The sequence below is a fragment of the Hippoglossus stenolepis genome, chromosome 20 (genome assembly GCF_022539355.2).
Source record: "Hippoglossus stenolepis isolate QCI-W04-F060 chromosome 20, HSTE1.2, whole genome shotgun sequence".
Taxonomy (NCBI): domain Eukaryota; kingdom Metazoa; phylum Chordata; class Actinopteri; order Pleuronectiformes; family Pleuronectidae; genus Hippoglossus; species Hippoglossus stenolepis.
Window position 1 is genome coordinate 2,230,793 of NC_061502.1, and position 144,179 is coordinate 2,374,971.

The window sequence follows — 144,179 nt, forward strand, 5'->3', positions numbered from 1 at the left end:
GTTGGTTGAATCGCCATCCATGTCTCCCAGTGACAGACAGGCACAGAAAACTGCCCTTCATTTTGCCATTGGTCGTACGTGTGATTCCTCCAATGCCTCCAAGGTTGATGTTATAGTCATTTCAGCTGTTCAACATTTATTCACCCCAACTCCAACATGAGCCACTCAGTTTCAGTTATATTGTTTGAGGAGCTCAATCTCGACAACTAGTGTTTTAATGGTGTAACTTTTTCCATCAAAAGTTGACGGAGAGAAACAGAAGCTCAACATGATCAAGTAGAAGAGGCAGGGCATTTAGAAAGTGAGTTACTTTCCAGAGCTTTGTGTGATTGCTGTCCATTTTACTGCTTCAAAGCCACTAAGCATTTCTCCCTGCGCCCTCCTCCGACCAATAAGGATCCCAATCAGAAGATGAAAAGGAGCGGAGGGGTCGCTGCTAGATGTGGGCCGATCCCTATAAATCTTACATAACCCCATTGTTTCCCTAAAGGGCAAAAACAAGGACTGAATTCAGAGTCAAAAGTGCATGTGGGGTAGTTTAATGACAGAGATGAGCTAAAAAGTTTGGAGTTAGCCAGTGGCGTCTCATTAATATATACACACAGGCTGGAGCTGGTGTTAAAGGATGACTACTTGCTCCAATACTCCGTCTCCGTCACTGCTGATGTACTGCAGTTGAAATGAGTGGTGATGAGAAAGGAGTTTAAGAGAGGCGAGTGGCGATTGATGTTATAATGATAGCGGGTTTGTCCCAGGGCTGCAGTCTCGTTGCTGGAGAGCAGTGAGTCTTACTGAAACCTGCTGAGGACTTTACACATTTCCCCTGAATTGTCCGAGCATGGAGACATTTCTTGAGGGCTTAATTGTAAGGTAGCAGTGTCGTGTAATGTGCGAGCAGAGATTGTCGCGGGTACGGCTACGTAACACAGCGACGATCATGAAATCCTGTTGTGCAGCAATAAAGACACAGAGCGCCGCAGGGTTCATCTTCCAGATTGAATCTTTGTATCAACTTCAAATGCAAATTTTGCAACATTTGTCTGTGTATCACAGTCTGTTAATGTCCCTAAGTGCATAGTGAGTTCAGTGATTTGACACAGAAAACATTCATGTCTATTGACTTCCAGTGTATTTCTTACACTTTTCTACCTCAAGCAAGATTAAAGTACATTTGTACATAAGTACCTGTGGATATGTGATAAAGGGATAGTATAGTCATACAGTACTGCACCTTTCAACACCTTGGATGTCATGAACACAACATTTTATTTGCCAAGTACGTTAATAAGGAAGGGGTACATCTCCTGGAACTCTTAGAAAAAGCTTGACTGTCTCGTTGGCGTGACAGCAAACCGTCACCTTACTGACTGTCATCTGTGAGAACGCAAATGTGCGAGTCAGTAGCTGCGGACAGTCTCTGGAGTTGCTCCTGTCAGAGCCCAACGAAAAGATCCAGAGGATTCACCACGGGTGAGTGCGCACAATGATGAACACAAAACTAAAAGCTAAACAAATATCTTTGGATGAAAAAGGGGTGACATACACATAAAAGTCACAGACAAAGATGTCAACTTGGAGAGATAGGTTTTAGTGATGCATGGCGATGTTATGTCCTGTCTCCTTCAAGCTCCAGCCATCAACTATGCCTGAGCGGAGAATCTCCTGCTGCGGTGTCGGTGTCTGAAAACGGCTTCAGTCTAAATCCAAATCATGATTTAGGTTTCACTCATTACAGCCCTACAGAGGTTCTGGTAATTGAAATACATTTCAAAAGACAGTAATAACATGCACAAGTGATTATACATGTTTTATGTTTTTATCTAAATCTCAGCAACACTGCAACCACTGCTTGCTTGATGCTCATGTGTAGTGAGCCCTGCTCAGCAGAAGGTCCAGAAGATGTGCAGAGGAAAACATCTCTGAGTTCAAGGTTAATATTCAAATTGATGTGTGCCTCTCAGCTATATATTTGAATGTCTTCGTAGAAAGAACACAGGGCATGAACTTTACAGTACGTTCCTGGTATTTGCAGGGGCATGAATCTATCGGCATGCTGTTGAGTATGCAAATATTTCACACAGAATGGCCTTTTTCTGTTTGTTGTTACAAAACTGAGAAAAACACTAACATTCAATTTCTCTCCAATGGCAAAATGCAAAGACTCTGGATAGCAGAGCTGGACACGGAATTACATTTTCCCATGCTCAGAACAGCTTCAGCTGCATGTTAAAACAGGCAGCCCATTGTGCAGGCCCATGATTAAAGAGCAATTGTTAAAAATAAATTAAAAAGAGAGAGAGAGAGACATCTATTTCTCAGGGGCTGGGAGAGCCAGACAAGCAGTGTGGCTGAAGGCTGTGTCTGGGCGGACGACAGCCGCTGGTCAGGCTGCCCGGGGGGGGACACAAGCCAAACATTGCCTAAACTGGATGCTGTCAGCATTGCGACACGGGCAGCTGGAATAAAACACCTTACCGCTCTGCATCCTTCACATTCAAAGGGGCCACCTTCTTCTCTTTCTTGCAACAGACACCCGCAGTGAGTCCTTCACCCTGCAGCCTGAGCGCTGAGCTCTCACTGACGACGTTAACTCAGGTTGAGACACGTACGTAACACAACACTGTTGCTACATTTGGATTTGGGTGATATATGGTACAGCTAACAGTGTAATGTGTCCAGTACCTGAACAGGCCAATGGGAGCCCTGTGAGCCTTGTTAATCCGATTTCACTTCATAAAAAGAGATTTACTGCTGAAGGAGCAGCTGAACAATCCCACCACTGAACTGTGTTCGCACTTGTGCCTTGACATCTCCAGTGTTAAGGAACTCAAAATTCAATAGGACAGCATGAGCAACCACAGGGATGAATTAACCAGTCAGATTTGAACAAGAAGTATATTATTAACTCTAAAATATTATACTTATTTCAATGTGAGCAAAGTTGAACTGCAATTTGCTTTCATGTAACTGTTGATTATTTTCAAAGGACCCTGAATGTCTTTTTATTTCTCAGTGGTATTTTTCAAACCAAACGCTAAGGCTCTTTTAGTGTTGGATCTGAAAGCTTGAGTGGAATGTAAACTGTATTTAATGTATTCACTTTGTGAATGTAGCTCAGGTATAACCCGGGAAATTATTCTCCAATTATAATAATTCCTGATATTTGCCAACGTCTGGACTGAATACAATCATATGCACACACATGCTAGCTAGCTTACAGCTAACATCCCTACGGACAGAAAAAACAATCCACCATTCAAACAGTACAATTAAAGTAAGGAAATAAATCTACTTTACATTAAGTCCTTGTACACTTGCACACATTTATTTAACATTTATTTAATATTAATAACTTAATATTTCACTTGTCACCACTTCCCACCATCTCGGCCTCCTCACTAGCCCCTGTTGGCTAGTTCAACTCTTCATTGAGCTGATTCAATGAACTGAATATAATATGATTCAGTCGTATTTCTGAATTAACCGACTTGCCACTGCTATTAGTTTGTCTTTACTCAATAGGGTTCGCAAGTTTGTTAGTAGGCTGAAGCTGTAGCATCTGTTGCATGTTTTAATCGTAAAAACAAGAAGATTTAGTTTGTTCATTGTGTTTGTGCGTCATAGCTACAAATAACAATTCTCATTTTGTCTTCAGTGTTTCTGTATCTAACAAGTGTATCATTTGTTAGGCTGGAGAGTTACTGGGCGCATGTGATTGGCTGAGAGAAAGGGGGTGGGATTAGGGGAAGACACATATCTAAAAGTGACTTGGGAAATAAAAACCTGCAATAAATCCAAATCTTGTGAGCTGTGCTAATGGAATTCTATTATGAAATAAAATTGACTCACTAGACCAGGAATACAATTTTAATCTTACTAATTGATCTTTTTAATATGATTTTTTAAATTTTATTTATAACAATTTACCCCTTTTGGACTTCCATACAAGCATCAACATAGCGTAGAAAACGAATGCGATACAATGCCACATATTATGCATTAAAACCTATCTCATGATATGCGTACAATCTCTGCAGGCATAAATAATTACACAAAATAATATCCGTACCTTTGATTACCACTGTCAAATTTGCAGTTCCGGGCTTCTGGCGCTGCTCGTGTGTCATGTTACTGGGAGTTGTTTTGAGACGTCTCTACTGTGGGATTCTGGGAAAGCTAAAAGGAAGCCATTTTAATCACCCCTACATAAACAAACAACACAATGACCGTGGAAGAGCCAGTACCGTCGCTGTGCATGAATGAGGTTAAGTGAAACTTACCACATTTCTCCCTTAAGTGCGGACGCCTGGATGTCTTCATTTGTCAACTCTGATTTCTACAATTCCTCAGTTGTATTGCAAAGGAAAGGAACAAATGAAATGAAGCAGCCATCAGAGCAGGAACGCCGCAGCATCGTGATAATTTACTGACTGAAAGTGATTTTTCTGTCTCAGACATTGTATTAGTTTTAACAGAATAAACAGCCACGGTGATGGAATAACTTGGAATCAGACATTTGTGTATTTGTGTGAGCAAGGTCGATGAGTTAATACATTTCCACCTGCATGGATATATCAAACTAGAATTCAAAGGGTTGTCTTGGAATAAATTGTCTCTTTTTAGATGAACATATGAATTACTACAGTTGTCATTTATGAATAGTGATAATGTTGAGTCATTCGAGGCTCCATTAGTCCTGTTTGTGTCTCATTATCCATTCTGGCTGCTGTTCTTTTTGTAATTACAGCAAAATAATTTTCTTTGTGTTGCATCAAAAATTAGTTAGTTATAAAGTTGTGTTCACTGAAGTTTCAAAATCACACATCGTGTGACCCATTAACTAAGATGCAAGACACCGAACTTCTGCTGTACCCACATTAACTAAAAACTAGAGCAACATGCCAGACAGAAACGTGCTTAATAAATACAACTGCATATTTCTCTCTTTGAATCTCCTAATTGGATGACAAAGAAACGTGGATTTCTGGTGTACTTCCTTGTCTCCTGATGAACCAATTTTCATAATTGTGACCCAAGGCACATGAGTTTAAACACAGGGGAAATTTTGTGTGGAATGATTACTCCTTCCTCAGTGCTTTGCATTTTAAAAACTTCACCAGAGTCGCAGTCCGACTCCGGCAGGAATGTGATTATATCAACAAAACGGTGTCAGGTGCAAATGGCTTTGAGCTGCCCCACAACAATACAAGTTGAATTTTCAACACTTGAGATTTCCTCTGGGATCGCCATTCCATATTACTGATCTATAAAAAGAAGCAAATTGCCTGCTTGCACAACCAAACCGCCATCTGACAGGGCCTCTGCGCTGCCTCTCATGGCCGCTATTAAAGCTCTGGGTGGTGTTTTCCTCCAGGGCCTGACAGGCAGGCTTCAGACTGCCCCCACCCTGCCTGGTGGTTGCCAAGAACAGCCTACACACACACACACACACACACACACACACACACACACACACACACACACACACACACACACACACACACACACACACTTGTACATCTATCTTAGTGAGGACACTGCCTTCCCTAGCCCCTTACCTTAACCATCTAAACTAAATGCCTGAACCTAGCCCTAAAGTAAACATAATTTTAAACCTAACCCTAAAAAACAAGTCTTAACCCTGACACAGCCCATTAAAAGAGGGTCAGAAAGTGAGGACCGGCCAAAATGTCCTCACTTTCCCAAAATGTCCTCACTCTGTAGCCTGTGGGCTCAACATGGTCCTCACAAAGATATCTGCACAATAACACACACACACACACAGCCCCACCGGCTGTGGTCGCCTTGTTCGCTACCTCCCGACACAGCCTGAGAGGTTCATGGGAAAAAGATACAACTGTGTACATAAGTATTTCTAACTTCTTTACACTTTGCAGCAGTCTGTGAGACTCTGTCTAAGACATGTAATTTGAGCCTGGGGGAGGAGACACTGACAGAGGAGTTAAGTGCTGCCTGCTGATGAGGACACTGGATGAATGTTTAACAGATTTCTCTGGAAAGGAATACAATTCATAAGCGTCTGTGTATGTGCTCACTTCTACACCTAGTGCAATTCTTTTGAGAAGGAAAAGGCCTTCAGACATTTCGACCATCATGGAGCACTGAAACTTCCCACTGACACCAGGCATAGATGATTTTTTTTTATTTTTCATTGTGGGTTGGAAGCTCGCTGCACAATTCAAACTGAGTGGGGGTGACTGGTACGGTGTAAGGGATCACTACAATAGCCAATGATTGGTAAATAGCAAACTGAGTTCAGGAACCTATAGTGAGAATTGTAAATTAAATTCTACCACTAAGCAAAATCAGTGCAGATTAAAGATAGTTTTAATATTTGGGAAAAGCACATCATGCATTTTATTAATTGTATTCCTTATTTTCTTGTTTTCTGAAATACATTTGGGAAAACATATCAACAAACCTCATCATGTCTTCTGTATTTATCCTCTGTACCCTGGGGGTAGTTTACATTCTATAGTAAAACTACTTATTTTACAGATTGAGTACAGTATTTATTTTCTACTGGAATCATTTTGAACATTTACTCATTTTTGGCCAACAAAATAATGTTACAGTTAATGAATTCAGTAGACCTACTTCTGTACAATAATCTTGTGGGGATGAGAGGGTTGTGGAAGCAGTTGGACGTCCCTGTTATGAGATAAAGTTTTACAAGAAATGCTAAAACAACAAAAACTTTTGAAACAAAATACCAAGTTATTTCTTAGTGTTCAAATAGTTTTTGGACTGAAATACAAATATAAGCTGATAGATTGATATAGTGTTATTGTTATACTGTTTATTGAAGCTGTTTATCTGTCGTTTGTGTCCTGTGATTATTCTTATATTTATAGCAATATCCTTAAATACCTTTATCTTGTTTTTATTGTAATATACTTGCAATAAACTTAATACACTTCAAACATTTTCTTCTGTATTCTTTTTCTATATTTTAGCAGGATGCTTTCAAGGACAAGACTGTATTTCACTGTAGGTTACATAATAAAAATAAAGTTGAACTAAATAAAAACTCTTTTTAACAGTATTTGATAGTGAGTTGTTCACTGGTCAATCAAACACAGAATAAAGAACCATAGGTTAAAAGCTGTATGTGACTAAGTACTGTAATACCATTAATGTCATTATTGAAAATTGATTGTAAATCAATAGTGATAATAAATTGATATCCCAAAAGAAAAGAAAAACAACGTCATAGATGTGAACTGGTCCTGTGGTGGTTATAATTGAAGTTGTGTCCATGTCAGTGATATCAGGCGTTTCCTACAAATGAACTGGATAGTGTCAGTCTGCAGTGTGGCTCCGAGCGGCTTGTTGCGACAGCCGTGTCGTCCTCTCCCTCGTTGCTGTTGCCATTTATGGCAGATCGCCCACTGAACCTAAACTATCTCCACTGACAGACAGCCGGTTCACGCGGACATGCAGAGTTCCACAGCTCCAGCCGCCTCCGAGTGACCCTCTGACATGTGGCACACTGACACTTTCCTCTGGTGGCCAATCAGCTTGGGAACAACAAGGCAAGACAATAGCAGCTTCATTACTGTCAGCGCGGATCATAGCACTTCTAATGCTTAATGTCACCTCCATACAAAGATAACAGAGATGCTTTAATCAGAGGAGGACGTGGCAGCAGTGAGCTTGTGTAGGTCCGCTACAGTGATGAGAAAGAAACAGCTTCTCTTTCAGTGAGACGTCTCACATTTGTCAAGCAGTAAGAAGTAAGAGCTTCTGAAAGACAGAGTGCTGGACTTCATCTTGTTTTTTCTGTACCACTGAAAACAGAGTGAGCAGCCTCGCGATCCGATGTGTATCACACAGCTCTGGAGATTTGTTACGGGACGACTGATAATATGAACACAGTGTGCAGCAGATTAATAATAAAAAAAGACAGGATCTAATCTGACCAAGAATGGTCTTTTTGATTAGAGCCAAAAAGCACTTCCACTGGTGGACAACGTGTACAGTACATTACAGCAGGGATGTGCAACCTCTGTCCTATCAAGAGCCATTTCAATTTTTACAACATTTTCCAAGGGCCATATTGAACACACTAACCTAACACACTAACCTCTCTAATGCGTCGGCTGGAACCGCTTCTCTGAAGTGAGGCATCTGATGTCAGATGGTAGTGATAATGATGATGATGATAATGATAAAGCTCAAAGCTGGTTTTGGGAAAAACTACTTTCGTTAACTAAAATCCTCAGCTCTGGTAAAGTCATGGGTGGCTTACAATAGTTGCTTCCAGACATGCACTGAACTACGGATGAACCACGGATCTCCTGATATTCCCTAGAGGGGCTGAATGTGAGAACGCAAATTTCTGAGTGAACGCCTCCAGACTTTCTCTGTTGTTTCTTTGGCCTCCGCAGGATTCATCATTAGCAAGTGGCTCTGTTGATGTGTTTCTGACATGTAACAGACTCAAAAATGGAAAGACCCCAAAAGAATACAAATATCTCAGGATGAAAAAGTGGTGCCATATGCGATGAAGACACCAGCGAAGATATGCTGTAAACAAAATCATAAATTATTACATTATTACAATTAATACGTTACATACCTGCTGCACGACCCCTCAGCTGAAGGCTCTGGAAATATCTGTGTGAAGCCAAGGCAAGCTCCAGAGAAAGTCTGCACCCAATTGTGCGGCCATCCTCTGGAGTTCATGTCTGAAAATGGCTAAAGACAGTATTTCCTCCCTTGAAATCAAACTCAGCAGTGACCCCTCACTCAGAAATGTCGAGATGTTCTGTATGTAATGTCCGTTGTTTAATCACAGGCTATAGAGAAAAATGTCTTGTAGAGCCCTTCAGTGATTTTTCAACTTTCCAACAGACCTTTCTCAATCATGTTTTTGTGATTCCGACATAGATTTCATGAATCAAAGGTTGCTCTTCAATTCAAGTGTTTGAATTTATTACTGCAACAAATGTAATGAGGGCCTCTGTGAATAAAATGTCAAAGTTATAAAAACGTGGGGATCCAAAAGCTTCCCCTGTGTTTAGTGTGAAGTGGGTTCATGCTGAACTTTGAGGTTCTGCCTTGGATCAATTCATCCCTTCTGTACACATTTTCCTGTGGCACTGGCTGGGACAAGACCCCAAAGCAGAATATTTCCACCCCCACACTGAACAGTCAGCACACTGTTCTTGTCATCAAACGCTGCTGCTGTTTTTTTTTTCCTCCACACACACACACCTTTGCTGATTTTTGGTCAGAAAGCTCCATTTTAACTTCATCTGTCCACGGAACTTGTTTGCAAAACATTTAATCTCATTCAGATGTTTCTTTGCAGACTTCTTAAGAATTTTATGATGAGGTGGCAGGTAAAGTTTCCTCCCGTCTGTTCCGTGCAGTTTATGCATCGCTGCTGCACAAAGGAAAGGTGCACCCGGCTCCTGTATCAGCGAAACCTCTCAGCAGCCCTTTGCTTTGCCTGTCTGTCCAGTTTTTTCTTGATCTTCCAGGTATTGTCTTGACTTCCCGTTTCCTTTAGTTGCCCTTTTGTTTGTTTACATGTTGAATTTTGAAGCTGGAAACACTGATGTGTTTGTATTGCTGCCCCTGATTTGAAGGCATTGGTTAGCTTCCTTTCCACACCCACAGTCTGTTTCTTACAGGAGCCTGTGGCTGTTGAGGGGTTTCACAAGTCTGAGAATTTATCAAACTTTGAAATTGTCATCTGCTGACAGTTCCTAATTTCAATTCTTGACCTGCCTCCCAAGTCTTAATGAATCAAGGAAGGCCTCAGGAGTGTTTCACGAGTAGAAGGCTGTCCAAACTTTTTGCCGGAAAACATCTCAGCACTTGAAGTGATCATTGAACGGAGGGAAGAGAAAGACTCTGAGCTGGCTAATGTGTTTTCAAGCAGTAATAACTTCCAAAGAGGCTGGTCAACAAGTTCTAACTTCATTAGTTGTTTTTTTTCTAACTTTACAAAATATAAAGTCACAGTGGATTATCATGTCTATGTCCCTTCGCTGCAGCGGAGGTATTTACTTCTTCTCATCTCAAGGAAAAATATGCAAATCTGCCCAGCAGTGAGTGCTGCCAACACTTTTGCATACAACTGTTTTTGGAAAGAAGAAATGCAAAGACGATGGGATTAAACATTAAAAAAAAAAATCTGTAGCTGAATATCTGAAGCACATGCATGTTGCCATGAAGCAAAGAAATCTGATATATTAAAATACTGTTGATTTAAAGCTTGAAAAAGGAGTTCAGTGTGTGTGTGTGTGTGTGTGTGTGTGTGTGTGTGTGTGTGTGTGTGTGTGTGTGTCAGTTTCAGTAAACACACACGGTTTTACTGAATATGGGTGTATAGCGGTAGTGTCATGCAGACGCTTTGTGATAAAGGTAGCATTAATCCAGATTAATTCAATCATTACTTATACATTGTATCAAGGGCAAAAAGGATTAGTCACAATTTGCATCATAAATAGGCCAAATAAACAAACAAACACAAAAACTGAGTTAAATAAACCTTGAAGTGAAGTCCTTGTCTGCTTCTGTCCGTTTTATGTACACTCTTTATTAATCAATATTTGTTGGCCATAATTACAGCTGCTTCGCCTGTTTCTGAGGTAATGGAGATTAATTAGTGACCTGCAACAAACGCTGTACGTAGAAAGGGCTAATGAGCTCTGCTCTATGCTTTCATTTTTAAGTGATATGCCAAGTCATCTGAGAAAGCAGGGAATTAACTTCACTCTTTAATTGTGTCTTTTTTTTCACTGTTTATCTGTGTTTGTTAGTTAAGACCCCCGGCGGGTCCATCTTTATGGTCAGAGTCTCTCAAGCAGCAGAGCAGCGATGAATCAGGTCCAGTCGTGTGAACGGCCTGTCTCCGTGGGACTTTCCCTTACTTAAGGTGACCTTCCACACATAAAACAAACAGGATGCAGTGTCTCTCCGTCGGAAATCATGTTTTACATCAGAATCCCGTAGCTGAATGAACAGGCTTTTACACAAAACTCCCTAACTAGTTAGTTATAAGTATACATTTGCTTGTTTTAATAATGAATGCAGTCATTCTGAGGCTCCATGTTGTACTTCTACCTTCTTCATATTCACCTGCTCTGGAGATTAAAATAATAGTGAAATACTTTTTCTTTTTCTTTCTTCACTTGCTGCAGGTTAACAGCGTAACACTGACGTAAAGATAAGTTACCAGACGGAGAAGTCATTAAAAAAAGGCTTTTCAAATAGCCTATCAAGACTTCCTGACAGAGTTCGTTTGTAACAGTGACAACACTTCCGGCTCAGAAATCTGGAGATCACGATTACCTGCTCGGACTCTGCAGGAATTTACCATTGTGTTGGCTTAAGTTTACAATCAAAAAACTAAAGTAATATAATTCAAGATTAAAAATTCCTTTGTCAACAAAACAACAACATCAAATTAACCACCAAAACTTAACAAAACAAGACGAGCTGGCTCACATACAGTGACAAAAAACTGAAAAAGACTCAAAATATCTCTGATAAACAACCTTTATTGTAACAAGAATAGAACAACACAGATGAGGTGGGTTAAGTCAGGGGCTTCAGTAGTGTTCATGTGGATGTGTGTGGATAGTGCAATGTGTTATGTTGTGGAAAATAAAGTAAAGACCGAACAAAAAGCAAAAGGTTGTGGCTGGCTGGGGCGGGAGTTGACTGCAATTGTTTAATATTTCACAGCAGAGCAGAGATTAGAGAAAAGAAAAACTAATTTGTGGAGCAGCGCTTTTTTTCCCTTTCTCTCTCTCCTCCTCTCACATGAATCATCTCGTGCCCCCTCAGATTTACCTGGCGACAGTTTGGAGGGGGTGTAAACCAGCTGAGTGTATATGAAGCAGTTAAAATGAGCTGCACACAGTAAAACTGCTGCTCACACATCAGTGTTTACAATCTAATAAAGTCACACAGTGTCAGTGACTGTCTACATTTGACGTCAGAGCAAGTTATTTGATGTTTAATACTGTGAGAACATTTTGCTGATATTGCATGAAGTAGGATTTTGAGTTATGGGTTGTTTATTTAATATTTATGTCGTGATTATTTTACTTTCACTAAAGGATATGAGTACGCTCACTTCAAATCAAGGCTTTCTCCACTTTTCACTCTCATTGGCTGCTCATCAAACTAAAGCAGATCATGCAGACATCTCTGGGAAGTGATGAACAAGGGTGTGGAGACCATGTGACAAACTGCAACAAGTCATGTTCCTGTTTCTGTCTTATGGTACAGACTTCAGTCTTTCTACAATCTAAACGGAGCTTTTATTTTGTAAATAACCAGAGCCCGTTTCGTATTGATTGTCAGTTGTCACTTAGATGTGTTTATGTTGTTGGTTTCTAGAAGTGCTGCCTCGGCTCAGGTTCACAGGTTTGCCCCTGCCAACACCTCCCTCCACCTCCTCCTCCCACTGAAGGGAAAACCTGTCACTTACACAATGCAGAATTTGCAAGGAACCTGATTTCTGAAACATAAAGTATGTCAGAAAAATATAATAATAAATCAAAGACTATATGAATCCCTGCTGTAGATGGAAAATGTATTTGAACGGAAGTGTCTCCATTGTTAAAGCATGGAGTTTTGTGTCTCCTGCCCCTGAGGACACACAACTCCTTAAAGAGATGGGGTGGTGAGATGGACTTCTGGGCATGAGGCTGCCTCTCTGCTCGCACAATACCGACCCAGTGTTACTGGTTATATTAGCCCTTATGTACATGTGTTTAGTTCAGATTTAAGGGGACGTTCTCTCCATTTAAGTTTCATATTTTTTTTTTTTGTATTTTTCAAATAGCAATTTGACATTTTCTATTATGGAGAGTATTGTTATGCCTGGTCTGATCATAACTTTGCACTGTCCTCTGTCTGCACTGTCTCATACTTCAGCACTTCCGTAATTCTTGAGTGCTTTTCTTGCAGTGTCCAGTTTAACTTTTTCAGATTGAATCTATCTATCTATCTATCTATCTATCTATCTATCTATCTGTCTGTCTATCTATCTGTCTGTCTGTCTGTCTGTCTGTGTGTCTATCTGTCTGTCTGAGTGAGTGATAGACAGATGAGCTTCTATTTAACAGAGGTGACATGACAGGAGAAGGATCGTTTGTCTGTGGAGCTGCTTCACACATCTCTGCTGCGGTGTGTGTGTGTGTGTGTGTGTGTGTGTGTGTGTGTGTGTGCGTGTGTGTGTGTGTGCGTGTGGCGCGCGCGTACTGGAGCATCTCTTGGCCTTTTCCTGGAGAAAACCAAAAATATGTGATTCAAGTTGTGACAACACTTCCTCCGCCGAACACCCCCGCGCCCAGTGGCTCTTTGCCTCCGTGACGTCTCCTCCTCCGGGCTGCGATTGGCCCGTGCCTCCGCCTGTGCCCGTGACTGACGTGAGCGGAGCCACAGTCTCCTCCCAGCGGCGGCAGACGCTATTTGAGTGGAGCACTGGCGGACTGTTGTACACAGAGCCGGGCTTGGTGTCGTCAATGGGAAGCGTGCGAGACAGTGGCAAAGCGAGTTACGGTCTAGAGTGAAATCCGCAGGCTGCACCATGCTCTCCAGGTCCATCCCGTGCGTGTGGATTACAGTTTGCCTCCATCTGTGCTGTTACGTGGACAGCGGGGACGCACAAAACGCGAAAGAAGGTAAGTTCCCTAAAGTTTCGGACTCTCCTCCATCCCGGCGCATTTGGAAGACATGCGTCAGAAAATGACAAGAGACGTGTCCAGATCCACAAGACAGTGTCCGCGTTACCTTTTTAATTCCGTCATTCAGATTTGAATCGCACGTAAATGTAACGACCCAGAAATGTGGACGTGTTCCCCGCGCCGGGATGAGGCCGGTGTGCGCGCGGCTGACAGCGCTGTGGTTGCCTGTTCGCGGGCTGTTTGTCAGCGACCTCTCCGGGTTTTTACGCACCGCGATTAAAAGCCGTAGGAACACGGGAGCAGACGCAGGAGCTGCTGCTTGAATAACCCCCCCCTCCCCCGGTGCCAGCGGTGAGCCGTCGGGATAAGTAGCCTGTTGGTTATAGATTCACCAATCTATTACGGCAAACCAAAGGGAATATCAGCGGATCGATCGCTCCGGCCGCCTGGAAACGAGTGTGCCGCGTCCGAGCATGGACGCAGTTTCGTGGGGGTTTTTACTTCCTCCCGGCCAGTCCCGTTCACTGGACGCAGAAAATACAGCAAGACTGACGCGGAGTCGTCAACTGCATCGGACGCTCAAGTTGGCAAGAAAACAATAAAAAAACACCAGAGACAAGAGGAGAATTTAAAAACTCCAAAAATGACACTTTTAATTAGTCGGATTTTTAGCTTAAAATCAATGTCATGTCATGCGTAAAACCCGAAATCGGGATTCTTATTTTCTCGCCAATAAAACTACAGTAACCTACAATAATAATAATAATGATAATAATAATAATAATAAAATAATAGTAATAGTAATAGTAATAGTAAGGGAGCGGATGTGTTCGCGGATATGAAGTGAATATCCTCGGTGTAAGGGGGGGATTCCGCAGACCTTCGTATCAGACAGTCACCTGTAAGACATTATTTTTTACGGCGATGCGTCCTGACTCCTGCACCCCCCCCTCCCCTCTCTCTCTTATAATATTACACACAATTAAAAACAACTTCATTTCTAAAGCCGCCGCCGCCGCGGTGCCGCTTTGCGCTCTCTCGCTTCCAGAACATAAAACAGACTGGTGTTATCCCCCCCCACCCGCGCTCGAAAAAAATCTCTTTAGCTGATTCAAACCGCAGAAACATGCCGCCTGTTAACATAATTTCACTGTAGTTTTTATGGCCGCTTTGAGCCGAAAATACACTCGCCCGTGTTCTGCAGCCAGTTTGCGCTGTGGAAGCAGCTGCTGTGGCGTTAACGCACAACAACTTCCACGCTTCTCCCTCAAAAATGAGTTTTAATAAACTGTTGCGCGGAATAAAAGCCCAGTAAGTAGATTCAATTCGCGCAAACCTGTGCGTAATGGTTCCCACCACATTCGTATACGTGTGTTACGCTTTGTTCTTTATTTCTTCTTAATGCGCACTGTCGGTGGCTTCATTTCCCAAAAGTTCCCTCCGCAGACAGCGCTGCAGTGTATGTTTATTCTTGTGTTTTTTTTTTTTTTGTGCTTTAGCTGCTACAACTAGAAATTGGGTCATGCTTATATGCGCTATAGATATAGATGTGTGGCCTGTCACTAACACCCAGCCCCGGTGCCCCGGTGAGATTTAACCACCTGCCTCTTGGTTTCCTGTCACTAGTGATTCTGCTGGACTCCAAGGCACAGCAGACAGAACTGGAGTGGATCTCCTATCCTCCCAACGGGGTAAGTTTCCAGGATCTGCGCGCCACAGGCACACAGATGTACTCCTTATCTATATTTATATATATTTCTTGCTTTCTCTGATGTCCCACATCTGTGATAGGAATAATAATATTTAAAGAAGGTTTGAAATGAATACGGCCTCGTATTTCTTTGCTCCAAAAATTCCTTTCCCGAGCACGAGATAAAGAATACAGGTGGAAGTTTCTGCCACTAAACTCTCCGGGCTTTTGACATTCAGAGCACAGAGGCCTGAAGCAAAGCGCTTCCAACCAGCTAGTCTGATTAAAAGCAGACTGCGAGGAACTTTTTAAATAAATAATGTGAGCAGAGGAAGATAAACTGAGCACAGTCATCCTCTTAAGATGTGTTTGTGCGATAAAAATGCAGCCACTAATCTCCCTTAATTCACTGCAGTTTATTGTACAGAGCACCGACTGAAATGACTGTATTTCATATACCTTTGTCAGTTTCATTGCGGAGTAATCGTCCCCCCCCCGTTTGGTTTGATTGCTGATCATTAGACTTTTATGCTATGATGGATAGACGTCTGTTACGTTCGAATTGAACATGGTGAGGTTCCCTGATGGATGTATTCATCAAAATGTATGTTTTCTTTTGACAGTGGGAAGAAATCAGCGGCTTGGATGAGAACTACACACCTATCCGCACGTACCAGGTTTGCCAAGTCATGGAGCCCAATCAGAATAACTGGCTTCGGACTAACTGGGTAGAGAAGGGCGATGCTCAGAGAATTTTTGTGGAACTGAAGTTCACCCTGAGGGATTGTAACAGTTTGCCTGGTGTGGTGGGCACTTGCAAGGAGACGTTCAACTTGTATTACCAGGAAACGGATTCAGAGGTGGGCAGGAACTTACGGGAGAACCAGTACGTAAAGATTGACACGATCGCTGCAGACGAAAGCTTCACTCAGGGTGACCTGGGCGAGAGGAAGATGAAGCTGAACACAGAAGTGCGCATAATTGGCCCCCTGTCCAGGCGGGGCTTCTACCTGGCCTTCCAGGATGTAGGGGCGTGCATCGCCCTGGTCTCTGTCAAAGTTTACTACAAGAAGTGTTGGTCTATCATCGAGAACCTGGCCACATTCCCCGACACCGTGACGGGATCAGAGTTTTCCTCGCTGGTGGAGGTCCAGGGCATGTGCGTGAGCGACGCCGAGGAGGAGGCCGACAACTCTCCCAAGATGCACTGCAGCGCCGAAGGGGAATGGCTGGTGCCCATTGGGAAATGTATATGCAAGGCTGGATTTCATCAGAAGGGAGATGCGTGTGAACGTGAGTGCCTCTTTGTTTCTATGATCAGAAAGGAACATATTTTTAGTATTACTTTAATTTACTCATTAGCATTCCCAGAGTTGTTTTTCTTGCTGAATTAACTACTGGCAATCTGTCAGGGGATTCCTGGATTTCACACAACAACAAAAAAAAAAAAGATGATTTGATAATGCAACGCAGAATAATGACAGTTGTGTTGGCAAATGGGATTAAAGAAGCTGATGTGACAGCAGTACAGATGGATAAAGTATTGAGGACAAACATCCTGATTATTATAATTGGAATCCGTGACAATTGATTACGAGGCTCTTAATTTATAGCCATGATTCTGTTGACACTGGGATTAAATAATTGGAGTTTAGCTGCTCGGCGCAAACACTGCTCTGTTTCTTACTGGCAGGCGGCCAAGACAATCACTTGCAGAATACACCGGTCCTGAGGAAGTCCAGCCAGTCAGTCACTATCTTACTGCCCCAGCCAAATGACCAGGACAGGGAGGGGAACAAATAGCTGCCGTGCTTTGGCATTTAGGCCTAAGGATATTTATGAAGAGCCTAACAGGAAGGTCAAACGCAGCCTCGCCGTGGCTCAGTTACGAATACGACGTTGAGTTGCTGCATTGTGCAACTGCCACTAACAATAACATGCTTTCTGTCACTCTGAACGCTCAGAGGATTATTTTTTAGTGGCCACCTGATTTCAAAGATAAAAATCACTATGGATTAAAAGGAGGTGACTTAGGTCACAGAACTTAAGTGGCCTGCCTTGTCAGCGAAGCAAAGCTGTTTTTTTTTTGTTTTTTTTTGCTGCTGCAAAGAGGGCAGCCTCATTCTAAGCAGCTTATAGGGAGCAGCAGCCAGTAATAATTGAACGGAATGCGTCTAAGAACAAATTAGTGTCCCTCGCAGACAAGCTTTTATGCCACGCTGTCTTCCATTAGAGACCCCTCTGAGGGAGGTGTGTTAATGAAATATATTAGGCCATGTAATTTAGAGCAACACAGCCCACCTCAAGTTGTGCTATGTCTCCGGTGTTAGCAGGCTATCACTGATTTAACCCCACGGAGCTCCTCTTTATTGTTCTTGTTGTTTTAATATGCAAAGATGTAAGATCCAGTTGTGCCCCTAGGTGGAAAGAAAGCCCGTGATTTATTTCCACAGGGAGACTGATGCAGTGTAACAGCAAACAGCTCCGGCTTGTCAAACTAATTTTAACCACCTTTTCTAATTATGTCTTAATGCAAAACCCTCAGAACAGAAGACTGTTGCGTGTCTCTATTAACCAATCAGTTCACGTGTCAATTAAAACAAATGCCTGCAGATATAATGGACCTACCTTTCGGGTGTTTAAAGCCTGAGGAACATGGTTCCTTAATGTGTATGTGGATCAAGTTCCAGTCTTGATGCTGCACCTTTATGAGCTTTATCTCCACCGAGGCATGAGAAGCCTTTGTATTAAGGGGTAGTTAATCTAAATAACATGAGAATCACGGTGCACCATCAGCACTTCTTCCAGCAGCTCCACTGACATTAAATTGTCCATTCAGTAGTTTCTCCCAGAACAATCTAAAAGCTATTCAGACTATATCTACCAGCTCAACAGCAGAGCAGTAAGTCCAAGTGGCTATGACCATTAAAAATGGGAGATCCCGGCTTTTGGACAATGGGCCGACTTGTCTCAGTGCTGTAAAGGACATCATCGTTCAGCTTAGGGGATTTTGTCTCATGGTATGTCATGGTGCATGATGCCGCACCTACACTGTAGAGGGTTCAGCCTGCTTCCAACAAACTGGGCTGCCCAGAGTGTCGTCCAAACATGTCTAAAGGCAAAGATATTTATACTTATTCTGAATGTTCAAACTGGGAAGAATAATGATGGACACTTTTCAAAAGCATTTGTGAGGTCGCACTTGGTTGTACACAAAAAAAGGAAGATTTTAGTTTTGTGACAGGAAAAAAAAAAAAATGAATGAAAAATCCCAGCAAGATTTTTCACACCCGGCCACCTGGCCAACGGCTGCGTGAAATGGACATGCTTGTAGGATTGTTGGTTTCAAGAAGTAACAAATGTTGTCCCTAATCCCCCGATTCCGACGCTGGAATGAGGGTTTTAGATCCTGTTAGAGGATCCGACAGGCACTTTGTTTGAAGCATACAGTACTGCCGCTTTTAGGGATTAGTGCCACGTTCGTTTAACTTTTCAAACAAAGTTTTCTGTTGGTGTGTTCTCCACATCATGTGGGCGGCAGGGTGTAGCCTCACTAGTTCACGATATCCAAAATTTTACTTCAAATGCAGTTCAGCAAATTTGATAAACGGCTCCACAAGACAGTCCTTAACCAGCCCGTTATTTGTTATTGGCAGTTTGCTGTGGTTATTAAAATGGTCACCAAGTGAAATATTCCGAGGGCGGGTGCAGGTGGAGTAAGCATGTAGAGCTGTCGGTGATGACATTTGAGGAGCTGCCTCTGGGGATGCAAAGGCCTCTTCTGAAATGTGTTGTGATCCACTCATTCATCACCGTCAGCGAAGAGGGACCCCTTGTCTTTCACCCCGACGCCCCTCACTCCCCCTGTCCCTCTTTAACCCTTTGTGTGGCAATCTGTGGCAGTAAATGTCACTCATCCTCTCGGGCCTGCTGTGTTCGGCGGGCCTCAGCGCAATGGGTGCTGAAAAAGGCCAGTTGAAGTGTCCCCGCATTCTGCGCAGGCTTCATTTTGCGAAGAAGTGCGTGTTGTGAAAATAGCGCCCATTCATTCGCTGGTCCTGTTTAGCACTGGCCACTGGTTGCAATGGAGCCACAGAGTCGTTAAGACAGAGAGAGGGCCCTTGTGGGAGGACACTGGTCTCTTTGTGCCGCTCAATCCCGGGAATGTATGTTGTCCGATTTTTGACACATCAGATCATTGTGGTGCTAAATAACCAGTGCCTGTGACATGATTAACTATTGACCCTCGCCCCAAAAAAAGGGAGAGGCCTGTATCCGGGGTGGAAAACAGATAAAACAGGCCAAATTGTGCGGCTATCAGCGCATGCTAACAAGAAAATTAATGAGAGGATACAGCATCCTGTAGAAGCTGGCACCATCCATCTTGGCTGTCAGGCAGCTGGACAGAAGTTAGTTGGAGACTGATTGATGATCGAGTCCCCCCCCCCAGGGAAGGGGCTGGGCAGTAAGGGTCTGACTGTGGCACCTAACGTGTTTGGAAGCCACCAGGCGGCTACCCGGCCCAGCGGCCGGCTGGAGACAGAAAGCTGCATTTAGCATTTCAAATGAAGCCAGGACGCCAGGAGTCAGGAGGTCCTCATACAGCTTGACGCTCCCTTGATTGATAAGGTGTGAATTTAATACACCAAATGCCTGTCTTTTACAACAGCTCCAGCGCTCAATTATGCAAATGACAGGTGTGCACAGTATCCACAGGAGACCCACATGGACTTAAATCAGTCAAGACTGAAATAAAGTGTTGATCAATGGGAGCTCTTCCTGTCACTGCCAGTGTCTGCTTCCTGTGAATGGTAGCATTCTTCCACAGCCCACGGCTTTTCCTCCTTGTTGTCTCGGCCTGGCAGGTAGCAGTCGGGCACAAAGATGGGCTATTCCCTGCTCAGGATGTTGCTACCAATGCAGCTGACAGGGTCCTGAAATTGATCGCTCAGGGGAGGACTTGAGACATGAGATTTGGAGGGACTGAAATGCTTAGTGCGAAGATGATTAATGGATTGATCGTTTAAGTCATTCGTCTAAGTAAAATGCCAGACACTCACTGGTTCCTGTGTCTCAACACAAGGATTTACTGCTCTTCTCTCTTGTTTTATTGGAGCTGGAATATCTTGGGCTTTTGGACGGTTGGCCAGACAAAACACATTTCATATTTGATAACATCGCCGTAGGCACCTCAGAGTCTGAGACAACATCTTCAGATGTCTTGTTTTGCACAACCACTAGTCCAAACCCTGCAGATATTAAATATATTATCACAGCAAACCATGAAAAAACTGAACTTTGCACTACCTGTTTTTTTGCTATCCTTATTTCCAAATTACTTGAATTATCAAATTATTAACAAAGTTGTTACATAATAATTCTTGAAGTTAACTGAGTAATTAGCTCAACTTAATATAGGTTTATATTTGAACATGGAATAATTGTCTCAAATGATCGGGTTCCTACTTTTTTACATTTTGCATTTTTACAATTGAGCTTATCTCTTTACTTCCTCCTTTCACCTTTTTCAGTGATTTCCTCCATTGAAGGAGTTTTAGTATCAGCCCTGCACCCCAAAAGACTGTCGAAATAATAATGATAACACTACTACTACTAATAATAATAATAATGATTGCATTGGTAGGTTTCTGCTGGAGAGAACAATTGCTGTTGAAATTACAAAAAAGGGGGCCAGTCAGAAGGGTGTTACATTTCAATGGAAGTACCACTGAGATCAGATGCAGACTTGTCTTCACGACTGTAAGATTATTACTGTATTACTGTGCAGATCCTTTGCTCTATCTGGCTCCCTCTCATTAGTGGAGACTAAACCACAGCTGCTCCCTCAGAGGATGAAGAGAAAGGCACAATGTTTGAAATTGTGATTTGGCAAGCTGTGAGGATGAACATTTATTTTACTTCCAAATCCAATGACCCGATTTAAATATACACGTCCAAATAAGAGGTAAAAAAGCAAGAAGTTGTTTCCCGGGATACGCTCACTTGAACCGGTGCCAGCAGCGCTTTCTGCGGGATCCAGCTGCCCTGTCAACACGTCAAATTAAGTACAAATGGCTCATTTTGCTTAAGAAAAACATTCACTGGGAGGCTCATTCACAAAGCCGTTGGGTTTGGTGAATATTTTTCACAAAGTTATACACATATGAACTGCACTTATTCACATGGCGAAGCAAAGGCAAGGAGACAAAGGAGCTGCCATGGCTAATTATTTGCTCCGGCTGCTTTTCTGCATCTGTAGATGTCACACTGAGGTAAAGATGGATCTAAAACCATCTTCTAAGCACAGAGGGCTCAAACTTGGAGAAGGACTGGAGGCTGCAGGGGCCTGGTCACTGGTAATGGGGTTTGTCTTTCCCCTCTGCTAATAGGCTTCAGCTACTGACTCATGCATACATGAATATCAAGCAGGTGATGGGAAAGCTAGAATCCAACTGTTGTAAGCCCACAAACCTTGTTCAGAAAACTCCACTGGGAACATCTATACTAAAAAAAACATCCTTTTGGAGTTCCCAAATACAAGCATCCTCATGTTTCTTTACTCTTAACTCTTGCATGTTGGCCTGTTGTTTGCTCATTTCCTTTACTCTATTTACAGGCAGACTTTATTTACGGTATAATCACAAGTTGTCTTTACCAGGCATGCCATAGTCTGCTATTTCTGTACTCATTTAGCACACTCAGACACAACAGCAGTTGGCATGCCAGTCCTACAATACATGTTTTTTTAAAAAGAAGAAATACAATCTAATACAAAAACATAAATTTTGCATCATAGGACCAACATCTGTGTATGAAGGGACAGAGGAGAGGGATAGAAGAACATGTTGATAGGACTTTTTAAGCCTTAAACCTGCTGACACTATGGAGGTTCAGACAAAAATCAACTGGATTTGTTTTGATTCCAAGGAGAAAGGTTATGGTTCCTGAACAGAGGTATTAACAGCTACCCAAAATAGAGACACTGATATCAGCAAATATGTTGAGTCCAGGGTGATGTTTTGACAAATAGAAGAAAAGCTGTGATTTTAGATGCAAATTGCACCAAGCAGCTATTTAATGCTGTTTCACGACAGCGCACAGATCATTGTGACGGTCTTGGAATCTGACCTGCCAGTCCAAATTTGAGACCCTACGTCGCATCATTTGAAAAGGCAGAATCCAAGTAAGCTCAGTCTCACGCAAACAAAGCCATCTGGTCAGTTGTACTGGTGCGGGACTTTGTTAAGCCCCTAAAAGGGAGACCTTTTGTGACTTTGTGTCAGATAGTGTTATTTCCAAGGTGACATCAGTGTCCACATTAGAGGTCAGTGAATATTAACTTCATTTACACATGGCTGCAGACCAGTGCAGCGCCACAATGGAGGCCTGCCTCTTGTGTTTAGTAACGTGAGCGCCCCGGCTGACAGGACACTGTCAAGACGGAAGATGGATGATTGCAGCAGTTGACCCTTGATCGCCGGTGGAGTCACCTCTCCGCCCCCCCCCCTCTCTCTGCATGACAAAGGAGCTCTCCCCATGGTGCAGCGGCCCTCGTCTCCACTTGCACTAACAGGTTCAGACATCTCCATCGATCCCTGCTTCCACATCTCTTGCAGTTCTAAGCTTTTGCCCTTTTTAACTACCCAAACTGTGGCACAGATGTCTTTTTTTGTAATTGCGTGCCAGCTGACTGCTTGAGAGGGATGTGATCAGACAGGCGAACTCCACGTCACATCAGAATACAATGCCCGCGGTGTTCTGCGTGGTGTCCCTGTGGCAGGAGGGCGAAAGTGATATGTGAGTGGGGGCCCAGGGTCTCGCCACCTAAAGAGGCAGCAGGGAGGGCCCTGTTGTCAGTGGAGCTGCTCCTCTGGGAGGCCTCAGACCACTGGTTCTGTACTTCAATCTTCCTTTAAGAGGAAAATCAATAACTTGTTACATAACTTCACATTTTTTTTTCTCCACCACTTAAATCCGGTGCAAAAGGAAGCAGAACTTAAAATGTGTTTCAGATGGCTCCGCTGGCAGGAATTCTAATGTTGCATCCAGAGAGTGGAGTTAAAATCAATCATTCGCAGCAGGACAGGAGTGCCAGCGTGGGCTTGTTACTCTCCTTCACTGACCTATCTGATGATGATGTTCTAGATTATCTGATGAATTGTTTTGGTGCATAACATGTAAGAAAAACGAGAAGATGAGAAATTCACATGGAAAAAATGACAAACTCAACTTTCTGTATTTTCAATTTGGCTTGATACCATTTTCCATTTAGTAAATTGGATTAACCGAACCTTTAACAGGAGTGCAGATTAGCACCAGCACTCATGGTCATCAGTGGCCAAGTGTCAAAGTGTCTTTTGTCAGGGCAGGGCAGGGGGGGGCTGGCTGGCCACAGCAGTGCTGTGTGGCAGGTTCGACATTGTTCTATTTCTTTCTGTCACAGCTCTGCAACTGGAGAGGCTGTGGTGGATTTCAATGGGCGGGGGCTGGGTCAGGAGGGTTTGGTAGGAGTTGGCACAATTCGGAGATAATGCTCAGTTGCTGACTGGGGACATTTTCTGTGCCGATTTTGCTTTGGCAGCAGGGGGCTGTGGATCAGTCAGACCTTTGGACCCCGTGCTTTCATCCCCAGAATGTAGAGCCCTTGCTTCATCGGCAGCGTCTTTTAGCACCGCTCCCTTTCAGAGCTGACCACCTCATCCATTAAAGGAAGGTTGCTGCCTGGCTGGCCTTAAGGGCCATCTCTCCTGTTTCCATGTGAGTTAAATGAACTAAACAAAAGACGATTAGGCAGGGACATTTTCCATGTCACAGAGAATCCATTTCAGAATGCTCACTCTGCATGATAAGAAGCAGAGGCCTCTTAGTGCACAGACTTAAGATACAGCTCAGGCGGAGTGAGAGGCCGTAAATTCCCTGATGTAATGAGTTTAATCTTAAAATGCCCTTCATTTTCCACCTCCAAATCCATGCAGTAAATCAGCAGGAAAGCAAAAAGCGAGAACAGGTGTTCGCGTTTGTTGTTTGCAATTTGTATCGCTGTCAGCGGCGACTCCAATGCAGCGGAAGCAGTTGTCTTCTGTGAGATCCTGTTACCTCCTGCTATATATTTCACTCATAACCTTATTAGATGGATTTGTTTGATGGTCCTAAGTATTAAAGTTTGCAGGATTACACTGAAGTCGTTGCATATATTTCCTGTCAACAAATTTCATACAAAAACAATACCAACTTTAGTCTGTCTTTAATACTGTGAATTCACCACTATTTCTGTGGCGCTCAGCCCGAAGCCCATTAGTTCCTACTAAGATGAAAATAAATCATTAAAGATGAGTCATAAATATATTTTTTAAATTCTTAAATAGGGGCTCATAAATTTCCAAAAAAACAGCAGCACACAGCAGTTTTTAGCAAGCATTGCTCATACAGCAATAAATAGTGCATTTGTGGGGCATCGTTAATACACAGTTGTTTCTCTAGTGAGTAGTTACAAAAGCAAGATGGTGTATGAGGAGGACGGCCTGTGGTTTAGGTCTTAAATAGGGTTTGTTGTCAATAAAAGTAGATTATCTCCAGCCATATTGTTTATAGGGTCGGTCCACTCAATTACAAAAAAAATTACATATGTTATCGACCCGTGCAGAGAGTGTTTGGTTTTATTACTTCGGAAGATATCGGCCTCCCTGAATAAATATCTGTTGCGCTCAAATTGAAAGAGGACGTTTCCAAAATGTAATAATTTCTCTCTTTCCTTAAACACTGATCTGATTATTCTCGAAAATCCACAGAGGAACCACAGAGTCGACCACTAGTTCATAAGTATTCAGTTATTCCTTCACTGTATCGGGTTGGAGGCAGAACTCGTACTGGAAATTCAAACTGAAGTAATGTGATAAAGTGGGTGAACTGACCCCTTTAAAGTGACTGTGCTCATTAACAGTTACTCGTTTCATAAAGAGGGTGATCCGAAACCAATAGCCTGCAAATCATTAGTGCATGTGACAGTAATCTTGATCTTGGAGCTGATCGCTGGTTTGCTGTTTAATTCCAAACTGTCCCACTTAGAGGGTAAACCGACTGGACTGGCTGTAGCATTGCTCTTAGCACCGCAGCAGGAGCATTAGCTTCAACTGGAGTATAACTTAATCAGTGTGGGGCTTTGATCTTTGCTGTGTACTGCCAAGCAGGCATTTCCTTAAGGTTTTCCCTGCTTAGAGGGCAAAGCTGCATGCCCTCCAACAGGGTGTAAGGGAATGCTAATCTTCTCTTTGTTTCTCATGGAAAGCTACTTATCTCCTGCTAAGCACAGGTACCCCAGCTGAATGGGTTGATTGTCTGCATGTGTAGAGTGCAGCAGCAGCAGCCAGACAGTCATTCCAAATATGTGGGGGTGGAGGGAGGATCCAGCACAATATGACATCAGATTCTTGAACCGGTCAAACTTATGTTTCAGTGGCTCTCGTCTTTAGCCCCATTGTAACCATGTCCGAGCTTCCTTTCCTCTCTAAGCCCCGCTGGAGGTGTTGGCGTTGCAAATGTTTGGGATTGAGAAACTCTATCTCCGTCCTGTGAACAGATTTTCTGCACCACCTCGGTTCTTTTTTTTTCTTTTCTTTGTGTGTACTGCCACTGTATCCCAGAGCGAGGTAGGCGCCGTTGCTTCTCATAAGTGGAAGATAAACATGTCTGCAGGCAAAAACTCAGCTTCTCTATTTTCACAAAGGAGAAAAAAATCGATTAGTGCAATGTGCTCAGAGCAAGAAGGAAAGAAAAAACCAAACACCTGCTGCTACCTTCATTACTCAAGTGATCAGGCTGAAAAACAAAAACATGTTGGAATGTGAAGAATTAAAAGTATACAGAACAAGATAATTTTTTTCAGCACACTATTAGAATACCCCGAATACACTTTGGAAGATGCAACGCTAGAAGTCAAATGTTAAGCAGGCACTGCAGTAGGGTTAAGAAATAAATTCAAGGTGGATTTCTTTAAAACCCTTTGCAAGCTAGAAGAGTCCACACATCACCAGCAAGATGAGATCAGTTGAGCTGTCCTTTGGCTTTTCAAGCAGAAGAAATATACTCAGCTAGAAATTTTCCCAGGTCTGCCTGCCTGCGTTGCTTTGAAATTACTCACAAGATGTACTGCCTCTTACATTGCCGGGGAAAACACCACAGGCTCTAGTCCGTAAAAAGCGATGCAGCCATAGTTCAGCATGCATAAAATGCCAGTAAACACAGCCTGATGAATGTCCACACCAGGCCCTATTTATTGAGGCAAAGAACATAAGTCACATCTAATAAAAGCAACACACACGGGCCTGCGGCTACATTAATGCATAAGAACTAAGCTCTGTGTGAGCTATTGACATCCTTCTCTATAATCGTAACACACGGTCATGGTCCTAATCGTATGCCCTGAAAGTAAAACTGAGAAACACAACACAGGAGCTGGGTTTTTAAATAGTATTTCATGGTTGTCTGAACATCCAGCGAGACACAGGGCATCTTGAAATAGCAGACAGAGAATGTTTATTGCAGTGTTAACGTTGGATTGCAGAGTAATAGAAGTGAGCAGACACACGTTTAAAAGAGAAAATGTCTTCGTTTTTTTCCCTCTTTAGCTAGCACTGGATAGCAGGGATGTTTACTGTATTTTGGTACCAACGGGAATGTTTCCTCTGCTCTATTGATTCTTAATTATGTTTCCTGTCATCACGTCGTTTTTCACTAAAATCCAATAATTTCCAATTTTAGACACAGTATTATTAAAGCACATTTATATTTCGAGCTGGTTGTGTTTAGACAATTTTAACATTTGACCCTGGTCTATGACAAGGAGCACTCTCTGCCCACCCGCTGGGCTGGAACATTACCTGGCCACTGCAGCTTTAATGTATGAGAACTTTTTGACACTTTTCATGTCAGGCTTCAACAAAGAAGACCCACTTTGAGGCCCCTTTATGGTCCATATTCTCAAATTAGCACATCGAGCTGACACACATGAAGGCTTTCAGGGCCCCTGGAGTTTTGAGGGCCTGGGGCACTTGTCCCCTCTGCATGGTTGGTAATCCACCTCTGCATTGGAAAAGTTTGGCTTCTTTTGTTCAATGAAAAAAAAAAAATCTATATTATAACATTCTGAAGTCAAGGTTCAACAATCGTCTTTATCCCAGCAACTGGCAATTGCTCAGCTACAAACATAGAGTGTGTTTGTGGAGCAGAGATCTATATTGCAAAAAGGTGCCACTTACCAAAACTCTGTAATTGATCCTTGTAAACTGAAAAAAAATTGATATAGAAACATTTCAAACAATACCAAACCTTAGGAGGAGAGTTCTGCACTTGGTGTCAGTATCAGACAGCCCCAGAGGAAAGAGGCTTGGAGGAAACATAGGTAAAAACCAACAGACGAATGGCTCTTCATGGTACCAGACCATTGTTTAGAGTTGATACATACAAAGACGTGCTCCTATCAGACTAACGGCGGCCATTGCAAGCGTTTTACGGAAAGCAATGGAGTTTTTTGGGAAATAAGAAAATAAACTGTTTCCTTTATCACGCTTGACCCGTTCCACCTGGCATTCATCAGCGACTGGGCCTGCATGTTGGTCCTGTCGGCTGCTCTCCTCCCTCTGCCTCTTTTATCACTCTAATGGGGTGCTATCTCTAGGCTGCTCTCTCCGGGTTTCCGCAGCCGCAGCTCGGCTCCCTTCAGCGCGCATTCTTTCCACATCCATCCCGACACATGGGCGGATTTAACACATAATCAGGCCGGACGGGAGGGCAGTGGGGGGGTGGCTGGCCCTGACAGGACTCATCACGCTAGGACTGTTGAGACAGAAAGGCCGACACTAGTCAGGATCACTGTGGCTCTGGCAGTCTGCAAAAAACGTAGCGAATCTCCCACATTCCCTCACTGCAGCCCACATTGACCCTCCCGTCTGCGGCAATATTGAGACAGATGGGGAGAAACTCAATATCAAAGCTGCCCTACATGGACAAGCCAGTCCCCTCCACGCTGAGTCGTAATAGGGATTGCAACCTTGATTGGATTTGTAGGTTGTAAGCAGCCAAGGACACCCAGTGTCCAGGTTTGCGAAGACAGTAATCATCAGAAGCTTTTTGACATGGTTTTATGAAAACAACACTTTACCTTTCTTTCTGATAACTGAAGCTCGAACCTTACATTCTAGATAAGCATTGCCTCAAGGGTCTGTAAGAGATGATGTTTGGCAGAAACTCAATATCCCAGTTGCTCTGCTTCGACAAGCCAGTAGTAATAAGGCTTTTAGCCTTGATGGGATTCTTGGGTCACAAGCATACAAGGACACAAGGTCTCCAGTTTTACCAAGACAGGTTATCATCATCAACAAGTTTTTAGAAGGGACTGTCCATTCCTGGTATCAGCATGTGTGCCGGGTGATCCGATCACAAGTGGACAGCTCTGAGTCAGTTCACACTCGACATTAGAATGCGTCTCCACATGTGTCTCCAGTGGCCACTTGTGATTGGATCTCACTTCCTCGCTCTATATGCAAATAAACATGTTGCTACATATTTTGTGTTGTAGTCAGTCTGACAGAAGGGTCTGATGTGTCAGTGTGTTTGTATGAGAGAGTGAGAGATAACGGGGGGCTGCACATCAGCTCTGCGATGGTCTCATCTCAAAAAACAAAACAAATTCTAAAATCAATATTTGGAGGTCAGCGTTGATAGTGTGGAAGTGGCCACGAATAAATCAATGTATGTGAAACATTGAGACGTGTCAAAATATTTTCTGTTTATTGTGAAACTGTAACGGGTCAGAGGACGTCAGATGAGCAGGCGGTCTTCCCGCATCCCAGACCACTAAACGCTTCCTCAGCATGCATCTCAGGTGCATCAATTTCGAGGTTTATGAACCAATAACAAAATGATACCTAACTTACTTATGATTAAAGCTTGAACCTTTTTCAAATACTTCGTAAATCTTCATTGGCACAAGAGAAAATGTTGTCACATGTCGCCATCCATGAGGATACATCCATGGGTTCACACACCCAATGTAGCATAAAGCAGATGACACGAGAATGGTCAGAGTCGCAGTCAGATCCTGACCCAGTGTTCTCGGTCAGGTTCGATAGATAGATCTTGAAAGTTGATCCTATGGAAACCTCAAATTTTTCTAGGTTAACCAACCAGTCCCAGTGATTAAAAATAGAAAACCGCATGGAAAAAATAAAAGACACTTATGAAATTGAATCCGTCGGCAAAGGCACCGGATTAAGATGAAGCTTGGTCCACATGAAGAAAGTAACTGATTAGATTTGTGGGTTGTAATCAAGGACGTTTGGTTTTCGGTGCCTTTGATACTTTACTTTAAAAGCTCAAAATATACTCATCTGTACTTCTACAAAGGTGTCTAGCATTCCTCGTCATATTCAGTCCTTTACAGATTTGATTCTTGATGCCATGGACAGACTTTCGGTTGACTCTCTTCTTTATTAACCAGCCCCAGCATATACATAGAAAAACTGGAACACTACACAGAGAGCGAAAGGGCAAATTTGGAATCCGAGGGCACAAGATTAACTGAGGGAAAAAAAAAAAGAAGTGCCACGGCGTCAGCCTCAGACAAGGAAAATAATTATTTTCTATTTTGGCCAGGGAGGGATATGTCAGGCTGTCGCATAAGGAGTCATTGCTTCCCTCCCCCTTCCTGTCTGTCCCTCACCCACAGTGTCATGACACTGCCAAAGCGTGAGAGAAATTGGATGTAATTCAAGAATGTTAAGAAGCTCAGCTCGGAGGAAAAAGAAATAAACCAAGATCTTACAAAAATACAGAAATCCGTTTCACCCCCTTTTTTTTGTGTGTGTGTGCATGTATGTCTGCATAAGATAAGGAGACTTTGTTTTACTCTCCGGGCCAGTGTGGGTGCCGTGATTGAGACGCGACAGTCACAGTTTGATTATCTCTATCCCACTACTCCGAGGTCCTCTGCTTTCCCAGGCCCCTCTTCCTCTCTCTGTATAAAATTGCCGAATGCAACTTGAACCCCCCCTCGAAAGTGTTTGACCACTGGAAGGGAAATTACAGATGCCGGTTCTGTAGCCTTTGCGAAGAACTGGCTGGAATATAAGACTTGTGTTTTTTTTCATCTTCTCTCTTTTGTCTCTGCTTAACCTCAACCCACTTCTCAAAGGACTGTCTAATTTCTCAGTGTCGTAAATACGACTGCTGGTGTGTCTGCGACTGAGCTTTGTTAACGGGCCCGTGTCAACAAGCACAAGCCATTAGTCGCTCGTTATCTGTGCCTGAAGAAGACCAGACATACATAAACGAGTCCTTTTTTTTAAGGGGTCACACTTGTACGCTTCATCCTTTCAAATGCAATTACACATTGGATTGTTAGTTCCCTTGTCAAAGTAGGAGTCTTGGGTTTTGTGCAATGTTCCAACATGTTTGTGTGTCAGTGTTTGCCAGTGAGGTGTCAGTCATGTTGTCAGTTAAAAGGCTACTGGATAAACGGACTCGGTGTAATTGCTTTGTAGATATTTCCACTCAGATGGGAAGTGTTGCTGCAGGGACGGGCGACAAAGAGCCTCTCACTCACCATCGTTCCCATCTCAGTGTCTCAGACTGAGAGCGTGTCTTTGGCATCTGGTGCCAGGGACGGGAACTCGCCAGCAGCGAGTCAATGTGCAGTCGCTGGGACAGGAATGCCGGGGCCCGAGTATAGAAGGCTGTGTTTGTACTTGTCACTCACTGCACTGCCAGTGGTGGGGAGAGCTGCAGAAACACTGAAGTGCCCATGTCATACAGGCATTCCAGTTTTGAGGCCTCATTTGCCGCCTTGTTGCCTCTGTAAACATTTCCGGGTGCCATTGGCAGTCGGACGCACTGATAAACACATGAGCTGTAACTGAAAAATGAACTGCGCTTTGCTTGTGAACATGAAGGATAAGAGCAGTTTATTAGAACGGGGTCTTTTTGGTCATCATGGATTATGGTAACATTGAAATTACCAAAGTAATTAGTCAGATTGGTGAATGTGGCATCATGGCGTCAGTCCATTTGAGCAAAAATTACAGGAAGTCTTACAATTTATAAAAGCCAACAGTTACATTAGCATTGGTGCTAATACAGAGCATTGGGTGTTGGTGTTATTTCTCTGTTCTTTCCTGTCCATTACTATAGACAATGCCACTTCCTGCATTAACATCTAAAACATGTCTGAAACTGCAGATTAAGTAAAACGTCCTATGTAAAACAATTTGTTTTCTCTTTTTAGATTCACATGAAAATGCTTTGAAACATTAAAAGCAAAAGTTTAACTTATAAATAAAGTTCAAGGAAAATGGATCATAAAACAGACATAAGACTGACGTTTCATCTTATTTATGATGAATTTCTTGACATCCACATCATGAGCAAAACCTTTTTCCCTGGTGCTGGATCAGTACATTGTGATCAGTATTAAATATATGATATGTAACTTTTCCTTATTGCAATGTCAAAAAATCACTAGACCTGTTTTTATATAGTTTGGAGAGTTGTGCACATCATCCAAAATGCTTATAGCAGTTTCCAAACCAAGAGAAATCTGTAATTTAATCAAAGTAACATTTAGTTTTATTTCACTGGCTTCATATTGTCAGTGTTGTCTTGGTCTGGCAGAAGAGTTTAAATGGACTTTTTAATCCAGTTTTAAGTTGCATTTTTACGACACACATTTTAGATCTTGGTGGTTTTTCACTGTATGTGATACAACATACTGATTCTAGTCATTGGACTTTTGAATTTTAAGAAGTAAGATAAACAAGCTGAGCACCAACTCAGTATGCAGCTCTTCCCAGATGTCCATCGAACAAGAAACACAGATTTTTTACATGAAGCTCATTCAGTGTTTTTACCAGATTGAATCCATTGCTTTTGAGAGGAGGAGACCTCTGAGCATAATTTGTCTCCTGAGCGATACAGAACATGAAAGGAATTCTAACCGGTAGAGGCCGACTGCAATGACAACAATGATGGTAAAGGCAATAAGTTTCATGATCTCAGTTCACCAAACTAAGTCTTTGGTTATTGTTTTGAATTGAGGTTTGGAGTTTTTTGAATGGCCCTTGTGTGGCTAAGGGAGAAAAAGCAACCTTAACCAATAAAGATCCTTACAAGGCCCGTGGCCCTCCCAGGCTTTGTGCTCGTCCTAATCTTCACTGTGGATCCTCTGGTTTTGTGGAGTGGAGGATGCGGTGAAGATAGCCCAGGTCCCTGCCAGGCTGTCCCCCTCCGCACACTGGCCACCCAGCAGATGAGCTCTCAGAAACCCGAAGGCAAACAGACTGGCTGGCTTATCAGAATGTTTAAACAGCACGGCATGGTGGGAGAAAGCAGTTTCTTAAACGGGATCTAGCCAATCTTTAACCTGCTGGAGATAGCCCTGCAGTGTCATTATAAACAGCCATGGGGGGAGTGCTTACTCAAGTATCACATACTGGGAATGGACATGGTTTTCTTCACTGTTTGTCCAACATTATCACTCATCGGAATTGCACATAGAGTCCAAAGCAGCTGAATATATTGAGTACGCACTTGTAGAATGAGTGCCTCGCCTGGTCAGCGTTCAAGAGCGCCTCTCGCAGCCCCCTCATGGCTCTGTTTTCAATTACTAGTTCAAAAAGGCAACGAAAGATTCAAGATAAAATCTTGTTTTTCAACTTTTTTTCCTCTTGGGGGTAAGAAAAAGTTGCTGCAGGGCTTTAAATGCAGAGTGACAGGGCTTTCTTGTTGCTGAGATGGGGATACCCTGATCCTCAGCTTCCTCATCATGCTGCCCTGGAAGTGTTCAAATGAGAAAATCTGTGCTTTTCATTCCTGACCTGTCACAAGAGACGGTGGTCAAATTACCTCAAGAAAAAAAAGGTGCCGAACAGAGCGGAGAGCCGGAATGGCAGGAACCCAGTGTGAAAACCATCGCTCGTCTTCCCCAGTGGCTCGTGAAAAATGCACGTGTCAGTTTGTATGAAGAGCTATTTAGTGTTTCAGAAATCATTGCAGTTCTGCAGCTGTTTTTGCTGAGGTGCCGCTGCCCTGCTCGGCACACACAGCCGGTCAGTGCGAATTAACTGACTTCAAGGCTAAAATAGACAGACCCAGAAAAGGCATTTACCTCCTCGCTAGTATTTAATCATTAACTCAACAAACAGATGGGATTCACACTGAGGTTGCTCTGTCTTTGTCTCTACGTGCGTTCATGGGTCTTTTGGGACTAGAAAATCAATAGTAACTTCATAAAAATGACAATTGTGTTAACTAGCTGGGTTTGTAATGGTAATTGTGAATTTATAGCAACGGGTCTTTCTTGATCAGTCGTATCGGTCTCAGGTTTGCTATGCATTGTTTGTTAAAGGTTAAATGCTGAAATGATCCACGCACATGCCTTCGATATGTGCACTTATCTGTGGGCTCGGCAGAAGAATGTTTCCTCTCAGAGACGGGAGTTGTTGTTCTAAACATGCCAGAGCCCATTTGCTGACCTGAGGATTCATCAGAATAAAAATAGCCTTGTTATTTTCCCTCTCAAAGTGAGAGGTAGTAGTTTATCCCTGTGTGAGCGCCTCAACGTGATGCCATTTCATGGCTTTGATAAGGGGGCATCTCCATTCAAATACCGGCTGCTTCATGATGTGAAACACAATGGGCTGTGCTGTCATGCCCTCCTCGCGACGGGAATTCAGGAGCAAAGCAGTGACTTCTTCAAAATGTGTTTGCACAAGACTAATATCACCCCGACACACTCAGTGATTGGTTGTAACTGCTGAAATCACCGGTGGATAAAGTCCTGTTTGAACCAGAGTTTACTCAATAAAAAAAAAAATGCTGTTAGAATTGCAGGTGCCTGTTGAATTTGGTGCTGGTTATCTCTTTTGAAAAAAATGTGTTTATAGCATGGGGGTAATAACTCATCAGAGAGCCCATGGGTGAAAATGAGCTGTATCGGCCCCACTGACTCCTACACCCCCCTGGACATTTTGACTGCCACTAAATTGATTAAACATGACTTTAATTACAATTTCTTTTAAAGAAGATGGTTTTATTATTTTTTGGGCTGTAACAATTATTCAGATGAATCGGTGTGAGAAGTTTTAGCAGGGAATTCACACCTCACTGCAGCTGAAGTTTCATTATGCAGAGATGTTGTGGTTCACTGATAAGTTGCATGAGATCCCCACATTATCCGCTTTGTGCAAACAGGGTTTATCACTGTGTTTTTGTTTTTGTCCTCCTCTTCTTCCTGGGGCCCGATTCTTATGTTTTTCTTGTCTTTTCCCTTTTTCTTCTTTCCACAGCATGCGGTCGCGGTTTCTACAAGTCTTCCTCCCAGGACCTTCAGTGCTCTCGCTGTCCAGCGCACAGCTTCAACGACCGCGAGGGCTCCTGGCGCTGCGACTGCGAGGACGGTTACTACCGAGCACTCTCTGACCCTCCGTCTGTGGCCTGCACAAGTAAGTCTGCCATGCCGTTGCTAGGTAAACACAGCGCACACCACTTGCTGGGATCCAAATTTAAACAGTCACACATGCGAGGGAAGAAAAAAAAAACACACACCCTGGTCCCCCCCAGGCCGGTCCTGCTTAGTCAGTCTGCAGTGGCCTCATGAAAGCCCCAGATGTGTTCCACAGCAGTTCGTCTGCCTCCCAGTATGCCATTATAATTATGTTTGCAGGCTTGGATGTCTGTTTTCTGTCTTCTGGCTGGTTGCTAATGATGAGAGGAGCAATTTGCCATTTCCCGTCTGAAAGATTGCAATTACAGTCAGCAGCGGCAGCCCAGGCAGCACCCTGTGTCTTCATTTGTCCTGGCCAGTGTAACAGCTTTGTGACAGCCATCGATGGCTTACTTACACAGTCTGAAGGCTGGTGCTCATTCGCTTCTAAATCCAAGCTCAAACACATATATATATATATATATATATATATTATATATATTTTATTCATTTCAATGTGCTTCTGTTTTTTTTTCTTGTTCCATTGCCTACGTGCACAGGGTGTGGCACAACCCAGCAGGGCAATGTAAGCTCCCTGCTTTATCTGGAGGTAGACAGCACCCCTAAACAGAATCTCTGCACCTTATCTGTGTGCCTTCGTTCTGCTGATAATGTGTCAGAATCCTGGATAAACCTACTGGCTTCTGGCTGCGTGATAAACACGTTCTGTCATCCTTTTTTTGATATATCTATTAAGAAAAGCAGATAAATTAACCTTTGGGATTCTGGTCATTTATCTTGTAGCATTTTTCTGCTGATTTAAAAAAACAACAAAAACCCATATGCATATGGAGGAAAATCATCACGCCTGGTTCACATCCAGAGCAGTGCTGCTTTTCTCCCCCCTGAACACCCAAAGTAGGCCAAGTCAGAATCTCTAATGTCTGAGTTTGTGTGTGTGTGTGTGTGTGTGTGTGTGTGTGTGTGTGTGTGTGTGTGTGTGTGTGTGTGTGTGTGTGTGTGTGTGTGTGTGTGTGTGTGTGTGTGCGCGCTGGTGAGATATTATGCAAATATTATAATTTTATAGGACTGCATGGGCTTGTTGTCTGTGCATTAAATCAGAGAATCAGAGAGGATTATACGGATTTGAGTTTGGATTTAAGGTTGTAAATTTCATGTATAAAAAATGTTTGTCATTTATGGGTATCTGCAAAGCAGAGTGTTGAGCAACATCTCTGTCTCTGCCTGCCCTACAGCTCTCTCCATTTATTACGGCACATGCTCAGTGCTCAGGTGTGTTTATGCTGCCAGGCGTGTGTGTGCGTAGGTCATGAATTATTTGGCAAAGCCTCAAATGTTTCGACTTTTTCACAAGATTCTGTAATTCCACTCTTGTGGAAGAAAAATATTCCTGGAGGTTCCTATTAATAGGAAAAATATATTAATTCAAACACAGGGTGAGATAGAGGTTTGCCTGGAAAAAAAAAACGTGAAGATTGCAACTCGGATAAGAAAGTTATCTGCCTCTCAAATATTAATGAGCTGATTTCCCACAACCTTTATCTATCTTCAAAACATCAGCCTTCTATTTTTCTATTCTTTTCCGTCGGCTTTTTCTTGCCTCCATGTTTGATAGATATGAAAGTAATGTTCTGTGGGTCTGTCTCCAACTTCGCTCTCAGGACAGTGGCAGACTCTCTGGACAGGTCCAGAGAGTCTGCCATTTCCTTTTTGTTTCTGGATTCACACTCTACAGAAAAAGTTGCTTATTTTACTGTCTGAGTTTCATCACATACTGAACACTTATCCTAATTATGTTCTGAGTATAGAGTGTGCCAAACTGACAAAAACAAATACAACATAAAATGCTGGTATCCAGTGAAATCCACTTCTGTTTTGCTGTTCCCTTCGGTGTGATTCGTGTGAGCGGGAGTGAACACAGTTATCACGCAGTTCTTGCACGTGGGATTAGCAATTAGGTTTGAGGCACTTTCTTTTGGTATTTCCTTTCTTGTCCCGGCCTCAGATACATTTGACCAATAAGGAAATTAGCAGGTTTGTAGTGAGGCAGTTTGGAACACCTGGATTATTCTCAATGTGAAGAGAACTCCAAGAAAGTGATAGTTAATTCTAAAGGCACAGAGAATGGAACAGAGTGGGGGTGGGGAGGGAGGTCAGTCGGTGCCCAAAGCTTCTGTCTCCCCCGTGCTATGCTAATCCAGTCATATCCTGTTAGAATATAGAACAGAATCATGTAGAAAACAGGAAGTACATTAGGACATAAGAAATGTTGTGATGCTACCATGAAGCCCTGTCTTGCAATCCCCTCTCATGATTGACTTCGATAATTTTAAACAAGCAAGAAATGCCATGTGGTAGAATTGCAGTATCTGGAAATGCCTGAAGAAAGTTATTGAGCTCAACTCGAACCTGTAAAAGTTCTTTGCCAAGCTCAGATTTATCTGTTTTAAATCCATTCCTGTTGTTGTCTAAAACAAACAAGGACATAACTCAGGCTAAGCAAATCTAAGGTCGGCCAACGACCACAAACCACCATCCAACCATACAGATCTTGTTGTAAAAGACAGGTCCATTACTCACTTCTCCAACCATCCTAATCGGATGTTAACACTACACTCCAACATCTCCCACTGATCAAGGGCAGTGGATAGAACCGGCAAACGTTCCCGCTTCTTCTCAGTGTCCTCTGACTGTTCCCTTCTGGGTAATCACCTTGGCCAAGTAGTGCAGTAATTACTGAAGCTGGCTAATGCACACTTTCCATTATTCATTTTCATTAACTTGGGGTCTACACTTGATGACCCCATACCATTATATGTAAATATGTATTTTTACCTTATGAATAGCTCCGCCATCCTCCTCATTCACCCGGTGCAATTTTTTGTACGGCTTTCTGTTCGTGCATTTCCTCATTCATCGCTGGATTAAGTCAGTGTGACCAATAGTCACTGTGATTTCCTTATTCAAGCCTTATCCAGACCAGGAAAGAATAGTAATTGAAAATGAATTTGCACAGCCTGAACAAATAGCTTGATTGACAGATTTTTTTTTTTTTAATAGGGGTTTGTAAAGCTACCATATTGGAGGCCTTAGCAAAACAGTGAGAGGGATCTCTGCCACACAGAGATTAAGAATGTGTCCATGAGGATTTGAGAGGAAATGAGATGAAGATGTGATGTAGAGACATGAAAAGCCAAATCCACGCTGAATAAAGATGAGGGAAGAAGTTCCAAAAACATAGTTCCAAATACATTGTTTCCCAAGTGATATGTGCTGGGGGGGGGGAAAGAAAAAAAAGAGAAGTGCTTTGTCTGACAAATATTTGTCCAGGCCATTCATATGCAAAGTTGTGAGAAAATTAGATATACAGGGACGGCTGTGGGGACGCATTTTCACCGGGGCCGAGGCACAGACTTGAGCTGTTGACAAGCTCGGGAGTGGACATCAATCATGCAACAGCTGTGAGCAGTGCTGGAACAAGCAGGGGGCTGCAAGCAGCAGTCGCAAGTGCTGGCCCCCTCCTCCCAGACCCTGCCGCTAGACCCCCTGTAAAAATGTGCCACCTCAACAAGTTGATATCTGTCAGAGGGCGGCCCATCGTGCCTGGAGTGGTTGTGACAGGGCTGGAGAATGTAGGGGCTAGTGTTGCCAACAGATATCAGAACTTGTGCTAGGTTCATTATCTAAAAATCTTATGGAATCTTTTTGTTTCGGATTTACCAGCAAGGTGGCCCTGGGGCCGAAAATTAGCTGTGGGGACCTTTTTTTGGGGTATATTTTAATCGAAAGCAATCTAATAATGAAATGTAATATGCATTGGATGCTAAATCTAGATTGGCCATGAGGGTGATCAAAACATAAAGGCTGTTTGTTATCTCTTGTCCGTGTTGCAGTGAGACAAGGCCATACAAAGGGAACGCAAAACTGACAACTAACAATGTGCAGGTATATGGAGACATCGAACTCGCAAAGATTCGGTGATTGTTCTCTCATTGGCTGAATGTTTCCCTGTCGCGGCACGAGAGCGCCTCTCAGCTTGTAGCTCTGCAGTGTTTTCATAAAATGAAAAATGTCGTAGAAAAGAGAAATTCATGTTTCTTGCATATATTTTCTCGGGGAAATCTCAGAGCTCTTAGTTTATGCAGCTGAAGTGCACAAACGTGTGTGTATTGTTCGGACACAGTCTTAGTGACAGTTTCTTACATTTTTTATTCGAGTCCTCATGCCATCGTACACCCTCCGGAGAGTGAGGCTGAAATGGAATTTCCGCTTGTGGCACGCATTTTGTGCGAGTTGCATATCCAATATTGAATTCAGTATGGTGTTGAAGTAGTCTTGAAATTTTAGTTATCATGACAACAGCAGTCGGAAGCCCTTCAGCTAAAAAAAAAAAAACCCCAACTCTTCTTCAAGCCCTCCTCTTCAGCCTCATACAGGTTCCGCTGCAGCCACATCATTAGAGGCTAGGTCACGGGGGCACAACACACATTTGTAGAGTGAGGATTACCTCATGGGCGATTTGAATACCACTCACCCCTGCCGCCCTTCTCCCCACAGTTCCCCCCCCAATTAGAGCACAGCCGGCTAATAGGCTGTGGAGGGTTAAGGCAGCCCTGAGCACATCTCAAGGCCGATAAGCGCTGGATTCTTCTCTCCTAAGCTTGGATTTAGTCAGGTCTCACAACTCTGCACAGAGTAGAGATAGGCTTTGAATAATGACCTAAAAACGACTGGTATGTTTCCTATATGGTAGATTATTAGATGTAGTGGTTACCTCTGGGCTTTTATTTTTTATTTTTTTTTACCACTTTTACACATGGAAGTTCTTTTCCACAGATTCAGAGTTGAATCTGAACCATACACATTCTGAGGCAGGAACCATAAACTGTGCATGCGCGTATTCCATATGTACGCACAACAACAAATTTACCAGCACATAAACAAATTTACCAACACACACATGCTCACTCATGCTTGGTCACAGTGGCAGTGTTGGAAGGAAGCTAGCAAGTGATTGAGACGTTTCAGGCTGTGGGGGCTGGCTGGCTAATCCGTGAAATGAAACTTGACTGGGAGGAGGGGTGAGAGGAGCGAACACGAAAGATAAGACAGAGTGGGGAATGGGGGGCGGGCGAGGTAGGAAAAAAGAAGAGGGAGAACGACAAGCCCTTGAGCTATGAGAATGAGCAGACAGACAGACAGACAGTGGAGGGCTCAGGATGCGGCGCAAATCTGTGCTGCAGGTGAATTGGGGGCAGAAGAGTTTCGTATTCCTGAGTTCAGACAGAGGCTGTTTGGAGAAACAAAGAGACGCCAAGGCAGACGAAGAAGAAGAAAGAGAGCCGAAGGATTGAGTGTGCTTCAAACCAACTGGGTTGTATGATGTGTCATATTGTTTGAAGGGAAAAGAGTGTATACCTTTTTACAAGTGGGCACACTTGTGGCTGGGTAGAAGACCTACTTTCTCCCATTCCCTTTTATCTCTCTCCAAGACGTTTGTGTCTTTTATGTTTATAGTCTTCACAAAGTCTCCAACAGCAAGTCGTCTATTCCTACAGCCCTGGAGAATGGACTGGCTACACCCATTGTCATTCTGTGACAGGAGAACAAACTATTCACGATCATCTTGGGTGGCGCTAAACCCAGGATGCAGCGACTGTGCCGCCGCAAATCAGTGATGGGGCTGAACTTGTATTGAGCTGCACTGAATCTCCTGACGCTCCTGCCAGCCCCCTGGTAAAAACTCTAGATAATGTCCGAGCGAGGTGATTTTAGCGTTGATGTCGTTCCTAACATGTAGCGACTGAAAATAACAAAAATAACAAAAATAGAAAAGAGGTGCCATACACAGAGAAGATATTGATGACGACAGACAGATTTAAGGGGTTTGGCAATAAGGGTCAACGCAAGTGTCGTTGTCAGAGATTCCTGTGTTGTCGTGAATGCATCTGACAGGAGAATCTCTTGCTGCGTCGTTGATACGTGAAAGGCAAACCATTGTGCGGACATTCTCCGGAGTTCATTTCTGAAAACGACTTGCACATGAAGAAGCGAACACTGGTGAAAATGGCAAATGCCCTGCAAAAGGAACTCCAGAACAGGTAGCAGCTCAGAGGTCGCTGCAGTCTTATACCCACAGTCTCAATCCTGTAAGTCAGACTAGTCTTCATGCAACCCATTTGGGAAGTTGTCAAACCCAGCCCTTGTTCTTGCTATCAGAGCAGTTCTTTTCAGACATACTGATAGCGGTGAGGGAAGAATGACTTGCAGGGTATAGCGTGCATCTGAAAACAAGACAAAATACAAAGATTACACAGATCAAGGAACGGTCTAATCTAATTTCCTTTTGTCTCTTGTTGCTCTGAAATCACCACTTTGATCTTTGGCACCTGAGACCTAAATGTGAGTGGCACAGGGAAATTGATGCTATCATTACCAACTGTGGCCATAGAGATGGCAGAATAAAAGACCCCTGAGGCTTGGACTTGAGGTGGGAGGTGTGTGTGTGTGTGTGTATGTATGTTTCTAAGTACGTGTAAAGGGCACACCTTCCCTATTGTCTGCGACAACGACTGAGATCATGGGGCTGAGAGTGTCAATGCCAAGGCTGAAGTCGAGTGGCGCTATCGGCAGTCACTCCTCTCCACTTCACCTGCCACAGGTGGCTCTTTCATCTTCCACGTCCACAGTCTGTCTCTTATCTTACCCGATAATCATGAATATGGATGTCTCCATCGAGGCCTCACTTCTAAAAAAGGGGTGGGGGGGGGACAAGGAAAAACAACCAAGTGCTGCATTAATGAATATTGGGATAGCAGCTTTGGTTTTGTGCATATGCATGACCTATTTTGTTAGTTAATGTGACAAATTTAATGAGTTGAGACGTCCCTCCCCGAGATTCCCTCAAAGAATATTTCCTGAGAAAACAGAACGATTTCAATGAATCTCCCAGAGAACAAAACCAAGATGCTCTTCACAACCTTCATAAACAAAGAATACAAGTCATATAATCTTTACTGTGTTACAGGGAGTTTATTTATATCAACATATGGGTCATAAAAGCCAACAGCCTGGAATTTGAAAGATCTAAGCAGCAATTTGTTATTCATCGTTTTACGAGATGAGCTAATCTCCCTGCCGTTACGTTTACAGGCAAATGGTCCGTGTGGCCGTGTTCACGTTCGATGCCGTAGCGCTGGTGGTTTTTGTATGTCAAGTGAAACTGTATATGGCAGTTACAGGACAGCGATCATCCAGGTTTAAATCTCGTGCATAAATTCTGCGGATCAGGCACTTCTTTTTTTGGGAGGCATTCATTTTAAGTGTCCTGCTGTCAACATGATATACAGTACCTTTCCAAAGAAAACCAGTAAAGCCCCTTCCTCCAGCTGGGGGATATTTGTATATTTTTGGAGGACAGGAAGAATTCGAGAGTGACTGTCTGTGGCTTCTGATTCCCTGCGGAGCATTTGTCTGACCGTGTAACCATGTCTCAGTCATTTCCAGCAGCTGCAGATTTCATGCTGTTAACAGTCACTATGTGAGCAAAGCCTTTATAATCTATCTGGATGAATCACCAGCTAAGTTTGCATGTGCGAGTGCACTGTTAAAAAACATTAGGTTGCTTCCAAATCAAAATACGAGGCTGCTCTAATCATTATTTTTATATTTACAATAGCTCTTGTTAACGTGACAGGGAAATTCTAGCAACCATCAGCTCTATAGAGCTATTGGTTCACTCTGCTCGCATAACAATTACATAATATGTACAATTTAATTCCTTTATCTATCTATCTATCTGTCTATCTATCACAGACAGTTACATAAAAACTACTCTGACTATTAAAGTTATTCTCCCTTTGGAACTCTGAGCTCCACTGGCTGATTTCACACCCTTCTTTGCACTGACCTTGGTGTCTGCCAGAGCTGATTTCCTCTCTGTGTACCTGCACCTCTTTTTTTCTGGATCTGAGTCTTATTATAATTGAGTGTCAGTGTTTGGCTCTAGGGCTGAAGCTGGCATGTCCCGTACTGTTTTTTCTCTTCTTACAGGGAACAGAGAAAACACAGATCCAGTCAATGCACAGTCTTGGCTGTCACTTTCCTTGGCACTCAGTTATTTAATTCTGGTTTCCTCCGTGTCCACCTCTGACAGGACCTCCCTCGGCGCCACAGAACCTGGTCTACAACATCAACCAGACCACTGTTAGCCTGGAGTGGAGCCCGCCGGCCGACACAGGCGGCCGCAATGATGTCAGCTACAGGGTAATATGCCGGCGCTGCAGCTGGGAACCTGAGGAGTGTGTGCCGTGCGGGACGAATGTGGGATATTCTCCTGCACAGTCAGGATTAGTGGACACTTACGTGACCATCATGGACCTGCTCGCCCACGCCAACTACACGTTTGAGGTGGAGGCTGTCAATGGGGTCTCGGACTTGGGCCGCACACAGAGGCTGTTTGCAGCGGTGAGCATCGCCACTGGTCAAGCAGGTAAGGCGTGTTTATTTACAATGATTATATTGAGGATGACAATTTCTCTCCAATGTTCTTGTGTGGGGTAAAAGCAGGTATTCATTGAAATTAAGTTTCTGTAAATTATTACTTTTGTCTCAACCACAGTAAACACTAGAATGGCACTCAGTATAGCACATTCAAATTTGGAATGATCCTGAATTCCTTCCTTTTAACCCTGCACCAAAATTCGTATAGGTTCTTTTGTGGCCTGTGCCCCATCCTTCTACCGACTTTGGTACAAATCAGTTCAGGATCTTTTGCATAATGCTGCTGATAAATAAACAAATAAACCAACAAACAGACACAGAGAGAACATAACCTCCTTGGCAGAGGTAATAAAAAGAATATATTATGAGCAGGTCCTCCAGGTCCCTACTACAGCCAACCCAGATTCCAACGTTTCCAATGTTGTAGAGCATTGAGTTGTTTCTATCATTTGGGAGAGATAGTTTAACATTTGGGAAATATACTTATTCACTTTCTTTCCGAGAGTTAGCTAATAAGATTGATAACAATCTCATGTGAGTGTATTAAGTACAAAGGTGGAGCCAAGTGTCAGTCAGCCTAGCAATAACCTAAAGACTGGAAATGGGAAGACACAGCCTAGTTATTAATGTTAAGAAATACACAAAATTACTATTAAAATGTAAAAACTGTTTCCTTAAAAAGTATCAGTATAGTCAAAGTCACCTTTTTTAAATATAGAAATATTTACTCCCCCAAAACCTTAATCTCTTTTTAATTTCTATTTGATGGATTAACCAAACAAGGTAAATCATGTTGATAAGTGAGCTTTAGAGGTATTAGCTACTAGGCTAACCATGTCTAGTATATTATATGGATTCTAGACACTAGATTGATCTAGAAGAAAATTTGCCATATTTCCCTGGGTGTGTCCTCAAAGCTTAAGTTAACACATTGGGCTCAACCTTTGCTCCAGCTGGGAGAGCATTAGGCTTTAGCAGCATGGTGGTTTCATTTTGAGAACCTCTCCATTAGCATTAATGACCATAGTCTGAAATGAGCCATAATGTTTCCAGTAGGCATATTACCCAGATTAATTTAATGTTTATATCACAGCGGTAAACATTATTAGCTCGGCAATGATGCAGACTCCCAGTGGCACCTAAAGAGCCAATGCAGTATTTGCAGCTCAGTCTCGAGGGGATCTACCGTAATTAAAATGGTGTATTTTGCTGTGACTCCAAAGCCTTTAGTTGTTCATTATTTCTATGGATCCACCCAACAAGAGTCCTTTTTCATGCTCCAGCATCCATAACACAGTTGGTCCAAAAGACTATGATTTGAAAAGTAAAGAAAAGAAAGCCACAAACAGATCACAGAACCTTCGCTGGATGAATAACTTCCCTTTCCGCTAACTACACCGGCCCCTGTGCCATGTGATGGTTAATTATTATATTAAGTGTTCCTACATCTTCCTCATGGTTTAGTTGTTATAGTGTTACAGTAAAGGAAAAGGTGCTCACGTGCCAATTTTCTCTTCATCACATACTGTACATAGGTTGTTGTTTGTTACCAAGAACAGTTTATTACGCAATAAACCTGTCAGTGTGTTCCCTGTGTGCACGTGTGGGAGGGACAGACAGAGAGAAAAAGAGATGCACCGTTGAGTAAATGTGTGTGGGAAACAGTGTTAGGGATGATGTATTTCTCAAAGCTCGGTTCGTGACAGTGACGTGAGCTGGAATGTGCCGAAGGGTTTCCCAGCCAAGGACACAAGGGCGGTAGCAGAAGGACGACCTGCAAAGGAAAAAAAACCCTAAAACAATTAACACATGCTCTTTTAGAGTCGCTCATAATTATACTTGTCATGTTGACAACAGACAATTACCCTGATAACCCAGCTGAATATTTAGTCTTTAGCTATTTTGAAAGAGGGTAGCATGCTCGGCCAAGACAGTGTCATGTTTGTCACTTTGAAGTAAGTACCATTTAAATCGCTATAACACTATAATCAGTGTAATAGGCCCGGGTGGAACAGGTCGCTGGAAATGTTGTCGATTCTATTACGTTTTGATACGTTGTAGTTTATGCCTTCAATACATTTGATCATTGTCATTTAATTAATTGCGAACACGCCTTGATTTCCGGAATTATTTTGTGGTAAAAGGGTGGAACAGTCTCTGAAACAGTATTTAGAGGATGATGCAAAACTAAAACTCCTCTTTGAGACCCAGGCTAATTAAATTCCTTTAGGGTTAGCAGCTTTTCAAGTCAGGGCAACCCAATCCATCTGTTCAATGGGACAGAATAATACATTTAAATGAAGGCTGGAAGTTCAGACCGCATTAAAAAGGATAAATTTAATATGCTGAAAGAGAATCAGCATTGGCACATCATGCTTTTTTATGCATGGCATAACTGAGTTTATCTGTACCGTAGTTAATGCCAAATGGCAAGTGAACCCTGAGGGGTTTTTTGACTGGTATACCAGATTTCTGTCAAAACGTTTAACTTGTGTGAGAAGCATGGAGAAGAATTAGTCTAATATAATATCAATTTGAATCTTTATTATACCATGTTGTTCCAACTCAGGGCATTTGAAAACTTACTGACCATTCCTGGTCATTTTGGGTAGGTTTCAGAACAAAAAATATTTGGTTGGGCCTTCACTCAGGGACCACTTACCATCTTTCTCCAGAGCTTTTAGATCATATCACACAGTTTTTATAAACGTCTGATGATGTGAGCTAAGTATTTAACATCAGTCATGTTGTGAGGTCAGGAATGACTTGCTTTGGATTGGGAGGTAGGGAAAAAGTCACGATTTGGGTTCAAATAAATGCTTCAATATAATTAGAAAGCACTTATTGTCATGGTTAAGTGGTTAAAAGTTGAGGGAATATTTGCAGCCGTAGTTAAAAACAACTAGCGTTTCCCTTCAGTTGGCTTTGCTGATCCATCCATCCCAGCTTCCTCTACATGAACTCTGTGGCAGGTCAATACCCAGCGTTGCGTTGATGCCGATGGCACTAGGTCTCTCCTATTTCCCATGTAGAGCAGGCTTTGGCTCAACGCTGCAGGGCTCATTGTCCCGCTCACTGGACCATCATTGTGTCCGGCGCTCTCTGGTTGTTGTGGAATGCTTGAGCGCTTTGTAATTGGTAGGTGGGCTCTTCCTAAAACAAACGTTTCTTCCTGAGTAAGCATGCAGGACCAGTCATTTGAAAAAGACTGCATTATTAAAGCTTTTATGGCTCATCATTCAGAATTGATTAACCTTTGTGTGGCGGCGAGGCACCGGAGCCCCGTTGCACTGAGAGAACCTTACAAAAAGAGAAGCCCTCTCCTCCATCCCTCCCATCTCCACCTCACGCATGATAATCAGCATGAACATAGGGCTTGTAGCCGGAGAGTGAAGGAATGAACACGCACTGTGTGAATGCAGATGGTGCTCCATCTAATGAGGAATTCACACCTCCCCTAATTACACTAAAGGAAATGTCTGGAGCGAGGCTGGAGCTTCACAAGGTGCTGAGTGCTTATTGTTCCCAGAAACCTAATTACGCCTCGGCTCTGTCTTAAATGACTTTAAGTAGAGGCTGCGAGTTCGTAAGCTTGATTTCTCCATCCTCGCTGCGTTTGAATCGAAATTCGTCATGTTGAGGATCTTTAACTGTTTTTCGCCGCTGCCATGAGCTGGAAGTTAAGAGCGCGTTTCAGTCAGCACTCCATTGTGAGTCAACAGTGCCACAGAGCCACCCTCCGAAGGGCCCTCCCTGCTTTAGCTTTCCTCGAGCGCACTTGTAAACAAGGCCTTTTGTTCTTCCGGCACACTTGTGAGTGGGCACTGCTCGTAGAATAACCATTAATATTTATTCAAGCGGGTGTTCACATCTCTGAGCCAGAAGAAATCGCTGTGGAGAAGGGCACAGACATAGGATTTGAAATTGGTTATGGGAAAGGCTAGAAGACCTGTGTGTGTGTGTGTGTGTGTGTGTGTGTGTGTGTGTGTGTGTGTGTGTGTGTGTGTGTTGTGTGTACACATTCAACTTGAGACCGGTGGAATGGGGTTTAGGTGCAATCAGTAAGAGGTACAAACAATGAGTGAAAGGAAGAGTCTGTGGAAATTGATTTTAATGTTAACCGCTTGTATTAGCCAGCAGCACAAAGCCCGTTACACTCAGATAGCAACTTTTACTAAAGTTAGGCTGGGCTGTGAAATATTCCAGAGCACAACATGGGGAATGTAGCCAGATGTCGCTCTTTAGATTGTGGTGAGTTTGACTAGAAATGTCTCGGAATGCCAAAAATCCCATGGCTGTCATTTGAAAAATTCATCTAGTAATGTAGACACTATATCAAATTTCAGATTCTATTTCTGACTATGTCTATCTGTTCCAAATATGTAAGGTTGTAGTAAAAGAAAATCGACTTCTGAAATATTTGACTATTATCTAATACCTACATCTATTGGTCGCAGGGGAAAAAGCTTATTAAATCAAGCTTCAAGCATTAGAAAGTCGATGGAGCTTCCCCATGCAGATAAGTTCGCTGACTGGGTTTAGATGAGGTTCCATGTTGTTGTTTTTGAGCTGTGACACACAAACCGCTGTTGGTAAAATTTACGCTCAAACTCTTTTCAGACATTTTAACAAAAGGCAGCCACAGAGAGACTTCCTCGCCATGGTGCCAATTTGTTTGGAGTCGAATCGGAGTAAATGTTAAAAAAGTAAAACCTTGCAACTCTCATTAGGTTGAGCAAATTGAAAGTCGTAGTGGAAGTCGCCGCCAAAAATAATGGATTAATCCTGGAAGGCTATTGATGTAGCTCTTTCCTCTTTAATAATGTTGCACCAGCAATTGTCTGTTCAATGACAATTTGTTTGTGTTTGTTATCCATGATGTAAATTAAGGGGCTTTTATGGAAATAGCCAGACATCTAGTATGCATGAAAAGTATATTATAACAGCATATTTTCTGTTAAGATAATTACTTTACCCCCTGTTTCAGCCATAACACATCCCCTTCACAAATAATAAAAGAAGCATTTGACCCCTGTCACACACCAACACTGCACTGTGCGACACAGACACCCCCCACCCCTCCCATAGCTCGGATTGTTGCTCCATTGTTCCTCAACCGCTCACCCCATCTGAACCGATGCATTTCACAGATAACGTTTGATGGTCATTCGAACCTATAGAATCTTAGTTATGTATGCAACAGCTTTATCGGCTGGTTTTTCATTTCACTCTTTCGCCTGAGGCATCTTTTATTAACCTCAGACGCTGGGAGCAACATGTAAAAACTGCCATCACACTTACGTAACCGGATGAGTGTCTGGAAAGAGCTTTAGGCCGCGGCGACTTTGACTGGATTGTCTCTGAATGCCAGGCCATCCATCCAAACCATCTGATAAGAAAGTCATGATATGGAATTTGCAATCATCCTTTGTGTGAGATACAAGCGTCACACAATTGACACCGGCAGAATTTGGCAATAGAGTTATCATCTGATTTTATTTTTAGCAATGCTTTGCCTCATTTGTTGCGCTACACCGACTGCAGAATGCAGGATGGTGTTATAGTCCCCCTCAAGTACAAACCTACTTACACATTCAAAGAGAACAACAGGATATTCCCTTTGGTTCAATCTCTCAGTGCAAAAAGGAAGAGAGGAAAAAAACCCCACAAGAATGTAAGCTAAGCATTTGACTTTGATCTGAAAAGCCTCGGTGCCCTCGCATTGCATGAGAAGCGAATAGTTTCCCTGCCTCAGTCAAAGTCGGCTCCGCTGTCCTCCAGCAGTTTAGTGTCTGGAGTTCAAACGGAAGGAGAAGCGAGCGAGATCGTTAGTCGCATTGGTTTGATGACTATTTACTGCAACAAGGGAGCAACTCATTAAGATATTAATTGATCTTTGGTGTAAATTGATAACCCAGCTCCTAAGTAGGAATCGATACGGCCACTTTATTGACACTTTATCGTCTCTAAATGGATATTATTCATTACATTTGTGAAAGTAACACTTGGGGAACACTAAGGCCATTGATTATCCCTTTTTGTGTTCTGATCTGCCATGGTGGCCCTAAACAGAAGGATTGATTGATTCCGAGCAGTCCCCAGTGACCAGTGGCAGCCAGTGTAATTTTCTAGTTAAGCGGATCCTCCTTTGTAGCATTTGTCCCCCGGTTTTACGTTACCTGGGAGCCCATTCTTTTCACCACAGCCGCTCCACCACCACCCACCACCCGCTCCACATGCTCACAGTAATTTGATGAGAGCTGGGCAAAGCGCTGAGATTCAACAGCTGCAATAAAACTGTGGTGGTCTCAGAGCAGCAGCTCGGAGCACTTAACCTGTAGCTTTTCCGTAAATGCCTCCTGATTTGTCTGTCACCCAATCCGTCAGCAATGAATAATTTTCATGGAAGGTGCACTTTAATTACTTTCCCATTTAAATGGCATTATCATGGCCTATCTAGGTAATTAATCTCACCAAGTATCCTGTTTCAGCCTTTTATTGCTGGCAGACGAGCTCCCTAAATCCCCCTGAATCTGCCGTGCTTGAATGAGTCCTCCCTCATAGAAGCCGGTGTTGTCTCTTTCCCCTTCACTTGGTCCCTATCGCAGCCGTTGGACAGTCCTTTTCTCTCGGCGCAGGGAAGCCTGTCAGAGCAATGGGCTGTTTCACCGCCTTGGAAAGGACACAGGCAGACACATCCATGCGGGGTTGTAGTCAAGAATAGGCCCCGACTAATACGGCTTTAGAGGGCTGATAGCTGCTGATATGCTGGGGATATTCTGTTTTTCTTACTGTCAACAAGTCTCGTGAAGGAACAACACCAACAATAAATGTCTCCTTCAAACAAGTATTGTGTTATTATCCAAAGCTTTGCACGAGTGTCCAGTTGTTACCCTTTTTTAAATGAAAGTATACCATGTATCTGTGAGCCATTTAAAAAGCTCCGCACAGTAGTCATAGGATTTGTTGATGTTGTAGAAAATATAGAATAAAACCAGCTTCGTACGTAAAAATATGCAATTTTTTATACCTTAAGAATTCAGTGTGCGCATGCTTGATTTTATTCCAGCCAAGGTTGAAAAGTCCCATAAATGTCATTAGTGAGAACTCTTTAACTTGTTAAAGTTGATGTTTTAGTGTGACAGCATCATTAGAGGAAAGGTCAAAGATTCTCTTTAGCATTGACCATGGATGTGATTAGTGAATTGGAGAGGAATCTTCAGGTGGTTCTTTTATTTTTAAAGTTTGACATTTTGTGCATTAAAAAAAAATAAGAATCTACTGCAGCCATCTAAATAAGTGAATGACAGTGGATGAAACAGACTTACATCTAAAACAAAAAAACTAGGGCTGAAGCACATCAGTCTGTGCTCACATAACTATCATCAGGTCCCAGGACCAGATCTAGTTTCCCCTACAAGAACAAATTGAGTCCAATTATTTACATTTTTGGTAAATAATGGAAAATAGCAAATGCAGATGTGTCAATAAATATTACAGAGGATCTGGACCAGTTGTGTACCAAAATGAAAAACACGACATTGGCAATAATAATACATTGAAGATGTGCAGTTCACTTACAGACAAACAGCGTGGACTCATTTCTTTGTTCCATTGTCTCCCCTAAAAAACAGGTTGTTGTGTTCCAAACTTAAAGCAGGTCAAATACCCACATAAATAATGTGACTGTTATAAAGTATTCATACATATATCATTACCTACTGTAGATGGATGTTCATCATCATTATTATTGTTATTATTATTATTATTCATGGCACCACTGTTAATACTAGAATTCCATTTACTGGATTTTGTGTTTATCTGTGCCTCGTCCATGTGTTTGTGTCTGTCTCCAGGATCCTGTCTCCAGCCCTGTTTATTGGTGTTTGGATGCAGTGTTATTAATTTGGAACATGTGTAGCGGGCGATATTATTTCATAGTGAAGACTGTCAGAGAAGTTCCAACATTGTGATGTTTTTGGCACAGCTGGGAATATATGGAAGTTGAAAAGGGAGCGCTGATTCTCATTCAGCTTCGTCCTATAGGCAATGTTCCCCCAGAACAGACACAGACACGGCTTTAATTATTCAGACCTCTGCGAGGCAGCAGAAAGAGACTCAGGCAACGCTTTTTTTTCCTTTCTTTTTTTGTGGGGTTTGGCAGTCAATCTGGTGTTTACCTTCCACATAACAGCTCAACTTTTCAGTCAGAGCCTCACCTTTCTGAAATCATTACTTTTTCTCTCACAAGCGTCAGCCCATCTCATTTTTCCGCCCAGACATTTGACAACTCAGTCTTTGCAGAAGTTGGCCGCTAAACAAGTTTCCCCGAGCTTTGTTGCACTTATCAACATTTTAGGATATTAAATTGTGTGCGTGTGTGCGTGTGTGCGTGTGTGCGTGTGCGTGTGTGTGTGCGTGACATCTTAAACTGCTCTAAAAACAAACAAGGATTCTCTGTTGGAACAAACTTAGGAAGCTGAGACATTGAAGAATGCTGACTGGACGCCACTGCATGTTTACATGTTGGTGACCCGCGGGTCGAGTGGTGAGGGTGACAGCCCACAGAGTGAAACGTCGCCCTGAAGTCACCCCACAGAGCAGTCTGTGTTAATCTGCTGCGTAGAGCGATGAGCTAAATGCATTAAATGTGCCAAGTTATCAATGTGTCAGCAGGTCTGAGATTAATACGATCCCTCTATTAGTAAATCTGTCTTTACGAGGAAACTAAATTCAACTCCGTGAGAGGGAACGCTGGAGCTGAGCATGTGTCATTTTCTGCTCTGGACTCTTCATGTTACTCAATGATATAGTTGTGAAAATGCAATTAAACGCTCCAGCACACAGGCTTTAGTTCTTTGTCACTTTATGTGAATTAAAATTTATAACAGATCCTACAAATGTCCAAAATAAGATGCTTGTGTTAGTAAGTATGTTAAAGGGACAATTCACCCAAATTATGAAGCTAGGAACATTACTTACCTCTTGTGTTATCTATCCCAAAAAAAATATCTCTTATGTGCATACAGCTTACAATGACCCACGGTTATTTATTTATTTAACTGTGTGTTTATTGTAGTAAACATGATGACACAAGTCCTCTAACTCTAAAGATCCATTATCCACAATATTTCCCCAAACCTAACCAAGTTGTTTTGGGGGTTTTTTCGGCCTAAACTGAACAACATTGTAAATTTACCATAAGCTTAACCCCTTTTATCATTATAACCATGATGAGGAAGGTCGAGTTTATCTGCCATTGTAGGGGCTTTGTATATTAGCAGATGCTGCTACACATAGAGGTCATCCTCCAACTCAAACAACCTTATACTGTAGGTGGCTCGACCCTACCCTCAGACAGGCAGGCAGTTTTTCAGGTTTTCCAGGAAATTTCGGGACATTAACTCTTGTCAAATCTACTTTAGGTGGAACTACTTTCTGATGGCAAAAGATGTTGACAGCAGATTGGTATACACCCTTTTCTGTAATTTTCACTTTCATTGTATCGGGCCTGAGGTGCATATGAATATACCAAAACATTTTGATGAAAATAGGTTATTTGTTTTTATAATCTGGGTGAACCAGCTTTTAATATATTTAAATAAGCTTGCGGTGTGAATAAGCATCAGCTAACCATGCTGCTGCCTTCATCAGGATCGTATTCTCCATATATGAGGGAGCAGCACATGAGCAGATTAAGGTACGCGTGCCTGAGCCCTCCCCAGCCCCGCCACCACAGGGTGACAGATCACGAGCAGAGAGCAGTCGCTCAGTGAAATTACAGACCTGAGGGGTAGTTGATGAGAAATGTCACTGTCGACAAAAATGGAACTCTAATATATTCCGTCTCAGGTTTGTTGGACACATATTAATGTCTCTGCGTGAGTGCCACTAATTGAGGTAGTCAGTCTGGTGCAGCAGATGAGGCGTGGGACAAATAACAGTGTGACCTGCAGAACAAAAGAGCTGCATTGAGGATGTACATATTTAGCAGCGCTGCGCAGCACTCGGAGCACACAGTGTTCTCAGGTTGAGCAACAAAGACCACATTGTAGCACCGGGATGCTCCTGATTAGTCATCACCGCTCCTTCAATGGGATTTTTGTTTTCATCGCTTGTGAGCGACTTTTTATTTCTGGCAATAATAGTCTGGCAATAATAGCAAAATTCAGAAGCCAGGAGATGAAGCTGCTATATTTAGTGTTCGGCCTTACAGATCAGAAAAATGCATCAGCTGCAAAGCAAACCCAAAAGATAGAATTTTTCCTCACTATCTAACTATAGCTGTGTTTAATATTCCCCAGGAACTATACGAGTCTTGTGCATTTCAACCACAGGGACCAAGTTCTGGGGAAATCTTTTTACCCCCCCCGATAAGTCCCTGCTCGGAGGGTAGAACTACACGAAAGTACAGGAATCTTTGGGGTGGGGCTTGCAGTGAGGGAGAGGCCTGATTGGTTGAGGATTCCAGTGTTTTATTTGTAGCAGGTCAATCTTCACAATAGCTTTTCCAATGTTTGGAGAATGCTTTGTCAATAGTGCTTGATGGTAAACTTTAGATGGAAAACCTGAAGGAGATAATACGAGCCTTGTAACCGCCACTTGTGGCCACAGTAGCTGCGGCTGAGGAAAGGGTTAGCGGTCTGTCAGTGTGATGCTATGAGCTCGTCGTGCTATTTGTCATTCAAATGATTGAATCAGGGCTGAGAAGGTGTCAACACAAGTTGTCTGTCTAATTGACAGTGGACTGCAGTTCATTTCTTTGTCAGATTAATTATGTCATGTTTATTTAATACACATGAACATCACCATATTGTGATACATAATATATCCCACAATGACTGTGGGGAATAATTCTAATGATTTGATCTGGAAAATATTCCATTGTCTCTGGAAACAGTAGTTTGACAAATAAAAAGAATAAAGACTTAAAGTCTACTTACAAGCTTGTATTGGTGCTTTCAGCTCCATTGACTGGTCATCAGTGTTTTATCTGTGTTTGTCACACACATGATAAAGCTCTCATGTAGAACTGAGATAAAACTCGAACTGGTGACCCTGCTGAAACAGCCAATGAAGCAAATACGTGATCATCGGGAAAAGGAATTGCTATTGATTTTGATCATATATTAATCATTCAAGTAATTTGTCAAACAAAATTCCAAGCATCCACAAGGTTAAGCTGCTCAGTTGAATGTTGAAAATGTAGAAATCAACAGTCACCGTCCTCCCTCTCCTCTCCGACACGTTGGAAATGAAAAAGCACCCTTTAGCGTCCGTGTTTAAAGGTGCCTGTGTGTGTTTTCACGTGTCGGCCGGTCAGTGAACGCAGCTGGCTTCATGTACGGAATGCAGCAGCTCTCCGTTCTTCAGCCCACGGGCGAATGTAAGGCCTCAATAAACACCCAAATACTTTCTTTCCTGCTCCCTCTTTATCTACTCACTCGCTTGCCCTCCGTCTCTTCCCTCGTGCACATTCACGCAGACGCACAGCCGCATACCGCACTCGCCCTGTCAGCGTGCACCTGTGACTCCCACAGCCTCCCTTGATATGGAACACATGCTGGGGAATCTCGCGGCCCCGGCTGCAAATGGCCCCGGCACTTTGCAATAGGGCCGTTCGAGTGTTTCATTTCCTGCCCAAGGAGTTAAAAGGACTTCCAAGGGTAATAAAAAGTTGAGCGAGGCTGCATTCCGTAGGTGCCCGAGAGCAACGAATTCCCCCTACTGGACAAAACAAACACACACGCGCACACGCACACGCACACACACACACACACACACACACACACACACACACACACACACACACACACACACACACAGAGCAATCCCAAGTCAATAGCTAACCTTTGATGGCTGTTTCCTGCAGGCACTGGTGTTTTGTCTGGTGGTGCAGATGTATTGTCCGTAGCCCAGACAGTGTTAGCGTGTTAGTCAGAGAGGGCACGTGTCCCTTATCACACACGGGAAAGCATCAACATCAACTGCATCTTGGTCATGGTCATTGGCGTCCGAGCATCGGAGCTGTTACCTCACCATTATTCAAAGTAATGGTTTCGCTGCCCCACTTTTGGTCTTTTTTTAAAAATAAAGTTATGGGTGTCTGGGTGATGGTATCCAAGCAGCCTTCATCACGGATCATTTTTGCTATTTTCAGCAATTGACCTTTTGACTTGGTTCAGTGTAACTTATCGATCGGAGCACACTGAGAAAGGCGGACACATACTCGATGAGCAGTAGAAAGGGACTTACTTACTTGTTTTAATTTCAGTTCTTTGGATATCATTTATATTTAAATACGAAGATGCGTCGCTGTGTTTAATGATCTCTGCTTTTCTTCCAGCAGCTCTGTGCTGAGCTCTCAGTTACTCTCTCATCTTCTCATACAGGGTAAATGGTGCAAATCAACTGTAAGGGCTGGTTTCACAGTGAGTCCTCGTCTGAAAATCACCCTTAAGTCACCTTCTGAGTTGTACATTAAATAGCCCTTAATGTTTAATAATCAGCTTTTGAAGTTAGGATTATTCATTTCTGTGAAGTGATAAATGGTCTGTTTTTAAATGGCACTTTTTTTAGTCTTCATGACCTCACAAAGCGCTTCACAGTAAAGTTTTGCCATTCATCCATTCACACACAAATTCATGCAGCCATTTGGGTCCAGTGTCGAACCCAAGGACACTTGGTCACACGGAATGAGGGAGACTGGGATCACACGTTTGGCAGTTTCTAACTCTTGTCGAGATTTGATTGATTGATTAATTGAAGCACCTACCTTCTGGTTAGTGGACGACCCACTCTACCTCCTGTGCCACAGCCACCCCATTACATTTCTACTACAGCAGCTAGTGATGTTATGAGAGCAGCTGCCGCTGGAACCTGTGTAAAATAAACAGGTGGCCCTTGAGTTAAGTTGTTATGAGGCCATTTCCTTTAAACAATCCTTTCTACAGTTGTTCGACTGTGAAGAGGCTTTGTAAGTATTGAGAATATCAACCCTCAGACTTAATATTGTTTAACCAGATTAAGTTTAGTTTCATGTTTATTTCTTTAGGTTTAAGCAACATCCTCTGATAAATCCCCAGGTAGAAGCAGTTTTTTTCTTACATTTGTCAATAGGACACAATTACCACTAGAAATAAACACTAATGTTGCTCCGTGTCTGTTTAATGTGCAAATAGGGAGCGTGTTCGCTTTAACCATTCTTCAACTTAATTAGGTGATGCTATGTTGTTTCGCAGGTGTTGAGTTGTCAGTTTGCTCAGCTGCCCGCAAGTGGCCTGATAAAATCACTTACTTCATTTTAAGAGCCTCTCCGAGCTTCAGACCCGGGGTCCTGCATTACTGTGCTAGGAGGACGTGCAGTCACTTCTCAGTACAGACCCTCGTGGACAATCTCAAGCAGATGCCCCTGAATTTCGGCTCCCATCGGGCATACTGCTCACTCCATTTGCTTATTAATCAAATTAGCACAATCTGTTTTACACCGAGGACTTGGACTGTGAAAGAATTGAAATGGAGCCAGTTGCCCACATTGTCCTGTTGGCAATGTAGCCTCCTGAGACACACATTGGAGTGGCTTAATGGCCAGTACAGCATTGGTCCTTTGGCCCCGATGTATTTTCTGAAGCAACATGTGTAATTGAGAATAGGATCGTTTTAGCTGACTCTGTGTTGGTTGCAACTGTGAAAGTTTCCAGTCTGATGAAATGAACTTGAGGAACTAGTACTTTGAAAGAATCAGCGGCAGATGTTTGTTGAATCTGCGTCTGCGGTTGGCTCCCCCTACGGTGAGAAGAGTACATGTAATTAATCATGCGATCCGTGAAAAGCTGCTCCTGCACTTAGCCGCGAGAAAGAATAGGTCGCGTGATAAATGTTTCTTATTTTTCACAAACAGGGAAGAACCTCTGCTCTTTTTCGAAGACGTGTTGAAAGCATTCTTTCCGAGTTCTGTTTGTAGAAAGTGAAGGGAATGTGCGGCGCTGGAACATTTTCGTACTCATTTCCAGCACTTTGACTGAACACGACCTGGATTTTGTTTGCTGGAGAGCCTCCTCTTTCAAAGCGTTTGCTTTTTCCTCTCGGGTCGCGGACGTCCATGAAACGGTTCGTGGCTGTAGAACTGGCAGAGATTTGCGTCTGTGAGCGTTACTCACTGGAGCTTTGCGAGATGAAAGAATCGCGAGGGGGAGATTGACAGCTCGGCTTTTTTCCACTCTTTCATTGTCTCATCAACATACTGTCTCCTGCAGTGAGGAAAACTAATTATGTCTCCGACCCCCTGCTTCACCCCCCCCTCCCCTCCCCTTTTATTCAGATCATCATCACACTTGGAAATCATAATGAGTTTGTGGCCGACCACTTTGGCTTTGGAGAAAGGGAGGGGGGTGGGCGGGGGGGGAAACTCAGAAAGTCCATTTGCCTCCACTCAAACAGGCCGCTGGCAATTACGGACCACCTTTTGACCCCCGAAAGCTGTGGCCTCAAATTCTTTCGGGCCCTGACCAGGACTTGGTTTTGTCCTGCACACCTGCCAGCTCCCTCAGCTGTACTTCCACTGCTTTTAACCAGTGCTGTACCAAAACCATTTTTTGTTATCAAAGCAGAGAGAGTGTGTGACAGCCATCTGGTGGGCTTCTTTTCATTATTTGGTGTAAAACAACCGTTAAAAAAAGATGATGGCAGCCGAGGATCTGAAAAGGACGTTGGTGTTAGACGCAGAGCAGATGGCGCTTCACATCTGGGCTTGAGGGAGTTAGCGAGGGCGAGAGGGAGGCTGTGACAAGGCAGCGTGGCCGCGTCTCTCAGTCCCCTTTGTGCTGGATGATCTCCTTCACCCGTCCGTCCTCTCCGCTCATTCTGCCGCAGCCTCGGACAGCTGGGACAAAGAGCTGCTTTGCAAGTGTTCAGATCGGAATGAGGCGCGGCGGGTCCTGCTGGGAGAATATGAATGCTCATTTAACCTACAGCGATTCAGGGTTTGTTGACAGAGTGAGAGGAGAACATAAACATACAACTAGATGTTACCTTGAGAGAAACACCTGACATCAAGGAGGGTGTGCAGGAGAAAACATGGTTTATTTCCTTATTGTATTTAGATGAAAAAATTCTTGGATGTTTTTTCAGGGTCTCTTATTTGCATTGTTATTTTGTTATTTTTTGATGGATTCCTTCCTGATGCCTTGACATCTTCTTTGATTGGTTTATTCCTGTATGATAGAAAGTTACAACTTTAACTGAAACTTTTCTTTTCGAGAATTAAGGATTTGCTCTTTTTCTTACTTGATATTAAACTGAACAAAAATCTGAAGTTTGGACTTTTGGTCTATAAAGATGTCACCATGGACTTTGAGGAAACTTTGTTGCTTGCAAGTTTTACATTTTATGTATTAAATTAGAATATGAATCTGATTATCTGATAATTAATAAGTTAAGAAAGAATAAGTAATTGTTAATTGCAGCCATAGAGCTTACAGATGATTCTACAGTGTAACAGTTGAACTGTATTTTGTTCAGAGACTCTGGTCAAACATACTTCCTCATCTCTGCATCATACAAATGAGCACAAGCTTCACTCGTCCAGGAATTATCCTGTCCCCTGCCGATGCTCTTTCTTCACCAAAGAGAGAAAAGAACAGCAGAATTGTGGTGCAACAAAAATATACCAAAATTTAACTGTGATCCCGAATCGACGTATGTGAATTTTTCATGCCATTGCATCTCTTATTCATTTTACATTTTTTGCAGTTTTGTTCATGGTGGGTTTGTGTACGCTACACTCCCTGGGACTAAGCAGCCACTGTGTACTGCGTGTGGAGAAGCACCGAGGCCGATGAGAGCTATTCTTCTGTGTTGAAATATATTCTCCGAAGAAAGATTACATCTAAATGAAAGCTGGAAGAGCTTGTATCCTTAGAGACCGAGTTAATTAAATTTGTAAATTCCTCCCAAATCATCTCCCTATCACACTGGTGACTCGCCATCGAACGCTGCCAAAAAAGTGTGTCACAATGCGTTAAGACCAGTGTACTTTGGCAGCAGACGTCTGGATGAGAGATGAAATTAACGGCCTGCAGAGACCCCCGCGTTTTTCCAGCAGGTCTGGCTTTTGTGAAAACACTCCTCCAGTGAAGAGAGATAATCACTTATTAATGTCAAGACGTTATTTGATTTTGTCTGCCATGCAAAATTAAATTACATCGAGCTCGCGAGATCCAGTGACTTAATGCACCGACTGGGTGTATTTCAGCCGCACGGGCTTGTTAATCTGACACATTACGGGCAACATCCTGTGCTTTTCTGGCTTGAAATCGCAGCTGATAACACAAGGTGGATTCAGGCTGGACGTCCAAAATGTGGCAGCTGCTGGAGACAAGTACAAGCTGTAGACTCTTTGCCCCCCCGACACAGTGAAAGCCAAACGGGGCGTGCTGCAGGAGGGGAAGGCTCCTCCCACGCAATGTCAACACGCTTTTTTGTTATTTTGTCACCTCCGGCTAACCCAACGGTAGCTTGCTTTAAACTGTGTGAACATGCCCGGCATTTGCATGAGAATAAGTCGCTGCTCTCCAATTAACTGGTGACAAAGTGGATTGGAGATACGCTAAGTAAACACACCGGACGTCTGACACAAAGAGGCAAAAGCCGCTGTCTGTCATTGTTCCTGGGGTAATTGGGAAGCGGTTTTGGGAGACGGAGCTCGGCACCCTGAAAAGCAAACGCTCGCACGGGCCACCCCCTCCCACTACGTCTTAAGCCTCCTTCGCCTCCTATCAGACAAAAATCACCAATTACAGTAATGGCAAATCCCGTAAGCCAATACACAAAGGCTGACGATGATGTGACACCTTGCCGGGTCTTAATCAGGATGTCCGGGCTTCATTTCTCAATTTGGAGGCTCTCCGTCACTCTCCTTGGTTTTACATAACTTTTAAGTTTGGCCCAGTTTCTCATGCTGCCGTTTCGCTTTCGGGACGGAGTTAGGAGAGAAACTTTCCGTAAAGAAGTTTGTATAATCACGGCCGGTTAACCCATTCATTCCTGTGTGGCTGTAGTATACATACTCTACATCAACACAAGGCAGTTTTTATCTGGAAATGATAAAATTGGATTATGAATCTGATTAAATCCTGAACGAGGTTCCATCACATCAGCAGGGAACAGCACCGAGGTGGTAGATGACTTCTGCCAGGCCCGATATACTGACAAGCCCAAGTAACGTGTGTGTGTGTGTGTGCGTGCGTGCGTGCGTGTGTGTGTGTGTGTTTGTGCTCCACACTGCTGGTGGTCCGCTTCTAGTAGGGCATCTGCATCACAAACAACAAACTAGCCGCCCCACCACCGCCTCACCCACTCTCCTCTCCCACCCCCTGCTGCTTCTTTCTGAGCCTGAATCCACACAGCTCTGCACAGCGCAGCCGTCTATATAGATATGAATGGTCCCACCAACTATTCTTGAGTTTAATAGCAAAGGATTAAGGCAATTCAGACAGATTTACAAAGGACGGACTCGGGCAGCAGCTTTTTAATTGTCCATATGTGACTAATGGCAGTTGTGGGCATTACGGGAGACAACACAATGTGTCCGTGGCATCGGCTGCTGATTGTTTCCATGTGGAGGCTGAGAATTGATTTGACCAGAGCTCGGTATATGTGCAGCAGGGATAGATTAAAATGGCTTTTTTTATTCCTTCTTATAATTTCGTCTCTGTAAAGAACCACTTTGTCAGCTTCTCTTTGTGCCCTACCTGCTTCCTTCTCCGTCTCAAAGAAAATAGAAATATGATTCTGAGCAAAGAAAAAAAAACACAGTTAAGCACAGATTGGGCTTTTTTTTTCATTTTGTCTGGCCAGTCTCCAAACTTTAATCAGTTTGCTGACTTCAAGGAGGTACAATACTTTCCAAAGGCTTCTTTCTTACCCAGTAGAGGAAAGTGATTGGTCTGCTCAGGCTGCAGTTTTATGTAACCATTCCCTGCTTCTGCCGTTTTAAGCTCGCAACAAAGTCATGAAAGAGCCAGAATGAGAAAATATTATACATCTAATAGAGCTGTTATAAAAAAAAAAAAACGGTGGATTGCTTAATGCCACAAGGTGCCACCTTGAGCATGCTGGGTGTATTATGTTGCTCTGCTCATAGTAGTGTTGAAATCCTTCTCAATATCACCGTCATTTTCTCTCCCCGGCTCCGCTGATGAACTCTGACATCTCATTAGAGTGTCTGTTATTCGTATTACTCGCACTAAGGCAAAGTGATCGCTCTGGATAGTGTGAGGTAAATTTCTGTAACCAGCCAAAGAAGAAAAGAGTCATTATCAAGTCCAATATATAGTTGGCAGCAAAACACAGACACTTTGCTCGAAGGAGAAAGTACAAGCTATGAGATTGTTTCCCAAGATACATTTTCAAGGCTAATTATCTCCCAATAATGACATCATTATAGTGGTAGTGAGCCAGGGCTCAGGCTGCTCGAGAAAAAAGCTTTTTTTTTTCACACGACACTCACACATGAAGCAAGTTACAACACTTTCTTCACATAAAAGGAAAATTCTAAGAAGCTGTGGTTATGTTTATTTAAAATTCACATTTCTGCTGAGATTTAAGCTTTCAATGCGAATACCACCCGCAGATACTCCACCAGCACTCCACGTCCGGTACGGCTGTTAATTTATTCTATGAATATATTTAATGAAATGTTTATTTTGGGATGTTCACTGTTAAATTAGTTATTTCCTCACAGCCCGCTGGGTTGGGTGTGAACCTCCGCTGTCAGCTTCGGGTGTCAGGCACAGGTGGCGGGAGCAAGTCGAGTCGAGAGCAAGTCGAGTCGAGAGAAAGTAAAGTAGTCATGACCCCGACTGAAATAGTCTCGTGTGTGCGTCTGTGGCTGGAGAGAGCGGCACCTCTGTCTCCTCTGTGATTGAATTTCTCCACTGGGTCGTTCATTGACTGTTTGTGCACAATGACAGCTTTTCATGAGGAGAAATGTTTTAATGCCCACGACGCAGGCACCGACCAGTTTTCTGTTCACGTACAAAAAGTAAACCGGCGAGCAACAGAAAATGTGAGTTGAATATGGCTTCATAAAAAAAGTTATCGGTGTCCTGTTAAAATGTAAAACTTCTGTGTCAACATTTGTTTAATGTTTGAGGTTATTTGTGAAAACCACAGGTTTATTTTTGGAAGATTTGGCCTGTAGGATTTATAATGATGCTGTGAGATGATTGTAGGTTATGTTGCTCATTAATGAACAGGACAGTTTTATGAAGACAATAGATTTTTATTTGTGTTTCAGGTGTTTTATTTACTGGAATAGCCAAAAACAGACATTAATCTCTAGACATTTTATGCATAACTACAGATGAAGTGTAACTTTATTGGTCCTGAAACCTTTTTCACAAAAAACAAAAACAAATCAAGCACGAAAACTCGCTGGTTCGTTTGAAACCAACACTTCATCTCAAAGCTGAACACACGGCTGTTTTTCTCAGGTCATTAATTCACTAAATAAAAATTCTCTAAATTGTAAATAATGCAAAATGTAAATTTACATTTGCCACAATTGAGGATTAGATTTGTTTCCACCCATAGAACCCTGTGATCGCAATGCAAGTTAAAAATCCCAAAACTTTAATACTCTGTCATAGGTCAAAGGTCATACTTGGTCATCTTAAAAAAAAAACCTGGTGTCGTTTATTTTCCCTTTTCCCTCGGAAGAGAATCGGACAGAGGCTTTTGGCTCCCGCTTTCTCCCTCGTGTTTATTTAGTGCCGGTGCTGCAGCATCACCGGGTCTATCTCCATGCAGCGGATCTGACTCCGTGCCCAGCGACCGGGCCAGTTACTTACAGTGGTGGGGAGGGGGGGGGGCAGGTAGGACAAAGGACAGTGAATATGCCTTTGTGGGGCAGAGGGAGCCGATCTGGGCCGAGTTCAGCCGGGCAACCTGAGAGCCGGCTTTGTCTCTGCATGCAGGCCGTCACTCAGCGCAGTTTCGGTTGAAGCCCGTCGGGAGGGGCGGCGGGCCGGCTGTGCTGCTACGAGCCTGAGAATACTCTTGTTGGACTCTACAGCTTTTTAGCACTGAAAACAGCTTTTATAAGACACTCCATAATAAATCATAGTTATGAAATTGATCCTAACAGAATGTTACGCGCAATGAGTTGTGGCAAACCATCTCTGAAATTGTTTCAAAAGCACCATGTGTATATATATATTTTTTTAAAACCCACAATTTCCACAAGCCCCGTAGAGATGGAGTCCCTGCTCGTCTCCCTCTCTGTGTTTAGCAGTCATTAATCTTCATCACTTAGCTGCTTCCGCAAGTTAACAGAATATAAAAATGAAAAGATGTGGCTCAGGAGGGCGTTCATTTAAAGGATCGGCACTTTCGTCACAGCGGTACTCATGAGCTAATACCGCCGTAAAAAGTATTCCACAGGACAAATATGTCTGGCGTTTGTGTTTGTCGAGTGCGAAGCGACACACCCAGTCGTGTGCTGCCGTCTGGTTCCCGTCACGTCCTGTCATTTGCTTTTTGTCTGGGCATAAAGAAGACATCAGGCGAGCTCATGGCAGACAGATGAGCGATGGAAGAGTTCACTGCTGATGACAGACATGCACGCACAAAAAAAAAAAAGCCAATACCCAGAACTACAGTCAGCCACTAAGCAGGCCATTGTTGTTTTTCCTCTTCCACATGCAGTGTGGCTGCAGGCCTGTCTGGAGTGCCTGGCCTGGGGTTTACTCATCACGAGCGCAGCTGCCAGCATCAGGCTGTCCCCTTGATTACAGGGCTGCCGCGGAGTCGACTGGGCGTTCCAGTCTTATCCCTTATCACCAGGTGCATTTGCTCCGACCGTGCGCGGCTCTGCGTCCACACATTTATGCGATTGACTCAGACCCGAACGCCCATTAAAAGGACTCGTATGCTTCTGCGCGTTAGGCCATTATCGACATCCAGTTTCTGTTCTCTCATGCGGAGTTGGGTGTTGCTAGGTGGAGGTTTGAAGCAGGCTTTTATTGGATCAGTGTGGGATTTAAAAAGTGTCTGAGTGTATATCTTATTCCTGGCAGCGTGAATGTGTTATTTTGATTCAACGGGCCATGAAGAGTCAATGCTTCATTGGAGATGTTCCTTCCTCCTCGTTTTGCAGCATTTATTTCCCCTCAAGTATCTTAAAGGCTGTTAACATAATCCTTCTCCATTTACTGTCATTATCACACACTGTATACTCTGTATTGTGGATGGGAGGCCATGGCAGGAAACAGGGCCGGAATGACCCGATCCTGTTGGCCATCTTCCTAATCCATGCAAATATCGCACAAACGTTTTATGTAGGCAATATTTAAAATCTTTAATCTCTTCAACTATTAGTTTGGTTGTTTTATACAAGTAACAACCAAAAATCCAAAGATTTTAGCCTCTTATACATATACATATACATATACATATACACATACACACGTATATATATATAACCCCAAAAATTGTACAAATAGTTATACAACACATACTGTATACAGATACATAGTCATATACCAAAACATGTACAAATGCCTACATTTACATATACAAAAACATACATATTTACATAAACATGTTGGCAACATAAACTTATAAATTTACATATACACACAAAAACAGGCATGTACATGTACATAAACGTGTAACGAATACAAATATTGGAGTCTGGAGTCACAGAGAGCTCTGTTTACTAAATGCAGACAGAACATCTCCAATGAGTTGCTGAAAACAACATGTTATTATGCTGCGTTCTTTTGCATCTGTCAAAGGCGTTCCAGAACGTTGTGTGAGCTTTGGGATCAATTGGATCCCAGAAATGTGTTTTCTTCTTTTTAACGTGCAGCCTCGGCGCTGTATCCTACTGGAGTTCTGTCACTCAGACGTAGACCTGGAAGCGATCAGGATCATTTAGCGGTTCCTTGATCAGAAGATGAAACCCCCCCCTTTTCCGTCGGCCTCTCAGGATCAGATGGACCCAATCTTTTTTTCTTTTTGTGTGAGAGGACCACAAAATCATCCTCCCTGCCCGACTCCATTTGATCTCCTACTGCGAATTTTTGTAACAAACAGAATAATAAAACACATCAGACTCAAGTGTGTGCAAGGTTTCTGTGCCTGAAAACCTGTGCACAAAATAGTTGTGATCTCATCTAGAATTGAATGAGTTTGAACTGAAGGGCCAGTGGAGCTGTGTTTTTTTTATTTATTTTGTATTTTATTTGTTTGTCTGTTTCTCGGTTGTCTCGGCTTATTTTTTACTGTGGGGATGGGGGCGATCCTCTCAGCGTGAGCGTGTGTTTGCACTTTTTGCAGAGTCGTCCCTCTTGATGTGATCGATGAGATTGTTTTCAGTCCGAAATATCAAAACATCAACCCATTCTGACCACACTCAGAATGCTGACACCTTATCTGGCGGCGCACCGAGCTTGTTGACAGATTCAAAGTGCTCAGCAACCCGACTCTGGCACTCGCGGGGGGAGGGCTGCACCTTCAGCACCTTCCACAGCTGTCCACAGCAGTTGAGCGGGGTCATTTCCAGTGCTTGTTGGACTTGTCTCCGACTCAGACTCTGATCTGATTTAACTGTACAGTGTCTTGGAGAGCTCCGGGCCTGCCCCAGATCTGTTGGCAATCAGCAGCGCGTTGGACTAGTCTGCTCTGTGCTAAATTACAGAGGCGGCTGGAGGGGCCCTGGATATGATTTCCCTGGGATGGAGCCTGTCCAAGACTGTGATTAAAGAGCATATGAGCACTGATTAATATGATCATCTTCCCTGATGACAGAGATATTCCTATAATAAATGGATGTTTACGATGCCAGACCTCAGTGATCATACTATGCACCCGCATTCTGCAAAATGGCGGTGGTGGGTTTAATTTGGAATTTTAATATTTCTCGTGTCGCGTGCCAAACATTAGATTTATTTCCTGATGATAAGGGAATGAGAGCGGTGTTAGGAGCAGCTGCCTCTGTGTGAAGCTGCAGATAAGTGTGACTATAGAGGTTGGAACCTCAAAATAATAGCAGAGCCTCAGGATTCCGACCCGGTGCGCGCGGCACAGTGCATTTTGTGAATTATCTCACTTATCAGTCCCCGGTGAGCTCAGATGTCCAATCACGGTTTCAGATTGGAGCGCAGGGCCCTCGGGCTGTGCTTTGACATTTAAGGGAAGCAGAGAGGTGGAAGGCCATTTGGCTGCTTAGCAGCCCCTGTAAATATCCACAGTCACCGCGCCGGGTTTGTGCCGTAATCGGCTCCGTGCCTTTTCACTCCATAGTCTTTGTTTTATTAAGATAAACGATAAAAGCCGCTGTGTATGCTCACGCGTATCTCTGCTTAGCCTGGTCATGTATTTGAAAAGACATGCCTTGCAGCTGCTTGTAGCAAAAAGGTCAGCGAGGCAGCGGATAAGCAAAGCCAAGCGTGCACATTATAACAAGTACCAGTGCTTTCATTTCTCATCTGGCCCGCGCCTATTTGTTTCACAGTGTATTCTGTCCGACAGTCCATGTGCTGAGCTGGAGTTAGATAGCATCATTACAACACAGCTCACCAGCAGAAGGGATTTGGACAAGCATGGCATGTTTTTATGACTTCATCAGGCTGCATAGGCAATACTGCACATTTCAGGAAATTCAGCAATTAAGGGCGAGGATATCAGGCGGGTGCATCAAGCAGCCCGGCACTTGGGGATTTACTCTGATTAAGTGGGTTCTGTTATTTCCAGCGACCTCCCGGAAACTAGTCTGCATCTCAAAGCGTTTAGGTCCGTCCCGCCACGCCACCTTGCATTACATCCTGCACACACATGCTGGCCTGCTGTGTGTTGTCACATTAATTATGATTGCCAGAGTAAGTCAACAAGTGTTCTTATTTGGCAGCCTGGGATGTTTTATCACAAACAACTGGGCCGCTTATGTGAACAGTTGAGCATTTTAAATTAAAAGGCTCAGTTTTATGTCTGTGGTAGATCTGCGGTTTTGGCTCAATCAAGCTGCAGTGCACATTTAGTTTATGTCCCATGTCATTGTTCTTGGAGTCATATTGCCGTTTCCCATCTGCCCAGCTGATCGCGACCTTCTACAACATGCCCTGGCTTCAGAAAGACCCAGGAGGAAATTACATTTCACACCTAGCTTTATTAAAGTAGGTGTCAGCTGATTGCCAGTGAACACATTTGCTTCACAGCTCATATATTTATGCTTTCTGTGGAAAAACTGTGAAAAGGGGAAAACATACATTTGAATAGAGAGCGAAGCCAGAGGGGAGGGTTGGCTTGGGTTGGCTGTAGCCGACATTGTGTGAGCACATGAGTCCCTGAGCACCTCAGAATTTGACTTGAGACGTTGGAGGGAGTCTGGCACGTTCCATAAGTTCATAATCAGCCCCTGTGGGTTTCTAAAAAAATATTTAATTTGAAGTGTATTGTTAATTTTCCTTACCACAAGAGGGCCCCATATTTGTCAGCAAAAACGTGGAAATTTATCTTATCATGAGTGATTTCAGGATATTTACCACTCGACCAATGACATGTGTTAACCGTCAGAGAATTAGCTGTACTGGTCAAATGGATTTCACTTCTATGGCTCTGCTTATACACAGCCCTTCAGGACTTATTCAGAAATTATTCAGGACTGCTTTATGACTAAACAGCAGTTTTACAGATTTGTTTTTGATGAATGATGGAAACATTGACTAGATTAGTTTAAAAAACTGCCTTTCCCATGAGGATATTTATTAATTTACTGTTTGTCATTTAAATGATCTATAATGCCACTGACTGAAAACCTTTAGCAAAATTTCCCACTGAGCACATTGTTGATCACAATTCTTAAAAAGGAAATTTACCTTGAGTATGTTGGACACCACAAGAACACCAATATTTTGACTACCTTATTTAGAATAAGACATTATTTTAATGATGGTATTTACATGAGTTGCAGAGCATAGTCTGATTATGACTCATTGCATCCGATGTTATTCTGCCAGTTTTAAAAGCCCAGCCGGAAATAGTTTATTGTACGACACTGATATATTCCATTTTGATGCTGTCTTGTTATTTCTGCAAACACTACAACTCATGTGTCAGAGAGGTTGCTAACTGCTGTATGTCGATGTCGCAGAAATGTCTATATAATACGACTGAGGTCAGAATACTCCACATGTCTTAATTTGATTATTTATTATTCGAGTATGACACGCAGTTTCTTTTTCAGACCGATGGCCTATAATCAGGTTAATATTGGAATAACGGTGTCCATGTATACATAGTGAAGATGAGCACAGTTGACATTTTGATGTTGGGTATCAGTATCAGTCTCCATTAGCTAGTTTTGGCTGGACTCTGAGTGTGATTCAAAATGACACACACAGCAACAGAAGACTTCATCCATGATCTTTCCAGCATTTAGAGTTTAAAACTCATGGAAATTGTTTGTATGTGTTTTGAGTCCCTCACCCCAGTAGGTAGACCTGCCCATTTGTGAAATTTCCACCCCCAAGTTGCATTTCCGTGCCCAGTGTGAACAGGCCCATCATTTCTCCGCCACTGGTATATGATTATGTAAATGTAGCCCACGGTACAATGGACTGGAAATGACTCTATTCTTGCCCTACATGAGGGAAAATAAATACGGCTATTGCAGAGCCAATTCTAGCTGACTTGAAGAAATCAGGGAGTGTGCTAAGAGCCACTGATGATAGGCTGCCAGCCCTGCTCCCTAATTTGGATACTGACACAGGAAAGCCGAGTGCTTCTTAAATAAGTCCCTGCTGGCTTAACAATTATGTAACACAGCTGACCAATGATTTCTGCGTCTGTTACAGTGCTGAATGGCATTTCGATGTCATACATGAGCATGCAGCGTGGAGCACCACTGCACGTTCAAATGAACTCACTGTCAGGAGGCATTGGAGGAGCAATCATGCACAGTGGTGCCTTGTGTATTCATGTCAGTGTAGCATGAATGCAATTTCCCCTCGCTGACCTTCCACTGCGATTCCGATTCCTGGCTTCACCGTTGCGAGCAGGGCTATACTTATGCTGTTAAGTGTGGGTGATGCACTCTGCAAATCACTAACCCAAAAAAAAGGGGGAAAAAAATGCTTTAACTTGCTTTGAGCGCTGGGAGAATTCAAGAAGGGATTCAATCAGCTGAAGAAATTCTTATGGACATCTAATGTGCTTCTTCTGTGGCCAAACACATCCCAGCATCAGTTGATTAGCACATTTCTGTCAGACCTCGCTGTTGACTGTTATTCTTAAGACATTTTTTGAGGGTGGGGGATTTGATACCTCTCTGCCGATCCGGGGAATTGATGTGAATGTATGATAGTGGGGTCCTTGAACTGGAAAATAATGAGGGGAATTCTGATGGCTGTGTTGAGCTGTCAGCGGGGAAAGCATCCGAGTTGTGTTAATAATCATCTCGTCACCTCTGGAGCTGTCAGCCCTACAGAACATGAAACATCCCAACCAGGTCCCCGTCAAATCAGGCCGTGCTAATTGCTTTCAAAAAAAGAGCCACCTCTGACCCGCCCTGCGTGGTCACCAAAGGTGTCCCTGCCATCGACCCGCATTGCTATGCAGCGAGCACTCCGTCCTCTGCCAGGCTCCGCTTTTTCACAGTTGGTTCAAGGGTATTCCATGCCCCTCGTCTGAAGTACTGATGAATTGGAATCATCAGAATGATACCGCCGTTCTTTGTTGGGGAGGACAAAGCCTTTGCTGTCTGTAGCCATTATAAAGGAATTACAATGACGGGCGTGAGTTTGGTTTCAAAAGAGATGGGGGCAGATTTAAGAATTTAGGAACAAAACACGTTGAGCTAAAACAGGCAACATTTTTGTAAAGATTGATATTGGACAATTCCCCTCTAGCAACACACAAGCCGTTTTCAGACGTGAACTCCTGAGGATGTTCGCAGAATTGGGTCTGGACTACAGAGGTTCACACATGAACACCGCAGCGGGAGGTCTTTCACTCAGACGCAATCACAACAGCACAGAAGTCTCTGGAGCGTTCAGGTGAGGGGCGGTGCAGACGGCAGAGGCAGGATGAAACCTAATAATTCTGCTGCAGAGATCACATGTTTTTATTTACAGCACATCGACACCGTTGTCGGCCCTCATCACCGAAAGCTCCCTCGACATCTTCGTCGGTGTTACAGCCACATTCCCCTCACAGTAAAGGAGTCTTGACCCTGTCCTCCTCCTGTTTGGGTCCAAGCAGAGGTGACCTGGCACCGCCTGGTAGTGGCAGGTGAACTGCAATGCCTCAATGCACTACACCTCCCCAGCATTACAGTTTAAAAAATGACCATTACAATAAATCAACACCTCCGTCAAACTAATTCATTAAAATTTGATCCTTATAATATACTGATAATTGCGAGCCTGTTGGCAGGTGTCATGGTAACCTCCTGAACTGGAGAATCGCTATTTTGACTGAACAGCTGGACTTAGGGGATGAGGTGGGTTTCATTCATCACTGCAGTCACATGTATTAAAGAAAATATGTGAAACTATATACAGGCTGTGAAAGGAAACAGAAAAAGTACTTCTGTTTGAAGAAGCACGATATAAAGTTATGTTGCCATATAGAGCTCTGGTGTACACATGGTGATCCTGTGCCAAGTTGTATTGCTGCAGCTTGTTTTGCAGGGAATCTTTATTTGAGGAGATGAAACAGTTGTAATCAGTGGCATTTGTTTTGCGTGGAGGTGTCACACCAGCCCTCACTCGAGTTTCTCGAGAACTACTCGTCCAAAATACTTCACAATTGACACTGCACTTGTTTGGGTCCTGAGTAAAACACAGAGGGTTGAAGTCTAAAGTTTGAATTGATAGACAGACATGATAAATATACAAATATATACATTATAATTAAATTCTCAAGGTACGTTGCCCAATGAGTGGGTGAATGGCCTTCAGAGGAAGTATAGGACAGTATGGCCATCTCCACAGTCAGACAGGTGCACAGTAGCTGGGGGGGGTAGATAACTTCCACCCACTCACACAAGCACATGCACATATTTGCTCCTGGTTTCACACAGGCATGTAAACACCCACTCACCCACACACACAAACATGCACAGGCGCTGCTCCAGCTGTAAAAAACAACTCAGCTGAAGTCACATGAAATTTGGCAAAGTGATTGCGCTGTCTTAAAATGTAAATTGCATCCTCGGTGCAAGGAGAGACAAGCGTTTCCCCCCCCGTGAGACGATTACACAGAGAGCGGGGCGACAAGGAGCAGGCGGCGGTTTGACACTGAAACACAGTGGCGGAAAGTGAAGGTGGGGGGTACACTTGCCTTTTAAATCCAGCGACCCATGAGCAATTCTCAACTCACGCGAGAAATTCCTCCACTTTCAACCTGAAATGGTTTTTCATTTAACCATGAGCACAACTTAACTAAACTGCCTGGCCTTGACTTTAAAAGGGAAATTGCATCAATTTTACACGTACAAGTCTGATTACTGTTCTTCTGTGGCCTCTGTGAGACTTTCCCAGTCTGAGAAAAGAGAAGAAAAAAAACTCCTGTTGATGTCATCGGGATTATCTTGGCTTGGGCTGGGAGAAATACCGGCGAGGGCGAGGAGATGCTCCTGGCTGCCACAACAAGTAGCCAGCACTTTGAGGCTATGAGGAGGAGGCCGCTCCTTAACCGCTCCTCCTGAGCTGCCAACGCTCAACATCAGTCACTTTCGACTCTGTTGGGGGAGTCACAACATCAAGTTGAAGTAATCTTGATTATGTCATACCTCGTTAGTGTCAGCCCAGCCCGGGACCAAACCGTCGCCAGGCTTTGCTTTTTTTCTTTCACCGGCTGCTGTGCAAAAAATATCCAGACTCCACTGAACTGTAAATGTTCAGCTCTGCTGCGATGAAACAGGAAACTGAATGGAGCCATACATGTATGTTCATGTCAACGTGCAAGATACTTGATATAACGGGGAGGAAAAGGAGGATTTTAAGTATGTTGACATAGATTTCTGATAAAGCCAGAACCGCACAGCCTTATGATGATAAACAAACTTTCATTGATTTGTGAAAGTTGTTTTACGTGTGTGTTTATGTGCCATTTGGGCCTCACAGGATGTTGTTTTAATTATTATTATTTCCTTAGAGACATAGCAATTTCTAACTCGAATTAAAAACCTGTTCAAATGAAAGAAAACTCTGAAAACACCCACCATCTTTTGCACCTCAACACAGATGGTTTCCGTAGGCGTTAACGTACACGAGCGCATCCTGAAAATAGGACTAATTCATTTATGGGTTTAAAGCATCGATACGGTCTGCGAGGCGAGCACGGAGGCGGAGAACGACGCTTATGTAATGAACTACCTCCTCTGTGCTTTTTGCCTCGGAGACGAATCAGGCAGCTGAGTGAAAGAAGAGGATATTAAAAAACGCACTGCCTAATGTATTCATAAGATATTCAAATGCAGCGCACGGCGGAGACGGGCTTCTGGATCAGTTAGCGGTAAAGGAGGTGCTTTTCAGGGTCACTAACACATTTTCTAATATTGCAAAATGAATGCACAAAATGCATTTATCCAAACAGTCTCTTTAAGACCTGCATAACAATTATACAGTTTCCAGCCCCGCAGGTCTGAGAGTGGCCTAATGTCAAATCAGTCATTAATGGCTGTCGCGCGGTGCCTTCCGAGTGAGACGGAGAGAGCCAGAGAAGCAGGTTCTTCCAGAGTGAGCACACCACTCTGGTCTTCGTTGGCAGCCCCTGAACAATGGAGAACGACTTCTTCCCCCGTTCTGAAAATCACCTTCCCCCGGAATGAGCCCCCTTTTTAGCCCGTGGAACAGCACGTCTGCTAATACTGTTCACTGATCTCATGATCTCTGTGGAAACACAGGGGCCCCGGCTGCCTGTCACCCATGGCGGGGCAAGGGAGGGAAGGAGGGGGCGGGCCACTGCTACTCCAGCTGCAGGCCAAAGGGGGGTAAATGGGGCAGATCTGGTGCCTGAGCCTGCGTCACACTCTTCAGAGAGCAAGCTCTGTGGGAAAGTAGCTCATCTCCGGCAATAACACTGCTGCCACTTGAATCAGTGAAGGCTGCTGCCGAATGAAATTGGAAAAAGAGCTAAATTATTAATTGAAGTGAAGTTCACTAATATCTCAGGATATCTGGAAATCCAGATCTGTCTCAGGGATCGTTGGTTTGAGACAGTACCGACCTGCTTATGGGGTCCAGCACATTTGGAACTTGCCCCTTGCTAGGGAATGAAAGTGAGGATATGTCAGGGTATTCAAAAGGCCACAGCTTGTCCATGGGTCCACACACTACAGCACCATGGGAAGTGCAGAAACCAGTGTCTTTGAAGCCTGTCCCATGTAAAGGAGTTCACTGTCACTGCTGCATGAAATGTCTCTTGTGAGTCCTCCAAGTTTATGGAAGTTAAATACTCAGTAGCTAGAGTTTGCCCCTTTCACTTCATAGTGATGTAATAACATTGGAGGGAATAAATATTAACATTTATAGGCTGGGGACAAAAAAAAAAGACAACAGGAACAAGTCCACAGTATGTTTTACCCATAGTAAGAAGCAAAACAGGAAAAAGTAAAAAAGAGAATTTGGATTTCACAATCAATTGGGATGAATCAATGTTTTTTATTTCTTTTTACATCTCTGTTAAAACAGCATGTGGATCCTTTTCTTTCTAACTAATTGACCTGAGAAAGAAGAGTGAAAGAAGTTCCAAAACCCTCGGGGGGAAGAGAAAGCAATGTATATCAATGAGTCCAAGAGTTCTGAACAGTGTAAATATATACCCTGAACTAGTGTCTCTTTATGCACATGCAGGGGAGAAAAATACATCTGCAGGGCATGAAAGCGAATGTCAGATTAAAGCAGTAAACACAGACAAGAGGCAACTTTTAGTGCCGATAAACCCCAACCAGAATTAGATGCTGGAAGAGAAAGGTCCGTATTTCAAGGACACGTTCTGGACGGGGGGAAGAGAGAGCAGCCAAATTGGATGGAGTTAAGCTGCAATAACTGCTTGTTATGACTCTGGAGAGAAAGCTCAATCGTCCCTTTGACCGGCCGCTGAGAAAGGAAACATTGTCTCTGTGTTTTGGGCGGATCACAGGAGGACATGTCACAACAGCACGTTTCTGACAAGGTCTCGGGTTGTCCGCTCTCGTGTGCCTCACTGTCAGGAATGCTGATGAGGCTTAATGAGCTTTTAATCCAGCCGGAGTTATTAGTGGCGGGCCATCTTAAAACAACCTGGGGTCAGGCTGCGTGAAGGCTGCGGAGGTCCACTCCCATTGGATCACCGAGCGCCGCACTTCAGCGCCTCAGTAGGTTGTGCTCGTCCGGGGGAGAAAGCACTTTTGTCTCCTGTTGGTTGTTGTTCAGTATCAAGGCAATTATAGGATATCGCTGTCTCTTGACTCGTGGTTAAGAGTGGGCAATTTCAGGTTTTGGAACATAGTACTCTGCCAAATGGTGTGTCAGTGGGTAAAAAGTAAGCTGGATGTTCCACCTCATCATTTGTAAGTTGCTCGAGATGAGATAATGAACTGAAGTCATGTGATTACTGTCATTTTAGGATCCCGATCTTCTTTGGTGCTAAGTCTTCATTCGTAATCTTTTCTTTTCATGTGAAAGCACTTTGCTGTGTCGTGACATGAAGCGGTTTCTACCTCGGAGTTCAAGCCGTTCCCGGGACAGCGTTTCAAACTTGCTAAGACATGTTAATTAATACGTTTAGCCCCCCGAGCGGCATGAGTCATCACGTTTTCACAGTGTGTTTACAGAAAAGATTCGGGGCTGTTTCGAGTGCAGATTTGCAGTAAGCATATCTTTTGAAAGCATAGTCTCCTCAGGGTGAGGTTTGCTAATCCAAAAAGCTTGCCATCTTTTTCCTCTCCGGGATCCTTAAGAATAGTGCTGGTACAAATGATGCTGATTACAATTAAGATAATGATGGTAATGACGTGAAGGTAATGGAATTTGTTCTAGAAGCAGCGAGCACAGCTGCGAAACAGTGATGCAGGGGCCAGATGCACCAACTGGTTTTTACTGAGCCTGGTTCTAACTGATAAGTCTTTGTTTAGACTAGTTTATAGAATTGACAGATTAAACCTTAAAGGGGAATTTCTGTGTTTTCTGACTTAAATCCCTAAATGCGGCTGTGTTGATATTTTCGTAATCGCTCCAATAGATCGTCTCTCCTGCTGCAACGGCACGACAGCAGTGGCTACAATGTAACTTATGGGGAAACTGTGACAGTCAACAAAAAGTCCAACTAAAAACTACCTTCATTTTACTAAATACTTACAAACTATTTGGTTCATGTAAACAGGTTGAAATATTGCCTCACTAGGCCTTTTCACTTTGTTATCAACAAGGTAGAATTAATACGAGCTGTGTCATTTTCAGTGACAAACACACACGATTCTACCTTTGCTTATTGCTGCATGTAGCATTTTAGCATCTCTGAGATCATAGTACATTTTATTGTATTTGTCTATTTTTAACTCTGTCTTCTTTGATTTGCATGGAAATGTAATTGTGGATTTACTAGTTCCGAGAGGAGTTAGCATTAGCGGTAAATGTGGTAGTATTAATAGCAGTAAGCTTAGCAAGAGCAGCAGCAGTAGCCGTGTTATAACCTCTGCCAAAGAAGTTAGCACAAAAATGCTCAGATCAAGAATGTGTTTCTCTTTCTTTGAGTTTTTCCAAATGTTTCTTTGATTTCACAGAGAATAATTTATGGGTCTTGGAAAAAAATCAAGCATATTTAGGGAACTGATATTTATGAATGTGTGCAATTTGGTGCCGATCCAATATCCGAGTGCCATTCTAGTAATGATTCGCGATGAAATCAGCAGTGTGGTCGCAGTAGCTGGTGCTGCAGCTGTGCTAGTACAATAGTTCTAACAGGTGTTTCTGCAGCAGTAGCAGCAGCTGCACTTGTTGTTGCAGCAGTAACATTAGGATGAGATCAAATGAATGACAATAACCATGCTTACACCCACATTTGTGTCATGTGATAAGATCAGTACAACCATTTACCTACAGCTAAAAAACATAACTTTGTATGGGAGCTGTTTTGCAAATCTAAATGTGATAGCACTTAATCTGGCAGCCAGACACTTACAATGAGTCATTCAAAGAGCCTTAGATAATTGGTGTGCATAAGACTGGTGTCACAGGGTTACAGGTACACCCCTCTCCCTCTAACAGGCTTTTTTTCAATAGCTCTGTCATCAGGGAGAGTAAATGCCTGCCTGTTCCGCTGGAAATGTTGGAATTAATCGAAGTGAATTGTCATTCATAATCTACATGTTGCAGTTTCCCACGGCCTAGGGTAACGCTATCTTCCGCTGTGTGCACTGTAATTGAAATTTCGATCAGGGGGGGCAAACATTTAGAAGCATCCCATGAATATTCATGCGCTCGTGAGTGTCTCTGAGCGCTTGTGGCCGGCTGTGTGCGTGTGCGCGTGTGTGTGTGTGTGTGTGTGTGTGTGCGTGTGTGTGTGCAGAGAGGCTCTGCCCTTCACTCACTGACATGTTCTTGTCTAAACAGCTCCATCCCAGGTCAGCGAGGTCATCAAGGAGAAGGTGCAGCAGCGCAGCATCCAGCTCTCCTGGCAGGAGCCGCAGCAGCCCAACGGCGTCATCACGGAATATGAAATCAAATACTATGAAAAAGTGAGTGTGCAGGAGATTTGTCTGTGCCTTTTGTTTCTCTCCGAACCCTTTTCCCTTCCATCTCTCCGTTCACACACACACACTTTTGCTGACTCTTCATTTTGTATTCCGTCTGCATGCCGCTGTGAGTGGAATTCACAAGATTCTGCAAGTACCGTCCTCGTCTCGTAATTGCAATAATGAATGAGATGCTCATAAGATTTTAATCAGGCTATAGTCCTCCACAGCCACCCCCACGCTCAGGTTAGCACACGCACAATCCGCGGCTGCTGCACTGCCAGAATTAGCAATCTCTCCTCTCCCCTCCGACATAGATTATAGCACTGCTTCCCCGTGTTTCAAGTTCGAACACATCAGCTCTTTACAGCAAGGTTTAATGGAGCGAATTTAACCCAGCAAATCACAAGCAGGGCGATGCCAGTCCTGCTGGCCACAGCCTCTCGCACACACTGACAAATCAGTCTCCTGTGTCACACACTGTGGCTGTGGTCCGCCCAGCTGTAAAAGTGGAAAATTGGAAACAACGACTACACCCCTAACAGACCCTGGCATTCCATTTGGGCTCTGAGCCGAGCAAAGCGTTTACAGTTCAACAACAAAGTACACAATGCGTGTGGCCTGTGCATCCAAATGGATTCCTTTATGGAGGCGATATTTTCCTACGTGCTTATGTCCTTTATGTGGCCGGGCATCTAATGGTAATACAAAATAGGAGGTTTTCTGCAATCTACAGTGAGTATCAAGCATAATGAGAAAAAAATGTAAATGTAATTTCATACATCGACATCATAAATCTCGAATATGTGATTGAAAGGTTGGGAGGTATAGATTATAGCTATTTTCAGCATAATGTAGATTTCCACAGTAAGTATTCTTTCACAGAAATCCTGGTTTCCTTTTAGCTAATCAATTCCAACTGATTGAACTTTTTGTTTTCATTTGAATCTGTTGTCAACACACCTTTCTTCCTAAAATCAATCAAGAAAAGGTGCCACTTAAAAAGCCACTGGGAGTGTTTCGATATTTAACATCTATCCAGGAAACCTTACCTCTCACTGATTTTTAAAAGAACCAGCAAAGTAGGAGCAACTGGAATTAAATAGGGAATGAAAACAGTAACTCAGCGTGGCAGTGACATGACTCTCCTGTCGTGCAGGTGAAATTAGTGCTGTAGAAATGCATGTAGATATACTGCACGTTATGCTTTATTCATCACAGCAAGTGAACACAGGGGAAGCGTTCAGGGTGCATCCACAGCAAATTACAGCAGCAGCAGAAAACATAGGTGCGTCTCACTGAAGTTTGAATAATTCCACTGAAACAGGGAACATTTGGAAGAAAAGCCCGTCTCCTGTTAAAGCTTGTCTGCAGCTGCCATAGATAAAGTATTAATCAGCTTTGCACTATTTTAGATGATACAGTATACAGACTGAATGATACAATGGACACTGTTAAGCCACACACATTCCATTTACAAAGTGCGGGTAATTACATCCTCTGAAGTCTATCTGCTGTATATTTGAAAGACGTCGAGATAAAAACACTTCAATAGGACTCAATTATTAGCTGGAGGTTCGCAGCAGTTTGGTGTTTGTTTGTTTTTCTGCCTAGCATCATTTGGGAATAACACAATGATTTATTCACAGGATCAGAAGGATAAGATTTACTCCACGGTGAGGTCCAAGTCCACATCGGCCACAGTGAACAACCTGAAGCCCAGCACGGCCTACGTGTTCCAGATCCGGGCCTTCACTCAGGCGGGTTATGGGACCTTCGGCCCCAGACTGGAGATAACCACCAAGGAGGAGGCCACAGGTAGGGGGCTACACAGAGGCTAAATATGCAGGGACACACACTTTTTCATTTGCCGCCGCTGCTGCTACAGTTTTGCAGTATATGCGTCATGTGTGGCAGGGATGTAAACAGATATGTTCCACTATGAGCAGATGTAAACAGCATCCGGCATCTGTGTTGTGATGTTCAGTTCAGATCCAGATGTTTCGTACGGTTTGTCCTCAATGACCTTCCATTAGGTTTCAGGTTTTTTGAGCCCGTGCAGAAAGAAAACCACTTGTGATTTTCATCTTAGGATCTGATGTGATCCAACTGCAAAATCGGACTCTAGTTCAGAGACACAGTTTCGATGCAGTGTAGCAATGTCCCGCTTTAAAGTCCGCGTGACCCTTAATGTATCGTATGTTTCATCGACAGCCTTTCTGCTGAGTACTCGTTGCCGAAAAAAGAGATCAATGTGTTTCTTTTTCCACTCTCACCAGTCAAAATCAATTTAATGTCATACTCAGTCCAGCCATCTTTTTCATTGATTTTGTGTCAGGTGTGTTTCATTCATTTCACATGGCTGCAAAAAGAACCTAATGTTTGCATACGTGATCCAACCCAATGTGTTGGAAGCAAATGGATGCAACAAAGACGAGTCTATGATCTGCTCGCGCTGTTAGGGAGTAAAACTGGTGAGAATTAGCTGTGAGAACCGATGCGTCGTTGTAATTCTGTCTCACTTGTGCTTTTCATTCCGTCGCGTTTCACCTCGCCCCACTTTTCCTCGCGAGCTTGCCCCTTGACCGCAGCAGTATATCAGCACATCACTCTGGAAAAACCACCTGTTAATGTCTCCCACTCATTACAGTAACAGCCCAGGGAAATTATTTTCTTTGAAGCAAAGGAAACACAAATTGCTTTGACTTTATGCTGAGAAGACATCATGGGAAAAATCTCGAAAGCATAAGGACAAGCTACTGTGGCGTCGTGAGGATAAACTCATTTAAAGCTAATCAGTTACATCAGCTCTATAGTCTCAGTGTGATACTGTGAGGCTCACTAGCCTTATATATATATAGATACTGTAAACACGGACACATCTGGTAAGGCCGAGGAGTTATGACTGTCAAAGTTCAGACTACAATAAAGGAGGTGCTATTCCTCCCTTTCTTAAATGTTTTGGTAATAACATGACATGTGCTACGTTAGAAGGATATCGACATTATGCTTGTTCACGTTCTTACCCAGACCAAGATGAGAAGACTCACAGTCTCATATATGTGTGCTGTAATCAGGACACAGTAGCCATTGCATGAGGGGAAGTCAGTGTGATATATATGTTCAATAATTTAGTATGGCCATCAAACGATGTTATAAAAATTGAATTGGCCCTTGATAGGGAAAAGGTTCTGCACCCTTGCTATAGGCTAAACTCTTCAGTGTAAATTATAGAGGATGTAGGCAACCGGTGAACAAGGGAATGATTCACAGCCCAACACTCTGGGGTGTTGTGCACAGTCACCGTGCTCAGCTGGTGGTTGCCAAGAAAGAGTTCCTGATTCCAACTCCTTCTCAAACCACAGAATGTTGTTTTAACATGTTCTGTTCATGTGGGACTCAAACAAATTGCTCATACACTGTTAATTACTAAGATTTACAGGCTGTATATGGTTTTTTGTTTTTCTTCACTCAGCACAGAACCAGGCTGTTTATAATACTTAGTAACAGCAAATGTTAGTAAGTTGTCTGCAGTCACAAATGTCAAGGATTCATTAATGCAGAGTTTGGTACAAATGTAATCGAGTGGATAATGAATAGGATTTGCTCCCCTATTAGTCACCTTTTTAATCCGTTTTTCTTTAGTGCAGAGGCCCACCATTCCAACCTGCCCACCATACTGCCCCACCCCCTCACAGCCAACAGTTCTGCACAAAAGGACACATTAATTACTCATACCACACGCAGAGTGTGCCCTGTAACAAGGTTATAGTTTGCAGTCTAGTCAAAGTGTCCTTGACCAGCACAGGGAACCAGCAGCCTCCTCCGTGAGAGCCTCAAGAGTGAAACCTGCTCGCGTGACTGTGACAGTTGAGTCCTCGCACTTCCTCCCAAAATAGACAGTTGGTGAAACATTGAAGGTTGATTGAGTAACAGCTGATCAAATGTCACCAGGTTTTTCATCCCCACTCCTCAGACAGACAACAACAACAAAAAAAAATCATTATCTTCCCAAGTATTTCCTTCGCCTCAGATCCACTCGATTTAAAATGCATGAATTTCCCCCCCCCCCACATACACCGCTTGCGTTGACTTTCTACGGCGAGCCGTTCTTCTGAGCAATCGGCAGCGTGTCAATGCAAACAATCTGAGCACTATGAGAGCTCTGAATGGGAAACAATCCAACCTGAATGTGTCTTTGTTTGAGATGAAGGGCATCGCCGTTGCCGTCTGGGACTATTAAGCCCACTTTCTGAAACAGTAGAGCCGTGTGTATAAGGACGGCTCAAAAATAGAAGCGTCCCTCCTCCACTCTCCGAGGGAAGGAGAGGAAGGCGGGGGCGGGGGGGGTTATCAATCTCCATGCTGCTCATTGGGCTCAATTATGCCCTGCAGATTTTGCTCTTTGATGTGCTGACGTTCACACTGTGCATTTCTGTCTTTCTGCATGTCTGTCCGTGTCATCAGCTGCGATTGTCTCCAGCGAGCAGAACCCCGTCATCATCATAGCAGTGGTGGCCGTGGCGGGAACCATCATCCTGGTGTTCATGGTGTTCGGCTTCATCATCGGGAGAAGGTACGCTCTCGCGGGCCCCATTGACTCTCCGCTCCTGTGAGTCTGCGCTTGTCAATTAGCCTTTCTGTCACTCACAGGCCTCCACGTCTGTGGCGTCGTCACGTGCACACACACACATGCACACACGTGCACCCATCATCTCGTGGCATGCTGTGCTAATGGGTTGTGATGCATCTGTTTTGTTTTTTTTTCCTCCAGCCCCAACCACATTTTAAAGCTGTTTTTGCAGAACCATTATGAGGCAAGAAGTCCTGTGTGACTGAGAGAACCTGAGGGCAGGATGGAGTGTGGCACTGATCACAAAGCACCCTGCCCATTGTCATTAGCACCATTCCCTCTCATCTGTGTTTTCATCTGCACGAATGGCATTTCATCAGAGCTTGTTTTAAGGGTGGATCCTCCAGATGCCCCAGATGCCTCCTCTTGGGACACATTTTGTGTCAAAGAATTGTCTGTCTTCTTCTCAGAGGCATGACTTAGTCAAAACAGCTTGTACAGATGTTGTACACATCCCTCTAGAATCAGTATTAGCACTATCTGTGTAGAGATGATCTAAAAACAGAAGATCAACTGGAGCTTAAAGCAGATAATGCCGACCATTTCTCCCAAAAATACCAGTCAATAACGTCTTAATTTAGGCTGTGTTGAGCCATATAAACTATATACAACTATATACAATACTTTTCAAAGTAAGGTTTATCAAAATCTAATATTTGCTCTAAATGGGGCTCCTGCTTGGCATGCATCCCAAAACTCTCGGTAAATTCCCAGTTCAAGAATTTCTTTATTTGATATTCTCAGTTTTCATCTACATTGAAACTCTCACATCTGAAACTAACCCTGACCCCTTAATTGTCACAGAACCCATAATTTTTGCTCAGCAATAATTACGTTCCACACACCATGAGCTCCGCCTGTAGCGGCGTTTTTAACCTTGAATGTCATAGTTGACGTCTCTCATTAAAGGATAATTGTTGTATTTTGCAACCTGGTGTATTTCCCATAAATGTGACTCTGCAGGTTGTTCTAACTTTGCCACCTCTGTCGTTGGGATTTAGGGAAACAAAGGCTTGCTGCATATATAGGTGCTGTTGGCATTTTTTTTTTGTATCATTTCAAATACTTTTCAAATCCTACTTACTGTCTGATTCTGAACAAATGTGATCACAGACTGTAGCTGCCCATAAAGGCCATTATGCTGACGGATCTACATCTGGGGCTGGGGCTGACCTAACCTGATCCACACACAGTTAATGTGTAGGTTACAAGTTTCACTGCAGTTGTACTGTCCTTGAAGGGAACTGAGGAAAACTTCTGTAGAAAAAGCTAAAAGCAATGGTGGATTTCGCCGTGGACCAGTAAGAGGATGAGTCATTTCACAGTGATGGTTTATCGTATTTATATGAAAAGTAGAAAAACAGATGAGGGGATAAACCAAACCGTCCTCAGAGAAAACATGCCTCAAAAAGCTGCTTGTGTTCCTGCGGTTGCTGTTCTCCACAGTCGACTGAGGAGGAGAAGTGCTGCTGCAGAGAGTGAGAAATGTTGTTGACTGTAACTCCAGCAGTGAGTCCACAAGAGATGCTTTTGCAGTGCTCACCAACATTGTCGTCGCTAAGGCTTTTATTTCCTCTCCCGAAAAGCGGCTGAGGAAAATACAGAGGCCGTATGAACGAACCGATGGAAATTATAACAAATATAACACGTTAAGTGCTGTAACAGCAGCAACAAACACTAGCATCTGGTTGTATTCCTGAAAATACTCATTGTGTTGGATAATTAGCCCCAGTTAAAAAAGATAAATCCCCAAATAAAAGGAATGTGACAGCTCAGAGCGGAGTTAAAGGGTGATTAGCTCGACCAGCAAACCAGATCTTTTATGTGGATCCATACGAGTTTGAGCTTGACGACCGAACCCAGCAGCTACAGTCTGTGTTTACTTTTGGTCACGAGTGTTTGAGATGAATCAAGTTAATTTGGAAAGCTGTAGGAGGCTCGCTCGATTACCCACAAGTCCTTGTTTCCCCCCGGTTTTCTACAACTGATGTGGCAAATGCAAAGCATGTATGGAAAACACACCATGATTAGCCTTAAAGGGCATCAAGTTTCAGATCATACACTCTGTAGTTATTTTATATGACAAACAAAAAAACACAATGTGTGTGTGTGTGTGTGTGTGTGTGTGTGTGTGTGTGTGTGTGTGTGTGTGTGTTGTCTTTATCTATAAAAACTGAAGAAAAAATTATAGTGATAATTATTATTATCATCACCATTTGGTGGGGAGAATAAGTAGGGAATTTCAAGAAAATATATTATGATACTAATAATTTATAGTGATAATAACATAACAATATTAATAATCGAACCAATATGATGATGATAATAATCATAATAATCATAATCGTAATTGTAAAACAACAATAATCTAAACAAAAAAATATTATTGGGAAAAAAAGAAAGAGAACAAATAATTGTATTGATAATGTATTGTGTATTAATAACAATACGTCTCGCCACCAATATTATTTATAATTACATTAAATTGTTAATCATTTTTAAAAAATTACATTAATGTCAGTTGATGTCATTTCTTAGTAGTCTAACCTATTCTCAAGATCAAAAGAGAAAAAGAACAGCCCGACATGCTGAGTTAATACATGTAGTCCCAGTGGCTGTAAGCGCAGGCAGTACAAACAGGATGGGGCTGTAAGAGTTAAGAATGCAGCATGAACACATGCTTTTCTTTCTTCTTTTCTTCATCCACAGTAAGTGCATATCCACCACGTGCGTCTCGCCACCTGCTCGAGGGAACCTTCAACACATTGATATTATAAATTCATATTAAAAGACATGTTGAACGGCCCTTTGCAGTTGATGTGTTGCATGATGAGATACTCGAGCTACTTTCCCAGGCTGCGGCTGCTGGGTTCGCAGCCTCTCGCTGCTCAGCTGGGTGTCTTAAGAGATTTGTCATGCACAGCGTTAGTTGCCACATTAAAATTCTTGTAATTTAGGGCGTTTATTTCTCCCGCACCAATCAGTTGATTTTTGCCACTCTCTTCCTCTCCCCCCCTCCACGCAGGCACTGCGGGTACAGCAAAGCGGATCAGGAGGGAGATGAGGAGCTCTACTTCCAGTGTGAGTGCCTGCATTCATCAGCCCAAACACACACACACACACACACACACACACACACACACACACACACACACACACACACACAGGTATGTGTCTATGTATAAGTATGTGTCCACACACACAGAGAGGGAGGGTGCCTTTAAACCCGTTAGCACCCACAGGCATGACTGTTTTATCCCAGTTCATTTGATTTGAGTTGAAGCCGGAAACAATCCGGCCCGACATCTGCTGCTGATTGGCTGGATTCAGTCCGTGGAGATGAAGAAGTCAGGAAACTACAAAGACATGAATGTGACAAGCCGTCAGGGAGGCAGTAGAGGGCTGACCCATGAGGAAGGAGCGTTCTCTTAAAAATGTAAAAGCCATAACTTGGCTGGTTTTTAGCGAGTGACAGAGTTTATGGTGTACACTGCTTCCAGGCAGCTTCTATCAGTAAGAGGGGTTTTTTTTAAACACTCATGCACCACCCCTAATGATGCCCCTGGAGAGACAGCTTCCCCGAGTGGTGCCGTAATGATCCACGCTGTAGGCAAACTGCTGATTTGGAAACAAAGGGTCAGGGGTGTCACGAGGCGTACAGCTCGAGCAGAGGCAGCACTGGCGAGCCCAGGTTGGCCACTGCTAAGTGTCTGACAGATCCACCTCGGCGGCTCACCACGGGCCACATCTGCTGAGGAAGGAGAGAAAGACAGGAAAAGAAAACGGAGAAAACACAAACAAGATGAGTGTCGGGCTTAATGGAGGGACCTGCCATGCAATGTCAAATGACGAGACGCTGCCGGGGCGACAGAGGCTAGATAGCGCGCGCGTTCAACATATGGACACAATTTGTCTGCCGTGTCGCGGCGAGGAAGTCGTGATAAGACGTCTCCTATCAGATCCGCTGACATCTGGAATGGACAAAGCAATTATGGGAGCAAGTGGAGTGAAATCTCTCCTCGCCACAGCGGGATACATTTGTTCTATTTACGCTGTCGGCTCGGCCACCATCACGTCTCTGCTATATACAGAGGATCGGTTTCTTCCCAGCTCGCTCTCCGGTTGTGCTGTTTTGTCCACTGTTTATCCAATGTGCTCCGGCTGCACTCTTTTCTCTGTGCTCATTAAAGTTTAAAGTTGACAGGTTATATTGTTATCAGTGAAATTTTAAACGCACAGTGTAATAGGACCCATGGGTTGTATGTTCAGTAAATAGTGCATAATACTGTAATTTGCTGTTAATTTGGGGAACTGTGCAAAATGTTAACCCCCACTTAACCGTCTCTGGCCTTTATCTAACCTTGTTGGTTTTTTCCTTCTTTTTTGCAAACTGCTTCCCACTCTCACCTCATGGATATTCATGAACCAGTCCCATATCAGTGTTGTTTGAAATTGCATGGATTTCATTTTTTTGAAAAAAAAGAAAAGTCCTAAATGCCTCGCCTGAGGCATCAGTCAGGCAAAATAATTAAAATACAGTCCCTCATTCCTGCACAAAATCTCATTTAGTTTCATTTAGTTACTTCATGAGAGATAATGCAGCATCTGTAGTGAACAGACCTCTGTCCTTTATTACCTTATCTGTCACCAGTGTTCAATTCTAGCGTCATTGTCAGATTATAATTACTTATTGTCATCTTTAAATCAACATACACTCTCGGATAAATGATTTATTTATTATAAATGAGGTATTTTGCTGCTGTAATATTGTCGGCAGTGTCAACAACCACCACCACCACCAGTCAGATGTAAATGGTGACGCAACAGGAACATACTCTGAGGATTTGAACTCACTACTAGAGAGGGATCAAAACCTATGACCAATTAATTTAAATTTCAGTGAAATCCAGCCAAACGTGATACTATAGATTCGTACAACAGAACAGGACCCAACCAGCACCTGTTTGACCACAGGAAATGTGGACAGGTCCTGGGGTTTGGGATGGACCTATGAAGACAAACATCAACATTAACATAATGAGTTCACAGCTTCATATTGCATTGCCTGAACAAAATCAGTTAATACTTAACTTTGAAAAAATCTAGTGTATTCTGATCTTTGTAAGTATCCAGAAGCTCATTTCAAGTGGGACAAATTCATGAACATGATTTTATCTACACTCACTTTTGGGTTCACAAACTTAAATGTGAGATTCCACAGCATTCGTCCTGCGTAAAGTCAGACCCCAAAATGTAATGTGATCTTGAAGATCTGCTTCAGGACTAGTGCCTTAACAAACTGATAAAAACACAATACATTTAAATATGTGCTTCCATTAAAACATTATTTAATCACTGTTCCTTGTACAGTTTATTTCCTTGAGCACATTGATATTTTATCAACATGAGACACTGTAGAGGTTTAGGAGAAAATTAAACAGCTCTGCATCCCTGAATGACATCATGTGGTATAAAAACTCCCAAGTATGACGAGTACATGACGTAGTGTTGCCGGTGAGGCAGCTTCTCCTTCCACAGTGCAGTGGTAAGGGGAAAGGTAACTTGCAGCCTCATAAAAAAAGGCCCCTCGTATGGGTTACTCAAATCTTTGCTGCCCCTTTGTGATGAATTTCCCTGCGTGAAAGCCCTTCTGACACCGGCCGCTTACTGCTCAGCAATTCCCTTTGAATCACTGGTCTTAGCAATCGTTTGCCTGTCAAGTGCCCGATGGTGCACAGTGTGCATATTTAATCGTAACAGTAATCCTCTTACCTTTCTACAGTCAAATTTCCAGGCACCAAAACCTACATTGACCCTGAGACGTACGAGGACCCAAGCAGGGCTGTCCATCAATTTGCCAAGGAGCTGGACGCCTCCTGCATTAAAATCGAGCGGGTTATTGGAGCAGGTGAGCCCATCCTGTGTCTTTCAGCCTGCGCTGTTTAGCCACTGCATGCTCTCATATATCACGCTGACAGCCAAATGTTTACACCTTGAGTAGGGACACAGCTTCATGCATTGTATATTGATAGTGCAATTGCAAAGAGGAGAAAAAGTTCATTGCAATTAATGTGTGTCTGGTGGAGGCAGTCGCAGAGATTCCCGCTGCTGAAAAATTGCTGCCACATGGGTTTTTACGGAGGCGGTCAATGACAGTATCTATGCATCTCTAGCATGTCTTATTATAGGTCTTGGTTACACTCCCCTGAGTATAACAAGATGTCGCACTCCAATTTGTATTCCGCCACAGCGCAGCTCCTTTGTCTCAAAATACACTAATAAATTTGTCATTGTGAGGGGCTTGATTTTTCTTTTTTTTTTCAACCTACCCAAACCAATCGCTCACTCACAAACGGTTTCACCCCCCACAGGGGAGTTTGGGGAGGTGTGCAGCGGCCGGCTCAAGCTGCCGGGAAAGCGGGACGTGTCGGTGGCGATCAAGACGCTGAAAGTGGGCTACACGGAGAAGCAGAGGCGGGAGTTCCTTTGCGAGGCCAGCATCATGGGACAGTTTGACCATCCCAATGTTGTTCATCTGGAAGGTGTTGTGACAAGAGGTAAATACGCACCAAAGGCAAGAGGAAAAAACGTAAAGTCTATGTTTATTCAAAATCTAATCATCAGATGCATGTTTGTGTTTGGAAGGTAAAGGCGTCAAAGCTAGAGTGGCATTATATCTGATTAAATTTGCCACACTCCCTGTTTAATATGTTCTCATTTAGACACTGTAATAAAAGGAGCAGATGGTAACTTTTAATTAAAAGCCAATGAAACACGCAACTAAAAATAACTAAGAAGCTGCTTCGGCGCAGTCGTTTATTGTAAAGCATTTTGTAAACAAACAAAATGTAGTTATAATTAAATTAATCGTCTCCCTTTTTCTTCTCTGGTTCTTTCTCTCTCTTTGTCTCTTTTTCTCCAGGAAAACCAGTCATGATTGTCATCGAGTACATGGAGAACGGCTCATTAGACGCTTTCCTCAGGGTGAGTATCACCTTAGAGGCGCAGGAGGCTCATAGCAGCATCTTTTATAACTTTTCTGTACATTAGAAAGTGTCCCAAGGAGCAGGCGGTCTGCAGTAGGATCCGTGCATCGCATAAATATCATAAATCTTGTGCTGGAGCTGCTGCAGTGCTGTGACCTACATTTCCCCCATGGTCAGCGAAGATGACTGACCCGCCTTGTGCTTCTTTGTACCCTGCAGAAACACGATGGTCAGTTCACAGTCATCCAGCTGGTGGGGATGCTGCGGGGCATTGCGGCGGGAATGAGGTATCTCGCCGATATGGGATACGTCCATCGAGATCTGGCTGCGCGAAACATCCTTGTCAACAGCAATCTCGTATGTAAAGTGTCGGACTTCGGCCTGTCCAGGGTGATCGACGATGATCCGGAGGCTGTCTATACAACATCTGTGAGTCAATTAAAGCAATTACTCTCTCTACTTGTCAAAATTCCTAAATAAGTCACAGCCGGCGCATGAAGATAGAGCAGAAGTGCGAGTGTCTGCCCGAGTAGTCTGCACCGCCTATATTTTAGCACAAAGCACCATTTTATAAAGGTTTTCTAAGTTTTAGCTAATGCCTTACTAATGCTAGTAATCATTTACTAATGATAAGTTATAAGCCATTAATAAAAAAACACAGGTAACACTGAGTTTATTATAAATTCAGTGTTCCAGTCAAGTTTTTAGTTTGCATCTTAACATTGTACTGGAGCCATAGACCGCAGGAGTCAGTCACAAACACCTGTATACAATTACAATATCAATCACTACAAAATAAAATAAAATACAATTGAAGTATATTCAATTTAAATAAATCCAGTAAAAATAGAGAAGAAAAAAACAGGAACAATGTAGGTCAACATACAATATTGACCTATCAAAACTGTAACTATCTTCATAGACTTTAAAGGGAGGATACAATTATTTTCATAGTCATGATATGGAAATAGGACTAAATTGTTATCTCCTTTGATCTTTAATAGAGTAAATGAATCAATCAATCTAGAAAACAATGGACAGATCAAAAATAACATAGCTGCTGCTTTGCTAATACTGCAGTAAGTTACTTCAAGTGATAAATATCTTGAATAATAGCAGTAATATCGGTCAAAGGTTCCAATGCAGTTCATCCAGATGAATATTAAAAAGCAGAATCCGTTGTCTTTAAGTTACTGATGGTGGGTTCTGTGTTTCTTGCTTTCTGATAGTTCAGTATTTTAAGGTGTTAAATAATTTACAATAACCCAACAAGCCTGCAGTTGTGAACATTTCCAAGCTGTTTATAAATGTACTCTGTTTCTGACCCTGTGTGTAATTTCAACACTCTCTCCAATTGGCGTTCTAGGGGAAGATGCAGGATGTTATGAATTTGATCTTTGCTCCAGCCACTGACCTGCGTTTTTATGGACAGGGCGGCAAAATACCTGTGAGGTGGACCGCGCCCGAAGCCATCCAGTATCGCAAGTTCACCTCCGCAAGTGATGTGTGGAGTTATGGTATTGTCATGTGGGAGGTGATGTCCTATGGGGAACGGCCTTACTGGGACATGTCCAATCAAGATGTGAGTTACTGCCCCATAGAAATGTGTCATGTTTCACATCTTCATAGAAGGAAAAACTGTATTTCCTCTCACTCAAAAATGTCTGAAGTGAATTTAGGATTTTACCTGATGAATTGTATTTGATTTATAGAGATATAAATAGATTTATATAGGTATTAGAAACTGTTCACTTCAACTTTTAGCATTTAATTAAATGTTAATTGGCAAATCACCACACAGCATTTTTTTTTGATCGATATCTCAATAACTTGTCATCTTGTAGATTGTATCTGTTTTATATTATTGAACATATAATTTAAATGCCTTTTGGACTGACCATTGTTTTTGGTCTTGGAATTTGAAATCTCCCCTATGAGAGTATGTAGACGAAGCAATCAATAATTTTATTGTAGAAGTATTTCTAATAGATATATAGTTTATAAATGGACAGATTTAGAGACAATGAAAAACGGTGGGGTCTCGTGTTTCTGAGTTTCTTAAAGAATCTCAAATTTCAAAACCATCAATAATGTATTGCTTACAAACGACAAACCAGTATAAGGAGTGGTGGTACAGTGGAGGATATGAATTACCTCTGATCTCCATCTTAACTATCTACCACTGTCTAAACTAAGGATAATGAAGGGGGACAGAATTATAAGAAAACAACATTATCTGTAATTCTCCCTGATGAAGGTGTCCCAGTAAAACAGAGAAAATCTCTGACAAAAACCCAGTTTGTGGTTTTCCTTTTAGGCTCTGGTGCAGGACTCTCGTGAGAACAGCTCAGCGGGGATGGTAACCTTGAGTTTAATTAGTTCAAGAAGTCTTGCTTGATTCTTGCAGTCTAAATCCATTTGAGGGAGAAAGAGTCCTGAAATGGGACAGGCATAAAAATGAAGTCCTGAGAACGTGGGTTTGATGGCGCTATTAATATGAAGAACAGGAGTGGAACGCACTTGTCATGCAGGATGCTTCAGATTCAAATTTAAGTTCATAATGACTTATGGTAATGGGAACCAGTGAGAGTTGAACCAAGAACACACAACTCGTGCATATTTTGAGGTTTACCCGGACTTTGCTGATTGTGTTTCCCTCGTGGATTTCAAAATGTGTGAGGTCATAGATAAGCTCTGATGTTAAGGTGCTACTTCACATATCAGGTTTACCTGTCAGGGTACGGCACAACCTGTCACAACAGCTTCACGATGTCCTCTGTGTGAGGAAATAGTCCCTGCTGATGTCATTGTGATGTCATCAGGCTTAACTTAGCCTGAGCACGAAGACGCAAAAGACGACGGGGCTTTAATGGAAAGTATGCTCCAGATTATGTTTTTAGAGCTACACCCATACAAGCAACAATATCCTTCTCTGCAGCATTCATTTTGACCATTATTTTTTAAGTCCCCCAACTTTGTGGAAGTGCAATACTAAATCCTACAGTACCTCTTTAAGTACCTAGGTTATAGTTGTTTTGACACCTTTAAATGAAATATTTAGCACACTCATTCCCTGCAAGGGAATTAGTTCACATCTTTCTAGTTGTACGTCAAACAGTGCAATCATTGGACAAGATTAATATTGGATGAGTTCAAAACCTAAAAAAAGATGAGTCAGCAACATCACGTTGCACTTGTATCCCGAAGTAACAAGATCATAAGTCTTGTTGAAATATTAGAATCACTATTGCTTGTATCTCTAATACAATCAAAGCACAAAACAGTGCTGTTGCTGCTGCTCCCCCTGCTAACTCCCACTGATGGAGTCCAACCGCGCCAGACCACTTGAAGCTTTTTCTTATCGTCTGACTCTTGACACATTTTGATTGATGGTGGAAGGCGAGTGATTGTGGCCTTTAAGATTCCTACATGGCGCCCGGTATTCAGTACCCACAGCACCGGGGCTTAACATGATTAAGATTCTTTGGGGCTCCGGAGCAGTGGCGTGCTGATTGAACAATCAGATGTTAGAAATGCTAAACAAGATGTCTGGGCATTGGAATGGAGTATGTGGTGTTTTGCCACTCCAGTACTTGACAGACATCAATGTCAGAAATTTTTTGCGCTTTGTCAAGATGTCAGCAAACATCCTCCGGGGATGCTGGGAGAACATCATTTGCATTTTCCCCAGCAGTTTCAGTGTTTTGACACCTTTTCCCTCCATGACTCATTCTTGTATGCGAGGTCCTGACAGGAATAGCTGATGAATATACAGTGTGCACAAACACACACACACACACACACACAGCCGCTCATCCACACAGAAAAGGAAAGGGAGGAAGGGGCTCAAATCAAGGTGCCCGCTGCACCTACTGTTGTCATGGTGTTGACTTTTAATGAACTCTCTGCTAAACTTCCTGCATTAAGTGGAGTGACAACGGAAATCGTGGTTCTGTTATTCATCAGAGCCTTTTGTTTAGACATATAAACAATTAATCTCGGCTAAGACAACACTTTTAATTAAAAGGTAAAACAACTGTGGCATTGTGACATATACAGTGTCTTAGTAAACATCTACAAATGATTCTCACCAGCTTCATAGACGATACATAAGGACATTGTGACTAGTCAGACAAAGCTTTACAACAATACACAAGCAGTTTACCTACATAACTGACTGTTACTGTGGAGACTCTGGCTCCACTTGCAGGAGTCTCTTCCAAGTTAGTGGCCCAGTTAATTAGAATGAACAGGGGGATTTGTTTGAAAGCCTGTCTGAATGTGTGACAGGTAATGTGCTTACCGTTTTTGGAACTCCATTGTCAAACTGAAAACAGCCCAGATCTCAGAATTCAAACTGATTAATGAAATGTCACCACAAATGATGGAAATCACCATGACATGGACATGAAACATAAACTTGGTTAAGTGGGCTTTCAAAACAATGTCTTTCAGGTAGTTTTGTTTTCAAGTAGGCTTCACAAACAGAAATGCAGATCAGTAGCTATGGTCCTTGCAGGGAGACATACAGTAGGAAGATCTCAGCAGCCTCATTCAGGAAGAGAAAACAGCTGAACGTACTTACACAGTATGTGATTGGTGTGTTGGTGTGATGGGATCAGGCATCAATCAGTCCAATTTTATTTGTATAGCCCATATTCACAAATCATAATTTGCCTCATGGTGCTGGACAAGGTGCGACTTCCTCAGCCCTCAACCTTTACATGAGTAAGGTTCATAAGGGTATGATCAGAAATGTATGGGCCCTCAATTACTCCCCTAACTTATCAGTGCAGCTACTTTTACTTATTATAAAACAACTGGCACTTAATCACCCACTCCAGTTCGGCCCTATGTTCCTTTGGGTAAAAACACTAAAGGTTTTTTACTAAAGGGGTTGGAGATAAAGGCTGATTCTTAATGGTTTAGGGGTTGGGTGATTGTTAAAGGTTATGGCTGGGGATTAATACCTTTAAAAGTTTGGGGTTTAGGGGGATACTTAATGCTGACACTAACAGTCCATCTGTTTTGCATTCTCCAGGTCATTAAAGCGATAGAGGAGGGCTACCGTCTTCCAGCCCCCATGGACTGTCCGCCAGGCCTGCATCAGCTAATGCTGGACTGCTGGCAGAAAGAACGAGCCGAACGGCCCAAATTTGATCAGATAGTTGGCATCCTCGATAAGATGATCCGTAACCCCAACACCTTGAAAACCCCAGTGGGGACGTGTACAAGGTAAGGAAATAAAGCCTAGTATGATTCATTTTTAAAAATGTGTTGTCATTCAAAAAAAAGAACTTCTACCTTTTATTTTTAAGTGCATTAGTGGATGATCCAAAGTGTCCACTTTATGATTTAGCGTCTGTAGTTCACAGATGAAAGATAAATCCCCGGGGATCGATACCCCAAAGCAGCTTCCATGGCTTTATGGTCAGTAGCAGGGCTTTTAAATCAATCTCTATAATGAGTTCCTGGTACTTTAAAGTGCAGCGGGGACTCCAGACCTCGCACTGACGTCTGTCAAATGAATTCTATTTGCAGTCAGAACATATTTTCCAGAGGTGAGATTGAGACTCGGAGGTTACAGCTGGTTAAAAAGGCACTTTGCAATATAGAGACCGTATGAGGGGGAATGTATAAAGATATTGACCAAAAATATTTATCAAGCAGAAAGGTGACAAGCTACATCTGTGAATTCTGTATTGATGGAAGCCTCCATTCGGCGACCTCTCCCCTTGTTGCAATTGGCCGCACCGTCGGATGCCTTTGGTCGTTGTTTTGTCTGGTTTGACTGTTGTGCAGCGGAACGCTTCCCTCTCACACTCGACACAAACATCTCTCTCTGCTCATCCCACAGACCAATTAGTCCACTGTTAGATCAGAGCACACCAGACTTCACCGCGTTCCGCTCGGTGGGAGAGTGGCTGGAAGCCATCAAGATGGAACGATACAGAGACAACTTCACAGCGGCTGGCTACAGTTCCCTGGAATCTGTGGCCAGGATGTCAATCGAGTGAGTAGATACGAAGCCCTCAAGGGGTTAAGCATCAGTGGAGAACATTAATGCCAGTGATCTCACTTACACGTTCCTTCTAAACTTCGGTAAACAGAATCTACTTTCTTCTGTTGTACATTCAATTACGGCTTCGTGGCTGACTTGTAGTCTCTGCAACTCTGTACATTTTCAGATATTGGTTTCGACCTTTATTTACCTCAAGTGCAGAGAGAACAGGCCTTTGTTAGAGACATGGCTTTATTATTAAATTTCCCTGTTTTATTACTTTACTTAATCATAATTTAGTCATAAGTCTCCCTGTGTATTGATCCTCCTGCGCCTCCTGCTCTAATTTGCTATTAATGCAAACTAAACACTTTCTCCATGTTTACTTGTCGTGTTGATGAATTCAGTGAAGTTAATGTTTCCACAGAATTAATGCAATCACCTCAAAAACAGGGTCAAGCTCTAGTTAATGCTTTATATCTGTGTCATTGCTGTATCGATAAATGTCACTGAATCACTTCACACATGTTTCACATCTAAAGTCTTTCAAAGGGCTCAAAGGGGCATCGTTGTTAAAGTAAAGATTTACACAAAGTTAAAATACAGTGAAGAAATGATCAGAATTAATTTGCAATTGACCACATGCCAGAAGAAATCTATGGCTTATCAATTTACAGATTTTCACGACATGATTATTGTGGCAAAAAATAGGAAAATGGATCACACTTTCCTGCTGCACCATGTTTGAAATTGGCGTTAAAATGCATAATTGAAATTCACAACCAAACCTGTGTGATTGTCTGCCTTTGTCTGTTCCCCTTACTCACTATAATGAAAATCTTGAAGCTGTAAATCTCACTTGTTCCGTGCCGTGCTGTGGTCCAGTGCGTTGATTGATGTGTTGTCCTCTCTTCCAGGGACGTGATGAGCTTGGGGATCACGCTGGTGGGCCATCAGAAAAAGATCATGAGCAGCATACAGACTATGAGGGCCCAGATGCTCCATCTCCACGGCACCGGTGTCCAGGTGTGACTGGGACCGGCCACCTCGGGCAGGGGCGATCACGAAAACCAGAGCGTACCTGGAGCAGCGCCTGGGACGTTTTACCGGGATCTTCAAAGTAAACAGACATCTGTTATGTCTGACTCTTCCGGCTGTGTCCGGAGTGAAATCATTCCTTTGTTCCTCAGTGAAGGATTGTGGTCCGCATCTTCGGAGGGCACTAAAGAGAGGAAAAGGGCAACAAAAAACAAAACAGTAACAAAAAAAGAAACTACCTGGACGAGACTTTTCTTTGTTCTTTTTCTTGTTTTTGAGGCGCTTACAGACTCAACCACATATCAAATGGCACATTGGAAAGAAGTTTGACGCTGACGTTCCTTTAACTTAATGAATGATTTGAGTGCACACCATGGCCATGGATTTCCTTTAATGAGAACAAAAAACAAAAACATCTTGCAATGGTTTCACTTCTTTGTTTTTCTATCTGTTCATTTTCTTTGTATCTGCCACAGTGACATGTTGCTGCGCATGCAGCGATGCTTTTTGCTCTTCTATCTGGACTTGACAACAGGGTAAACTCCTCTTTTATCCAAAACAGAGGGAAATCTCTCGGCACAGATCCCACGGTCCCCGTCTGTGCCGAGACACGCTGGGCTGTTTGAACTATTTGCAGTGGTTGGTGTTTTCATGCTATCCTCACGTGCTTGTTTGCGGCCGACGGGCGTTTTTTGACGTGGTTTCAACCTCTCACATTTTTGTATTAGGTAATTTTCCCAAGAGTGCAACACTCGAGGAGACGGAAGATGTGAACTCTTCTTTGACTCGCAAGACTTTTTTTCTTTATCCGAGTAGCAATATCCTTTGTCTTAGTGTTCACTACAGGAAACACAGAAACAATTACTTGGTTGTTGAGTAGAATGTTTTAGCACTGTTGAAAGATTGTATTGAAATTGAAGCCAACGCATATTGTTTTGCCATGATTTTGCCTAAAATGTTGCACACAGGAATTTGTAAGGGGTGGATCCAAGAAAGGTGTAGACGTAATACTGCCTTAAAATACGTTACATTCATTTTGCCACTATTTTAGGCACTGCAATGGCAACGCTTTTTGCGGTTCATTTTGAGGGCGGACAAGCTCCCTGTTGTTTAGTTGTTTTCTTTCTATCTGGAACTTGAACAGACACGGTTTAACGCCACAAGCGGCACAGTCAGCGAAGAGGAGATGAACTTAACAGAGCAATAATTACCAGGTAGAAATGGTCCTCACCTGAGATTTTTTTTTTTTTAAGGTGCTAGGTATAAACACATATGAGAGTGCTGTGCTGAGACAAAACCCTTTGGAAAGATTCAGTCACCGCTGGAAAGGAAAGGAATGTACCTCTTTAACCTAAGAACGGTTTTGGAACGTGGTCAGACAAGAAAAAAAAAGAAAAAAAGAAACTGCTGTGCCAAGTCATCAAATGAAATAATCATGTCGTACTTTGCCACTATGATAAGCTGAAGGTTTGATGAAAACCGAACATGGCAGGGAAATGTTTAACTGAGTGGCTGCAGAGATGAAAGAGGCAACATTCGAAACACAAGAAAGGTGCCAATTAGCCGTGCTGATATTATCTTACACCAACGCCGCCGCCCAGAAATCAAAGCGCCCCCTTCAGGGTTTGGGTGTTAAAGTGTGGGAACGTGTGACAAGCACTGATCGTGCCGCTTAAGTTCACGGCCCTGCCTCTGTAGGCAGCCAATGCAGCCACCTTTGTTTATTCATGCATCTCCACCACTCATCCCTCACAGGCATAAATGGAACATGCATTAAAGTGTCTCTTAGGATTGCTGCTCTTTTCTCCCATACGCGTGCGGTGTGTACTGAGAATAGAGACGAGGGTTTTTTTGCAGAAGACGTCGTCCTAAAAGCCAATCAACCTATTTGGTGCCATCTGTCTCCACTTCACATGCAAAAAAAGGCATGTTTCCATGTTGAGTGTGTTTTTTGTGCAGTTTGAATAAGAAAAAAAACACTTCACAGTAAACAGAAAAAAAACCCACTAGCATTTTCTTTTATTGCTACTGCAGCCTGAGATATAAATCGATATTTTCACGAATGCAGTCATTTTGTTAAAGTTTATTATTGAATTTACATTTAAATTCAAAAAAATTCTAATTAAATTTTAACACCTTCAGAGCAGGTAAAGCTGAACTAATATGAAAAAAAAGAGCAAATATTGTCACGGCAATAAATGTGTTAGTTTAATGTGTACTGCACAAATGGGTAATCAAATCACACGAACATTTCTTGATCTCTCAACTTTTGACCTGTAAAATGTACATTTTGGTGAACTTCATCTAAACTCTCTCTGGTTGGTGTCGTCAGAACAAAAATATGGCTGCGTAGCAGAAGCAGTTTAGGTGCTTGCAGTGAACCACCACAGTAATTCACAGTGTTGTACAGGTTATTAACTCTCTTTGACTTCAGTGCAGTATTGCCCTGACTACGTGTAGAACTCAGTAAATGTTTAGTGTCCATATGTGTAAACTGTGCTGTCCAGTGATGTGGACTCTTGTCCTGTGACGATCACAGGTTGGAATCCAGCCCTGCAGCTTCAGTGTGTGACCATGTCAATCACTGTGCCTGCACCATTTACTTAGGAACCATATTCAAAATGAAACCAGTTATTAGAACCCACCAAAAAAGCATTCAGCTGTTCTATTGATCAGGTGTTTCAGCATGAATGGCCACCACAAACGACCAGAACACACTCGAACGCACATTCGGAAGCTTCAAACTGTATCGGCCTGTCATGGACGCACGTTCAGATCCATTCTCCCCGTGGGACTTGCGCTGAGCGGCTCCGAGCCCCCGTGTCACACACACAAACACACACACCCTCACTTTATCCATACAGCAAAGCTCAGCAATTGGGTCTTAGCCAGACCTTTGAATTGAATACCGGCATAAAGTCATTCAGTCAGCACAAAACTCCCCAGTTCACAGGCAGCTCTCTGTCTCACCAGCCCCCATCCCGGCTCTGATTTTCAAACCGGGCCCCTGGAGGCTGCTCACACCCTGAGGTATAATGCCTCTGATCCCCTCTTTCCTCCCCCCTGTGCTGGGAGAAACAGCAGTTTCGGCCAAATTGAGATTAAATTGATTCATCGTCCAAATCACCTGCAACCTTCACCAGCGAAGTCACTTTACTGTCTGTTCTAGCCTGTTCCATCCCCATTCTCAACTTGAGCTTACTCAGCTTTGGACAAAAACAGGTTTTGCTGTGGCTGTATTTTAGCAAAACGCACACACACACACACACACACATAATCGCATAAAACGATAAAACACAGGAACCTGCAGGATGTAGGCCGTTGGTCGGAATCAGGAATCGCTGATAGAGTATGAAGTTATTTTTCAAATCTTGTGGTACAGCAGTTGGACATGAGTTTCACCGCTTTGGCGAGGTGGTGGATAGTTCCAAAGAGTGCAGCACTGTTGATTGTGTCAGACAGAGTCGAGATGTGAGGGAATCTTTGTATATGTTCTAATTGTAAAACTTGTACATTTTATTTATATTGTTTTTTACACATATTACTCAGTAGAGAGCTCTGAATACATTGAAAATGCACTATATTTTTATATCTTGCTGATGAATTATTGTCACCCACAAGATTTCAGTTGTACATAATTTCTCATTTAGGACCAAAGACAGTTGATAGGATCTCCATCTTTACTTTGACTTTGTCTTTATTTTTGCCTTTTAGTTTGTTGTACAGTAATACAAATTGTCAATGTATTATTTATTTTTCTGTGATGAAAGTATTGAGAATATTCACTGGTCAAAAGTATTTTCCCCCGACGGAAGAAGATCATTTAATTAGACAATTTCTTGTTACATAGACAATTCTTTTTGCTTTGTAACCTTTGTAATAGACTGTACATATATTTTTGGAAATATAATACAATCTCTATAGAAGTTGTGTGTGTCCTTTGCTGTGCTTCTTACAATCTGGCTGGTGCTAATTTCATTACCTACGTTTAGGCTACATCACCATTGATGCAGATACATCATCATCATGGATTCAGACAAAAGAAAGCCTGGAGTGCCTTTAATTTGAAAGGGGTAAAGGAAGTGTTGCAAATATGTAAGTTCAAGTGGCCAGTGTGGCCCGGACGTGATGCAAGATGGTTTTCCAGAAGAGGTCTACTGTGAGAGGAGCCTGACCAATCAGTGAAGGCCATATTGTGCCCCAAAAGACCCAATCAGGAAGCAGCTACGAGTGTCAACAGCATAGTTTCCTAACGTCTCCATTTCTGCCCAACAATATTGAGGGTTTTTCAAACGAAAACGTAGTACCGTGGATGTAGCCTTACATTCATGATCCTGAGAAGAGAAGTCCATACAGGTATAAGCATTTTGTTAGAGGGGCCACCATCTTTTCACATTTCGATACTGTAAACCTGATCAGTCTAATACCAGAGGCTGTGATTTATGATTCAGTTAATGTATTTGATTAATTTACTAAGTGCTGTGTATTAACAAAGAATGAATGCAATTACTGATGATCGATCCAAGATTTAAATTATAAAGAGTGTTTAACTATTAGCTGATAAAATGGACAATGATGGGAGATGATATCAGTGATCAGTGTATGTGTTTATGTTTATACTACCAAGAGATGCTTAGATGTCTGTGAACAAAATGTAATAATATTAACTTTACTTTGGCATCAACTCACGAGTCATGAGTAGAAAGGAAGATGGATTTACCGACTACAGCTGACGATTGAAGGAATGTTTCACAGACTGGCAACCTTCTCGTTGTAGGTTTATGAATTATTCATCAAACATTTTTAAAGTCAGTAAATTCAACTTATAACCTTTTAGAAAGGATCCCTTAGTCAGAGACAGACACCACCTAAAAGAATACATCTTAACATCACATGAAACAATAACATAGGGAATACTAACTGGAATATAAGAGCTTTTGTTCTAATCAGGAGAACAGAGTCATGCTCAGGTGAACAAGAACAAGATCTAAAGACGACAAGAGCTACGGAGAGTAGTTGTTTTCTAACAAGCTGTATTTTTGTACTCCTGTTATGTCAAATTGGGAAAAAAAAATGTGTTGAGTTTTACTAAATTAATACAAAGCACAACACCTTGAAGAAACCTTTCTTTCTAATATTCTTTCAGAGCTACAGACCCAAATAATATCCAAATCCCGTGGCGACCCTTCCCCGACACCGCAGCACACAACCCATTTTTTTTCTGCCAGGCTCTGCTCTTACTGTGATTTATTCATCGGCCACCTTCTCAATTGGCCACACAGCTCTTAGAGGATGTAGGATGCAGCCACTTCGCTGCACTGCAGGTGTGCAGCTGCATCACTGCTGACAGACAAGAACATTGACGGGAGACAATTCTGCAAAAGCCAGGATTACATCCCAACCTTTTTAAAAAATGACCACTTTCTACGTTGTCTGTGCATAACAACTGCCGTGTAGTTAAGGTATAAAATGATCATGGTTGTGACGAACGAACTATGGTTAAGATATGGTTAGGGTTAACTCACTAAACCATGAGGATGAATGGAAGTATTTATCATTTAATTCATGATGTTTGCTTCCTTTTGTGAATATCTTTGTCCTGGATACATAACATCCCAGTTACCATCAACATAATGAATACTAATCCTGTTGAAGTATTTTCCATCCTTTATCCAACAGCTACTATTGAGAAACAATTGCGTGCACGGGCTTACTGACTTGTTTGTGCATGCACACATGTCAAAAGACAGTCACAAGTGTCCAAACAATCTTTCCCATTTTGTAATTGAATCCTGCCGAAATGCCGCCGCTTTGAAGGAGCTTGGATGGATTTCTTCTGATCACATCATTCAGCAGTTCTGATATTTATTTTGGGAAGTCCGTGGCTGTTTCCAAGCCCGCTCAGCTGTCTCTGTTAAGCAATGGTTTGGCTCTCGCATGATGTTGGCTTCCTTCCATCAGATTCTCTGTGGCTCCTCCACACTTTCCATTAATTTAAGCTACAAGCCTGATCCTGCTTAAATGGTGAGATCATCTTCAGGGGTATTACAGTGAGAGTCTGCAGGAGGAAAACATTCTGTGATGCTTTGTCTTTCGAGCCGGGCTTTAAAATCCAAAGCTGGATACTTAGTTTAATAGTCAGTGGTTACCCTTGAACTGGGACTGCGTGGGACTCACTGTGTGTGCCTCCTTTTTTAGTTATTACTGTCTTATCAAATCTCAGGATGAGAATTACCAATGACCGATCTTTGTCGGACTGGATAGTTCGCAGAACACACTTTCATCAGGTTTTGAAGGGACCATATAGTCTGGGTAGAAATCTACTCATACAACCATGCAAACAGAGAGAAGGGAGAGCAATGCTAATCATTCAATTCAATGGCAGCTGTACAAACTTCAGAGTGACTGTCGTGCAAAACCACATGAAGCCGTGCAAAGAGGTGCCATGCAAGTGCCTCTGATCCTCTCTCACTGGTTCAGTCGTCATTTTTCTGTGCCGCAGCCACATTGAACTGTGTTGGAGGCTTTTTTAAGAAAACCTGTTCAAACTAGAGAGACAATAGTCTATTCATCCCTGGTGTTATCATATTATCTCTGAGTTATTAACACCTTCACTTCTCGAAAGGCCGCAGTGAGAAAGTTACATTACGTCATGTTCATATTCATATTCTGAGCACATACAATACAAAAGGGGTTTGTACGGTGTTCATTTCTACAGGTTTTCAGAATTTGGTCCAAGCTGAAATATGGTAAGACCAGCAGCCTGCAAAGCATGGATACTGCAGAGAATGATTCATTTGAGGGTAGAAATTAAATACATTTATAATACGTAAAACACAAATAGTACTTTTTTTTACCATTAAACACCTGCATGGCTCTGTACAGACCTGGTAGAACAGATGACTTTGGAGGCTTGTGCAGAACTTTGAACTCTTATCCAGCAGCTTGTGACTGAACAAGTGTTTTTCTTGTTTGAGCAGGACCCAGTCTATTTTGCCACTTACTTCTACAGCAACACAAGCACCTTCATTCATAACAAAGTGCCAGACAAAAGGCATCAGTGGCAGTAATCATTTGATCAGAGATCTAATGTGTCGTTATTCCATACATGTGGGTACGAGCCCAAAAACTGACCAATAGATCTAAAAGTGTTCAATTTATGAAGCTTGGATTAAGAAAAATATAAATATTTATATTTTCTGCTTGATTGTCTAATCTGTCTAATTTTGCATTTTTAGTTAATGTCATGGTTTTGTATTTTGAGTGTTTATTTTTCCGCCTCTTTATTAAGAGTGTTTTCTGTTTAATTATTACCTTGTGTTTCTTGTACATCCCTGTGTTTATGTTTGTATATGAGTTGTTTCGGTGTCGCATGTTTTCCCACTCCCTGTGTTCTGTTTCCTGTTTTATTTTGTAGGCTCTGTTCCTAGTGTGTTTTCTTCACTTCCTGTCTTTGTGATTGCCTGCGCCAGTCCTCATGTGCTCCACCTGTGTTCAATTGCCCCTGCCTTCCCTGTGTGTATATAAGTGTCTGTGCGTCCCTTTGTCCTTGTCGGTTCGTTGTCTTAATGCCTGTCTTCATCCCTGTCTTTATGCTTCATCTCCTGTGCTCGCGTCCCCTGCTTCTTCTCGTCTCTTGTAAGCTTCCCCCCGTGTGCTCTGTGTTTTTCAGTTTAGACTTTTTGTGAGATTCCTCTGTTTGTTGTTTTCCTCTGTTTGTTTGTTTTTTTCTGTTAAAGACATTTCCCTATTAAAAGGACACCTTTTGTTTAAACTCTGAATCCTGGGTCCATCTGCCTAACCTAGTATAAAGTCCGTAGAAATTCGTGAGAGTTCTATGTGTGAACACAGCAGGGATCAACCGCTGGATTCACTGCGAGCGAATGGGGGGGGGTTGATGGCACTTCCAACATGTGACAGACGCAAAAACTAAAAGGAAACAAATATCTCCCGGTGAAAAAGCGGTGACACACACGTAGAAGACACAGACGAAGATGTCAAGAGAGTTTGTGGTGATAAGAGTTGATGACGGTGTCGGGTCACTGTAAACACGATCACGTGATCCGCACAGCAGAGTTAATACGTCACTTCCTGCCTCTGTCTGCTGCACCCGGCTGCTCCCCCTCTCACCGGAATGATGCAGAGGATTTGTTGCTGTTGTGAACGCGTCGTGCATGTGCGAAAGACAAACTCTGGGTGAACTCCAGACCCAAATCTCCGGACCTAAACCGCAGGTCGTGTCTGAAAACGGCTCCAGAGGGAGTCTGCAGACTCCACAAAGAAAAGGCCCAAGCCGGCCGTCAGGTTAAAACCCAGGATCTTCTTGCTGTGAGGCGACAGTGCAACCAGCTGCACCTCTGCGCTGCCCAAAAGTAGAAAAGAATATTCGTAATTAAGTTTTCATTAGTGTATAATCACCTGAGACTAAGACCAACTGTATTTTCAATATCTTTAAAATGAGCCCTTTATATTAACATTGGCCCTATGGGGGGGCCTTTCACAATTTTCTGTGGAAAGGGGAGGGGTGTTCAGTTCATTAAAAACATGCAGCTTCTCCACTAGATGTCACTAAATCCTACACACTGAACAATTAAGGAATTCTTACCGAAATATATTAATGATAGTAACTGTAGATGTATCATCAGCAGAAGTGTGGATACAATTTTTGCCACGGACACAGCTTTTACATTTTTTTTGAGACAATTTTATTTATTGACGGCTACCTAGCTGTGTTTCAGAAACTACTCACCCTACCTTTTAATTACATTTTATTTGTATACCGCCAAATTATAACGTACATTATCTCTAGGGACTTTGTCAAGACCTTTAAAAATTAAAAAGAAACCCGACTTTAACCGCCATGTTACTGAAAGCCATCCATTTAGATTTCTGTCAATTATATTAACGTCTTTTTTGAAGCCAATTTCCTCCCTGCAATGCGTCACTTATTGGATCTTCATGAGTACAAAATGTCTTCATCTACATCTCTCCAATACACTGATGCCCGCTCCACAGAAAAAACCGAAGCAGCCGGCAGACTGCCAGAGGACGACAACAGGGAAAGAAATCATTTGTATTTGGCGATTCTGCAATAATCCTGAGCCCTGCTTCACCGTTATTACAGTATCTGACATTTTGCATCTAATATAGAAGTCAAACAGGGATATGGAGATGAATGGTTCTAAAGTGTGTAAATTGATTAGGAGGAGTGTGGAGGCCTGACTAATGGTTTACCTGTTTGACTCCGCAAGGAAAACAGATCACGGCCCATTTAGAAAACAAAGGCTTCGCTTCGCACAGTGCAGATGTGTCCTCTGGGGAAATATAATGAGGTATTTACAGTTGCGACCATGTGCACTTTTCACGCCTCATCTCTCGCTCTGGTCTCGACGAGAACTAGAGGTGACTTCTGGGGAAGGAGGACGCGTATTCTGAAGGGAAAAGCAGTCGATCCATCATCAGAGGTTGAGCCTGAAGGAAGGGATCATAAATGTATACGCATTTTGTTCTGGATAAAGTTTGTAAATCCAGTGTTTTTGCTCATCAGACCAAATTGTAAACACCGTTTGCTTTGGCCTGTTTCAGATTAGTTGACGACTGGTTAATACTAAGATGATTCAATAATGGACCTTTGCATCCCGTGTGCCACATTTCCGCAAATAAACCGTGTTGTTAAAAAAAACATCATTAAATAATTGCCTCTCTTACTCCTAATACGTATCCTCATAAATTAGGTCACAAGATATTGAGTCCAGATTGAGCATTGAGGACTCACAGATCTCAATACTTCTACCTGGACCATGCAGCCTGCAGGACAACCTAGATAGAGACCAGTGTGGGACCCTGCGTGAACCAGATCACTGACTTGCTTTTAAGTTCAATAAGTTCCTGTTGCAGGGCACAGTGTCGTACAAAGTTCTGAGTGCTTTACGGTAGTAAAACAACATGAGCAACATCAACATTAGATTTATTTTCAAGGTGACAACGCCCACTGTGCAGCCCCTACAGCGTCATTACTTACAGCCACCAGAGCAATGTAGCTCTCACCTTGAGCAGCATTATGCGTGACTATAACATTCTGCATAGCTAATATTACACACACCTGACGATAATATGTGCACTGTTTTATAGCCTGTGACATATTGATAAATAGCATGACATGTCAGATGCCATGTGGGGACAGTTTTTGAAGTTGTTTTAAAGCGCAGTTGCAGATTCTGGAGAAAGCAGCAAAAGTAGATGCATTTTGAACGTATTCAAGAAAAACAAATCCAAGCCCGTCCCTTGTTAACTGAATAGTCATTGCTCATTCCCAGGTAGGAAAGCAGCACACATTATCATAATGAGCGTAAACAACGAGCATTAGGTAGGCCATTCAATCAATTCATCTGGGACAGATAAAATGATTAAATGAGCTTTTTACAGCCCCACAGTTTCCACAGATGACAGATTTCTTCCCCTTCTTTTTATCCTCAGAGCCTCTCACTCACTCGTTATCATCGGAATGTAAATGGTCTGTACTCGTATAGAGCTTTTCTCGTCTTGATGACCACTCAAAGCACTTTGCAGTTTTGTCAATCACCCATTCACACACACATCCTAACGGTTCATCTATGCGCAGCTCCTTCTCTATCATACATTAATCACACACTGCAGGCACAGCCGTCGGGGGCAATTTGGGGTCTTGCCCAAGGACACTTTGGCCCACAGACCCAGGGGGATTAAACCGCCAACCTTTCAAGAGATACAAAAAAAAAAGCTTCTGAAATAGAGCTTTTGCTGCCTTTAACCTGGTCCCATGCATGACCAAGTGGTCCACTCTTGTGGGCTAAAACGTGTCACTGCATGAACTCAGGTCCTGTGTTTAACCCCCATGATCACTGATTGGTGAGAGGTGTTTGTGACTTCACTCAGTAATATCACAGTATATTGATACACCCTTGTGTTTTTTTACTACCTATATTGGACAGTTGATGTTGTGGAAACAGACAGGAAGCCAGGGGAGAGGTTGATATGGTAATGTAGGCTGGTATGACATGCAGTAATATATCTCATAGATGTTAACTACTCAGCTACTGACACCCCTGTTGTACATTATACAATAAGATATAACATTTGAACAATAACGTTTTTCATGTATGATCATTTATTCATTTAAAGAAAGAAGACTGCCATGGTTGTAGGGGAATTAGGCCCTGTTAAGACCTGTTATTAACATGTGTCCAGAGGGATCTGATCACAAGTGGGAAGCATTATGTGTTTACACCTGGCAATAAAATGCATCCTTAATGTGTCCCCTGTGACCAAATCTCAGCTCCCTGCTCTGTATGTAAATAATCATGTCCTCCATTTCTGTTGATGTGAGTTTACAGATGTTTCTGATGTGTGTGTGTGTGTGTGTGTGTGTGTGTGTGTGTGTGTGTGTGTGTGTGTGTGTGTGTGTGTGTGTGTGTGTGTGTGTGTGTGTGTGTGTCAGTGCGAGAGAGAGTTAGCGAGCGAGAGAGAGTTAGAGAGAAAGATCAAGCAGAATCAGGAGGGACTGAATGAATGCGTTTATCTACGAAGAAAGATTTGGACCGATTTAACAAAAGTATCGTACGTCACTGAGAAGCGTTAAATTTGGACACATGCGGACGAGACCAGCTCTGAATGTGGTCCGATTGATCGGATCTCAGGATGGATTAAGGTGCATCCACAGCTGTAGTCAAAGCTGACCACTTATGATCGGATCATCAGGACGGATGTTAATACCAGGTCTGAACAAGGTCTTACACCACACACACAACTCCACCCTTGTTAGCTTGTGTTAAGTGTCTCCAGTACTTCAAACTGTTCAATAGACATGGATATGAACGCCTTTAATTTAAGGATGAGAGTCAGTGCTTTGACCTCTAGTGACAGGAGGCCACACCTAAAATGACTATAAATGCATTGCATCATTAAAAATGTCTTTATAATAATAAACGTCTCCCGCTTTGACAGTGGAGCCACTTTTAACAGACCTGTTGAAGCTTTTTGATTCAGCAAACAGCAGAACTTTGCCTTCATTTTCCCTTTTTATGTTGTGTAATCCTGGGTAAAGAGCCACTCGGGCTTCATGTGTCAGATGTCAACAAAATAATCTGAAAATCAAACAACATCTCGTGGCTTAATCTCCTCTCCACTTTCATCATTATGAGGGTAAACATTATATCTTCTGCACAAAGTACTTGCATTCCTCCGAAGCCACTCTATCGCTTACTCAACAAGTCAGGATCCATGATGATGGCAGAAGTAATTAAGAAGCCTGAGTGAAAGTTACAAGGACATCTGAGCAGCGACTCAAGATTTAAAGACAAATGAGCAAATAACAGGCAGTGGTTTGAAATCCAATACAGCCCGGAGAGAGGAAATGTGTGATTCCCCAGAAATGTTCTTTTCTGGGAAAAAGACGATACATTTATTTAGATTTGTATTTAAAAAAACAAAACAAGAGAAGATATTTCCGGACAAGAATCTGAATTTTCAGTCAAATTTACTGACTCACCTTTGATAAAATTCAACTAAATCTCTTTACATTGTGTTGCAGTATTTGAAGACTCGCTTGTTTTCTAGAACAACTCCAGGGGGAAACTACAGTATGTTTGTTAAAGTAGTGATTTAACTGGCAATAGAAACGTTTTTTTTGCTTTACCTTTTCATTACACAGTAAATGTTATTGTTCACAGTGTAATGGCTACAGAATAATAGAAGAATACAGAATAATGCCACCATCAGCATTTACACCGATTCCCTGTTGGCCTCACTTTCACTGTGCCCCATACCAAATCATGTGGGAAGGTGGAGGCTTGATTTAGAACACAAAGGAAGCAATGTCTGCCCCTGTGCAACGGAAACAGGAGGGGGATAGTACTTCTTGTTCTCCCCAGGTAGAGGAAATGGTGGACAGGAGAGCAACCACAGCAACTGTGGAGCCTTCACAAGGCAAAAGAAGAAGAGCCCCTCACAGCAAAGATGGAGAGGAGGGCGAGTGACAGAAGACGAATCACTCCTCCTTGCACGAGCATTTACTCGACGGTGAGAGATCTAGGACATGAGAAAACAAAAACTCAGCTCTATGGGATCAGTGGGTAACAAAACCTGCAACTGTATGTGTTAGTCTGCCTTCATCATAGCTATCCAGCAGGCAGGCACCACAATTATATTTCATTTAGTTAAAAACATAAAATATCATCCCCTGCTAATGCAAACAGCAATACTCAATATGAAATGATGCCAATTTCACATGACCACTACAGTGAACATGCTTTTCTTCTCTTCTACTTGCAAAGTGGTGTTGATTGTTCCTGGGTGTTGCTATCAGCTCCTAAAATGTTGACTTTAATGTGTAATTGAAATACACATTAAAGTTCCATGCAACTTTGTTTCAATACATTGTGTTTAATGTATACATTTTTGTATAGTTTAACTTTATTTAATCAAATCCCTCTCAATGGATTTGATTTACGAACATGACAGAAAACACTTCCTTTAAATTGAATTTATGTGATGAAGTTACTTGGAACTAAAATATGAAATTGAAATACATGAAGTCAACATTTTAGGCCGAAAGGTTTTTTTGAGCGTGAGCAAACAGGAGAGCAGTCCAGGCTTCAGGAAAACAGCACCAGCAGTAGTAGCACTTGACTTGGGGCAGCTGCGAGTTTAATAAAACACACATGTTAATTGCAGGTCTTTGAGGAGCTGCAAACTTCTGTCTCAGGCCTGAATGTCAGAATTGCTACACGGTCATCAGATACTCAAACCAGCTCTTTCCCCCTGCTCCACAGAGAAGACACAACTTCCTGCACTGACACTGGACCTCGGCATAGGAATGGTTAAAAAACATACCGGCTTCCTGGTGGGAGACTTGACCTAAAGCAGACATTGCTATTCATGCAGGCTCGTACAGATAGGTGCACCACAACTTGATTACAATCGTTTGTTCCTGGCAAATCCAAAGATAATGCAGTTCTAATGCAAATTTGCCCGCCCTACCTTGAAGAACGCTACAGTCCCATTTCTCTTCTCTTCCTGAAACCGAATTCCATCTTGATTAAGTGTTGCAGCTCCAGTCAGATTCATCACATGTCTGTGTTCAGAGTGTCTCAGGATGCTTTGGGCTGATTGAGAGTGACCTGGCCAACTTTTTATGGCTGGGCCCATGGCACTTTCCTGCATCAAATATTTAAGAGGGCTGTAAAATATGTCTCCCCCTGCTATGGTCCTCAGTCCCCAAGGTAGATGATCAGTTTCACAGGCTGGCAAACGCCTCTGTGGGAAAGGTTGATGGATTTGGCAGATACAATGGTTTCTTCAAAGACACAGCAGAGCGGAATGAGTGATGGTGTTGCCGCTATTAGCTCGCTGCTTGCTGAGAGAATCTCAGCTCTGTTTCCAGCTCATGAGAGGCGCCTGGAAAACTAAAAACCAACATGAAAAATAATGCACTACATGGGGAAAAGATATCATTTTGAAAAGCAATTTTTTCTAAGCAGGACTATTGTGTAAATAGGTTTTTAGGTGGTCATGTTTAAACTTCGTGGAAAGCATGTTGTTTGGGTTTCATGCATTTTTCTAAACTGAACTCAAACTGACAACTCCCTGTAATAAATCACTCAGCATGCTGGGAAAATGCACTGTGATTCTCCAGAGGAAACGCTATTTGGAATATCACTGAAAGCCAAAATGTGCTGGACTCATCATGAACATCTCACTGCAGATATTGTGGAGTCGCATTGTGAAAAACAGTTTACCTGTTTGCTGTGCAGAAAAGCATCCAGCTCGATAAGGTTATCGTGAGATCATACTGTCGTGTCAAAAGATTTCAATAATTAATGAGGTTAAGCTGCCGCCACATGCCTGTATTGCAGTTTTTCGCAATTTTGAAGACACACACGTGGATCCTGCTGCTGTGCGGTGGCCACAGTGATTTAACAAAGTCAGAGAACAGGAGGAAAATTAAGAATCTTTGCACTTAAGCTACAACAGCCCATTTGGTTTGCAGGAAGCGTCTCTGTGTTCAGAGGTGTAAAGAATGACCACTGAGCAGCTGGAGGTGAGCTATGAAGGCTGAGGCAGAGAATGGTGCAGACCAACCGTTTGGTGATTTATCCACCAGGGAGGAAACGCAGAGTGGCTGTGGAGCATGTGTGGCGTCCCCCAGCAGCAGGATGGGGAACAGGCCTTCTACATTTAGAATATCACTAAGTTGAGCACATACATTTGATAAGGCCCAACAGTCTACTTAGATTTAATCAAGCTGCACCAACTCACACCAACTCACAGAAATCAGTCTACTTAATACTCCTTATTTCCCTTATCAAGATCGATGTACTGTTCCCTGAGAAATTGGGGAAAATGTCCAAAAATATTGCGACGTGAAACTGAAAAATTATTCTTGGATCTGCCTCTTTGCCCAGACCATGGTAAGACTTGTGGGTTCTGTCTTGGCCCATGTCCCATCCGTCTACCATGTCTTCTGGAAATCTGTATGGGAGTTTGTGCGTCATCACGCAGACATACAAACAAACCAACGGACTGTCTGCTTGATGTCATGCAACTTTTAAAGTTCAGAGTATATTTGCTTTTGCAGTTAAGTTGAATAGAAATATCATTTCTAGGAGACAGGGTTGACATTCCTCTTTTGTTTGGTCGGTGTGAGACTGCGTCTCAAGGTGGATGTTCTATGCCAGCAGTGTCAGAGTTGGCACCGCTGTGATGCTCAAGGAGACGGAGCTCAGCCCTGGCAGAATGCCATTTAGATGTCAGGAGGCAGAGTTCGGCTGCAGTGGGCCTCAGCTTCAGTTCAACCCCTGGCTATTATGTGTGTTTTATCAAACTTGGTGAACACTCGGAAGTCAAAGTTTGTTTTTACCCAAAAACTCCCTACTCCCAAAGGACAAGAGTGAAGTACAATCAGGGAATCGGAATCATTAAGTAACACCAACAAACACAGTAGAATATATCGTGAGCAGCAACTTTATAAATAATGATGAGAGAAAGAAAATATTAAACTTGAAATATATATATATACACACACAGGAGTCACATCTGACAATAAAAAAATATCTGACTAGAACATAGCTAACACTAAATAGAACAAAAGTGTTTCAGTCAAACCACACAAAACAATTCTGCAAGAAATAAAAGCCACAAAAAAAGCAAATCATCCACTCAAGGCTTCAATACCTGGGTGAGTAGAAACACAAAAACATTAGTGGATGACTGTGAGAAGCTAATCAGAAATTAAAAGTTCTCACACCTTAATGTGTAAAAAAACACATAATTAAAAATAGGGCTAATACCCTGTAGAATTAGTGTTTTTGTTCATTAAAGTGCACAGCAACAGGAGGGTCGGGGTCATTTCTGCGTACTGCACTGAACTTTCTGGTGGTTTTATCCACTTCTGATGAAACACAAGGACAACACAACAGTCTAGTGTCGTCTTTGCTAATGAGTTAAATGGAAACAGACTGTGGGTCTGAGAGCCTGATAGTTTCTTCTCTCTGATTGGCTGCTTTCAAGGAGGTGTAGCCTATATAAGTGTTTGAATGTCCTTTGTTCCACTGTTTACCTGATGAAGGTCCACAGGACTGAAACATTGTACACTGAATAGTTTTTGTTTGCCCGTACAGGACAGTGTGCAGGATTCCTGTTCTCTCACAGTGCTTTACAAGGTGGGACATCCTCTGTCCTTAACCCTCAACAAGAGTAAGGAAAAACTATCAAACAAACCTATTAACAGGGGGAAATAAACATAAACACCTCAGAGAGAGCAGCATGTGAGGGATCCCTCTCCCAGGACGGACAGAAGTGAAGCTGAACACATACACAAAATTGCAATACTTACATCATTGATTGGTTGATAGTTTTTAACATAATGGAAAGCTGTGTCAATGTTTAAAGTATTTATTATTATTTAGTATTTGTGTGTGTGTATGTATAGAATAATATGCCACGCGTCCGAGGCTGAATTACAAACTGTGCACAAGGGACAACTTCATCTCTAAACGCACAATGTCGATGACACAGGTCTTAAATCAGGTCCTATTTCATTACCTAATCCTGAAACCACGATCTCCAGGTTCGCTCCCCGTGTCAAAATCTAGTTTTAAAAGCTTCACTAGTTCAGCGTTATGCTTTTGCGCTTTTGATCAAATTACTGCACAGCAAAACTGGGGCCAGGTCACATCCCGTCCACAGACAGACCGCACACACACTACACAGAGAGGGAAAGAGGAATGCTTGGTGTTATGGGGGCTCAGCAGCTCATGCAGGTTAATCCCACAATCCAGAGAGCAGTGATGGCTGCAACGGAAATACAATTATTTCACTTGTGGCCGCGAAACAGAAGTGGGTGAAGGTCAGTGATGCGGGAGGTCCACAGCTGGACGGTGGGATTGATTGAGTGATTTGTGTAGTTAAAGCGAGGATGCATCTTGTTGTGCCGTCAGTCGGCGCAAATATTTCTGCCTATTTACTCACCGGCTTCCAACAGCTTGCGAAGCAGCAGTGTGTGTTGATGGTGGGATTAAGTAACTTCGGTAATAACAAAGAGTGATTTTGGGGAAAGTTCAACTGATTCACTCGGGTGGCAATAACGCACTGACATTTGGGAAAACTAAATAGATTATGTGGTGGTATTTACTCTAATTACAATCGCTGTGTGTTTTGGTTTGGTTCAAACTTTAGGTGAGTCTCGGGAAACCCCCCCTCCTCTGCTGAGTCAGCACTGTCAGGTCTGTGTGGGACAGGTTACACTCTATGGAATCACATAAGCAACACAGGAGTAGTCTAGAGGTAAAACTACGAAACCTCTACAGGAGCCATACTTTGTGTTGTGCACAGTTTCACAGTGTATCACAATGTGTGGTGCTGGGGAGGAGCACATTAGAGAACACTACAGACACACATTATGCTGTGTGACAGAAAAAAGATGAGCCCTCTTAAGGCTGCACTGTATTCAGCATCTTGCCATCAGAGCGGCGGGGAGTGAACAAAGCCGTCCAATCAGGAGGGATCAGTGGTCACAGGTCAACGAGAGTGATGTGGCCGAGCTGCATGCCTGTGTATGGCCAGTACGTGCTTCTCTGCAAATCACCCTCTCACTGGGCAGCTATGTGAGGCACGGAGTGGCAGAATGGCCTATTGTAGATTGTGCTGATGAGGAGATGTGGGGCCAGCATTGTGACACTGTTATCTTTCCATCTGACATGAGATGTGCCACATTATTCACGGTGAATGAATAGATGGAGGATCCCAAAGGCTCGGGTGAGTGGAGACAGGCAAACAAAACAATAGATGAGTATTTATGCAGCCGCTGAAGTGGTCGAGCCGCCTGGAGATAACGTACAAGCTGATACGTATAACGTGCGTGATACGCCATTGTTTCAGCAATGATTAGAGAGTGCGGATCTTCAAAAAAAAAAAGGAACAGCAATTGTTAACATCTGTCCCCTCTGTCCTTTATTTTGCAACAACACATTTGCGGATAACATCTGACTCCTCTCAAATCAGACACAATTCATTGGGACTCTTTACACTCAATTTTCAATAGTCTGGTCCTACTGGCAAACAGCTGCTTGGATGTCCTCTCACACGAAGCTTGATTTCGTTTTATAAACACAGCTGATAAACGCGCCTTGCAAATGATCCTGTAATTACGGTTATAATAACTGGGGTGCAGTTAGAAAGTTAGTAATGCGTGTGATGCACTTGGGAGAGATGGGCAGCAGAAGCGGGAGGGGCCCATATGGTCAGTACAATCGACCAGGGCGGGTGGGTCGATGCTCCGAAGCCAGATCCAATAGGGGTCCATAATGGGGCCTGTATTGATCCTAGCATGGTGTTCACCATATGAGCCTAATGGAAACGACTGCTGAAATACAAAAAAAGACTGGAAAAGTGCTCTCCACTCTCGGACTTTGGATCCTCGGGGCTGAAATGTCCACTTTATCGTGCCCTTCAGACGGACACAACTTTTCTGGAAGGTGTTTATCTAGGAACTAAGAGCACAGACGTCGCTGAGAGGTGAGCTAATGTAGTAATAGAGCTAGTGAAGAGGCTCACGGTGGAAAATGCTGTCCTTGAATGCCTTGCTCCCTCCTTTGAGTAAGTGCTCACAGCCACCAGCTACTGTATGATGTATAGCCTACACGTACCCCAATGACCTTGATGCAGTTTATTGAATGTAAACTAGATTTCAGCGCGTGGTCGCCGTGGTATATGGTGCTACAGGGTCATTGTCAGACTTAAGGCCTGATAAACAGGCAGCCTTGTTTTGATATTGATTGGTCTTGGGTGGCAAATACTCTGGGAGCTGAGGCATTTCTGCTGTTGTGTGTGCCACATATCACCCCAGAGATTCATGTGGCAGTTCTGCAGTGCACTATTTGTGCCATTGCAGGAGGTAATGTGTCCCATGCATAGGGAAGCAGGGAGTTCGGGTGCAGTCACAATTTATTGTTATTGGTGGCTTTTTTGAAAACTATAATCACGCTTTTTTTCCCAAACCACAATAAAAACCAACTAGATTCACAATTACTGTGACTTGCGAGACATTTTAAAGACAATCTAGTGAGCAGGAGTTCCGGTGTTAAATACACTGTTGATGAGAAAGGTCAGAGGAAAATGGCCAGACTGGTTGGAGCTGATGAGAGGATACGGTACCTTGTCGAACCTAGAGGTGAAGGGTCAACAACAGAACAGAAATGTGAGGCCGCAGTGACACAGAGTCACCAACACTGGATGGTTGAAGACTGAAAGACGGAGCCTGGTCTGATGAATCTGGATTTCTGCTGAGGCTGCGGATGATACGAGTCAGAATCTAGGTTCAAAAGCAATAAATTACCAATCACCAGGTTTGAATGCCACGTCTGTCTGTGTACTGTTCCATCTTGTTATGGATACTTCCTGCATCATAATGCCTCATGTCACACTCCTTTTAAGATGTGGTCGAACAGGAGAGAGCAAAACCTTAAAGCAAAGTTTCCAGCCTCTAGTGGAATTGATGATATGGAGAAGTGAGGCTGTTATAAGAGCAAAGGGAGGAACTACTCAGTATTTGTATGGTGTTCCTTAGTAGAGTGCTTGGTAATGTACACTGTATATCAGTGTAGTCAGTAAGGACTGATGACTTTCTTATTTCCAACGTGGTCAAGGTTCAACCAATGTGAACCTCTCTGTTCCTATTTGGAATATTGACTGTACCAGATAACAGGCGCAATCATAGATACCACAATTAATTATAAGCAAATAAATCAAATGTCAGTATTTTCTCACCTTAATGTTTTATGTTCAGTTTTAAATAATTGACATTCAAGAAACATTATTTCATTTTGATTCAATGATAAATGTCATTCTTTACTGCAGCTATCATTACAGCACATTCCCTGATTACCAAATTAACCTTCAGATCACCATTCAACTGTAATTGTTAACAAGAAATGTTTCCCTGCAATTGCTCATTCTTATTGCAGCCACTTGCACAGCTGTCAGCTGCAGTGCACATCTGCAAGGAGGGAGAACAAGCCGCAGCCAGCAGAGACTCTCCGACGCACAATAAAGGCTCATGGCATCACACTGCAAACTTTTCCACATCCTGCAGAGTTTGATCACTCGGCTGTGATTTATGCGGAAGGTCAAGTAAATGTAAATTTCTTCCAGCAGGTTTCAGTACAGTGTGACTGTCATGGAACCAGTAATTTCCCGTCCATCTCCCACGCCTCCCACAATGCACAGACATTGGTGTTGAAATGTTGAGTCTTTCCAAAAAAACAGTGATTTGTTATATCGGTATAAAGATTTGACAACTGTGAAAACCTCATAAATCCCATTCTTTGGTTTTTACAAGTTTTGAAAGGGAAAATTTGTTCTGCAGTAAAAAACGGAACTGAATGTTTTATCGAGTAAAAACGTATTTTTCGCAAATTTTATTATACCCTGTTATAAATGAAATGATTGCCGTTAGTCAGATCTGTTGCAAAAGCCAATCTGCAGAAACTCAATCTGCACTCTTTCATTCAGTGAAACCGCTCCCTGCCAGTGAGAAGGTAGTGTAATATTAATACTGTGCAGAAGGTCAGGGCGTTTTAAATGTTCTAATGCCAGAGTTCCAGGGCCCATATCAAACTGCTAAGAATACATTTTTCTAACTGATAAGAGGAAACGGCTACACTTTTATGGAGTGAACTTTTTCATTCCTAAATTGGAGAGTATTCTTTAATGTAATTCTCAGAGCTGGGGAAAAATTCCTGTACCCACTGGTAGAAGTATGGGTTCCTAGGAAGCAGTATCACCCCTGCCCCCAGGTGGCTGAAGTACATCTGTCTTTGTATTACTGGAAAATACACTGCCACATGGCACCCCTCTGCTCACTTTGTTTCACCCACACTTGATTTATGACTGTTTTGGGTTCACGTCACCTGTGGTGTGAACGATGGCCTTCACCTACACAGGGGTGTCCCACTGTTTGTAGCTCGCATGCTCCACCGCTTCCTGGCTGTTCCCATGCACAGCCATACTGTATGAACAGCCAGGGAGCTATAGGGTAACCAGGGCCATTAGTATCTGATGTCCTCCAGTTCCCAAGTCCATGTCAGACTGGTTCCAGTAATTTGATGCCTGCATCTAGTGGTCAACTGCTTTTCTCAGGCCACTTTATAATTTGAATCAATCTTACACCCAAAGACAGATACCCCTGGATAAACGTAATTGTCGCTGGACCAAATGCTTATCTGAGAAATAGACCTGATTCTGTTCTATCATGAACACCCTCACCAATATCAAAAGACAGACTCTTGCTTAGCATGACTCTGAAGAGCAGCATCCCATTTACACAGCCCCTACCCAGTGAAGCCTGAGAGGGACACAAGGAGTTTCATTCCAGAGTACTTACTGATGATTTGGAATCTTCATTTTAAAACCCACATAGGTCTTGGGATTGTGCTCTTGAGTGCAAGAAGCCTTTTACCAAAGATGGATACCTTCGGAATTTGGGTTGGTTACTCACACCCTGACATTATTGTAATGTCCCTGGCTAAACAGTTATATTTATGATTCAGATTTTGTGTCCAAATCTCTTGAAGACATAAATTCCCCCATCCTCCCTCAACAGATTATACTGGACTCCAAAATTGTGAATGATAAAACAGAGATGCAAAATCATTTTAAGGACCTCTTCATCAAATCATGGTCTTAGTATTAATCCACTTGGTGTGGATGTGACACTAAAGGCTCATGATGATGTCTCTAGCACTAATTTAGAGAAGAAGGGAGATTACTTCTAAGAAAAAGCAGCATTAGTGACTCCTCTGGTGAAACACATGCTCCAAATAACTATACAACTATCTCCCATGTCCAGAAAAAAATGCTAAAATATTTTGCAAGTGAACTCCTCTGTACTCTCTTGACTGTATATTATAGTTTAGGCCCCTATCAATCTACTTATCTGGGTTTGGAGATGGCCATAGCACCATTACAGCAGCGACTGTGCTCATAAACTCTGTCATCTCTGCTCTTTATTATAGAAAACACTGTGCAGTTTTGTTTATCAATTTATCAACAGCTTGTGACACTGTTGATCACAGACTACCTCTGGCCTCTGGGCTTTGATGACACATCCTGCAAATGGCATCAGGACACATTTCAGGGATGCAACAGCAAGACTTTAATTAAGATGGAAGGTCCATTGTCGTTTATTTTGTACGTTGTTGATGCTATATGTGCCCCTAAAGCATATTTTGATGCAGGTGGTACAATTCTCTCTCTGCCTGTGCACCATCTGCGGAGCAGGCTGGGACAAATCTTCAGTCTTCAATTTGTTTCAAATTAATCAAAGGTCAAGAAGATGTGATTGTTATTTCTCCAGTATTGGGTCCATGAATGGGCTCCAAAGTTTGCTCAATGAGAGGCTTTCATTTAAAACAAAGGTCATGCTTCTTCCAAGTTAACACATTGCGCATGCTCAATCAACTTTAATATTAGTCCTAGATTATGGTGATATTTAGTACACTCATGCAACATCCTTCACAGTTTTAAGTTCTGTATGCATTATTACAGAGGGCTGTTTTAGAACTCATCACTTTGAACTTCATCAGACACTGCCTCCTTTTTCTTTATACTACTGATGTGTTGTTCCTCCTCAAACTGTTCTACAATATACTGTCTCTTTTTTGTGTGTGTGTGCTGGACGTTGTGTGCAGAGCTTTTTACCAACAGTCTATGGTGGAGACTGAAGTTAGAAATATTGTGTTCATCCTACCTGGTTAATCTGCGATGAAGATTTTATAGTCAATTTGCTGTCCCTGTGTGGTTTGTATACAAGTTTGAATTATGCACTTAACTGCTGTTATTTGTTCATACATTACACGTCGGCTGTGGCAGAGGTCCGTAAAGCAATCAATACAATGTTCAGACCCAAGCTCACAACTTTTTAAAAGAAAAGCTCTATTATTCAACTCAATATAAAGTATCGCAGCAACAGAACAAACATCACTTTCGGGGGGGCCTGTTGCTCAGGGGATAGAGCGGGTCGTCCTCTAACCAGAAGGTGGGCAGTTCAATCCTAGTCTTCCCCATTCCACATACCAAAGTGTCCTTGGGCAAGATACTGAACCCAGAATTGCCCCTGACAGCTGCGTCCTCATAGAGAAAAGTGATGCCCATAGAAGCACTGTATGAATATGTGTGTGTGAATGGGTGAATGGAAAAAAAACTGTACTGTAAAGTTCTGTTAGTGGTCATCAAGACTAGAAAAGTGCTACATAAACACAGACCATTTACCATTTACTTTGAAGACAAATTGCCAAACGGGATGGTGTTGCTATGATGGACCTACTACGGACCTCAGCACCCGTTTCACCCTTGATTATATCAGTCTGACAATATATCTAAATGATCTGATAGCGATTTTTGACCTGTGGTTTGACCCAGCTGCCGACTGCTGCTGTAGTTTATCTGACAACATCGAAGAAGATTAAAGTGAGTCCACAGACTCAGACTTTCAGACTTACTTATTGAGCGCCGGTCGCTTCTTTGATCAATTTCTATAAATATTCAGAGTATCAAGTGTCCAAATTGCACCAAACTCTGCACTTCTGAATAAGAACAGTAAGAATACACATGCCATGTGTGAAGACGAATACATGAAAAGACAAACAGACAGTCATTTGTGGAATTAGTAGGTAGATGGCATTGCTGGGTGAGCTTAAGACTCAAATCCATTTGTCACCAAATACACTCAGGCATTTGTATCTCTTGAAACTCTTCAGATAAATACTGAGCATTGTTAACTGGTTGTTGTAAAGTGTTCGTGGTTTGGATGATTCACAGACATTGCTGCTGTTTTTTGTTGTTTTTTGTTGTTTTTTTTACTGGTGTCATATAAATGTTCTCCTTGAAGGACATGCCTGCTGGTAAGTTCTTATATTTGACTTTTTCATCGTCTTATCATTATTAACAATGTGGTTGTTATCACATATCAAATATTGTATATCCCTGAAGCCTCTGTGAATTCCAGAGCACGGCTGTAAAAGAGCTCAAAGCTCAGTTTGGCTGAATAAACAACAGCAAATAGCATCAAATAAGACCAGTTCAGTGCCCTGCAGTACTGTTGATACTGGCTGTATTAATCTGTATTGGAAGAATGTTTACGAAGGAGTTGAACAACATCTGAATTTCCAGCATGAACAAAATGTTTTTTCTGAAATTAGACGTTGATGATAATAAGACATCGTTGAGCTGACATGTATCACTTTGTGATTTACAATAATGTGTGGTCCCTACAATGTGCTGCTGTGATGATACGACACTACGTTTTCCCACTTGCTTTTATCCTGTGAACATCCTAGAACCCGTCAGGTCTTCTGGTCCTGGCCTCTTAATTAAACCCGAAGTCAGAAGAGGAATGTGTTAATATGGTTCATGTCTGTGGCACAGCCTCCCTGAACACCGACCCTATTAGTCAGGCTTTTAATTGATTTTTAATTGTTTCGTACATGTTGGACTGGGTTACTGTTATATCCTTTTATTCTATTCTTGTTTATTGGATTGATGTATTTCTTCTCTTTTTATTCCTGATTTATTTCTTCTCTTAAATATTTGATTTTTCATCATTATCTTAGTCTTTTTCTTTTAGTATTTTAATATTGAATCTAAATATTTTTCTTATGTCTTTTAGTATGTTATTATTTTAACTTTAATATTTTATCTTTTTCCTGTCTCTTAAATGAGTAAATAAATTAGACAGCGCTTCCTCAGCTCCCGTTATTATAATTTGGCTTTGTATGCGGATTAGTGTGGGGGAGTGGGTATTGTTACAGCTTTTATTCTGTAAAGCATTAAGTCTTACATTGGTTTTATAAAAAGTGCAAAACAAAGTCTGATTCATCTATTGATTGAAGTTTGTCTAATATTCATTTCTACTTTTAAGGTCAGTCAGAGCACATTTGTTCCTGCAGCCAAACAAGTGTGGGTTCATGTCCAGTCTCACTCTCACACCTGAGCAATACTTCAGTTGCCACCCAGGAAGAGCCAATATAAGAATGTAGATGTTGTATAGTAGGAACCTTCTGAAGAAAAACATGATTTAGCTGACGCAAAAGAGGTTGCAACATAACACAACGTCACTGTTTGCATCTGTTGCCAATCAGAATTCCAATTTCAAACCTGAACTGCAAAAGCATAGGGGTATTACAACTGAAGTAATACCACCACCATTAATCACTCACACACACACACACACACACACACACACAATGAGGACAGAGGATGCTGTGTGTGAGCAGCAGCGAGAGGACGCTGGCATCTTCCTGACGTGTGTGTGTGTGTGTGTGTGTGTGTGTGTGTGTGTGTGTGTGTGTGTGTGTGTGTGTGTGTGTGTGTGTGTGTGTGTGTGTGTGTGTGTGTGTGTGTGTGTGTGTGTGTGTGTGTGTGTGTGTGTGTGTCAGAGCAGGTGAGGAATGGATGTATATTTACGGCTGTGTCACTGGCTGCATTATCATAAATATTGAGAGGTGAGGGGTAATTTCTATGACTGATGGACGGAGTCTGGGAACAGAGATTAGTTCTTGTGTACTTTGTGGCTGCAGATGGGAGGTAAACAATGGATTTCTCAAATGATAACCTGGGACTCTTCCTCTACTCGTATACCATTTTGAGACACGTCCTGCAGAGGATCTCCGTAGAATTGGCTCCGGACTTTCTCCTTTTTCTTGTTTCACACATGCACCCTGAGCAGGAGGTTCTCCGCTCAGACGCGTTCACAACAGTAACAAATAGTCTGCAGGATTCAGACGAGGGGTGCAGCAGAAGGCAGGGGCAGGATGTACCGTATTAATTCTGCTGCGGAGAACATGTGATTTTGTTTACAGCACATCTACACCGCTGTCGGCTCTTATCACCACAAACTCTCTTGAAACTCTCTTTTGTTTTCTTAGCGAGCGTCAACAACCCTCCCACTCGCTCGTGGTAAATCCAGCGGGGGGGATCTCCTGCTCTGCGAATCTGATTTACTGAACTTGGTGCCGCTCTCACTGGACACAGTTAGTCCAGAGGCTCAATAAGGAGAACAGTTCTCCTTAAACATCTAAAGATGGCGTCTCATTAGACGCACAAGCAGCACTCGCCTCTCGAAATCAAAAACATTAAGTTCTAGGACCAACAGCACTCGTCTACTTGACTAAGTCTGCCTCCCTCTGAACCACATGGATAATCACATTACAGTTGTATTCATGAGGGACATATTTTTCATTATTATGCCATAAATATTCTACAGTTTTATTATTCAACTAGATTAATGTCGGTTCTACTTGTATACAACTGAACCGTGATCCCATATGTAAGTGCAGTTTATCTTTGTGGGGGGTGTGTTTCACAGTGATCGTGTGAGACAAACACTGCCTTGATCTCCATCTGTACATGAGATGATTGTGACATCTCTCTCGGCACGTGCTCGGGCTGCAATTAATCCTCTGGATTTGATTTTCCTCATTTGCATAAGTGATTACGTTAGTCTGCTGCACCCTTATGTTCCACCTGTGTTAATTGCTTAATGATAGCACGGGGGGGATTTGGGACCAAAGACAGAGCTTCATTCTTAGGGGAAGCACCCTGCAGTGTTGTCTCCAATCTAACATGGCAGGGAGTTTTTTTTGTTTAGTTATTTTTTTTTTCTTACGTCTGGAGCTGAGAGCAAAAAAACGCCCCTCTCTGGAAGAAGCTGTTGACCCTTTGTCAGACTTTATACACAAGGTCGCTCCGGCGGCGGAGCCAAGATCAATTGCATTCATGTCATTTCCGCTGACGCTGCTGTCTTGTAGCAGGTCAGTCCACTTGCTCGAGCTGTCACCACACACTAACTCAGCTGTGTGGGGGATCCTCTCGCTCTCCTGCACATTCACCCATGTTATTACTCCTGGATGAATCTAATTTGTTTCAGATAACCACTGAAATTGTCACCTTCACATAAACAACAGCAGCATACTGTATGTCCCCTCTTTGGCAACGTTTCAGGTATGTACGCAGGACAAAGAGGCTGTTGTGCTGCATAGGATTGCATGATGAAAGTCACCAGTTAAAGCTCACCTATTGGTGTGGTTTGGTAGAACTGTGTTGTACTCAGAGTACAAGCCAGCCTTGTGCTGTATGGGTAGGGTGGGGTGTATACATAGCTGCCTGCTAACGGCTAACTCTGAGGTAGAGCTGCAGTTTGAAGTGACAGTTAAGTTATATGTATTGCATGTTTTTCTTTATAACATAGGTCTGCTTATATGACATCACAGGTTAGTGCTGATGGTTTTTTCTGAAAAGTCGGAGGGAGGCCTCTCAAGCATGCCGAGCCAGAACTCATTATTGTTCACATCGGAGTTTACATGAGTTGTGGGACTGTTTATTTTAGTTTATTCTGTTGTAAAGCACTTTGCGCATGCAGTTTATTGTAAAGGACTTTGAGCTGCATTTCTCATATAAAATAAGCCATCAAATTAAAGCTTATTATCATTGTTGTTGCTCCAGACAGAGAATTGTACAGTGCCCCCAACCAGCAAAGCACAAACAAGTGAAAACGATAAAACATTACGAGACACACCCTCCACATCCATAAACACAACACAAACAAACATAAATTACATATTACACATACAAAGCGGATTAAGATAATGACTGACAGCATCTTTATTGACAAGAAGGTAGTTTTTTCCCCCAGCAATGGCAGACAATGGAGAAATTAAGTAGTCTCAGACATTCTGAGCCAGCATTTCTCAACATTGTTGTAGTCAGTTGCTATTTCAATGTCCATTATACTTTGACTTCAGCAATAATTATCCCGAGATCTTAACACAGTTTTAGTATTTGAACTGACCCTGTATGAGTGCATGAATACTTCACTTAACTAAACGGATTAATTAATGGGCTGATATTAATGTCAGATGTCCAATATAGCAGCTGTCAGGGAAGATGAAGTAGATTATAGTAATGTTTCATAATGCAATACTACAAATAAGAAATTTAAAAGTTGTTGCATGCTGGTAAAACCTGTTTGCATTTGGTCTTTGTTGCATCTCTCCATTAGGAGTAAACCTCCCTCAATATTTGTGCCTTCACTCACGTATGTCTTTGGGTATTTGTAGCATTCAGTTCTTTTCAAAGGGTGGATTTCTCATTCAGGAATGATACGCTTCATTTTTACCAAATGATGTGCTCACCTGATAGAAATGTGGCCACATGTGCTCGGCTCAGATCAGAGAGGCGGCGGAACGAATCAGTGGAGACATTGAGGAACTTTATCTTCCACACATGCAGCCAGTAAATGAGAAGTCAAACATTACTCAGTTGATTGAAAGTGTGTGTCTGGATTACAGGGACATATTACCTGACCAATCTGTTTGTATTTTGTACATATTATTTGGGGCTGTGTGAAAACGCTCCTCACGCAGAGGGACGTTTTTTTGGGAAAACAAGATATCTCATGGATTAATTTAGAGTTTTCAAAGAACCGGAAAGAAAAATGGGCCGAACTGCTTCTTTTAGCATGTTAAGCTGTGAAATTGTATTCAGTGCTGTGATATTAGAAAGATAACTCTTAGTAGAGATAAAAACAAGCAACTGATCTCAGCAGGAGGTTTCCATCTTAAGACCCTCAGCTGGGATCAGTATTGATGAACAGTGGAAGTAGTTGAGACGTGGAACTCATTCCTCAGAGGGTGTGCAGCCTGTGAGAGAGCACAGATGTGGGAAAACCTTGCCCATAGCTACATCAAGCTACAACCCCCTTCCTTCTCCCATGTTGTCCCTCTGAGGACACACACACACGATGCAACAGAACAAGAGAGATACCGTGTTCTCTCTTTGTCTCATTCTCCTCATGGTTGCTCATTTTCTTTCTTTTCCAATGGTGTGTGATTATGTTTCTCCTTGTTTATATGTCAGCCAAATAGGCCTGTTACTGTAGCCTAACAGAACGATTGTGCCGATGAGTGAAAATGCAGAAGAGATATTTTTTGATTGTAAATTACTCATAAGACTGTCTCTTTTCAGGGAGGTGACTCATTCTTCATCATGGCAACAGCACCGTTGGCTGTGTTAAATTCCCTTTGTTTTCCTCTATGTAACAAGCTGACAGATCTGGTGAACCTCCCATGGAAAAATGCAGCAAAGCAAACTTGGTTTGGAGCCTTCTGGTTCAAGTCCAGCCAGGAACCGTTGGTGCCTGTTATCCTGCCCTCATGTATTTGCATATCTCCATTGTCAACTGCCTAATAAAGACCCAGTGCCAAAGGTAAAGTTGCTCTTGTAATGGCTGGTTAGACCAGAAAGTGGCACAGCAAAGTTCTTCACAGAATAGACAGTGCTAGTTCAAGGCTAAGCAGTAATCGCTATTCGCAAGGCAGAATGGTGAACTGCTGTTTGCTGGAGAATAAAAGCTAATAGGCTAACCTTAAAGTAGACATGAACATGATTTAACAGTTATAGAGGAAGACAATAGCAAGCTTCTTGAGGGTCGGTTACAAAGTTCATTTGCTAAACGGACATTACATTTATATAAAGAGACGTGTAACCCTGGTGTCTTACCTCTCTCAAAAAACCATCTCTTAACATGTAGCTCTTTATACTCCAGCAAAGGAGCATCAACTGAACCTGGAGGGAGCAACAAGCTAATAACCTATGACAGCATCCTTCAATTCTCCTTGTGGATAATCCCATAGATTATTGTTTGTTGTATTTTTCCCTATAATACACTGACAAAATAGCTTTATTTCTGTTGAAAATGATCTCGTACATTATGTCTTCGATTGGACTGGAACATTTAGTTGAGGCAAACGAGGCCTATGTCATTCACTGAAGCCCTGCAGGTTGTGTTAACAAGCGGCGGCAGATAGACGACATCATACATGAACAAGATTTATTCCATTGCGATGGCAGTTAACACAACACATGGAGGAGCCGGTAATTGGGCTATCAGGGCTTAACAACTCATTAGGGGTGATAAACAGTCGACCTCACGTGATCAATGATAAACAGCGGACCTATGTACTGACAATGCACACACATGAACTCTCAAAGAGCAGAAAACATGCTTCTCACGTGTATTTCAGTCGTCTATATCATGGGTCGGGAACATAGTCTGAACAACCACCTATTTTCTGTATTTTTCCTGTCTACACATACTGTGCAGTTGCTCAGGGTTTACTCATGCTGTGTGTCCATAAAGATGACTGGAAGCCCATTGTCATGCTCTAAATGAATGTTGCTGTGTTTATAGCGACAATGTGTTTTAGACTCTAAGTGCTTCTACAACGTGGGTGACCTACTGCTCAGTATTGTGCCTGAACGCAGCCTGTGCAGACAACCGGAGCAGAGGAGCTGCTGCTGATCACGCTAAGCCTTCTGTGTAGACATGCTGTAATGACTGGCAAAGCTGCAACAACACGATAGCCCTTACACTGAGGGTACCGAGGGCTAAAAACTATTAGTTAGTTAGATGTCACAAATTTACTCGCCGATATTTATCAAAATAGAACTTTCAAATAAGAGGATGGATGAGTTTTGATTAATTAAATTTTCCACATAATTTAAAAGACTCAAAATAAACGGCTAACAGTTAAACCGTTTTCAGAAATGAACTCCAGAAGATGTCCAGACAATGGGGTCTAGACTCTGTTTAGAGTTTGCCATTCACATACAGTGTGAAGCCACAGCAGGAAAATCTTCGGGGTCAGACGCCTTCACAACAAGACAAAAACCTCTGGAGCGTTCAGGTCTTTTTTTCAGTTTCGCATCTGTCTCACGTTAGAAACGTCATCAACTTATATTATCCTGCTGTGTTCACACATGGGCTAACTCGGACATTGTTATAGTTCTTACTAAGGGCCTGGCAAAGAAAGATCCTGGCGAGTGAGTTGCTGCAGATTGTTGAATCTGCGGCAACTCACTCGGACATTTGCGTTCTCGCATACAGCCGCTCCGTATGTTTTCAGGAGATTATCTGGAGTTCAGTGCATGTCTGAAAGTAGCTTTAAAGCGGACATAAGACTTAAGTTAATTCTGGTTAACCAACCTGAATCTAGAGTGGTACCAGCAGGCCCATAAGACTGCTCTTAAGCAATAAAGGACAAAGATTATCAGAGAAAGTCAGTCTGTTGGCCTGAGTAAAGCCTATCCATTTTTTATGAGAATACAATACTGTCAGCTCAATCAGCATTCGGCACAGCATGCAGGAACGCATGCTGCTGATCTCGTTGCTATTTCTGCCTGTCGCTGTGTCTAAAGCTGACTTTCTAAAGCACACTGTCTTCTGCAGTGCTGTGTGGGTCAGTCACAGTAAGAAACAAGAGAGTTCTAAGGCATATTAAATCCAGTGACACTTCCTGAGGTCATGGTTGGATGTAAGATGTCCATGTTGGATCTTAATACACTATAAAGCAGATCAGGGTGCCAGGACAAGGCCAATACAGATTAGTTGTCCAGTGTATGTGTGGCTGATTTACAGAGGAGAGCAAAACAAGAGGAAATCAAAGAAATGGAGGAATGTCGGCCAAATAAATCTGTCTTGCCTGCAGTCTGAGGTAACTCTCGTCTGAAGGACTTTTCTCCTCCTCTCTACTGTAAGATAACATCAATATACATGGCATTAATAGACTGCAATTGAAGGCTGTTTCATCTGAAGTAAGGGCTAAAATACTGCGAGGCCGAAGAGGCTGTTGGAGATCTAGTGAAAGGGAATCCATGTCATTTTTTTCCTCTGAAAGTCCTTCATTGGATGCACACAGTTTGTTCTGGACACAGATGCTAATTGCATTTTAATGTGGCATTAAAAATAAACCCATAAATCAACTGGTTGCACAGTAATTGGGCTTTGGAGAGCTAGAGGCCCCTTAGGAGACATAATTCCTCTTTCAGAGGAGAGGAGGGGTTATGAACAGGACTGGATTTCAGGACAAACATTCAGCTTTTCTATCCGACCACTGCATGTTCATCGAGGCGCTTTTCAGCTTTGAGTCTCCAGCTGATGAAAGAGGGGTATGGTGGAAACAACGTGGAGAGAATCCAGGATCCTATGTGAACACACACAGTGAAAATGTTTCCATCAGGGGAGAGGAACCAGGATGCCAGGAGCTGTGAGTCAAAATATGGATGCAATCAGTTAAACCAACAAAACACATCCAGGTTAATCTGGGCTGATTCCATGACTGTATGTGTGTGTGTGTGTGTTTGTGTGCGTGTGTGTGTTCTGCTGTTCACAATTTAGATGTTTCTGTTCTGACCACACAAGGGTTGATTCACCCCAAATACAAAAAAAGAAGAAAAAATAAATCATCCATGCTGATTTTTCTGTTTTCTTATTTTCTGCGGCTTTGCAACCCTACAAAGGCATTGAATGGAATGCAAAATAAAGTGGAAACATAACATTTGAAAAACTCATCAGTGCCACAACTTAACTAAAGACCTCACAGTGAACATTTTTCAGTATTCCAGTATTGATGATACCTGTGATATTTACAAAAAACAAAATGTTCATATTATACCTGTTTGAATCGCATTTGACCGATAATAAATAAATTATCTCTGGCAAAAAATATCCCCATCCTCCTTAGGCTCATTGTTTCCATTTTACAAATTACATCCATACCTGTAGCTGGTGAACACAGTGGAGCATTGAGCAGGTACACAACCATTTGTTATTCTCAGGAGTTGGTGGAGGCCAAAGGAGAGATACAAGGAGAGTATTTGACTTCACTTTAACAGATCGGTAGAGACACAACTCTAGATAGATGCTAACGTTGCTCTGTGTCGTCTCAATGTGTTAACAGGCAGCCCCATTAAGTGTATGGTTGTGTTATCAGCTTACTCTGCTGCCTCAATAGAATGTATGCAGAACTTGCAGACTATACGTGAATCCCCGCAGAGAGGCATACATACCCGAACAATACAAAACAGGGAGCAATGCATTTCGTCTATCGTAGGAAAGTTGGAAGATAAGCTGTTGAAATCTTCCCGTCAGACGTGGCTGCCCTGATCTGTTGTTTTAACAGAATTAGGAGGATCTGAGGTGGATTATTGTTGGGGCTGAACCAACACCGTGTGGGACTGCCGGGCTGTGCTTCGGTGTTCCATGCATTTTACACTGTTGTCAGAGTGATGTGACAGGGAATGAAAGGCTTTTCTGTGCACACAGGCTGAGACGTCGGCAGGAGGAATGTAGCATGCCATTGAACTCTGCTGGAGACACAATGATTAAGGAAAAGACATATTGCTATTCGCCCTATGAATCGGGGATTAAATAAATTCCAAACTGATTACATTTTGGAAAGAGAAACTTGCGTTGCTTTGGTGCCGTGTCAAACCAACCTTGTCATGTGACTGCTGACTGATACAGTGCTTATTTGGCAGGGCTGAAATGGAACTACGACTAATCTGACAACTAATTGCTACTTTACACCTGCACCTGCACACTGCTGGAGTTAAAGGACATTGCCAACCAATCCAGAGTTCTGAAGCTAATTGTGTTTTAATATGAACTCTTTCAGGCATTCTCTCCTCTTTGACTTTAAGTAGCAGGTGGAAGTTACTTACTATACTTTTTTTTGTCTGCACTGCATCAAACAGCCCTGTCTGTGGGGGCTGTTAAAAAAATCCTTCTTGGAAATGTCAGACCAGAACAGAAACAGTGGGACACACCCAACGATAACAACGATAATGTAATAATCACTTTCTAAAAACAAGCATTGTATATAGTATATAAATAATGTATAATGAACTATAACTCATACATAATGAAATATAAGAGCAATCACAGTGCTTTATAAACTATTGTGATGTTTGGCAGTGGCTTCATAAAGTATTCAAACCCTTTCAGTTTTTGCGCACCCTATTAATATGTTGCAGATTTTAAATGGATAAAACTGCCATAATTTCCCCATCAACTTACATCCAGTAACCTGTAATTAAGAAATAAAGAAAGTTTTTAGAATGTCAGTTAGAAAAAATAAAAATAAAAAAGTGAAATCTCTCATTTACAAACATATTCAGACCCTTTTATGTGTCTCTCCAAATTGTGATCAGGTGCATCATGTTTGCTGTAATTATCCTTGAAATGTGTCTAGGACTTGATTGGAGTCTAACTGTGGCAAATTGACTGGACATTCTAGAAAGGTCCAGATGTGTGTGACAAATCCAAACCACTATTTCCAAGAAATGACATTACCTACAAAGTCAATGCAAAGACCAGGCTTTGGTCGACCAAAGTTGATGTGTATTCGCTTCACCCGTTCGAGTTGAAATATTTGAACTTGAGCAAAAGATCCATGGAACGCAATGTCCTGAAAGCCAACCGACACAGAAAGGTCCTGGAGGAGAGCCTGCTGAAGAGCACACATGACCTAAGACTGAGGCATTGAACCCCCTTTCAGCACGACAGTGACCCGAAGCATTCAGCCAAGTTTACGCTGAAGTGGCGTCAGCACAACTCTCTGACTCTCCTTGAGTGGCAGAGTAAAAAGCTTAGACTCAAACCTCTTCAAACATCTGTGGAGAGACGGAGACATTTCACAGATGCTTTCCATCTAGTTGGATGAGAGAATCTTCCAAGAAAGTATATGTATACAAAGATGGTAAATTATATTTATTATTACAGTGTGAAGAAGGTTAAATGTTTTGAATACTTGCTGTACGCTTACTGTTGTATTGTAAGTGTCATTTAAAAGCATTGTGCATATGAGAAGCCTAAAAATGTTCATAAAAAAAACTATTATTTACTTATAATGACTTATATTTCAACATGGTCCACCTGATAATAATCAGATAACTATTGGATTGTTGAAAATGGAACATTGTAAGCAGGCCTGGATACCCATAGTCCCTGGACACCCATAGTCCCCCTACACTGGTGAACTCACTCAATTTGGCTTCTCAGAACTCATTATTAAATGATTCCTTTTAATGAGGCATAATAACAGCATTCCATGCTTGCACGCTCTGGTTCTTGGGTGGGAGATGTACAGTGTTTGGCTTGATACTTTGCTTTAGCAGTAGCAGAATAAGCACACTTGATAAACTAATTGAAAATTAGCTTGAAATGGTTTGAAAATTATTTAGTTTTTGTAGAGTTTGTCTATTCAAAGCTGTAAATTAATTTTAGATGTTGTTAGATGTTACTCTGGTCGATTATGTATGCGTTTCCGAATGAAAAGAAACAGAGAAGTCCTGAGATTACACTTAAGTTTTAGTTCTCCTACGTCTATGTTGCTGAGTATCATTTGAATCAGGTGTTCAGTGTTGTGTAGCAGATGTAGAATGAAGCCATATAGGTAATGCAGGTCTGTTAATTGGTTGTATTACTTTGTTGCCAGTGCTGTTAAGATTATCACCAGCCGCAGACAGGGGGTTGTGTGTGTGTGTGTGTGTGTGTGTGTGTGTGTGTGTGTGTGTGTGTGTGTGTGTGTGTGTGTGTGTGTGTGTGTGTGTGTGTGTGTGTGTGTGTGTGTGTGTGTGTGTGTGTGTGTGTGTGAGCGAGCGTCAATGCAAACCTCTTCTGAAAGACACCTACTGTACCACAGAGGTGGTTTTGAGTACTTCAGCAGATGCTACCATTAAAGTGTCAGAACTTAAGATGCAGTCAGTAAACGTGTGTGTGAAATATGTGCACCATGTAAAAGTGTGTACTGCAAATCAAAATGTAGGCCGAGCTTGAAGATGGTTATGGTCTGACCAGAGAACATGGACGCACCTCTGACACATGCAAATGCGAGCATGCACACAGGTACTGTGACAAGTTTACAATAGTCAACTATAATTGAGCACATGTTCAAATGGTAGACAAACTTATAATAGTTTCCTCATGTTGAGAATGTTATGCAGCAGTAATCCAATCATCTGTAGTAAGTAATTAATGTGGCATTAAACAATACAAGTAATTAAATGAAATCTAAACAAATGAAACTATTTCATTTTAATTACTTACAGGTCAGGTACTTGAGGCTCATCTAATAAATAATAATTATAATGTTTCTTTATAAGTGTATCACAAACAAAGAAAATGTCAGAAGAGTAGTGGACAGACGGAGACATTTAAACACCTGCCAGCAAACCGCCATGTGGAAGTTCCTGCTAGAATAGATGTCTCCACAATGTTTCGCTATGATGTCACTCACACACACACATAAACACGCACGCGCACGCACACACGTATATGTGAGTGCAGACAAGGTGAAAAACATGCTGTCGTGTCTGGTAACAATAGGATATAACCTTAATGGAGAGCATTCGAGGGAAATGTAATGATGAGTAAATGGAGAATTTATGGAGGGTGGATGAATGAAAAGTGGTCGTCCGTGAAAGAAAATAAGCCAAATTATGTCTGTGAGAGGAAATAAGGATGGAATCATTCGCACAGACAGAACCTTAATGTCTGTGCCTCTATGTAATTTCCTGTCCTCGACTTATTTATGTAAAATTCAAGGAAGAGCAGTAAAAGCAAGAAGAAAACTGACACAGAAGAAGAGGGGGGGAGGAGGCTAGTGGGGAAGAGTCAAAGTGTGTTTTAAAATTCTAGTCATTTTTGTTGTCACCCCATAGCAATGTGTCACTGTCAGATGCTTTATCTGTCAGCTGCACTCTTGCCCATAGACAGCCCTGGGCCCTGTGGGAGACTTCACGGTGGCTTTTTTTCCTTCTCCCCATGTCTGCCTGTGGCAGGTGTGGAGTCATCACAACTCTATTAGCTTCACCACAGCAATATAAACACATTAACCTGCAACTCTGAGGAATGCGCTCATTACCCTGCTAGAGGCTCCAAAGAAGCTCTGTAGACTGGAAAAAGTGCGTCTTCTAATGGTGGCCAGCCAATATGTGCACGAGGTCAAACTGGGCCCAAACAGTCCAAAAAGTACATTCACCGTGTAGTTGTCTCAGCTTTGTGAGTGCAAACCTTTTCATTCAACCTGAAGATCTGGAAACAACTCAAGCTCCAGTTTAAATTGGCCAGTAAAAAATGATATCCTATTCAAATAACACATTTTAAAAGATAAATACATTTTGTCCAGTAGTTTGTTCCCCTCTCTCTCTCTCTCTCTCTCTCTCTCTCTCTCTCTCTCTCTCTCTCTCTCTCTCTCTCTCCTCTCTCCACCCACTTCTCAATGATGATGATATCTCCCAGAGCTTAAATACAACTTTCTCCCCCAGCCAGTCGAGGCAGATGGCCGCCCACATTGAGTTCTGCTCAAGGTTTCTCTCCTTTTAAAAAGGTAGAGAGAGAAAGAGTTTCTCTCCACTGTCACCAAGTCTTGCTTGTTGTGGGAGCTGTAATATTGCATGGTCTTGGCCTTACTTGAGATGCCTTGAGATAATGTGTGTTGTGATGTGGCACCATTCAAATAAGATTGAATTGAAATTACTGACTTGAAGTATAATGCTATGGCAAAATCTATATTTAAAATATTTATTACAGCGCTGTTTTTATCTGGTGTATACTGTCGTGCCGTTTTTGAGATCTGGAAACATGGAGACATCACTATAACAAAGTTTGATGAGCCCAGAACTGGGCTGAATACGCCTTGAGGGTCCAGGGTCAAAATGGGTTATGGCCTCTATTATACGTGTGTTCACTCTTTACCTTTAATATTGAGAAACAGCTGATTGACTTTTAATATAATTTTGCACAGTTTCGCCTGTACAGCTGCATAGTTAACACCTTGCATTAAAATGAGGGAAGCAATTGAATGTTGAACTACAGGATCACTGTTTTAAGAAAATATAATTTGCATTCAAGTTTTCCTTTGATTGTTCCTGTAATATTGTAAAAAATTATATAATAGTATGATAGCAGTGGAGCAGAGCGGGTCTGTTCTTCTACTGTAGTGGGAAAGACTGGAGAGGATGAGACCCCCTCTGTATGTCTGGTCATCAGAAGGATGGGAATTCACCGGGTATTTGTCAAAAGGAAGTAACCAAAATAAAGAGTACTGTCTAATATGATAACGCAAACCATATCAGAGAGGGACTGACAGCTCATTTCATTATTTGTGAGACAATCAAGTCGGTGCTTTGTGTTAACCAGTAAAACACATCTGCACTCCTACAGTGCCCTGTGGTATATTTTACAGAAAAGAAAAAAAACTTTCAGCATTTTCACTGCAACTGAAATGAATAAATGGCTTTTAGCAAAAGTTTAATGTTAAAGGCCTGAGTCATATGGCCTAGAACAAACAACTACCTCACCTGCTAATGCACGCCACCAAACTAAAACATACATGCGATGCTAATTTGTACTCACAGGTCAATTAGGCGTGTACAAAGGAGATGGAGAACAGACGAGGAGCAGTGGGGAAAGGCTGTGGGTGGATTTCAGGTTCGATGCTGCAACAGTCCCACGTGGTGCCCTGGCTGCTGACAACAGTTCAGACTGAAGCACTCAGTCACTTCAATCAACCAAGTTAGCCAAACACTACCATAATGAGAGCCACGCTAATGTTGCTAGCGTGCTAATCCACTAAGCAAGATTATCGTCCTATCACAGTAATCTGTGTGTGCCATGTTCATCATGATCATAGCTTTTACACACTGAATTCAATTGGTGCAGCATTAAAGACACTGCCTTTAATAAACCAAAAAACAGTGTTCTGCTTGTATCTGCATCTGCTTTGTGTACGACCAGCCTGCAGCTTGGTGTCACCTCTGCAACTTGAAGAAAAGTGGGATTAAAATACTGCAAAAGAATATACCTGTGCTAATGAGAATGTAATCCCTGGGAGATTCCGTGCACAACTGACCTCAACAATGAAACTGCAATGCAAGCAAAATAGTTCAAAATGCAGCTGTTGGCTGGTAGTCATAGTGGAGCTGTGCCCAGGTTCGACTGCCTGCTTCTGTGTCTGCTTTTAGTCGCCTATATCAGGACCTTTAACCATAGAATGTGAAATTCCAGGCACTCTAAAGCACAAAATAACAAAAGCCTTTGTTAAATAAAACATGGCGACATAATCCAAATTCAAAAAGAATTCTGCGAGCCTCAAAGTTCTCTCTTAAAAAGTTATGGTTATAAAATGCAACATGGACCATTGTTCATCTGGCTCCATTTCCTGCGGGTCCCTTCAGTCTTGTGTCGTCCTTGGGTCCATTCAGAACCAAACCTGGATGTGGCCTGTGTTAGATAAGTCACCAGTATGGACTTCTCTGTGCCTCCAGTATCAAGTATTAAGTAGAGTAGGACCACTCTCTGCTGTGAAGCTTGCGAGGCTGTGTTAGAAAAAAGATGAAATCCCCCTTCACTCTCCCCACCACTGGCATCTTTCAACAAAGGCCCAGCATAATAGTTGGCCACAACTCTCACCCCTCTCTGCAGGCATTTCCATCTGCACCCTGATAGAGAGGCCTATTGGTGGAGGTCTGACTGGCTCACCACGGGAGGTTCGTCTACCTCCCTGGCTGTCCTAACTAATCCCTGTCGTAACAACTGGTGAGAGGACCAATCAGAAGATGGCTGGCAGGTCCTCCAAATCCTCCCGGGTCAGAGATAATTAGCCTGTAGATTTCTCTTTCTATCCACTCTCTGAACATGTCTGAGAACAGCACATTTTGCTGGGTCTCAGTGGAATTATGCAGGTGGAGAATGGTGAGGGTCAGCTCCTTGTGTCCAGGCATTCAGGCCTCTCCATGAGATCAAATGTGGGCCCCCCCCTCCCTTCTCTTTTCGCCCCTGAGAATCCTGTATGTCTGCCTGGTGATTTGACAAAGATTAAAAGCTCTGCAGCTCTGTTCAAGCAAAGCCACATTCTATTAGCTGTCGGTTTAACTTCCATCCCTGCTCAGTTATGTTCTGTTAACATGTTTCACCATTGGTTGTTTTGAAAAAAGCCAAATTCAAAGTTGTTGAATCTGGGAGGGAGCCACCTTGTGAGTACAGCTTTGGGTTGACTAAGACATTCACTAGCTTTTTCAATTGCACTGCTGGCCCAACAATGGAGATTTTTAGCATAGGTGCCCATTGACGACATTGGAAATAGTAGCTTTGAGCCTTGAGCAAGTCAACTCATTTGACCTCCTACCAGAGGTATCACTTCTGCTATGTTTACACTTGTCAACACTACTCCATTTCCGAGTTTGCAAGCCCCTAATGGGGGCTTTTGGAAATGCTGCTGGCCCCGTTTTAGTTAGGGGTTGGGGGTTGTGTTTAGTCTGGAGGGGTAGAAAAACAGAGTCTTTCGGAATCAATGCTGTAGACACCCATGTTTGATTCCTGATTGGGAGTTATTAGTCTCTACCAGGCTCTACCTGCTCATGTTGAACTCAACTTGAATGACAAATTAAAACGGTTGCTAACGTTAACTGTCAGTAACAGTCGCACTTCGTCATTAGTCCAAGAAAAGAAACCCCTGGTCTTATTTTAGAACATGAGTCATCTGGAATGAGCACAAGCACAATTTCAACTCCATTCCGCTTACAGGGCACGGTCACACGTATGTCAATGGTGAACCTTGGCGTCCGTTCACTTCCAATCTGTGCAAGCAAGGAATCGAACATCGCTTCCTGTGATGAGGCAAATTGTAGTGTGGCTTCGCACAGTTATTCACTGCTTACAGTTATTCAGAATCTTTTCTCTTTAACTGCCATTTCAGCTTCTCTCACACTTCATTATTTCCGGTGCCACTGCCTCTTTCAGTATCTCAACCATTCACCTCTGCATTTTCCAGTTTTATTAATCTTGCTTAGAAATACCGACCGTTTTTCAAAGACTTGAGCACAATGCTTACTCAGAATTTTGCTCAATGACAATCATTCCCACAGACAGTGATTCAGCCATTTATATTCTGTGTGTAGTGTTGTTGAGTACCTTTAAACGTTTGTTATTCGTCAAATGTATTATTATTGTTATTATTAGCCCTGTGTAGGCAAGCAGCACTAAAAGTTATTGAAGCTATTGTACATTACCATCAATGATATTACCCAACTTCAAGCCCCTTACTCCATTCCCCACCCATTCAAGAATCACATTAAGGTTGCGGAGAGCTGCTTTATTGCTTTTAGCTTTTCAATTAGCCTGGATAATTTGTGTCCACCTCCTTTAGATTAGATTTTAAATGAGAAACATGTTGTGCCATTAATTATCACAATTCCTATTTCGTGGACAAAGCTCTTCACACAACTGAAAAGAGAAGAAAGGCAATGCAAAAGATGGAGAGGAGAGAGAAATGCAAATTTGATGAGCAGCACAGGGGACTGCTGGGTAGAGGACAGGCTAAGTGATTAGCTCAGTAATAGCGAGAAGGGCCATGACAGTGATATGGCCTTTTTAAGACTACGTTGTTTAGTCCGGTGGGGGCTGTCCATCAGACTTACTGATATGCAAATTCTTTCCATGTTGTGCTGAGATTCAGGTTCATATACTGTACTTCTGTTTGATTCTGACCTGAGGTGAGGTTGGTGAGCTACGGATGATGTTTTTTTGGGGGGGGGGGTTTGCCTTTGTCCAGCACCACAGCATCACTCCCCTCCCACCCAGCTGAGGAGCAAACACTTCACTCCCAGTCAGCTCGAAAAGTGGGTCAGGCCTCTGTGTAGCTTCTGCCGCTGCTGCAGTTTGTCTACAGCACTGCTGTTGCCTCTGGAATCCGTGTACAGCAGGACGTGCTCCTGCTGCATGATAGACCTGAGGTACTGCAGGCGCACACAGCAGCAGACTCAGCGCTGGTAATATACATAAATACACATTATATGTTGTATATGTACATTTAGCTGAAAATAACAGCTTAAAATCAAGATTCTTTATAGCGAGCTTATAGCCACCCAGCCACAGTGGTCGGGATGTACCCAGCTTCAGCCGAGCTACAGAAATAACATCTCAGTTCCATTATGTCTTTAGCTGTCATGAAAAACATAAGCTCGGCTCCTGCAGCTCACAGAGCTTCCCTGTTGCCTGAATAAAATTAAGTTGGCAGGATGAATATGTCACTGGCTGCTGATCGGTCAGGACAGTCAGCAGCAAGCGTTGTGGCTGTATAATGTGCTAATTAGTGAGCATTTATGCTGATAGTTTGATTCTGTTACCTGATCTATGACCTTATCTGATCAATGAACCATATTGTGAATCTAACCAGACAGTTAGTGCCAGTTTTTGGTACTTTGAAGTTTTTTTTACAGTCACATAATGATCGGTATGGAAGAAAAACACTGTGGTTTGATACCCAGCTGTAGAAACATGCCACAGAAAATGGCAGAAATTGCCTAAAGGTCTTCACCATGTTGGCTGATATTGTGCTTTAGTTGTGAATATTCGCAAACAAATTTACAGTCGATTAAAATATCACAAGCTAATGACCACGCAGTATGAGGTACAACAGAATTCTTTCATGTCGAGCCAGAGGTGACTTTGAGTTCAGATTATATATGTGGACATCATAGACCTTATAAAACCTGCTTTGGAAATGCTGCACTTGCAGGTCCTAGCATTAGAGTAAATCTGAGATCCAAACACTACACTGCAGTATATGTCTGCATATACATATGTGTATGTGCTGGTGTGCAGTCTATCTACATGCTGTGTGCACGAAGTTCCTCTAGAGTCGTGTGCTGCTTAACATGTGATAATGACCCCGCCGGCTGAATTGAAATCAGATCACCACGCTCCCTCGGGACACGCCGCATGTGTCTCTCATGTCAAGAAGAAGCCAGAAGCTGCTTCCTGCTGCAGGAGGGGGGAGGTGGCTGGAAGCAGGAGTAAGGAGCAGGAGCTTTTAAATGAGGCAGGAGCTCGATTAGCTGCGAGGTAGTTTTTAACCCGCCTCTGAGGAAGTGACTCGTGCATGTTTTGGTTTGACAGGCAGATGCGCTGGTAAACCTCACGAGCCAGAGCAGGCTGACAGTGTGTGGCACGCACATGCCAACCACCTCGGAATTAATGGTTTGAACTGCACTCAAGGGCACAGTTATTGCAGCTCTTCTTTGTTCTGCTTGATTGCATATTTGACTGAAACTACAATATAATAAATCTTCTGTGGCATTTTCAGTTATTTTTAATGAATTCCACTTTGTTCAATAAACAGAAAGGCTATTAGAAACATTAAAACATCCCCTTTGTTTTAGACTACATTATTATTATACTGTAATATTAGCTATTCCGATTTCTTAACAGAGCAGCCTCTATTTTAAAAGTGCTGCTGTGCTGCAGTCTCAAAAGAAAACACACCCTCAGGGTTTTTTACTTCACATCTCCACAATTCCAGCACACCGACCTAATTGTAACCTGTTTTTTTACCCAGAGCTGTTTGAGTATTTCCTCCAACGGCTTTTGAAGTGGTAGCAATATAAATCTGTTAACTGATATATTCAGATAAGTAAATACGTCTACAGAAACCAAAAATGCAATATTTAATGAAAGTCTTGCAATTTAATGAAGGTGTTACACTTTAAAGTCCTCGTTTCTATACCTGGAGGCATATGCTAACCATATTATCACCTTAATCACAGTTTTTCATTCTGTTTGAAGATTTTAAAATCTCCAGGTGGAGTCAGTTTGATGTCGTACTGAGATCATTTAGCTCTGCTCGATTTGGAAAAAGGCCTAGAAGAAGAACAAGCCACAAACAAGACCAAACCATTACAAGCTATAACTTCGCTAACAAATACCTGAAACAGTCTCAGGTATCACACAAAGACAGAAAGACAAGAAATACAAATGTATATGTAACACTACAGCCAGTGAAATGGTTAAATTGGCTATTCTTTTAAGCTATATATGAAATATATATGTCTATATATATATAGACCATGAATATTACTAGTACTGTCCCATGAGTACTCTTTGAAGGAAATTATAATGATCCTCTTTGAGAAGATAAACAGTAGAACTTATTTTGAAAAATAATGCTTTTTCAGCATGATCTGTGGCACTCATGGGATGCAGGATGAAATATAGAACAGCATTAACACAACATCAAAGGCAGCACAGAGGTGAAAACTGGTCTCGATAATAATGCATAATAATGCTTAATTAATCATATTAGTGTAAAAACTTCTGCGACAGCTGTTGATATTAACACATGTTACAAACTATCAGACTAAGGCTTTGGATTTCAAAGAATTTAGCTAATAGGGCCAAACTTCAAAACTTCACAATTTAAAAGGTCCATGATCTATGAACTAATTCTAACGTCTGGATGAGTTGGCATGGAATGACCCATAAGTGTGAAACAATAATAAATATATTGTAACAAAAAATTTACACTAAGATATTTCAAAGACCAAGATTTAGGTGTTTTCCCCCAGTTCCCTGTTATAAAGTCCCTGTTGACATTATCAGAGGTGTTATCTCAGAATTGACAAAGCTCCTCCACAGCCACTGACTATCCATCAGGAATGAAAAGTCACATGACCTTATCTTAAGGCAAGCACACAATAGCTGCTGAGTACACTACCTATAACACCACTATAATTATTATGTATAATTTATTTAGAAAGGTGCTTCAACCAAATCGGGTCAAGGGACTGCAGCTCAAATCTTAAGCTAGTACAGTTGAATGCAAATAGCTGGACTTGCACACTTGCAGGCACATTTTAGAGGCAATTTAGAGGTCCACTATATCGGGGCCTTCACACAAGGTTGATTGGCTGCAGGGTTCACCAGGTCCTTGGCTCTGTTACACTTTGTCAAATAGAAAACCTTGCCAATGTCCATGACAGCAGGAGCTTTGTCATTGGCTTTGTCATTTGCCACAGGGTCAAGAACTTGCATTTGTGCCCGTTAAAATTCGAGATGTTTGAATTCCTGTGTCTTGTAACACATTTTATCCCCTCTCAGGCCACCACCCTTTCATAGTTGACATGACGCGAGCCCATGACTGAAGTCGAGAATATTTCCTGGGATATCAGCTGATCTCACTTACAGTGGCTGCCCCATGGAGCATGGAAAGAAACTAATGGGTGTTTGTTCGAACTGACCACAAAAACACACCTACCGACTACCACAACTACAATGCACACGCACTTGCTTTCCAGACATTAGGCCAATTGAATCAGTCTTAACAGCCCCCTACCCTCCCATCAAGAGCTCCAGCAATTTAATCCATGTTTTGCACCTTTTGTAATTCCGCCTCCACTCAAACACCCCAAGATACTTGTAATTACTGACAATAATTGGGTTTGTGTCACAGCTTGGGCTGGACGGGACTCGGATGCGAGTGCATTTGTTGTGCTCGTTTGGCAGGATGACAGTGATCCAAAGCTGCAAAGACAACAAGCATGGCGCCTATTTAAATGTTTGGTGAAATCAAATTAAACGTGACACAGGGAGAGAAAAGGGGAGTGGACCCCACAGCCTCAACGTGGCGCGGCTGTAATTGACTAGTGTGTGAAAGAAACACTATTAATATACAACAGTGTTTGTGACAGCGGCGTTAGCGTGTAGCTTCATGTTTCCGTCAGTCAGGAGGCTTCACCGTTTCCCCTGTGCTCTGATTGCACAGGTTTACTAGAGGACATTCACCCCCTGGCAGAGTATTTGCCCTCAGCGCTATTTGCGTGAACTGGAGTGATGTGTGTCAGTCAGAAATGGCTTATAGGAGAATTACAGTACAATGCATCACTTTTAAATTCATAGCATCGGAAGCAGAGAGAACAGGTAGTTCCAGATCAGATGATTTCTGCTTGGATTCCCAAAATCCGAATGGGGAAAGTGCAACATTTCAAGACAATAAGCCTCAGACTGCTCGGGTAAAAACTGCAAAATAGGGAAAGTGTAAAGCATCAACTTTAGCAGGCAGCTCCCTGGTGCCATTGTGTAATACAAAGTAAGTGTGTGAGGGGCATAAAGCAGAACTTTGTGCCCAGCAGAACCAGAGCCCTTGTAAGTTCAGGTTTAAAATAAAATCACTGCAGCTTTGTATCTGGCCTTGTTATTGTTTACACCTACACTTACAGTATGTTTGAGAGGCTCCGCTCCGCTGCAACACCGTCTCTTGGATCGCTGCCTAGACTGCGAGCACAGAGAGTTTCGGCGGTTGGAGAAGCGCGGTGCTGCCGAGGTCTGTGGGGAGCACAGGCCGGGCCATGGGTCGAGGCCTTGGCTGACCACTGCACCGGTCCCAGCGTCCTCTGGACTTTTCCAGCTGTACAAATGAGCGCCAGAGCAATGCTGCCGACGAACAGGCCAAATCACAGACGTGTGACCGAGGCAGCGTCCCTACACCTGTTGTGGTCACTGTGTTTACTTTCAGGCTTTGTCATGGCCAGTTCCCTCTGCCATGTGTCTGTGTGATGTGGTGCAGACAGCATCCTCTGGAGCCATCTGTTTGGCCTTGGCCAGCTGGAGGCTCAGGTTCACAAATCTCTGTCTCATTCCCTGCTCCTCCGTTGGCTTTATAGAGAGCAGGAGCTGATCAATGAGGGAAACTTGGAAGTCCAGTAGGAATGGACTCCATGGCCTGTATCCAGCAATCATACGTGGGCTTTTGTGCTCATATGGTCCCACATCCAACCTGACACTCTGCAACAAAACCACCAGTACCTACTGTGTGTTTGGTGTCTGGAACATTAAATAGTCTTTCTGTTGGAATCTAGTTATAAATTAATTTGATATATCGGTTTAATGAATCAAACCTATTTATGATAGAGATCCTTTTTGTTATTTTGTAACACTTTTTACCTGGATTATTACACAAAATATAATTAGTTATTCATCAGGGACGCAATTATATAGAATATTGGACTCTTAGGTTCATACAGGCATATAAGCCACAATATGAATATGTTTAAAATGTCTTTGAAATCTGATTGAGCTGTTCAATATCTGATGTTCCCTTTTTTTCCATTTAAACTTTCAAACGATCAACATTATTCTAACAGGATTTGTTAAGGGAGACAGCAAAGTTTGAATAATATAGTAACGCAAAAACAAATGGGTAACGACTTCTTTCTCCCCAATATAAGATATGAAATAAAAGCCTGAGATTATATTGCTTCAAGATGCCTGCACCCATCATCAAAGACATCTTGACCAAGTAGTTAAAAATAATAATAATGTCATGCTAACATTTCATTAAGAACAACATAAAAAACAAATTATTAGAAATAAATAAAAAAAGCAAATATGACTTCAGTTCCTTCATTATGGGAGAGAACGTTTTAAAATACTGAGTGGTATTCTTTTGTGTGGTATGCTCTAATGTAACTGTAACATGTTTCTTTCATCAATGCACAATATTTTCTCTCACATTCTCACTCGTATCTCCCCCAGCACACTTCCTCAACTAGCAAACCTTTGAGATCCCTCTCTGTGATCCTTGAGGACTAAGAAGTCTTTGGGCCTGTCATATTTAGTCCATATCCCACGGGGCCTGGTATTTTTTGCCATGTTCTTCCTCGACGTAAGGTATTAATCCTCATTAGGCTGCAGTGAGGCTCCCATTGACTGCTCCGAGGTCTTTGAACCTGGCGGGTTTGCCTTCTGTTTTCTGAGTTGTGAATAGCGGCCCAGTTCTGTCCAGGGAGAGCCGCCACCACCCCGAGGAGAAGATGAGGAGCGGAGGAAACTGGAGGCATGCTGTTTCCACTGAGGACGTCTGATCTGTATTACTGTGCTCTCTTTCTCTTCAATCTGTTCAAATGGTGATTTAGTCCACGTCTGCCATTACATTGCTTGCATATCATAGTTTTAACATTGTATACCAGCACATGTTATCGTGCCAGTCATTAAATTTGGATTCTAGGGTTCAGTGTCACTGGGGTCATAGGATGGAGATAAGTTATATATTTTTCAAAATAGGATGCTGACTTTTTAACAGGAAAGAATATGAACCATGGCCCTCATCTTGTTTTGTTTAGGAATGGAGGAAGGATTTTCAAATTTTCGAAACTTTTATTTTTTAAAGCGAAACTGTCTCACAGTGTTTTTGAAGGTTGTTATTGATAGCAGGAATCCACTTTTAGAAATGCTTAAA

At 42.6% G+C, this 144,179-nt stretch overlaps 1 protein-coding gene across 4 annotated transcripts; it reads left to right on the forward strand.

Annotated features, from left to right (window-relative positions):
* The first annotated feature begins 13,459 nt into the window (after positions 1-13,459).
* epha7 (eph receptor A7) lies at positions 13,460-99,665 on the forward strand. Of its 4 annotated transcripts, none has more exons than XM_035143506.2 (17): positions 13,460-13,673; positions 15,303-15,367; positions 15,990-16,659; positions 34,701-34,856; positions 43,014-43,349; positions 76,960-77,084; positions 78,731-78,899; positions 81,549-81,657; positions 84,740-84,795; positions 87,497-87,622; positions 88,086-88,271; positions 88,637-88,698; positions 88,920-89,129; positions 90,067-90,282; positions 93,742-93,935; positions 94,558-94,713; positions 95,619-99,665. In XM_035143506.2, the coding sequence occupies exons 1-17, from the start codon at positions 13,580-13,582 to the stop codon at positions 95,731-95,733; spliced, it is 3,045 nt and encodes a 1,014-aa protein (XP_034999397.1). In that variant the 5' UTR covers positions 13,460-13,579; the 3' UTR covers positions 95,734-99,665. The 4 variants fall into 4 exon arrangements, with proteins under 4 accessions (XP_034999397.1, XP_034999400.1, XP_034999399.1 ...); XM_035143509.2 differs by having other exon boundaries at positions 90,133-90,282; XM_035143508.2 differs by having other exon boundaries at positions 87,509-87,622.
* The last annotated feature ends 44,514 nt before the right edge of the window (positions 99,666-144,179 follow it).

What these genes read in the sequence shown, in the direction of transcription:
- epha7 (XM_035143506.2), top strand. Translation starts at nt 13,580, where the DNA reads ATGCTCTCCAGGTCCATCCCGTGCGTGTGGATTACAGTTTGCCTCCAT. An exon ending in AAATCAAATACTATGAAAAA is followed by an intron (nt 77,085 to 78,730) that starts GTGAGTGTGCAG and finishes ATTTATTCACAG; the next exon opens with GATCAGAAGGATAAGATTTA. An exon ending in GTGGCCAGGATGTCAATCGA is followed by an intron (nt 94,714 to 95,618) that starts GTGAGTAGATAC and finishes CCTCTCTTCCAG; the next exon opens with GGACGTGATGAGCTTGGGGA.